Source organism: Ptychodera flava, chromosome 1 (assembly GCF_041260155.1).
Source record: "Ptychodera flava strain L36383 chromosome 1, AS_Pfla_20210202, whole genome shotgun sequence".
NCBI lineage: Eukaryota > Metazoa > Hemichordata > Enteropneusta > Ptychoderidae > Ptychodera > Ptychodera flava.
This window is the reverse complement of record NC_091928.1, coordinates 5,651,417-5,764,710: the sequence shown is the minus strand read 5'-3', so window position 1 is coordinate 5,764,710 and position 113,294 is coordinate 5,651,417. Positions and strand designations below refer to the sequence as shown.

The window sequence follows — 113,294 nt, the reverse complement described above, 5'->3', positions numbered from 1 at the left end:
TTGTGCAGTAGCCTATACATAGCTCTGGGTGGCAGGTCTGTGAGTTACCGGCGTTATACGGCCTGGCCGGCCGTGTATAACGCTGGTACCTCACACCCGGGACCTCACAGCCGTTCGCGTTCTACATGTACTAGTGAAAACGTTGCCTCGAATTTAAACGGGGTGTTTCAGCCCGAGTATTTTTGCCTTTGCCACACTCCGTTTAGAGGCTAAACCCACGGGATACGTGTGTGGTTCGATACATAGCGGCCGCTGCTAGCTCTGCATGGCAGGGCTGTGTGTTACCGGCGTTATATACGGGAGGCCGTGTCACGCCGGTAACACACAGCCCTGCCATGCAGAACTGGGCCGCTGTGCGCTGCGTGGTATGCAATTTTGCTATGCATACCCACACGGCGGCCGCTGTGTATCGAACCACACGTAACTAGCGGCTAGCCATTGTTTTGTTCGGGTTTGGGCACAGACTGTCTATGGTTTGGGAGAGGCGGCCCTACACTTTACAGCGAGGGGATCGCTGGTTGCCGGCGTGTAGGCCTACTGTACTAGCGACGGGACCGCCGGCCGCTGGCTTACCACCTCGAGTGTACATTGGAGCGAGGGGACCGCTGGCAGCCGACGAACCACCACGAGTGTTTTGTCCGCTTTTAACCAAAACTGGTAACTGTTTAATATAGAATGGGACGTGTCGGTAACTTGGGCGTCATGAGATGATATTGAAGACCAGAAGCTGAGAGCTATTGCTGAAATACCCCAAATATCTTGTACAACATCCGAGTGTGATGATCCAAAACCCTCTGGCATTAAACTGTAACAATCAATTATTCAATTTTCATGTTGGGCTTTTTCTGCAGGGTGCCCCACTCTGTTTCTTTTCTCGAACGGGCCTCATTTTTTTCTAATGAGTTTTTTTTTTTTTTTTTTGGTAACCTCTTTTTTTGTAACCTCGCTTTGGTTTTTTTTCCAAGCTGACCTCGTTTTGGTTTCTTTACAGCCTCAACGCCGGCGCGATCTCGGTCGACTTTTCAATTGTGATTCTCTTTCTTTTTTAGTCAGACCTGATGGTGATTCATTTTGTGTTTTGGTAGTAGTGCAAGTACTATTTGTGGTTTTGTTTTTAATCATTTCAATATTTTGAGTGTGTGTGCTTGATTTTTTTTTTCTTTTTCCCCTTTTAATCAGCATTCATTGCACCTTTATATCAAATACACGTGTATGTGTACGTCAATAAGTATGGGAGTGTGGTATTTCCAAATTTTTGAAAAGTTTATCTTCTCATTACGGTTTAAAGAATATTTTACAATTAAGCATTACATAACATTCTGCCCTTTTTTGCAATAATACTTTTCTCGTTTATTTTCTTCCGTAATTCCATCGAATTTTTATTTCAATCAAGAAAGACGGTTGCACGTCATCTTTGTCTGTACAGACACATTCAAATATTCAATGACACATATTTTCAAATGAATGTTATTTTTATGAAAAGGTACATTAATAAAATGCAATGATATGGACGAAAGAACTTTTTTCTTTATTATTCATACACGTTTAAGACTTTTTTTAGAAAGAAACTTTGACAGTTTATTTTTACTCTATGACGATAAATATTTTTGAAACATTTGGCGCGCCGTAGATATATACCCACATGTATATATATATACATACATTGGCCTCACAGAAAATTACTTCATAACCAGATAAAGAAATCATATGATTATATCCACAACGAGAAATACAGAAACAACACAGAACCAAGCAAATATATTTGGACTTTAAATGACTCAAATGTACAACACACCGTCAAATGGAAAATCATCAAACAATGTGAAGCATATTCAAACGTTACTAAAAGATGCAACCTGTGCTTACATGAATAATTGTTACTCATCTGCCATCCAGAAACAGGCTCTCTCAAAAACAAAAATGAATTAGTTCCACCTGTAGACATCATAGGAAATTTCTATTGTGCAAACAGTGAGAGTAAGAGCCAGAACAATGACGTTATCACTATCAGTTTAATATATGCAAACTTCCATTGAAACTTCAGCAAGTGTCAAAAGCGTTAAACAAAAGGGGTATCGTTCAGGATCCATTTCCCAAGATAACATATGCAAGTCCGTACCTTGAATTCATCAGTCTGATACAACCACCCGACGAGTGTAGCAAGCCTTTGCTGACTATACGAAACAATTTTGTAGTGGGAATGTAAACCGGTTCATACTGTTTAGAAATAGTTATATATATATATATATATATATATATATATATATATATATATATATATATATATATATATATATATATATATATATATATATATATACACTTGTTGGTAAAAGCAGAGTTTTACAAATAATGGTAAACAATATCACAAATTACTTCAAGTACAAAGCAATTATATCTGCTACCTACGTTCATGCATTTAGCAATCCTCTGGATTTTGTAGTTTGCCAAACGTTCGAGTGTTATGTAGGTCATTTCCCTCACACTCATCATGACCAGAGTTCAATTAGTCTAGAACATTCTCAAGGTCACTGCCCTTAATGACCTCACAACCTTGAATTTAATTAGTCATGTTCGGAATGTTCTGGAAATTTAATTAGTTGTGTAAGAGAGATAATTTTAGAACAGTAATTAGCATGTCAATAAAAGTTCTAGTTTGTTCTTATATGCCCTTATGTAAGCACATGTGTATAAAAAGGGACATGCACAGCTTCCAGTCAGACTTTTTGGATCGTGTCTCTTGTGTGTTACTTCAAGTCTTTGGAAACTTCAGCAGTGGTCATTCTCAAGACTTTTCAAGACCTTCACTGCCAACGCTGGATTTATACTGTGGACTTTGTGCAACTTCAAACCTGCATGCTAAAGGACTGTTCATTCATCCGACAGACTGTTACAACTCTGAGACTGGAGCTTTGCCGTCCCAGCTGAGATAAGTAGTCTGTACACTTTTAAAGCTTGTACTCTATCCCTGACTTAGCAATTAGTTTTATTTTCGTAATAAATTTTGTTTAAACGGAAACTGCTGAGTTCACCCTTTTGTTCGTTTTCTCTGCACGTAACACGAGAAACGTCTTTAAAGGAACATTGGGTTTGAAATTTATTTTCATCGTGACTGCAATCCGCTATGAACAGGCTGGCATGTATAGGCTACTATACAATGATTCTCTTCCTTGTCGATAATAATGATGCCCACACAGCTATGATTAATGACATGTTTACAATTCTTTTATCTTAATTAAATCTTTCTTAATCTAAATTAATAATTTCATGCTTTTATATCCCAAGACAACAGAGAGCAGTTGTACGCGATATCTTTCCCGTGACCTTTATAATCAATGGTCAATTAGACAAACAAATCCGGATATACATAATAGATTGGCTCTCTTTTATAATCGACTTTTCAGGGCAATGTTTGTGCCAGCTTATCTACATGCGTTTGCACGAATTGGCGCGAGGACCTTAGATTAGCGGCGCCAATATTGACAATGAATGAGTATAGCTCTCCCGGGTCAAACGAAAAAAAGGTATTATAGTAAAAGTAAACAGATTGCCTATAGAAATAAGTAGACACTAAAACTTATTCTTACACACTAAGGAAAACACTTATTTACTTGATAAGTGCCTTGAAAATGACATAGTATTCATTTTAAATATAGCACGATTTTAACTAATTTGGGAAAATTGACTTTTCATATTGTTCAAATTTTCCAATAGTGTTAGGTTCCCATTGTTGAATGTTGCAATATATTAACTGCTCATGAAAACAAGTGTATAACTTAAAAGGAAAAGCAGATGAGCTTACATTTGCAGATTAAAACGACATTACTTCACTATCCAATTATCCCAAATTAGTTTCAATTGTGTTAAAAATATAATATTCATTTTATTACTTTAATCTTTTGTTAAAGATTTGGTTTTTTCAAAGTCTCATTTAATTGAAACGGCCAAATTAAAGGGCAACACTTTGATAGACCCTATACACACTGAGATGATCACGACAATAAGCGATTGCCGAACAATAATAAAGGACACTGATGATGAAAAACATACAGGAGTTTAATTAAAACGGAAGCTGATTTACCGAGATCAAGCTTAAAATAATGGGTTGGAGAAATAGCTTCATAGCTCAGCAGAAAGGTTAATTTGTACAAAGATTGCATATATAAAGTCAGTCAAACCAGCTCGAATACACTGGGTGTCGCGTTTGAAGAACATTCATTGCTTTTTACAGAGAAATAAAATGACATCGTCGTTCTTTGATAAATGGAGGGGACGGTATTCCTAGTGGGAACCATTCCATGTTTTTCTCTAATGTTTTTTGTATTAGCCAATTATGAAGTTGAAGCTTGATGATGATGATGATGGTGGTGGTGGTGATGATGATGATGATGGGGATGATGATGATGATGATGATGATGATGATTTGGTTTTTTATTTCCTTTTGATATAAGCCTCTCCGTGTCATGAAACTTCCTTACAATACATCAAGGTGAAAGTGGGGCTGTATACTCTCTGCTGGTGCATTTATAAAAGTCCGTTGCATACAAACAAATTTATGTAGTTCCTGTTTTAAAAACGGTATCACCTTCCAGCGGTCCGAATGACACAACTGGACCGTTCTGCAAAGATGTGTGTGGATTAATAGTAGTATGGATTCATTAGCTGCCTGTTGGCATTACTTTGGTCACATCCATTTATTTAAGATGTCATTATGTTGGTTGTAACATTGAAGCATGCAAAAAGAGCTATATTAAAACGCACACAGCGGTTGATCCTGCTTTTAAACACAGCAGACAACCTGAAAGAATTAAAACGAAGACATACTGTCTGGTATGTACTATGTCTATATGCTTATGAGTTAATGACGATAGTAAGTAACTAAACTGTCGACATGTATATATATATATATATATATATATATATATATATATATATATATATATATATATATATATATACATATATATATATATATAACTATGGTAAGTTTCGATTCACTGTTACTGTAGTAGTTCATAAGCCATATGTTTCAAGCACAAAAAATATCCTAAATCCGTTTGTTTACGGTATGCTTCATACAGTGGTACGCGCCTCGAAATTAGAATACCTATTACTTTTGCTCAAACTCTAAGCAAGACAACTGAAAACTTCTTTTTCAAAATCAATGTACGAGAGAAACAAACTACCTAATATTAAATATACAATATTCAAAGTGCCCGCAATCCAGTTAATTTTATGCGGAAAAATTGAAGTTTCGATTTGCACAAAAATAAACCGATGAAAACTTCGAAGGTCTCATGAGTTTCAAACGAGCCCCAACAAGTAATAGACAAAATGTGTGAGAGTCCGAATATCTGTCCCTTAGGTGCATTCTACCATAAAGCGATTGTAGCAGTTTGTTTTCTCCTTTCAGCGAGCAGAACAATTCCTGTAAAATCGAGAGAATCTACCGACGGTGCATAAAGATGTCGTGTTTTATTGTCCTTTGAATAAAATGCTATTTATTATTCCCACATGAATTGAATTCAAATTCGGTATTTCAGCGGGCACTATTGAATCACAGGTACTCTTTGTTGTTGACGTTTGCCCCAGGAAATCGCGTTTAATCGATAAACAAGGTAGGGCATTGTCCTATAACATAATCTCCTCCTTTTCCTGCACAGGCGATCGCAATTACCTTCCGTTGTGTCGACTTGTTAGGGTCGGCTGTAGTACAAAGACAAACAATCGTAACACCTCAAAAAGAAAATCAGCCATTGCAATACGGAAAACCAGGCGGCTTGACTATTCCTAGCCACAAAGAAACCTTAGGCGAGGAACTAAGCCAATCACTTTGATTTCCCTTGAGGAAGGGGACCATTCTTTGTATCTATTTTGAAGAGAACTTTCGCACACTTCAAAACAAACTTTACGATATCAAAGGACGAAATAAAACTTGTTCAGTGCTACAATCAGCAAATGAAATGATATTCTGAATTTCGTGGACACCTAGCAAATATTTGAAACAGAGTAATTTCTAAACATTTTATTGTAGATTTTTCCACACTTTTTTCCACTGTCCTTTGAATAAATAGATCGGTCTCCGGGGACAGTGCGGAGTAAAGAATTACCGACACATAAACTGTATCATAACCATTAAAATTGCAGCGGCATGATTGTGGAGAATTTTGTAGATTGAAGAATGTAGTCTTCATTCATAAGGTATCATATGAACTAGAAATAGAAACTACAATGATTTAGCTGACTATGAATTTAGATGCAGTGTCTCGACCAACCCCCTAGGATGCTTGAATTAATTACTACTTTTCTTCATCATCCATGTTATCGCATTTGTGTCTATGCCGTATTGGCGCCATTCGTTGACCTTCAGCTGCTGGAGAAACTCTGCTTACGTATAGCAAAATATTTCTCCGCGATAACTAAAAAGTTAGTCTAGGTTTAAATGTACAAAGGCCTTTAGGCGGCAGGATATCACTGTTGCGTTAAGATGTCAATAGTGTCAATAGTGTCGTGGCCGTCACTTTCGTTATTTTTTTTTCCTTAATATGCTACGTCTAGCAACCAAAAGTGTATTTCTACTCTTTGAAGTATACTATAATTTGCGTAGTTGAATCATGCTGTCAAAGCCTTTCGCTAGCATGCCACATGTTAAACATACTTTGTGTCATTATATTGCATAATGGGCCGACCTATGCGGCAACAGAAGTTCATATTTATTGTCTGTGTTGAAATAAATGAAACTGTTTAGATATAGAAATCAATGATGATGTACACACCATTTTCGAAAGAATGAAAGCTCGCTGAGTATTAGAACTGTATCTCTCATTTTAGGCCGCTAACAAACAGAAATAGTTTTCCTCCATAAAGACCGATGAAATGCAAGCAATTGCTTTACTTACAGATAAACATAATTTTAGAATAATTTTGTCATGCCTGAATCAAACATAGAGTTTCGAACAGGCGACCATCAGTACAGGAAGTTAAAGTATTTTCCTAATACCCAGAACTAGCCCTACTCCCATCAAATGAATGGCGACATCTTCTGTTCGAACGGCATTGATGAAAACCACTCGCCTGGAAAATTTGCATACAAGCAGTCGCTGAGCGCGCGCTTTAAACGGAAAACGGCTTTGAGCCTCAGCATTTCCCGCCATTAGAAAGTATTTAGTAAGCTTTCAAGTCTGCCTCAAATGCAACCTTCCGTTTGCTGTGGGCAATACACATATATTTGTGCGAGTCAGGTACATACGTTGATGAAAGCTCATTGGCTTTTGTAGAAAGGCCAGGCATATCTTCTGTCGTGTTGATCGCTTGATTGTAACAGCCTCCGGTTACGGGACCTTAAACACACTACCATCTATTATCACGGTGCCGACATGTTTTCATTCCGTTATCAGCACTATCGGGGTAAACGTTAACTTTTTTGTCTGCAGTTCAAAGTCCCTTGGTGACGTCGTTGTGCAAAGGAAGCGATATTACATTACAACTTTTTTCCTTAAATAATCCCCAGACGCTTTAATTTATTAAATAGTAGAGGGAGGATGAAATGATTGTTTTATTGTCCTGTAACCTTGCCTTGTGGCATGGAAAGTCTGTAATCAGAGTGCGGGTGTTTCTCGTAGAGCATTTCCCGACAGAAATGTTCAACTTCATTTAGGGAATTCTATATCGCCGCTGTAACAGTAATTCATAAATCTCACCTGATCGTCTTGGCTTTGCGACATGTAGCGACACGTATGTAAACCGGGATTCCCGCTGTAGGGAAGCTACAGTTCGTATCAAAAGATAACTCACAAAAGCCACTTAAAGCCTGCTTGCCATCTCGAACTCAGACCTTTCCCAGCATTCGACCCTCACATTACGTCAGACTCTGTTAAGGCACGTCTTTTAACAACACGAGAGAACAAGCATTTTTTAACTTTTGTGTATGGTGTTGTAAATCACGCCCCTCGCACACGCAAACGAATTGTAAAAATTTTGAGAAACATGGCAAAGCGCTGATGGTCGTCTATTAAGCTAAGTATTTTCTCGATTACTTAGAGAGTCCCTGTCGTTTAAAGTTCACATGACCAAGCTACATATTCTAGGACGCCATGCTGTTTGTGTTGCGCACAAATGGTTTGTCGTCAGATATGGAAATATAGTGTGATGGGCTTTTTTATTTTAGCAGGCAAAAGTTGAAAGGGGGCCATAACTTATCATGGAGAAGAGCTGTTTCTTCCATTTTGATGCAATGACGTCACAAATGCGAAAATTTAACTGTGCCAATAAAAACGAATAGAAAGAAGAGTTTGCTTATTTACAGCTAATTTCCCTCGTTATATTATCTTTTGGGCTTCCCAATGTCAGGTACGGTCAAGACGCTGTTTCCATGACTACCAACTGCGTTTGAAGTCATCGTCCAATCAACAGAGGGAATGAGTTTAATAGTAAGTGGCTTTGTGAATATGTTGCATTTAGTGGCGTGACGTCATCCCGATCAACCAATCGTAAAGCAGGCCTCGGCTTCTCTAAATTCTTCTTTTGAAATTGATTACATGTTCATTGCATGGGTAATGTGACAGACTCTGGAGTATAAATAGTACACGGACTGGCCTGTAAAGTATTGCTGACAACGCCAAGTGAGAAGAAACATCACGAGAGGAGGAAACTGCTGTTTAAATAGAACATCGCGGCGTGTACCTAAGACACAAACCGACATCCATCCATCCAAGAACCCAAGCTTTTCGGTAAGTCATTTTTTCGGTTGCTCCACGAGATATTTTACTCCTCAACGAAAGTAATCAAAGCTTATTTGGAGTTGATAATGGACACGGAGTGAACTTGCCGCTATTTGAGAACCAACTTTGACTAAATTGTTGTCAGTCCGATGAAATCGACCTGTACCCCCCCCCCTTTAATCATTTCTAAAATGACTATTGCGTAGGTCAGTCAAAGAAATTGAAATTACTGTTGTTTGCTCTGTTGCTTTATGCACCAGGTAATGTAAGTTTAGTAAGATTGGAAGATCTCGCCAGACTCTACAAATGAAGCACATAAAAGTTCAAAAAGCAAAGGATCTGTACTTTTTGTCCTTGTGGTTCATCGTTAAAATGTTACACTTTCGGAGATTTGTAACACCCGCACACCAAGGTTTGGCGACCATTTACAGTTTTGGAAAGTTGACGTGAGAGAACAGGTGATACATGGATGAATGGATATACTGTGTATGTGTCCGTCTACACGTCATTCCAGTATGCTTGTACCAGACGAGGGGAACAAACAGTAAACCAAATAAAAACGAGTCGAGAGTTGCTTAGCCTCTGCTATCTAATTCAATTAACGGGAACGTTCTAAGTAACCGGCAATAACACAGATTTCTGTCCTTATGTGGGGCACGTCACCGTGGAGCGGTGGTTAGGGTACCGGACTCACAATATCGGGGGATGGTGAGTTTTAGACCCGGAAGGTCCAGGTAACGGACTCATTGTCAGACGGTGAGTTCGAGACTCCAGCACAGTGTTGTGCCCCTGAGCAAGGCACTTTTCTCCTCATTACTCCATTGGGTAGTGGGTTATTGGTACCTCATCCTGTAGTTGGTTCGCCTGTTGGATAAGTAATAAAATAAAAGAAATAAGCGTACAAGTTATATGAGTGGGCATGAAGTCGAATTCGTTAACGTTCCTAATTGATATCAGATGAACCATTTAACATTACGGCAAAATCTCAGAAGTGCCATTGCTTATAATCGTCTGCTCGCCGAGAGATGTTTTGAATATTTTGGTTTACTAAAAACCATAGTTTTTGGTGTACTTTTTTCTTTTCTATGTACTATATTCATCTGGTCAACATGCTATTTTTATTAGGTAGTCCATCTTTTACTATATGTATCGCTGTTAACCGGTTAACTTTAATTCCTGACTTGAAACTTGTATTTTGATCATATTCAGTATGACCGTACGTTCACAAACTCTACTAACAACTTGCCGTGCTTATCAATCAGAAATACATTCACCAGGTTGCAGGCCGGTTTCAAACCCCTTCTAATATCACAAACAGATACCGTAGCAACCACCTTTGTAGACATCTGTTGAAGAGAATCAACAGAAACAAAGCCCTTTTCGATCACTATTGATAAGAGCGTGTTTTCCTTGCTGAAAATTCAGCTCCACGTCATACCCGGATTCTCCACCGCATGTTACTTTAAAGAAGATCCTGCGTACCTCTCAACACGCTAAACGAGATAATCTCCAGCGTCAGTAGTCTCCAGAACGAAGGCGAAACCCTCCTTCCAGATCCCTTTCCACCAAACAGAATTATAACAAGCTAACTTTTCTTTCGGTGTACCGCATTGATTGTTTTTTTCCCTGGCATGATGCAGTAAGGGTATCCGTCCATCCTACCCGACAAAGCTGATTGGTATGGCTCATCCTGCGAAGTGTTTTGAAACACGTTTCACCTAGCCATTGCTCTTGTATAAATTTTTGAAGGAAGTTTTGCCACATATAGAAGTCTCTCTCAATTGTACACGTATGCATAATCTCCACGTAAAGGTTTGTGTTAGGCGTAAGATTGCACGGCCAGGAAATTCATTTACTAGATTACAATTTCAATGGAAAACAAAAGGCTTTAACACCTCCATAATCCTTTTGCAGACTAGAAAAAACTTGACCCGGGGAACAAGTCCCTGGCCTTTAAGCGTACTGTACGTGGAAAGCATCCATGATGTCGAACAGGAGCAACACACAATTATAGAATTTCTATATAGTAATAGAGATGTATTCTAAAACATTTGTCGTCTATCATCTACATCAAAACACATGAAAAAGATGTGTTATCGTACGTGAAGTAATAGGATAAGATAGAAAGGTCACCCTAGCACACAATCTAAGAATGTATTGAGATTCCAAAAGATAACATACGGTTTAAATCAACTAACTTTATGAACGTTTAAATCGATAGCGTTTAGAGACTATCTTTGTTTCTCGTAAACGTTGTTCTATTCACCTAAACTGTAAAAATATCATACATATTAATACATTTTGGCTTGCTGCTAACATGATACAGTCCCATTCGTCCGTATTTCATGATACTTTCCAATACCGATAACATTGACCGGCACATCTCCACGAATGAATTCATCGGCGTAAACTTTCGTCCGGCTTCTCGAAGAAATTCCTGAACTGTCAATCAATCCGTTGTAAGTTTTTTTCAAGAATAGAGAGAAGAACAGTGCTTGAACGAATTTTGATCGCAGATGACCCGTTCAGATAAACGAGAACCATACGTTTAAAGAAAAATCTGCGGATTTACACGATATCTGGTAAACTTCATTCGCCACCAAGATATACTTCAACCTTTATCATTGAACCATGGCACACATTATGTTCTTCAAACAAAAGTAAATATATATCTGCAGAGCGAGCGGTTTGTATTCATTGACATGATGCATTAGTAGTTGGCAGTATATGATGAATTATTGAGAATATTTTAAGTTCACACCGCATTTCTCCCAAGTAAATGTCTACGGGACATCGTATGAAGAATCAAACTTTATTATATATATATATATATATATATATATATATATATATTATATATATATATAATATATATATATATATATATATATATATATATATATATATATATATATATATATTATATATATATATATATATATATATATATATATATATATATATATATATATATATATATATATAATTTCGAGTCGCTCCAAGAATAGCTATTCCCGAGAATCGAATGGGGATACCGTCGATCGTTTTATTTTTAATAGCTTACTAACAGTCACATCGCGACTCCAGTCGAGTCGTAAGGCTCAATGTGGACATCATACAGCGATCCCGTTTGGCGATAAACCCGAAATCTACACGTCCACATTAGTCCAACTGAAGAAATAATCTTCGGCAAAGCGACATGGGAGGCAGAACCATAAAGTCATTCGACTAACAACGATTAAGTTCCTTCATCACACAAAAAGTTCCGTAAATTCTCGCTCGGAATCAAAACCTGCAGCGTAAGGCTGTAGCGAAGCTGTCGAGCTGTATTGCAGTGAAGCGCTGTGGAATCCGATGTATTCTGAAAGTTGACTCAGGCAACACTTACAACAGAACAGAGTTTCCGTCAAGTAACAAAATAGGATGTATCTACGGGCGAGATATGTGTCAATGCAAACATCAAAGTCGAAAACATTGACGACGTCGACCGAAATCGGGATCGACGGGTTTACAACTGCTGAGACTGTTGACGGTAGCATTGTGGCCACAAACATCAGTGTGGTACTAAGCTTATGTGTCATCGAATGCAATCTTTCGCGCTCGCCAAGGTCGTTAACTTGCGTGATATTTTCAAAAGCCACGGCACCTATAAGAACGAGAATTACTGTTCCGATGGTGTCGTTGCATTTACTTCATAAACATATTTATAAATATTCTATATAACTCTGATGGCTATCCGTCGCTAGCGCGGTGAAAGCTATGTCCGCCGATGCACAGTATAATAAATTACCCACAATTCAGTTTGATTTGTACACACGACATTAAAATGTTTATAACTTTTTCAGTACTGCCTGAAAGCAATAATATAAAACCTCTAGATAGTTGATTAATTATATCTATTGAAAGTACGATTAGATATTTCAGTATAAATTAAAAAAAAACCATTAAATAACGGTAAAAGTCTCATTCTGCAGGTACTACAAATGCCATACTTTTAGGCAGCAAGTTATGACAAACTGAAGGGGTCATTCTCTGAGGAAACTAAGCATGCAAATTTCTCTTGTCTTTCTATTTGGAAAAAATCAATATCCTTTTGTTTCATAAAACAGGTGTAACTAGTCTCCCTACTTTCCATCACATTATTCTGTATGGCTGAAGACACAATCAGTGGAAAATTTTACAAAAATGCTATCTCCTCTCTCAATCAAGCATACTTTTCTAAATCATTTATAAAATGGGAATTGAGAAGAATGGTGTCCTCAACGATTTCAGAATTTAAAAAACTAGTCTGTGAATTTGTCTACACATGGGAGACACAGTAGATTCCACTGAGGAGCTACCGTGTGTACAAATCATAATGAATTATGGGAAATCTTCAGTACTGTGGAATGGCCGACTTGCCATGGCATCGGTACAGCGCGAGACAATGATTTACACGTTCACATGACCGAATCTATATGTCTGATTGGTGGAGATACCTTTCGATGTATCGAGATTTCAACTTGATGGGATTTAAGAATGAAAGTATCTCCTGGGTGACGGGCTGCTTTACTCATTAAAAGAAAGTAATCCATGTAACTAAAACACAAATCGCGACGAAAGTTTTGCAGTTTGTTACAATAATTTTGATCCATCTACGTCAAAAGAATAATAAGAAGACTTTTGATGTGATAAATATATAATCCCATGGTATTTTTCTCTGTTTGACGTCATCGTATACGAGTGTTTTTCGCAGAGCCGCACAACTTCGAGCCGAAGGCGAGAAGTTGTACGGCTCCGCGAAAAACACTCGTATACGGTGACGTCAAACAGAGAAAAAAACCATGGGAATATATATATATATGCTTTAACATCTAAATAATGTGCGCACGGCATATCGACTTGTTCACCCTTGAACGCTGTTGAAGGTCTGAAAATTTGCCGGGATATTTATTACAGCACTTGTCGTACAAACATACGACTGTAATTCCATTAATTTCGTATCTATGTTCTGCATGACTTCATTTGGATCATTTCCGTGGAGGTCCATTAATGTTGACAAGCCCTCAAAACTTCCGGAAGCTATTTTGATACCTGGTGCGAAGCATAAATTCCCCCTCCGATTTCTGTGTAAACAATGCGTAAGTCACGAAAGCTGTCAGAACATGAAAAGAAAACATTACGAGACAGAAAATGCCTTTCTTATCAGATCGTTTTACAATTCTCCGAAAACTGTCGACATCAACGATCAAAGTTAGACGCAAACGCGAATCCGCTCTTTAGTCTTATCAGTATGTCCTACACAAGAAATGACGCCAGGGAATCGTCTGCCTGCAGACAAGTAAAAACGGGAACGGCCATTTGTTTTCGCGCCAATAAATCAGTTCCCCCTGTAGCTGTTATATGTCCTCAAAAGCGATAAATTGAACAATAGATGAACTGCAAAAAGGTGACATATCACTGTGACAGCAAATCAGGTCCCTCTTGGCTCAACCTATCTGCGACAACAGCGAATGAAATTTGATAAATCTTCTGGGACCTGATATACACAGGAGCAATTTGTCAGCGTTTCTCATAGCTTCTTCTAAATTTCGAATGCCATTTTTGAGAAGACGGGGTTCATTAGTTAAATCGAATGCTACGTCTAGTGGCATGAGGGCCGATTTGTCCGAGTATAACAAATCAAAGTGCGTGTTTAAGGTAGAGTGGATATTTATTTCAGTAGAATAAAGTAAATTTACCCTGTACGTTTCTTGGTAATAAACACTTTCCCGCATTGGCAGTAATACGTTTTTGGAATAGATTTGTCGGTCGGTAGGTCGATTAAGACAGCGCATCACAAGTGTGAAAGTAATCAGTTTGTAAAGTACAGCGCAAATCATATCACGACTAAAATGTGACCGTATATTTAGCATCCCCTCTTTTTGCTTGTATGAAATGAGGTTTAGTTGCTGCATTCTTGTTCTCGACCGATCAGGAATGAGCCTGCATGTCAACTTCGTGAACACATTTCGTTGTCGTTAAGTACCCTCACATCCCTCCCTCTCTGCCTTTTCAACAATAGTGACAATTGCGTAAATCAAATGGTGGGTGGCAAATAAGAAGTTAAGTTTTGAACGATGAAAAAGGTAGATGCAAACGTCGAATTACTGTTTTCAAAAGGCTGAATGGCAAAATGTCAAAGTTGGAACTGAGTTCGCATCTTTGAGAATCTCAAAACTATTTTATGAGATAAGAACTAGAGCTCAACAAACAGTATCAGTCGTCGTCGATCAATGTGCATGCTTCCTCTCTCTACTTGAAAACGTAATCAAATCAGTATTTTATCAAAACCACTTCTTTGAATTGGAAAAATATTGACCGTTTAATACAGTTAGTGTTTAATGCAATCAGACGAAACAATTGCCTTTTAAGTTGTGATGGAAAATTCTTATTAGCCTACCATGCGACTCAACATCACAACTGTTTCAAAAAAGGCCGTGTTCATCGTTAGAATTCGTGCTTTTACCCACAATATACAGGCTAAATTAGGAAAGGTCACTCTATGCTATTTCCTGTGTTAACATCAACTCGAGATATTATTGAAATCCTCTTTTTGATAGAATTCCAAAAAAGTTGTCCTTTAATCCTTCACTGTGTTTGTAAAGCATGCGATTTGATATATTGTACGATTTCTCCACGGTCTGTCCGCAAAACACAATATTCCTACAAGCGTTATGATAAATATAAAAAGACTTCACCGATCTGAAAAACAGGACGGGCATTCAATATACTCCCGAACCTGATTCAACAATCAAATAATCACAAATCTGACATAGCCCTGCAAAATCTGTTCTGTGCCATCAGGATGGCCATCCCAATCGAAACGAAGCAATAATTCAGTTACTCGATTGATCAGAAATCGAAGTTCAGACATCTCTACAGATAACCCCAAAATTGCTTTTAGCAACGATGCTAACAATGCTGACATGCGCCGGCGGCGAGCCAAAGCAAATGCCAGTCATATTGAATTTATATTGGCTACATACAAATTGTACGCAGGTTCTCTATTAAGTTAGACAGCGAGCTTATGAAAGAAGATTTATATTTAGGTGTAATATTTGGTGGTAATAAATAAAAACAACCCAATAACACACGGTCGGGATAAAAAAGTTTATGGTGGTTGCTTTTGCGTACGTGTGCCCCATGCTGAGTCAAGTGAATTGTCAACACTTAATTTACGTTGCGAACTTCACATTAAGTGCGCCGAAAGGAACCACAGTGATTTGTTGGTGGGTTTGTTTGTTATTTCTTTCTCGGGTGCGCACTCATGGAATAGACCTCGCTTTTCCTGTCTGGTGAATCCAGACGTTCCCCCGTTGGACCATGTATGTATAATGTATTTCGTCACTGAATAAACAGATCTGAACAAAACATGAAAAATGAAAGATTTGTGAAACTCCCGTTACCACTGTTTCAACGATATCCCTATACCCGAACTTCCTTGACCTAAAAAAAGGGGGTAGCAAAGATTACCTTTTTTCATTTAAAGTCGAATAGCATAGTTTTTAATTCTGTCATTTCAAAAATCTGCTGTGTTATTTAGACTCTTGAAAAACGTTGAAAAAGTTGTCACAAACTCTATTTCATATAGCTTCGCTCACACACACTGACGAGAAATGGCTAGTTACAACACGCAATACATTTGCATATATGCAAATCAGCTACTTCTGCTCTACCGACCGACAAATCTTGATGTTCTATTTGGCGAGCTTAGGTTTGATATATATCGACCTTGGGAAGTTGACGTTTGATTCTGAAACAGAGTTCGTTTTTGATTGATGTTAAGATACCCAAATAAAGAAAGATCTATAATGCCATTTTAGATTGTTTTTGTTATTAAAACCAAGGCTGAACTATCTGCTTGATTTTTATCAGATCGTTCATTCGTGTTTCCATGTTATATTAACAACTGTTGTCGACGATTGTCTCCAATTCTCAATTTTCTTTATCTTTTATTCGTCCTTGACATTTGCCTTGTCCATGCATAGGTCAAAAGCAAAGCCACGTCTCATAGAGCAAGTCCACAACGGGCATCTGCGCAATGACGCAGTCCTTGTATGTTATGCGCAGCCACTGAAAAACCTACTAAATCTTCTACATTGCTACCGAGTCTCTTTAACATCCTGCTGTCTTTTAAAACCCGTTTTATTACAGTTTCCGCATGCAATCTGTAATCGTATGTCAAACTACAAGCGGTGGCGCTGCAAACCGCAGAAAGACAACCCCTTTTCATCGGTTTTTGTCGGAATATTTGATAGATCGACCGCTTTTAATACTTTACTGAGTTGGTCACTGCGGCGCAATTGCTAGGTAATTATGCATGTTTGTTTGTTTTACCAGGTAGGACACCTTTAATATAGCTGTCACGCTGGTACACAGGCGAGTAATAAAGCCATGGTAGATACAGAAATACCAGACTATTAGGCGCCTAATCCTTTCAAAAATTCAAACCATTATGATAACTTATCTGTCATGGCCCATTGCGCAGTATGAAGAGTGCAATTCATTTTTTAGTGGCGGGTCCATGATAAATTCGAGGTGAGGATGTTTTGAGAAGACCAAATGACAAATGATCGTTATTGCTGACAGTATAACACAGAATACCCCCCACCCGGGAGTATAAAATAACTATAATTACAGTAAGAGGCGTCATAAATCAGATAAACTGACCCGAGTGTGTTGGCTGTGTCATGATAAGGAGTTTGTAACTGCATAAATTCAAGACTTCGTTTATTCTTACGTCGCTAACCGTCGTTTCGTTGCTACAACTTGTCAATTATAGTGACCTCTGCATATTGCATTTGTGTTTTCCAAATCGTACGACACTTTTTTAATTTTTAAAGCCAGTCGCATACAACATTAAGTCGGCCAATTTTCAATACTCCATGCTTTATTATTACTGAATACACGCTAAGCAGATATACGACTTGTCTTCCAAATTTTTGTAGATGATATCTGGAATGAGGTATAGGACCAGTGCTTTAAAACGATTGAGATATCTACATTAATGTTTCATGGAAATTATACTTATGTCCAAAAGAGAAATATGTCGAAGAATCGATTAAACATAGTATATTACTCAAAGAAAATGTGAAAAAAACATAAGTTTTTCAATAGTGCAAAGAGTCAACTCTAGCATCCTTGACATTGATCTTTGTGAATAAAGATTGTGTGTAGTTTAATGCAATATATATTAAACTTCATGCGGGTTGACATCGCGAGTGGCGTGTGATGAAATTATCAAAGCAAATAATGTCTATGCGCAGACAAATCATACTGAAAGGTGCCCTGCTACTTTTGTTTCTCTTGAATTCAATCAATGAAAAGACACTCACTGAGTTATGATATTATTCCTTTGACACGGCAAAATAATCTAAAGTTTTATTTCTTGTGATGTTCGAATGTAATTATGTTTTGACGTCATTTTTCTGAGAAATCTTCATCAAACGGATCAGAATAGGATTGTGATTGTAACTTTTTGAAAGGCATTCTCGATCTCTGAGGTGAATTTGGCGCACCACGCTTTTAAGTCTAAGGTTTCGTCGTTGAAAGGAATTACGACATTCTTTTGAAAATATTTTTCAACTTTATCAGTGGATTTTCCGTCTACAAAACGGTTAATTGAAAAATGTATTTTTGGTCACTGCCATACATGCCGTATGAAACAGGGACTGTTGTTTCGAATAAAATTTGAAAATCTTTCAATGTGGCAAGCGGAAGCGTAGTATATATAATTTGTTCTATTTAATCATATCTTCCTCTTTCCTAAATACGACACTGTTTCATCGCTAACTTGCTCTTTGGAATATTTTTAAAGTACAATAAATGTTTAAACATTACATCTGAAATACTATTGAAAAATGCATTAAGGGGCTAATTCTTGGAAATAGATGAGCTGCAGATAGCACTACTGGCGTTGTCTGCAGAAAGCACATATGCGCAGAAGAATTTGAAACTAGATGCGAGCTTCCCGCCAAAAACATATGCCTCTGTAATAGTTGCAAGTGAATGTCGTTCGGTTCTTGTCATGAGCAGAACAGAAATGTGAATATACATGTCATTCATTCGCCATTTTTTTATATTCCCTGAAAAACGTTTGTCTTTATTTGAAGAAACATTATTTCAATAACCTTCAAAGCTCCGAACAAAACAAGAAACACTGTACGTGGTGCTTTTTAACATCAAAAAGTGAATATAAATATTAAATACTCAATGTTGCACTGTTTGCTCCGTATTATCTATCATGAAGAAATATGAAAAGAAATATAATAGAAAGAAGACAATTTTATTATTTTATCAGGAGGAACAATATTTACAGAATGACTTTAACCGACATTTTACAGAATGATTTCAAAAATGTAGATTTTTTTATTGTTGCTGGACTCAACTCAAGTTGGTACTATCAGAGGGTCGTTTCAGTGATAACACTTTCACAAACCTATTTCCTAGATTTATGATTCATCGATGGGAATGTACTCAAGGGAATAGGCGACCCGCCCTCACCAGCGATGGTGTCTCTGACGTCTTACAGTCCAGTTTAAGACAGAGGCTTAATTCACCCTGGCCGTTAAGAATTACTTCTGTAAGTGCGCCCTCACAATGGCCTCCCCATGATTAATGACGTGATATTTTGTAATTGCATAAGGATTCATGTACCGAAAGCGAGAAACACAACTTATCTGCCGCGTCCCTCACGTGGCCAAAACGTGTGAAGGTAACGTTAAGATTTTACGAGGAGATAGCGCTACACCTTCAATTAATTATCAGTAAAACTCAGAATTAAAACAATGGAGAACGGAATATTTAACGATGTGATATTGATCTTGCTTTATCTTAAGGAATAATCGAACACTGACAGGAATTTCTATAAGATGACCAACCTGAAACGTTTTCATTGTATAAGTAAGATAATTTAGTTGTCATGTAAAGTTTAGAAAAGTGTATGAATTTCTTAAGAGAAAAAGACAAAAATTGAGATTGAGACCTAGAACATCACGACACTGCCATCTTGTAATAAAGATCTAGAATTAAATTAATGCTTGCAACCAACAACCTGAGCATCAGCTCCAGTTATTGAACGCATTCCTATCCAGACTGGTATCTCACTCAACTTCTCCAAAATACGACCACTGGGAGGCGGTTGATATGCATATTGATATCATGTTTGCATCTTGCCCGTAGTATCAACAGCTATTTATTGAAAACATGGCAAACAGTGGACAATGCAACTACACAACCAACAATTACACTTTTTATTATCCACAGGCTGAGTCAAATTTACCGCTAACTTATTTTTCTATCTGCCGCACAATTGCTCCTCATAAACACCTCTCTGGCATCAAATACCGTGAAGGTCGTATAATTGGGTGTGAAATAAGCGTGAAACTGCAATATCGCGCGTAACACAATGTACCTCATGGCACGTTCACTGATTCCGCCAAAGCTTAGCTGGAAGTTCATTTGTTCGATATAATGATATTTACTTGGATTTATGAGACACACTGGTTCAATCTCTTTTCTTCAGGTGTATATTTGGCATAATAAAAGCGTCATTTTGTCACCTTTTGTCCGATCTATTAATCTCGCCTCTAGTGAGCCACACATATAGCTGCGATGATGAATTATTAATTAGCATGATAGTTTAAATGAACTTTTGCAACAAGCCAAAACACGCTCTGTTTGCGGTATGGAGGAAGTAGAGTAACTGCGGTAGAAACTGAAAGATCTTAAGGAATGGGCAGATATTACAGGGGGGCGGTCTTTTGGGGGTGTGTTGTCATTTTTCTGCTCCTCTACATCACACAATCTCCACAACAATTACATTTGATTTTACAGGTCAGTAAAAGCTGCTTATTTGCTGAAAAGGAAAACAACTTTGTTAAACATTAGTTACATACACATAGACAGTAGCGCTACTGTCTATGATTTACATTAATAAAATGCATCGCTTTCTGTCATTAACTTTACAGATTTCTACTGAAAATGAAGTGCGGAATTGCTCTATCTCTGCTGGTGGCCGTAGTTTGTGTTTATCTGACAGAGGCCGCCAGGGAACCAGGCCCAGCGTACGCGTTCGGTATCGGAAGGAGAAGTGATGCCATGAAACCACAGTCATCAAACCTTGGAATAAAAACAGTTTTGGCAGTTTGCCAGTTAGGAGGTAAAAGCCAATTTAATTATAATCATTTGATTTTGTCACGTGTTTGTGGAGAAATCAAAACCGTGATTTTATTTGAGTACAAATATGGATTTTTAAAAACTCGCTGAATATTGATTATTCTCTGATTTTACCGACATTTATGATTTGTAAGGGGCGGTGAATATTGATAATGTAATAATCTAGCTGTGAAAGAAATGTCCTTTCAAGAAAGACCTAACAGGTATTGATCGAACGACTCCAATGATTGTACACTTCTTAAAACGGTAAATAATATTTTGGAGTGAGTATCTCATTTATACCTTCCATACAAGGACCATAAGGCGGTAGATTTAGAAACCTCTTAAATTCAAGTGGCATTTGGAAACACGTGTCGACGATGTTTCCATGTATTTCAAAGAGTGAAAACTGAAAGAAATCTTAACTACTCGAAAACGGAGTCAAAGCCACGCGCGAAAAGTTTCAGATACACATGTAAAAGAGACGTTAAAGTAAATTCTATTGGGTTGAAAAACACGAAAAACACAATGTAGCATCGTTAAACCCGGACGAAACATGCGAAGATATACTCTACATATATCCAAATATGACAATGTTGATGACATCGATTTAAGACTTAAAATTAGTAAACACGTTTCGCATTTTTGTGGCAGTACGGTCGGATTAATCACGTTACTGGGAGACAATAACAGTCGTCCTGCATATTAACAACAATTTTGGTTCATTTTGGGTTATTATCATTACTTTTTGACATTTCTTGACATGATTGAATTATTGTGTGCATGTTTGTTTATGCCGGATTTGTTTGCTGTCAATCATTGGTGTCGTCACTCAACGCTTATCTTTTATTCTTATTATCACAGAACCAAACTGCCGCTCAATAGACGAATACCTGCGACTCTTCAAAGGAAACGAAGATTTCGTGGAAACTTTCAACGGTCTCAACTCATCATAAGGACACAATACCGAATAAACTCTTTCAAAAGAGCCAACCTTTCCTTTTATTTTTCTAGAGTCTCATTTTATGATACTTCTAAACTCAACATCAATCGTTTAAGTCCAAATTTGACACACTTTATCGATAATATTTGAATTTGTTTATTTTTTTTTTCTAACACCTCGTGACGACATGCGAAGAATACACTAAGGACTAAAGATAAGAAGTACTCTTCCCAAAAACATTCTAAAACGATCCCCGTTCCGAGTTCTGGAGAATTTCAAGGCGGTTGTGTTATTTACAAGACATACAAAAATCGGTTTCTTTGTCGTGCTTCATTGTTCAAGTGTATTTATTACATTGTGAAATAAATTCGAGATCTGTAGCAACGCTTCCTACACTACTTTCGTTCTACCAGTCTGTTTCTTTCCCGCTCCCCTGAGGGCGGTATGACACGATATAGAGTAGTACACATTTCAACGATGAATGATTTCAACTTTAATGCATCTTGTGCCGGGGAAAGCTATGAACCACTTTCTTTTTTTGCGACAAAAATAAATATCAAAATCAAATTTGCAAATATATTGGATTAGTGCAGCTTATAACCTCACAATGAATTCTATCTAAAATTCAAAATGGCGGCCGATGTATGCATTTACGCAATTATATTTCCAATTTTCACCAAAAAACCTGTGAATTCTTTATTTCTCGGCGATTAATCACTGAGGACAAGCAACAGTCCGAAAATTACCCAATTTTCAGAGTGTCTCTGTGCCAAATTTGTGGATTGGAGAAGCACAATGTTAAGTATCTGAAATTAAAAATGGCGTCTCAAGTATATGTTAAGTCTCTAAGAACTTAGTACATTTCCGATTTTCACAAAACAACATTACCGTGAATTCTTAAATTACCTTGGTGATTTTACTAATCAGTTGACACAAGAATTAGATTTGAAAACTTGTGAAAAAATACGAAAATCTAAGTATCTGTTCCCCGAGTCATAGTCTGCCCACAATACTACAGCAATTGCAACTGAACACCAGTACGATTTCTTTATGAATGAAACGGTGAGATTATATTGGAAAGTGTCATCCCAAATCACATACAAGTAATCGTTTGAGCTGCTTGTAGTTTGATCGGATGAGGTTTAAGTAACACAATAGGAACTAATTTTGGATATTTGCATCTTCATATTTCTTAAATTTCTCAAAAGTGTTAGGTGCCCTATAGCTGAATGTCGCTATATTACAAATTACTCATAAAAACAAGTAACTTAAAAAGAAAAGCAGATTAGCTTACATTTGCAGATTAAATAGACATTACTTCGCAATCCAGTTATCCCTCATTAATTCCAATCGTGTTAATTACGTTTTGATTTCTATAACATTCGTTTTTTCTATAACATTCTAACTTTTGAACACAATTACACTTAACTTGTCGACTGTACGCCAATTTTTATGTGACAATTATAATCTTAACATGTGTATTCTTGACACTTTACTACTAAACGATATATCTATCGCAAATAGATCGGTCTTTGTATCGGTATCTTTACGATTTCCTACTTTGATATCTCATTTTAACACAAACAGTTTTCGTCTTTACCGAAAGTACAGTCTGGTGGATGAGGTAGCCATATGTGAATCGATATATAACGATATCTTCAAATGCCATAAACGTAGATCATTGAAATCAAACGCCATCGAATGAAGTTTTAGAATTTGCAGCTTGCACGTGTGACATGAACACTGATAAAGTCATCTTTTGGAAATGCAGCTTGCACAGTGAAGATTGTACGATTCTAGTCACAGATCTTTTAAGAGTTTCTATTGACCAAATTTGAAATCTTGCGATGTCATCATTCTTTGACTATGCTGATTTACATTGCGGCATGAGCTCCAAAGACCTGACTAAATGAAAATGTGTTGTATAGAAGAACAGCTATGGCCGTCTTTTGAAAAATTCTAATGTCGGAAATCTTTCGAGGGAGACGTCTAACACTTTGTATCAGGCAATAGGGGCAAACCATCAGAACACGGGGATCGTAAAAGGGAAACACTATGAGTATCAGAAATTGTTTAAGTTTTTGTAACATTTACTCAAAAGCACTGATCTGATTAGAGAATGAAAAAGTGTGTATAATTCTAAAATTCTTGATATTTTAAGTGTCTGGAGCGACGCAAAATAGAATGCATGTAATCAGATTATAATTAAATAATAATAATGTAGCTATTCATAAATGTCACGAATCATAACATCTTTACTTTAGCCTTGTCTATTGAAATATCCGCTATATCTTGGCTTCAGTCAATATAGAGATATAAAATTTGCACCATACATTCCAAAGTGACAAGGATGATGTAATATGAAATTACCATTCATCGTGTGAAATAACCAAAGGTTTTTGAGCATTTGAAAAGAAAAACGATGTGATCTTCGAAAATTGCTTTAATACAAAACTTTGCCGAGGGTGGGTATTTTTATTTTATTTTTATTTTATTCTACGCTGTAAAATCTTCAAAATCTCTGAGTTTATGTAAACATAGAATTTGCATAGAATTTCCGCGCATTTGCGCACCCGTTTATTAATGGCCATTTAGGATTTGGGATTTATGAAGTGAACCAAGGCAACATTGGTTGGTGTACAGCAATCCCTAGTGGCAAAGACATCGAATAAAAGAACACGACACTCGACCTTGAGGGCCGTTATTTGTAGATACATTGTTAAGTTGGAAATATTGCATCAAATAGGTCCAATAATCACTATCACTCAAAGGAATTAAATAATTTACCTCGTCCAAGAAAGAAATAGAAAATGACATCTATTTTTGAATAATTTTCATTATTTCATCAGACCCATGTGTTTTGGGAGGGGGGTTCATTTTAATCACCAGACAGTAATGTAAGCACATCTGAATAATCTACCACTAACTAAAAACAATTCAAACAGTCAGCAAGTGTTTATAGACTGTTGATGCACTCTTATCGAATTTCGTGAATATGAAGACTTCATATTGAGTTTTCCATGTCAAAATCTATCTTAGACAGCGCCGTCACGCGACTCGTCAAAGAAAGGCTTTTGTTTCTACATAACGTTATTATTCATGTGTCGAGTCGACATCGTTGAAAGCTGTCAATCGAAAACATCGATTTATTACCACGGCAGTGACAACAACACTGATAGAAAAATGTTCGTATTTTTCATTTGTTCTGCTTGCAAGTTAATTTTCCAAATGATTTGATGATATTGAATTCCTAGACACTGCAATAACCTTAGAACAAACTGATCATTGTTTTGAATAAAAGGTGTATACAGCACATTATTTTCAACTAGTTTGTTTATGATTGTCGAAAATAACATTGGAATGGAATTGAGGATTCGGAACCATTTCAAAAGAAAGTTTAAATACGAGCAAAACGCAGAAGTGTTGGTTCCGAGGAAGTATCGTTTAACTTTACCAAACTTCACGGTGATCTCATGATGGTATATGTATACCTGGAAAAATTAATTATACTGATATTGGAAATTCACAACCATGCTCAAGCAATATATACACTCAAATCTGAACTTAAATTGTCTGATTTCATTACATGCATTCCAGTTTGGTTTCATTTTGGTGAATGCACATGCAGATAACAAACGTACCCATACACAGTCTTATAACCACACCTCTGTATTTATTATTGATGCATTTTAAGTGATTCTGTTTCATTTGTTATATGCATTTTCTTCTTCTGCAAAATCGAGTCGAAATACTTAGTGATCTGTATGTTGACTCCGCCTGCGTGTGTGTCACGTGTGTATCACGTGTATCGGAATCAGAATTCGTTTGTCAACATCGAAACATGTACCTGGTTCATTAAACAAGGCCATTCACTGTCATCGCCAATTTCATGAGATAAACATCTAGACATCGTAAACCAATGTCAGGTGTATCAGTATTTGACTATATAATTCAATGTATTTGATTCATTTTACTATGAAGGCTTGCTGTGACATTTCACTAGAAAAGTTATCAGTGGTGACTGGGGAAGGATTGATTTCGTGTTTTCTACTTGATCGTTCTTTCTGATTATGATCACATAATCGTGTACTATTTGACTTATGCTTTACTGATAAAAATCAGTATTGGAACTTAATGGAATCCGGCCTGTTCTGTAGTCGCCACCAAGTCTTTCTCCCCAAGCGTTTTCACAAAATACGTGTGTGATTTACGAAATTGACGTTGAAGGACGTGATACGATAACAGCACCCTGTTGATAAGGGTCGTCAATCGACCGTCGGAATCTTCCAGGGCGCCGTGTCCAACTTCATGTGACGTGACGTCCAGCCGAGTCATTTTGCCGCTATTGTGACGGGATTATTAGCTTCGTTTCCGTACAAGTCATAGGAAACAGATTTCCAATCAGTTTAGACACGTAGTTGAGAAACAACGGACCCGGTGTAGGGTGCCATTATAACTCTCTTGAACAGCATCCAATAGTGATAAGAACCATTCAAATGATAATTACGTCACTGTGACGTATGAAGTGTTCAGTCTAGCTAAAGTGACGATGTGAGAGTGAACGGTCAATTTGGGTCAAAGTTAGAGAGGCCATCCTAAACCCTTAGTCCTGCATTGGTCCACTTGCAGATTCATTAATAGAATATCTGGCAGATATTTGTTAATTTTAAACTTTTGCGAAATTTCACTAAAAGCGGACATTGTCTCGTTTATGTCCTTCCGTTGCAAGACTCACGCGCCCGAACAATACAAAGTAAAGACCATTTACCTTGGATAAACTCTCCGTTAAATACTTGGGAGTACTTGTCATTCAAATCGGGACCTATAATTACAGTTTTGACGGATTTACTTCGATGCAATGCGCTATGAATGGCGCATTAATTCATACACTGAAGGGATTAAGTTACACGTAAAGAAATGGATAATTATTTTTTGCAATACCTTCTTTCAATTTTTTACAACTTTAATCATTGTAATCAGAGTATCAGGGCGATTCTTTAAAGTTGATGAATGAGATTAACGCATGATGAATCGGATGAATTCAATGGTTTAAGATCTGCTAGGTTAATGAACTAATATTGGAAGAGAGCGTTGGGTAATTTTAGATTTCGTTAGAAGACTGAGTACTCTCCTCAAGAACTGGGTATCATTGATGACAAAGCTTGTGAAAAAGAGTGAGGTATTGGCAGAGCTAACTTTCCATAATTTAAAGGCGCATTTATCAATCTCAGAGTCTAATAAAATGATTTGGCGTTATGAAATTCCCTTCTATTGTTACAGTACGAGAGGCCTAAATACGATTAGCCCCTTTCATATCTAACACATGCCCTGGGTAGAAATGTTAGATGACACAACTGATTCATGTTTAAAATTATCATATAGGACTAATGGGCATTGTAGAATTTGATCCATGCCTAATGTCTAGTGGTGTGTGATTGCATACGCCATTAAAACTTATTGGAATTTTCAGACACTTCTTTTCTTATTAGTGTCATTTTGCCCTTCTTTCTCTTTCCGTCTCATTTACAAATATTTTTCAGAATCCTGACGTTTCTGAACGCCAGTAACTTACGATTTCACAATTTATACGGAGAAAATTAAAACTCAGTGTTCCTGCTTGCTTCGCTATTCTACTGTATAATGGTCGGTAAAGAGTGAGTATACGAATTTTAAAATGTTTGAAACTGTTACGATATCTTAGGACAGTGGCTTATCATGTGCTTTGCAATGCAATGTCGAATGTTTTGCAATTTTTAAAACATGAATTATTAATGTCCAAAATATTTCGATCAAGAGTTCTGACAATATAAATGTATTTAAAACAATGATTAACAAGATAAAATATTTCATTTTGACAATTTTAAGCTCAAGTAAAAGGGGTTTCGTGGTGCCAGCATTGTTAGAGTCTAAACAAAGAAGAGTTGCAGCTTGATCAATCGCGTCAAAGGACGCGATGTATTGCGAGCGTGGGATATTAATTTTCTTTGAGCCAATTTGGAAGATCATGACAGTAGGGTCAAGAAGCAGCCGGAATCCCATTGTCACTCTGTCATTTAAAAACGCAATCACATTACTAATCTATCTCGTGTCGATATTAACTTAAAGACCCAGTAGCTGGCATTGTTTATATTTATTTTCACTAATTTTTGTTTTAAGTTGTCAAGTGTCGGGAAATATTGGGAAAGTTGTTTCTCTAGTACCAACTTTTGCAAGGTGACCCCTAATTTTTATGTTCTGTTCGAAAAGAAATGATTAACTTATTTCTTACTGGAGGTGTTAGCGACAGTGAAGCGTCTCGATTTCGAGGTGCGTACTGACTTTATTCATTTTTGAAAGTTATTTGGGGGCTCGTTGTATAACGCGAAGTCTCATTGATCATTTGATTTTCATCTAACACTGTTACACTTTAACGTTTGACTCAATTTAATCAACAAAATGGCCGTAACCGTTAGTTCATCCTCGGAAACTGAGACCCATACAGAGAGGAGTGACGCAAGTCTGCGATCGCAGTGATGCACCGTTTGGCTGGAGTTACGTGCACTGGAATATTTCTTCCTGTGCCCAGCGCGACGACTGACGCGCACTATCATTGAAATCAGCTGGCGGGCCACGCAACCATGTCTCTACTAACATCAACCCCAACTATTTCTGTCCGGAGCACCAAAACGAAGGTCGCCACAGGGCCGAGGTCCCTTTCCGACAATTCTAAGGACAGTCGCTCTTTTATCTTCATCTGTCGTCATGGCAATTAACCTTGTGGCGTAAATATTCATTTATATGAACATTAAAATCCCCTGAATTATGACTAACGAAACTAATTTGTCGCATTATATGGCTGTGGTCACGTCAGAGGGATTTATCTCCGATAGTGGTTATTAATTAACGCATTAAATTCTCACAGTGACAGTATCTTGCCATACTATATATATAAAACACAATACATGTCACTAAATGATAGCTGCGAGCTGATGTTGACACAGGCAGCCTCTACCCAGAAAAAGAGTGTTTTAAGCAACCAGTAAGTACGGCGCTCCATTTTGATTTGATTGATATTCAAAATTTGCCTTCGAGGTTGATTTTCGTGTAAACTACCATACAGTCTGCGTCGATTAGGTGTGTTTTTCTGGAGAAATGTCATCGACTCTTACTACCTGTATTTTCTCAGTAGGAACCTTCAAGCTCTGATAGCTGTACCCTTTGATGTGTTTGCCATCATGACAATTTTTGTTCCATTTGTAAAATGCGGTTTCTTTTTCCAGTCAGTTCTAGACTCATTCATAAGCATGTCAACAAAGCCTGTTGGTGTGTAATGCCAAGTGTTAGAAAATGAATTGCAGGTCCATGGACTAGAATTCATTTAGCAATAGTAATATTGCATATAGCATGCGTGTTTTGTGTTCGTTGTAGCAATATTTTGTATTCGTAGGTTTGGGCGAGATTGAGGAAAATAAATGTGTTTACTGGAAAAAATCATGAAAATCTTGTCAAATATTACAGCCATTGTCTCTTTTTATGTAAGCGGGAAGGACTTATTTCGCGAGGGATTTGTCAAGGTCTTGTTACCAAGTCTCCTACTCCCTCGAATATTTTAATTTTCAAGTGTTGCTATTTCTTTAAGAAAAGATAGATCCCATGCCTAAAGTTTTCAATCGTGAAAACTCTTTTCCCTTCGTTTACCCTACTATCCGTTCATCTTAGTACCTCAGTTCCAACATGTATCTCCGTCTGTCGCTCTTTTGTCATTCGCTACGAGTAGAACGCTCCTTGTGGACAGATAGTCGGACTCTCCAATTTTTGCGATTCAATTTTGGTCTACCACTGGTGGGGGCTCATTGTGAAACTCACAAAGCAACTAAAGTTTTATTCGACTTATTTAGCGAAAACTAAAAAAACTTTATATACAGGGATGGCGATCATTTTGAATTTCAAATGTCGGTAAGGTAATTTTGGTTTCCCTGGTGCCATATTTGCACGGTGACTTGATTTCAAAAGGAAATGGTTTAATGCACCCTTCGAAATTGAAAGATTTGTGTATAACTGTTTACCCACACTTTGCACGAGGAAACTTTACCTCAATGTCTTCTGGCCTGCCATCACCTTTTTCAGAGTCCTGATTCCCAGCCTGCCTTTCTCTGTCTGTCTGTTCGTCCTTATGTCTGTCTGTTTGTCTGTCTGTCTGTCTATTTGTCTGTCTGTCCCTCCATCCATCCGTTCGCCCATCTGTATGCATGTCTGTCTGTATGTCTGTCAATGTGTCTGCCTGGCGGGCTCTCCTGCTGTCTGCTTGCCCATATGTGTGTCACTGTCAGTCTGTCTCGATACCAGTTTAGCTATGTATAAACCATTGTTCTTGTTTGTTCATGTATCTGTGTCATCTCTCGGCTGTTTCTGTTCAGTTGTTCTCCTAACTAGAGAGGGCCAGCGAAGATGTTCGCGAAAACTACCGTTCACAAGATGTTTCTCCGCCGACAAACGAATACATTTTGTCAATGAGAGGACATTATAAGAGCGGACTGACAATTTTTATCGTCAGCCGGCAAATGTTTTTACTTCCACAAAGGACATGACAACTTGAAAAAGCCGATTGGCGAGAAGGGGACGAATTGGTTTGTTTGCTTGTTTGTTTGTTTTTGGAGTGTTTGAGGAGAGGAAGGAGTCAAAGTCTTTCAGTGGTGGCAGTGCGGTATGGCTCAACAGTTGGTAGCTTTTGGTAACAAGGCCAGTTAGGAGCATCTAATTCTCAGTTCCTTCGAGAAAGTCATTCGTTTATGAAACGGGTCAGGAAGGAAGTCGTGGACAATTTTCACCACTCTTCCTTTCTGAATCACTGCTTATCTTCGCTGTATTTACAGATTGAACGATGAGAGGATCTATTATTGTGTGCGCTGTGTTTGTCTTCATGACAATGACGTGTATCGCATCAAGCCAAGATGAACTTGTCGACTCGGGAGTTATCAGTGCCGACACTGCCGCAAAAGAGGACGGCGGCAAGGGAGGTAACGAAGGCGCTTCCGAGGGTGCTAGCTCCAAGCCTGAAGATGACGATACTGCTGCGGAATTCTTGAGGTCAATGTTTGCTGGCGGCGCTACCCAAGACGAACAAGACGATACACTTGACAAACGTGCTATGAACAACCATAACTATCTGGGCAAACGTGCTATGAACAACCAAAACTATCTGGGCAAACGTGCTATGAACAACCAAAACTATCTAGGTAAACGAGCAATGAACAACCATAACTATCTTGGCAAACGCGCCATGAACAATCAAAACTATCTAGGTAAACGAGCAATGAACAACCATAACTATCTTGGCAAACGCGCCATGAACAATCAAAACTATCTAGGTAAACGAGCAATGAACAACCATAACTATCTTGGCAAACGCGCCATGAACAATCAAAACTATCTAGGCAAACGTGCAACTACAAACGACAATGTATTGGGCGACAAAATTGACGACTCGGAAACGATACAGTTCGTCCCAATTCTTCCATACCTATGCTATATTGATGATGCAGGTAGGTCATTTATTGCATATTTTCTAACGGAAAAAATGCTCCCTCTACTTTTTAAATATGTTACACGTTCATCTTTATGCTAGTTGGCTTTGTAAATATCATAAGACATAGCCCGGATGTGAAGTGATAACGACAAAGTGAGAACGCATGATCTGAAAGCAAATCATTGACATGAGTAATAATTTATGAAAAAAGAACCAGATAATAACCATTTTTAGAGAAAAAAGGGGAGGTTCGGATTCTAATTCTTATAAGTGAACAATTTTTGGGGGGTTGTTTTGAACTTTTTATAGGGTGTCTCTTTTAGGACCTCTTTGATGTTAAGTAAGTTGACCGGATTGGTTACAATCTATGATGAATTGAGGGATATTGGGCATCGACTTTCGACCAGAAATTTGTCCTCCCTCAGATCGTGAATAATTGAGACCAAAGACCAAGCTGCAAATGATGCACCGTGGTTTTCACTGAAAATATCTTTAAACAGTTTTAACAGAACATGCTTTCCATTTTGAATAACAGTCACCACCTTTAAAAATGAGAAACTTTGAGCAAAAATATTAGTTAACATTTACAAATTTGGTAATCGGGTGTACACATCTAAATCAAGTCATCCCCAAAGACCTGCATACTAAAGTTCACAGCTATCGGACGAGTGATAAATAAACTGATCAGCGCTAAACATATACATATGTAAATATCATCATTATACATCTTATTTATTACGTATCTTAAAGAGGTCATCCATAGGTGCATAGTAACAAAATTTAAACATTGTCACATTTACAAGCTTTTTCAGAGAGGGAGATGTTTTGACCTGAAGTGAGAAAGAACACGTGCAATTTGAAATGAGTTCATTGTGGTGATCTACAAGAAAATTGAATGTTATGTCACTAGTGCTCTCAGAAAAGAAGATTTTCACAGAACAATGTGAAAAAATAGAGAAATTTACGCCTAAAAATTCTAAAGCTAATTGAAGCAAATCTACATATAGGTATCCCTAGGTTAGTGTCTAGCAAATATCAACGCTCCGGAACTGTGATATTGTAAGACTTTTTCCAGAATAGCTAATTAGGTATGCAATCATCGACATTGTCAAAATATATTATGGTATTTTGTGTGGTAAATATTTTCCCAACTTTCATCAATTTCAGGACAATCTTTGTCAAGATATATTTTCAAATGTCTGAAATTAGCAAATGCGCAAATTAACACTTATTATGCAATCCTTGCATAATGAATGAATCTCTAGTTTAGGTAACTATACATGTAAACAAAATTCCAATTGTATCTGAACAGCAGTATTTGTGGACAGGCAGACAGCGGAACGGTATCAGCTTGCCATGTGTACAAACATGCAGGAGCTAAAAATCTATGCATGACAGACTTTATGTCATTTCCTTTACTTCATTGCCGCCGTTAATCATCATCATCATCATCATCATCATCATCATCATCATCATCATCATCATTATCATGTTCTATAAGGCGTTCTTTGTCAAAATTGAACTCAATATAAACACCAGCATCTTTCATTTGCTTTCCTAGGTATCGTTTTGTCTTGCATGCCAAAGAACGAGCCGACTGCCATTGGCGATGACGTCAGCAAAGATGACAACTTCGTACCGATCGAGGAAACAGACTAACTACCGAGCCTAAGCTCCATTTGATTACTGTACTTGGACGTACCAATCCGTTAGAAGTATGTTACTGCATGCCTGCTTTGCTGTAAAATGATTCCTGCGACACTCAAATATTTGTCAAAAAGACCTCTGACCAATAAACTGTCTCTCATTAATTGTTCTGTTTTCCCGCGTCCTGAGGGTTTGACTTCCTCAAGAACAATAGTTCTTCATTGAATGTACAAGTGAACGTTCAAAACAGGCCTTGAACAACATATTACGGGTTTAAAAGCTTATTTTCGTTTAAATTTGTTTTTAGAAAAAACCGACTGGACGAGATTGATGTCATTTTGCTTCAGAGATTTTATTCCGAATGAACGAGAAAAAAGTACCATGAATGTCACATATACACTACAACAGCTGAGATTTTTTGTATATGTCTCGAAGAAAAAAACCATAGCCTGACTAAGTTGTATACCAAGCCAAGAAATACGTTTTCCATACCAACGGAAGAATAGACAAAATCAATCCGTAGCTAGCGACCTTAACTATCCAGAAAATTGTTTAATGTCGAATTCCAGCTGTGTTATTTCTACTTTTCCTTCCGAAATTCGTTGGAAATCGACGGATTTGGAACAAAAAGGGGTAATCTTTGAATTAATGACAGGTAATATTATCAACAACTCCTGTGTAATGCCCTCATTTGATTCACTGACGTCAGAATTGTTATGAAAGCCAATGTAGCAGACAGTCTCAATGAATCAATGAATCTACCATTGTCGCATTATCAGTGTAATACAGTGCATACTCGGTCTGAGAACAGATGACTCGGTTACAAACACAACTAAGGTGACAGAGATATCAACGACGACAGCGAAGAAAACACGATAACACTGGCATTTTGTAATTGCAGACGGGAGCCTATTTTAATTAGACCAATGAACGAAAACGTAAGCCTTACATTTCAAATTGAAAAGAGTTTTATTAAACTATATGATGTTATGCGATTTGTATATGCTGTCATGTGACTAGTCTATCGTTCAGATTCATTTCGAATAAATTAGCCATTTTAAGTCTCCTACTGTCTGAACATTGCGATCTTTGATGCAGAGTCAGAGCGAAGCGATATGAAATACTCTAGGGTCAAAGGGCATATTGTTCACTTTGTTGGTTGTCATTTCAGCTTCTCGTTGCTCGATCTCACCAGTTATTCTCGTTCTCGTCGACAAGGTCTCTCGTTCTCGGAGCGGTCACCGGTTTGGCTTCCGCTTTCGGTCTTCTTCTTTCAGATATGCAAAACTCTTTCATCTCCATGGATGCGACAAGTTACAAAATATGGGAGGCAAGTGTAGCTATGCTGGTGTACAACATCAATAAAATATATACCATTGTGGAACATCGATTTCTTTGGGGACCAGAGCTTTGGTTGGGGACGGCATTCAAGGATGTATCTGAAAGACAAAGAGAATATAGTTTCACGCATAAGTCCAGTGCTTTTAAAATCCTCTATCTGATAATTAACTTACATCGCCCTTTTCAGTTAAACCGTACGGTTACACAGTGACCCTAGAAAGAAGTTGTACTTACACATTATACAAGCGGATAGTTAACAAGTGTCAGGATAAAGGAACGATCATTAATTCTGTAAATTACTGTATCTGTTAAAAACCACATACACACGCATAAATAACGCTTAAACAAATAAACTGTTATGATAACTCATGTGTTACGTACTTACGTGTACGTAATCCGTGTATGTATGTATGTATGTATGTATGTATGTATGTATGTATGTATGTATGTATGTATGTATGTATGTATGTATGTATGTATGTATGTATGTATGTATGTATGTATGTATGTATGTATGTATGTATGTATGTATGTATGTATGTATGTATGTATGTATGTATGTATGTATGTATGTATGTATGTATGTATGTATGCGTGTATTCGTGTATGCGTGTATGTATGTATATGTGTGTGTGTGTGTTCTTGTGTGTGGGGGGAAGTTTATTTGAACATTTGTTCATATAAGTACGTAATCTATCTATTTATTGATTGCCAGTTCGCAAACTGACAGAGTGGAAGCAACTCTCAAAAACTTTGCCAACTTACCAAAATAATAAATATAGGTTCTCCTGTTTTAGCTATCGGGACTTATAAAGGCATTCAGATCCTTCGTACTCGATAGAGGAAGTTCTTCTTGTACATAATCGGTGTCATACTTTGGCCCTTGCCAATCCCGGAATGAGGATTGTCCTGTGAAGCAGCAAAAAGAAACAAATTCGTGACAGGAGTTGTGGTGCTACATCTGCTATGTAAAATTCACATTTATGACAATGAATCTAAAAATGTACTTCTAGAGGTAATTCATGGAGGAATCGTCAGGTTTTGACAGGCACACAGCATAAGATATGTAAAGTTCATCAGGGTTCATTAGCATGCCATCAAGCAGACCTAGTAACACCTTGATCAGGGTATTCTCCGACCAGCTATCTTGCTTGCTGAGATAATCCCTATACAACAAATACCTGGTAGTATTATACATCTACCATCGAGAACAATAGAATTTAGCGTGCGCTAAAAAGGCCGTACGGACTCGCGCTCGTTCCGTACGGCACGGTTTCAAGGCGCCCCATTCCCTGCGGCTGTATCTGCGCGTTCACTGTAGAACGGTTTCAAGGGACCCCTTGAACGAGTGCCAGAACAAGTCTCGCGCGCGCTCTGTACGTACGTATGTGTGTAGTGCACACACTCCAAAACTTGCAGAAACGCGTCCGAGGTAGCGTTCCACACTGGCGCGATAAAATCGGAAGAAAAATTGTTGACATTGCACGAAAACGGTCACTACTCCGACATTTTGATGCCCCAATCAGGAATGTAAGATGTATAATAATAAGGTTATTACGAAAATACCGCAAAGGATGCACTCGGACATTGGCGCCTCGCATCGCCCTCCGCTTCGCGTCGGGCGATACGCTGCGCCAATGTCCTCGTGCATCCTTTGCGGTATTTTCGTAATAACCTCGTAGTATGATAGTAATTTCTGTTACTTCAAATACAGATCGGTCATATTCTACAGTCAGTGTTTCTCATGATAGGAAATAAAGTACACTGGAGCTGAAAATATATGCGTGTTGGCTAAACAGTCTTATAAAATGAAATATGTCGGTATAGATTCGACTTTGTGATGGATGTTAATACAGGTAATCTCGTCTAAGGGACATGATACAAATTTTACAACATTTTCTGTATCGATACGCACATGCTGGTTCCCTTTTTTCATATAAAAGTATCCATAGAGGATGTTTAAAAGTTAGTGAACAATCTCTTGCGAGTGTTATAATGAAAGTAAAATTATACCAGATGTACTTGCTGAGTGAGAGCGCTGTTAAGAGTAACAGCTAACATTAAATAGGGGGTGGTAGTCTGTGGGCCGAACCCTGAAAAGGGCTCTAGAAGTTGACTTTTTGAAAGAGGAAATTTGAGCAAGTTGTCATGTGGTGGAATTGATTCCTTACACATACTTGTATAGAAAATTTAATGTTCTACCGCAGTTAGATCTGTACTTTTCAGATTTTTGACCAAATCCGTGCAGATTAGTATATTTTTGATAAAAATGACTAAGTCAAGGTTGCTTTACTTTGCATTGCATTTATTGAAATGATCACCAGTTAAAATGGTACTTATCAGCAAAATGGCAATTAACTTGATGAAATTACAGTAAAAGGGGCCTTTTTTACCAAAAACGTGCATTTTTCAATTTTTTTCACCAAAATGTTGACATGCATACAAGTTTATTTTCTTTCATGAAAAGTAAACCATTTTCCTTTCTCATTTCACATTTACTGACATAAAATGAACACTAAGTTTGATCAAAACGTCAAATAAACCTTTTTTTGACCAAAATCGAGTTTTTTTTCAATTTTTCATAAAATTTAAAAGGCCCTAAAATTGAATTGTAAATGATTTCATTTTACTAGTATATGATTCTCAGAGAAAATATATGATGAGTTATGTCCTTCTATTTGGAAAATGATAGTTATAACTAATTTTTGACCAAAAATCATTCTTTTAACTCCATTTTAACCAAATATTGAGAAAACACTATTGCCACGCATTCTTTATGACTGTGTACTAATTTTTCTGTTGCTATATATCTGAAATACAGAGATGTCCCGCTACTTTTCTATCATCACTGAGTAATATCCATCTTGGTCTCAGGCAATTCTTTTTGTTTATTCAGCATCACTATCAATGTCTGAGGAACAGTCATTCTCTTCATCTCTTAGTTTGCTTTCATCATCTATAGAATTGTTTGTGCAGGAAACACATTGACACAACTCAGTGCAAAGCAATTCCACTTCTCTACATGAACATCTTGATGAGCATCCAGACCAGGCTAGGAAATTGAACAGCTTTGTGGGTACAAAACTTCTACTTTGTTGGATTGATAGGTCTTCTGCCCTGGGAGGCCAGTTATTAACGCCTTCAGTTTCTTCAAGAATACTGTGAATATTCATTGCAGTGTGGATCATCTCAAGCCTTTAATCTTGGCTGTTATCATAGCTTGTTGTCATCGACTGTGATTCCATTTCATTTTCACTCCCTTCACTCTCAGAATCTGTATTGGTAATATTCAAGATATGACTATCTGAACCGATGTCTTCTCTGCTAGCCATAAGAATTTCGCATTGCCGATACTCAGGTCGAATAAACACAAGTTTGTCACCAAACTTTGCTTGCAGTCTTCTTTTTAGTGACGAGTTTATGTGGATGCATCAATGCCTTCATTGTCATTGATCATTTTAATAAAGATATTTCTCATCACATCCATTGCAATGCACTCCCGTCCCTCTGTGACTCTCTTCTGTATAACTTCATCACAAAATTTCTTGAAGGATGAGCATACATGATACCGCTGTCTTCCTCTGCTTTTTTCTGATACGAGTAAGTTACGCATCCGGTATAATTTAAGTAACATGATCTGTGATACTTCACTCCAATACTGACCAAGTCTTGACCTCTAAATTGTAGTAAAACTTTCTCGTCTTTCTTAATTTCGGCAGCTTAATCAATGTTCGTCCGTCAGTTTCACAGGCAGTAAGTCTTTCGTATGACCTCTTCTTTGTAATAGGATCAAGTCGTTATTTCTGACGGTGCATATTATACATATTGGTCGTAGTACATATGCACTTTTGCGTTTTGCTGCAGAAATGGAACTAGAGGCAGGGTCAGACCGTAGATGTCGTTTTTTAGGAGACACGTGTTGTTTGTCGTCATTATCAAAGTCTGACAGCTCATTTGATCTACTTGTTAACAGCGTTTTCCGCAGATTACCTTTCTCTTTGCACTTCTGGGCTTGAGTAAGCATTAGGGTGCCGAATTGTGTTTTTATCGTTTTTAGAAAGTTTAGCTGGAAGTTTAGAAAGCTAATTAGAATTGTCTACATCTAAATCTAAACTTAGAAAGTTTAGCATGAAACGATAATTATCGCTTTCTAAATAGCATTCTAAATTTAGAAATAAGCTGGAGTTTAGAAAGTCGGGCCTCGGGTGAAGAAATTTGTTCGAGGATATGTCGGATAGAACCAGGAAAATACTATTATATCAGTTTTCCCAATCGGCAAATCCAAAGCTCAAATGTGATTTTTTTTCCATAGACCAGCGAGAAAAGCGCCTCGTGTTGAATTGACCATTGCACTGGGTAAGAATTGAATGTCATAGAGTAGAGAAATGTGGCTGTGAGTGAGCGATGACGAAAAATTGTGAATGTTTATTCTTTGACCGTCAAAAACAAAGACTGTCAAATAGCCACCGCTAGTGTTAATGACAAATAAACCAGATGTGTGACGTGAAGACGAATGTAAATAACCATACTGCCACAATTCGCATGACCAAGGTGTGTTCAGATACAGACAAGAAGTGGGTCAGATAGTTCAACCACAGGGGCTCAGAAGTGGCTATATAAGTCAATATTACAGCGTTTTTTTTTCTTTTTTCAATGTTAAAATAAACTAGCTGAAGAGCACAACACTTGTGTAGCTGTCTTTTGTGTAGCTTGTATTGGCATGTATAGTGCGCCCTCAATAGGGAGTGTTATCATATGTAAATGCGACCTTTAGTTCCGTGACCTCTAGCCATGCCTACTTCCCTATCCATATGGCCGGCCATGCGTACAGACGTCGCTGTGTTTACTGACGTCGGTGTGTTTACTGTACTAATTGCATAGCGAGGACAGGAAGTAGGCATGGCTAGAGGTCACGGAACTAAAGGTCGCATTTACATATGATCACACTCCCTATTGAGGGCGCACTATACATGCCAATACAAGCTACACAAAAGACAGCTACACAAGTGTTGTGCTCTTCAGCTAGTTTATTTTTAACATTGAAAAAGAAAGAAAAACGCTGTAATATTGACTTATATAGCCACTTCTGAGCCCCTGTGGTTCAACGACAATCGTGTCCATTGTGCGCAAATTAATGCTAATAGCCTTATCAATGCCTCATTAGCATTAACTTGAAGCACAAATTGACGCGCGCGATAGTAATTTTTAACACACCTTGGTCATTAAAACTGTGGTAATACTGTTCCATTTTTGATCTATTGTACAAGTCACATTTGAGCTTTGGATTTTAAAACTTACTTCTGGGGGGAAATGATAGTATTTTCCGGGTTCTACAATAAAGCTCCTACATACTCAAACACTTGGGAATATACTGATGACAACAGAAACCATGTATCAACCTTTTTCTCCGACATATTCTTGGAAAAGTTTGGGGACCTCATCTCACGCACTCTACATTTCACTGTGAGCACGCAGCTGGGAGATGGCAGCCTGGCTGGCAACACTTTTGATAGGGCCAATGCATTAATTTGGAGGTACTATCTCGTGGGTCTATTGGACAAGTCACATTTCAGCTTTGGCTTTTAGAACTTACTTCTGGAGAAAACTGATAGTATTTTCCAGGTTCTACAAGACTGCTACTACAAGCTCACACTTTTTCCCTTCAAACACCAGGGAATATACAGATGACAACAGAAATGGTGTTCCAACATTTTCATCCAATATATCCTTGGAAAATTTTTTTCCACTCTAACTCCAGCTTCTAAACTACAGCTGATTTCTAAACTAAGAACGCTATTTAGAAAGCGACAATTATTGTTTTTATCCGATATATCCTTGGAAAAATTTTTCAACCTCGGGTCCGACTTTTTAAACTTTCTAAATTACAGCTAATTTCTAAACTTAGAACGATATTTAGAAATAATTATCGTTTTTTATTCGATATATCCTTGGAAAAAAATGTTCAACCTCAGGCCCGACTTTCTTAACTTTCTAAACTAAAGCTAATTTCTACACTTAGAACGCTATTTAGAAAGTGATAATTATCGTTTTTATCCGATATATCCTTGGAAAAAAATGTTCAACCTCAGGCCCGACATTCTAAAATTTCTAAACTACAGCTAATTTCTAAACTTAGAACGATATTTAGAATGTGATAATTATCGTTTTTATCCGATATATCCCTGGAAAACTTTATTTTACTCCAAGCCCGACTTTCTAAACTACAGCTATTTTCTAAACGTAGAACGATATTTAGAATAATATAATAATAATAATAACTTTATTGCCATATGCATACAAAGCATTGGAAATTGCCTTTCCACACTCACATAATTATCACTTTCTAACTTTAGAAAGTGATAACTATCGGTTTTTTTTGCCGTGTTTATCGTTTTTAGCTAGTTTAGCTCCCATAGGGAATGCACGTAGTTTAGAAATGGCTTTTAAGAAAAGACACATTTCGGACCTAACTCCGGGGCGACTCCGCGCGGATCGCGAGATATTGATAAAAACATGTCATTTCCCGAGCGTATTTTTCACATCCCTAAGTCTGGTTTTGCCGTCCGACCCAAATAGAAATACCCAGGCAAAACCTCGAGCTACTGTACTGCAGCTACGTTTATCCTAGCCCTGCTTACCGTGCTGTGTGTTTCGGGCGTTACACGGCCACCACAATGTAACGCCCGAAACACACAGCACAGTACGCAAGGCTACGTTTATCCGTGAAACGTGACCACATACACGATGATAGCTGACCGAGGCTTGATCTCGGCATTCACCGAGTAATTGTTGAGCGACCTCCTTCTCAACGCCATCGGAATTTATCCATACTTCACTACACTCTAGCAACTTTACGCGTGATTTTTCTGTAAAGGAGCAAATTGGCTCCTTTCTTTTTGGTCTCGACGACATGGCAAGCATACTGCGTAGCAGTAGAGGCAGCCATTTAATTACTAAGTAAAGTAACATCTGATTGGCGACCTTTGATTTCCCTCCTGCAGTTGCCGCCAATGAAAATGTTTGTTATATTACATATCGGTAAAGTGACCTTTACCCTTGTCTGCGTCTACCATGTTTTTTATGTAATTTTCACCTGAAATTGTCGCCAAGGTTATTCAAGATTCGGCAGTAGAACATGGATATTTCTATATCTTGTATGCAAGGAACCTTCATTGGTACTGATGAAAAATTATCGTCAGACCATCTGGCATTTTTGACACGATAGACGAGGTCGGCCCACGGACTATGGGGGCAGGGTACTTAATAGAGGTATCATGTACACGCCGCATGAGGGCGCTGATTCAAAAGGTGGAAACAATCGTGGCGACTACTCACTCATGGCTTCCTTTTCCTGTGCTTTTTGGTTCTTCTGGTTCGCATTCCAAACTCGTTTTTCCCAGGCTTCCATAATTTTTCTCAAGACAGAATTCGACGCCTGTAAGAAGACGAAATCAATTTCAAAGAGATGTCTGAAATTAATGTTAATGGCGATGGTCGTTTGACCGACCCCTTCTCGATGGTGAACGACACAGTGAAGAAGTGATGGGCATCATCGTCCGCTCTTCGTGCACAAATCAAATCACCACGGCGCGTATGAGGTGATGGCTCAGCAAAAAATAATAAATATAGGTTCTCCTGTTATATTCGCGGAAAAAGCACGAACGGTGTTGCTTAACGTCATTCGCTGATAACAATCTGATAGAAGCATCAGGGTTGTCAATGGCCCTTTAACTAAATGAAAACTTAACTAATGAGCTAGAGAAATGTCGACTTTGTTTTAAAAAAACACACAAATAGTAGTTAAAAAATAAATCAGTTACAATGAATCTATGAATACGTAATTCGAAATTCAGAAACAAAAATGTGAGAAGAATGTGTGAGATGTCCACTTTCGATACGAGAGAATCAAAAGCCAATTACTCAACCCTTTATTCACTCCAAAAGAGGAGCTATTGCGCCTTAGCCTACAATTACTTGTCAAATTCCGATTAAAAAGCCAAAAACGTAGTTTCAACCTTGCCCGAAATAATTTCAAGGAAATATAACAATCTCTCTAAAACACTTTGGAAGACTGATATAATAGATAATCAGGCCTATAGTGGCCTCCATATCTGCCAAAGTAAACGACTGCAAACTTTCTCTCAATAAAATGTTTTACGATATTTTTCCTGTAATTTTATAGCATGGAAGCATATATCAGTTTTTGCCGAGATATCAAACCCGGGAAGACGCAGTAGATAAGATGTATTTGCAAATACAACGCATAAGTGAAAATTTGAGTCAAATATGAGATCATGAAAATTATGTTCAGGAAAAAACTTTCCTATTTAATGAGACTTTCCGGCGCCAACAGACAGAAAACGTGAACGATTAATGTTCAAATTGATCATACAACAATAATTTTTCTCATTTTGTGACTGTATTTTATATTTAATTGAGATATAACCCTACCTTTTTACCGGGTGATGGTCTCATACCTGGCCATAGCTGTAAAACAACATAATTCGAAGATAATGGTTATTATTAATACCATTTTTGAAAGCAATTTTAAATATAGACTAAAATTATACTTGTGATTGCAAGACATAGGGTAGCTTGGTCGAGGAGTATTTCATTTCTATTCTTTCGTGGAGTGTAACTCTCAATAGAAAATAAATCTGGTAAAATCATGTTGAGTTGAAGGCTTTCCGAAGGATGTCAGATTTTAATATCGGAAACGCAATTACTTTATATTTGTTTTAGGTAGACTTTACTGGTCGTTCCATTTTCTTGTTAAGCAAGAGTGGTATGTGTCTAAATATCTGACGTATCCCTAAATATCTACTGTCGTTACATTGGAACGGTAATGGGAACTGTTATCTGGTTTGGTATCACACCAATGGTGTTCCTTCTCACAGTTTTGCGTCACACTATGCAATGTTGCCTTACTGTGCAAAAAAGCCATGTGAAACGCGTGACTTTGTACAGCTGTGCATCTTTTGGTATGCCTTGATTCACTGACGTCACAGTATTTAAAATCATTCAACAGTACACAGACTCTAATTTCAATACCCTGCTCCACCATCTAATAGGAAATCACCGGAACCTTTTGCTCTTTCAAGAAAGAAATCTCAGTGCCCACACATACTTACATTCCTGCAATTCTGCACAGGCGCCACCAACGACGGTAGAAAACAACATCCCAGTACAGAAAGGAGAGAGAAGAGACGTTTAGTTTCCCCAATGGTGAGATGTTTGTTAATGGCTACTTTCCTCACACACTCAAACATCATTTTATACATTGTTCATTCTAAAAACACTAGATAACATTGAAAACGTACGCATATGTAACTTTTTGGGTTTGAGAATTCCAAGCTGCTACCGTACCTTGATGGTAGTTAGGGTTTATATTCTTCTTTACATTAGTCTTGTCAACGCATTTTGCAAATTATGCAGTGATAGAGTCAGCAATGCATTTAAGTTTTGTCTACTGTAAAGTTCAGTTGTCAACAACAACACTTGACAATGCGCATTTAAAGGGACAGTAACTGTATTTTTTGATGATCTTTTTTACTGTTTTTGTTCATTTAAAGTTTATTGTTCTACTTTCGAAAGCACGTCGATATAAACAGTATTCAACTTGTCAACTCTGCGTGTATATATGTAGACCGCATTGTTATTGTTGACAAGTGAATTCTTGTCCGGACTGGAATTCAAATGTGAACAGTAGCAATTCCTTTTACAGGTAGAGACTCTCCATTGACAAGCTAAATAGTAACTGTTTCAACTTTCTTCGTGAAGTAAAACAAGAAACGGTAATGGAGTTGATATTAAAACAAACCTAGTGGAAAAATCTTCAAAAGTTACATCTACTGTCCCTTAAGCTGACAAGCTGACCACTAGTCATTGCGTATTTATGAAATGATTGATGGAATTGAACTGGAAACTGTATTTTACAAACCGAATAAAAAACGATACTTACAGTTACAACGTATTAGTGCAGATTAAAAGCAGTTTAGAATTTGAGACACCAGGGATTAAACATACGTTTAGAATACGACAACACTTTAAAATCATCAGAAGAATTGGTCATGGGCACCAGACCAATCTCAAACTGATTAAACTTAATACTTTCACGGCCTATTTCTCCAAAGAGAAGGTAAAATAATGAGTTTTTTCTACGACGCCGTAGAGGGCGACGTTGACACGTTGCTTATCATCATGAAAACAGGTTGGAATTTGGCAGGTGCTGTCAACTTACCGCTGCATGGAGCTGTTCATCAGATTTGGTGAAAGCATTTAAAGGCACACAGAGAGTGTATATTAGTACCAATGTTGACAAAGGCCGTTACATGTAAAAATAACGGGTGAGGCATATATATACTACTTGACTGAAAAATGTGATGTCACATGCAACAATTACTAAGAAATACATGTATGTGAATAGAAAAGAAATAAGTGCACAAATTAGTTATACGTGTTCCACATACAAAATTGTTTCAATAATTATTATAGGTTCTCTTTGACGTCACAGCAAGTTGAATTCAAGACACAATAATACGCTTCAATGTTTTTTCCAAGTACAAAAAGTAAAGGGGAAATCAAGGGTACAAGGACAAGAGCTATAAAAGCTAACACATTGAAGTACAACGATACCGGCCAGAATCATTTTTAAAAAATGCATTTTAGAGAGTTGGTAACATAGGAACAGAGAGGATTTTATGCATTTTTATGAAGCACGCAACAGTAGATTTTAAAATGGTGTAGCTTTGGTTCACTAGAAATAATTCATCCCTATATTACTTCACTCGAGTAAGTTTTTCCCAGTAACAGATTGCATTCCAGTGGTATTTTTTGCAATGAAAGTGTACGGCATGCGAAATATAGAATGTCGTCACAGTTGAAAAGATTAGCCCACGATTCAATCAACTTTTATTTAATTCACCTTTTGCGGCTTTTATTTCGCGCAAAATCTTGCGGTCATATTCCGTACATGATCACTTGCTCTTGGTTTACTTTTTGCCTTCGCCGTCTTTGAGTCATTGCCGTAGTCTTATTTTAATCTGTCAGTAAGGTTCGATCTCGCAAAAATTCCCATATAATAGTCGTCAGGTGGCGCTGTCAATACCACAACCACTTTTTGTTTGGATGGATGGAAAAGTGTATTATTACTCTTATTCCTATTAAGATATTCTTACAGATATTAATTTCATATGCATGCATGAGATGTTTCACCTACCTTACACATCTGAAAATATATGAAAGATGAGAGAAAAAATGAATTAAATAATTCTGCCTTAACGGGCATAGCAAGAAAATGTCAAGTTGAGATTTTGAGTTATGGGGATGCTGACGAAAATTCAGCTTAGTGACAAACAAAAGACCTGTGAGAGGGCGCTGTCGCTCTGCATGTACAAATACCATCATTTGAAGTGACGTCAGCACAGTCGTATGCGCATGGTAGGTATAGTTGCTAAATTGGTGTGGAAGATAAGAACCAATATAATTCTGCCAAGGATAGACCTCGAAATAACATGCCACTAATATTCCAATATCTTGTCATGTATGTAAATGACTATCACTGATTTTTAAATTATCCAGTTTATATTTTGTGTGATTTATTTATTTAACTCTTTATTGATACCCTTCTATCTATCTTTTCGTCTGTCTGTGTTTACAAGATGCGTCAAATAAACACCAATCAATTACTTACCATCTGTGAGAAATTATCCGTTAACAGATTGATTGGTTTAAAAACAGAGAGAAAAGACAGTCAATTAGTTTCGAGTGAAAAATAGACAAACTTATATTGATGGCGCCGCCAACAGTGTGGGAGTACTGAAGCATTCAACAAAATTCATTATATTGATGTATAAACAGCCAAAATTCGATTCACTATTTGTATTGAATTGGATACAAAGCTATTTCCGTACGAAATCTTTCCAATAAAACGTTCGTTCAAATGATTCAAATTTTGTTTGAGAAGTATCCCTAGAGACAGTGCCAGACACGATCACTCCGATATTCATACTCATGTCGTCAAACTCAAAACAATGCATTCAAAATTCTCTAGCTATTGAAAGTTGGTCTTGTAAAATGACTTCAGGTTCAATTTTGCTCTGATGATTGTTCTGACAGAAGAAAGTTTATCTCTCAAGAAGCAAGAGATGATATGAGATAGTAAGCTGAAATCCACGTGTACAATTTTCACTAACATCCATGTTATCAGAAATAAGATCAAAGAATATTCACAATAAATCGTTGCAGACAATTGCCAGCAACGGTAATAAATCACAGGATTTCTTTTTTACGTTTTGTGGAGGAAAGCTCAAAGTTCAAGACTTACAGAATTTTAGGGATTTTGTCACTAATAAGTGTATTTATTGCCTTACGATAAGATAGTACAACCGTGCTAGTCAGTGATCTCTTATCATTTCTGTTCTTACTGACGATCATAAAAGTTTATCGAAATCTTTCTCTTGCTAGATGATTCAACCAGCTACCTCAGTTGTCCTAGAAATACTTTCATCAATTTCGGTGAATTCTTCAGTAAATCACTATGACTGGTATGCAGTGGAAAGATACGTACAAAGCTACAAATCACCACAATATCCAAATCTCTTCGCAAAAACATTTGAACGTTTTTACGAAATTAGAATTTGCCGTATCCTCACACTTGGGCTGTCTTCTCTGATGAAATTATGAACCAGCATAAACAAGTTCATGAGCGCAGGCATTAACCATAATGCATTGAAAAGTCGAAAGACTGAAAATATTAGTACCTTCGTATATAAAATCTATTCCTACAAACCACTTTGATATTATTTCAATGTTTATGAGACAAAATTGCAAAACAGTGTTGTCTTAACTTTTCTGGAACACGAATTTCACGTCAAATCTTTCAAAAACCGCAAACTTCGGAATTTAAATATAGATTTTGACAGATCATCATCACCATGATACCTCTAAACACTCACTAACTGTCGATGATATTAAATGACCAGTAGCTGTAATTGTGGATGATGTTTATCACTATTTTTGGTTTCAATATCACCTACACTTTCTTGCTCGATTTCTCCGAATACACGGTATTCAGCTTGTTAACTCTACCTGTGCATGTGTAGACGGCATTGTTATTGTTGAAAAATGAATTCTGGTCCGGACTAGGATCCAAATGTAAACAATAACAGTGATTTTTACACATATGCTATCTTGACAAACGAAATAGTAGTAGAAAAAAACTGTGGCTGACATTAAACACGAAAATAGTGAAAAACTCATCAAAAGTTACAACTATTGGCCTTTGAAGAAGATGTGAGTTCCTCATACTTTGGAAATAAGGGTATGAAATTATTGGAACTTAAAGTGGTTTCCTGAGTGAAATGAAAGCTCCTCGATCAACGTATATCATGGATAGAATTTACTCTGACTTAAAATTCAGCAGGGCGTGTACCAAGAAGCTAAATGACCATGAGAAACTTAGTTTTATCCCTTAATACCAGGTACATATCTACACAGCTCAGAAAAACATAGCCATTTAAAATGATGAATGGTGTCTTCTAAGTACGGCAGATGGATATGGCCTCGCTTGGTAATAAACCAAGGATAGCAGAAAATGCGCAACTGTTGAAAGCTCGTCATCTAATGGAGTCTTAGTCTGCACAAACACACATTCAGCATTTGAAAAAAAAATGATCCGGAATGATCCTTGTGTCAGTTTTGAAACTTATGTAATAGGTTATAGTTTGCATCAATACTCACCCTTTGGCCCTATCCAATCAGCACCGTCGTTACAAAATACACAAATGGAAGGAAAGCGAGAAAATGTGATTAATGGAACGTACTACTGTGAACCGCTTTTTTCTCAGCGCAAGTTTATAAAACGTATATTACTTCTGTAGAGAAAAAATACACTGTTGCAATTTTACGTGTGTGATTTTCCGGTTTGAAATTACAATGTCTGAAATGACAGGGAATAAAATTGAGATTGGTAATAAAGCGATTTTTAGAAATTGCTGTAATGAATCCCCTGGCTGGAGACCCAATTATATAAATTCAAAGTAGATGGTGATAAAGCCTTACGTTAAAGTCACGTTTCACAGCGCTTGTATTTGCTGTTGTTGTTTTGTTTTGTTTGCCCGAATGAACTTAGAAAGTAACAATATACCCATTAAAAACCCAATCCCATCCTAGGGGTCAGTATAGGTAAGGGATAAGACGATCGGATATCAAGGAGGCATCGTAAAGGTTGCATCCTTACGACTCCATAAAAACTTGAGACAGTGTCCAAGAAAAAGCTTCAAACTGTCAAGACTCAGGTTTGATGGGTTGAATGGTACACAAACAAGTTTTGAAGTATTTGAAGACCTACTAGCATCCTGTCAACTATTCATCTTCAAGGAGTATAAAATATGAAACGTGATACGCATAAACATTTGAGTTCCTGAAAACGAATGACAAACTTCTTACAGAATCACAGGAGCGTTGCGTGAAAAGGGTAGTATTCGAAAAACAAAATCTATTCATGTCTGTGTAAGAAAACGGAACGTAGTATATTTATTTGTCATTTGGGGTCACCATAAAGCATACAGTCACAATTTTTCATATTTTTTGCGATGTTTTATCTTTGTACTGTTAATGTCCAATGTGCTTTTATCCAGAAACATCAACTTGACAAGTGTAACTGTGTTATTATCCTGAGTTGACATTTCAGCGCAATGACATGTAACCTGTATATACGGGTATTAACCATGATAAGCCAGCTTTTTTGAAGCTGGACATTACAAAGCATCAGACTGTCGGAAATCGATGTCACGTCCGTATACATGTACTTACACACAGGTCAGTGATTTAGCAAGTTAAAAAAAAACAAACGTTGGCACTAACAAAGTAATTTATCTTCAAGAAGGGCAAGGTACAATGTACATATTTTCTCAAGGGTGCACTTAAGGGACACAAGATTTCTCGGGACAGCTAGAATTTATTAGATTCACATTGTCATAAAGGGACGGTCACTTTTTACTGCCTTAAACTGTCATAAATTCGGGCATGGCTCACGGCTTTACTTTGAGTGAGAAAAAACACCATCAATATATAGGTCGCAAATTTAGCGCGGAAAGTGACGTTAATTGGCGATAAATACACGAAGGGCATTAATTATGTATCTTGTATGGAAAAACGACTGTCTTAAAAATCGTGGAATACGTTATGTTCTTAAAAGAGTAACAATGAGTGAGCTATCCGTGTGATCGTAACGGCAAATCTTCGAGTCAACTGAATTGATTTTTCTCTGCATAATCTTTCAGATCTCATTTCTTGCAGTGTTGTTCCTGAAATACTGACATCCACCAATCAGGATATGAGGTCCATTATATTATAGAGCTCTCTGCCATGAAATATTGCCCTATGAATGTCGATTTCATGACTTCCTGAAATATAATCCATGTTTATATCCACCCCATACATAACTATAACTATAAAATTGACTGTGGAAATTGGTCGTTATGGTAGTTATTGCATTCCGATGTTTTATAGCCTAAATTGCACGTGGTTCACCTTTCACGTCGTATATCATGACATTCATCAGTCGATTATTTGGCGTATTATCTTGAGTGGAAACGTGTTAATTAAAAATAATGCATAAATCGTAATCTGGACAATGAGTGTAAGAAAATCAGGAAGTTAAAAAACACACCTGCTATCGAAGTCACTCTTAACCGCCACGTTTAAGCTGGATATTTTTCTGCAAATTTAGTTCACTGAAATTGGCCCAATTCATCGTTTTTTTACGAACGGGGATTATTCCCTAGGGTCTGGAGTAGATACAGGATAGCAACACAAAGATTTACTCATGACGGGAAGAGAACGCTTAACGATTTCTTTCGTCATTATCATACTAGTTACAACCGAATGACTCATTAAAAAGGATTCTGGTTAGACGGATGTCAAGAAAAATGAAAGTACTAAACTACGTATCTTCTTCATAATGAAATACACACACACACAGACACACACACAGACACACACACATATATATATATATATATATATATATATATATATATATATATATATATATATATATATATATATATATATATATATATATATATATATATATATATATATATATGTACGAGAGAGCGACACTGAGGTTTTATCTTTATATAACTGGGATATAGTGCATGCATTTCTATAAACATCTTGTGTAGCGATAACAAACGCGAGTAAATGTTATGCTATAAATATTTCACATCTGAACACTTTTTACGATCATGATGTTTCTAAATATCTTACAGAAGTCGTAAAAGGGTTTATTCCCTCGGAAATATGTTTCAAAAGGGTCCAGGGAGTTAACAAGGTACCTGAGAGAGACTTTAATCGTCATGACTGGCGTTTCGTACCTTGTGCGTGTCCATGGCGGTGACGAGCCATTAACAAACATGACAGCCATGGAATCATGAGACGACGAAAGTGTATAATGTCAGTCAAAAATAATAGAACGTTCACAAGTGTGCGGACGATTCTTCAATTTCGCGTCAAAAAATGATTACATTACACCGTATTTTTGATAAACCTTTAGAATGGGGATCTGATGTACTTGCCACAGTTTCTGGTGAATAGTTTGGTTCATGATTTATTGGATTAGAGCAAAATGACATATCCTATTGTGATTTATGGCGCCACCATACGTGGGCTGTTTACCTAAAGGAGAATTGTAAAGCTTTGAGAAGCATCTTTTTCTTCTCTCCACAGGATAAAAGCTGAACTTCAAATCGTTAACACACATGCAGCCCTCTTTGATCTTCTTTTTCAAATTCAAAGGAAGTAAATCAAAGACTTATTCAATGAACAAAATAACGAGCCGTATCTCGCGGAAGCCCGTTACAAGGAGTCGTATTTAGGCCCTTCTACATACACATATTTTGTGCTTCGATATTCAACATAGAGACTTGGAGTAAATTGAACCTTTCCATTAAAGCTCCCTAAGCTGTATCTTTTGGCTATTTTTTCAGAACTTTTGTTTTGTGGTTTCCCTACACTTTCTGCATTGAATCCCTAAAGAATAATTTAATGCCAATTATTTAGCATATCAACATAACCTATATAAGTATAATCTCCATTGTTATTGTTGAAAATTGTATTCAAGTCCAGACTAGAATTCATTTGTAAACAATAAACAATGATCACTACACACACACAAGCTGTGTTGACAAAAAGAATACTCAAAATTTCAGTATGACAAACGGATTAGGGTCAGACACAGTAGTTGATATACAGAAGCAGAATACTGAAAAACTTGCCACAAGTTACAGCTTATGTCCCTTTAAAGTGTAGAAGGAATCGTACCATTTTGTGGCATTGGCCGTTGGTGCACATTTTTGCCGAACTTTATCTACATGTGTCGTCTCAATCTCTCATTGCATTAGCTTTTTTATTTGTTTGGTTGATTTCTGTGACACACATTTAGTAAAAAGTTACAGTCCCTTTATGACAGTGTGAATCTAATAAATATTTGCGTTCTATCAAATGAGGTTATAAGAAAGGAAGGCAGAAAGAAACTAATTATTTTATTCTTCATATTGAAGTTAAATTGTTACACAGGAGAGCCGCAGTTTTCCCGATCGATTAGCATTCCCTGTCTGCTATGACTTATCTACTGTTGGATTATCAGATCTATACTGATAAATCTCTGAGTTCCACAACTTGACAATGAATTTCACTAGGTTATCTGGCATTCAGCGACAATTTGGTTCTGTTTGCCTGATTGCTACTGATAATCTCGTACTTGGCCCTGTCATAAGGAAAACTATGCCCCACCCCCTCCCCCGACACCTAGGTTCCTTCCAACCCGGGCTCGTAAAGGCCAACGGTTCAATGTTCAACATCCTCTTAATTGGCATTTTTCGTTAATACTTTGAAATTGCCAAGCAAGTTGAACGTTAAGGCTATCACTTCCTGTTGTTGTTATACCTAGGGTTATTATGCGTGTAAATCCCCCACCTCACCCCCGACTGGTCCGTCGCTTTTCAACCGCTACGATATTCCCTTCTCCATTTACGGAGGATTACAAGTCGCGTCTCGGTACTACGACCCATTCACCACGGGCACTACTACACTAGATCTTCACCTTAACATTCTCAAGGGAAGAATGTCACATAAATGGTCGCCATGAGTCCCTCTGTATAGGCCGCTAGCGAGACTGCAAGTCTGGCCTCGTTAATGAGTCCTTTAGCTTTTTCCAGATGATTTGCTCTTTTTATATCAGTCCATAATTTCTCGATGTGGCCGACAATAAAAAGTTCAAAGCCTCTTCTTTCGTTGTAAATATCAGGTCTCAGCTATCTAGTTAGCACAATATCTTCACGTCAGATTGAATTTGCATCCTCTTGGGATGTTCAAAGTGTTTTGATCAGCGTAAGAACACAGTGTCTCGCGTTAAACCCAAGCCCAATGAGTCACAAACACGTTGTCTGAATAATTTAAACGAGTCTGAATAAATACGGTCAATTTGTCTTCCAGAAAGTGAAGAACGTCTAATCAGGTAACGTCAATCGTCAGTTGATACAATCTGCAGATTACAATTTGCTGTCAAATTAAAATCTGTGAGCAAACCCGAAAACATAGAGATAGTGAACACAAATGCTTCTTTTTTCTCGTCGAAATGTCACACGTTTTTCCAGACTGAACATAAAACAAAACTATGATGGCTATTGAAGAAGATGTGTTATGAACGAGGTTATTCTTAGAGACTGACTGTAGATTTTACGCATTTTCAATTTTTTTCCTTCTGGATAAAGTGTAATTGCTTATTATCATCCCAAGACCCTCTACAGCGATTGGAAGTTACAATGTCCGATGTTACTGTTTGACGAATTGATTTTAGCTAGGGCTCCATTTTATCTGCCAACAAATAAACTGCATATTGCCCACATAGAGTCTGCAATGTTAGTCATTGGTATTATCACAGATTTTAGGGACAAGAAGCGGAAAATGCACTTTTAGGGAATAAAACACAGAAAGTGTTATCAAAAGTTATTTTATTGTCAATTTAAGCCTGTCGCTAATTAAAGATGTGAGGCTGGGTGGCCCTAAAACAGTTGCTATTTTGGATTAGGATTTGTTAACGAAGCGTTATAGACTGTTCTGAATATGAGGCCTTTTTCACTTCACCAACGTTTATTATTTATTATCGTAGTCTCCCAGGCTCAATCAACCACTTAAATAATTGTAGTTTTAATGATTCTTTTTGAAACACTGAACAGATATTAATCGACAAGGTAGCATACAAAATACTTCTATCCTGTCTAGATCTTTTCATCGAATTGATTTTCATCCAAAATCACAGTTTGTGTTTTGGCAAACCGTATCGTCTGATTTAAGTGATGATGATTCGCATTTATGTCCGTCCCTATGACAAAACATATGCAAGAGCACGCCAAATAATTATCGAGTGCACAGATGGGTGCCATGTAGCGGATTTTAAAAAAAAAACGAAGGGAAAACTAGGATGCCTTGCAAAAGGACACTCCTTAGGTTTTTAATAAAACGAAAGGTCAACTTACCATGTGCTGAAGACGTGGATGATCGGTGACACATCAAAAGAGAAAAAGAGGAAGAAGATAAACAAACAATTAGCTATTGTAAGTCTTTGAAATATATTCCTGGGAGAGATTTGAACCACAGTGGGCATAATTGAAAGCTCTGATAATATATTCAGAGGGGAGATATTCTTTTAGAGAAAACAATTATTCACGGCATTACGTGTAACACCTCGACAATGATCGTCATTAGTCAAAACCCCTTCGGTTCGAGTTCATTGGACCAAAACGCCACAAGGGATACGACGACACACGCTCATTAACGCTCTAAAGGTTGTTCAACTGCAAAACAACAAGTCGATTGAATGCTTCAGTCAGGTAATGAAACCGAAAAACGTAAATCGAACTTTTATATTACACATAGCATTGCCAGAATTGAAATTCTTATAACACTGCCATCGTTTTGATTTCTCAACATAAGAATATGGACGATTCCCATAGTGAGTTTTTTTATTGAAATATAACTTAATTAATTAATGCTTAAATAAATAATTAACGATTTATACTGGATGTTTGATTAAGCAAGTTTGTGCATTTCAAGAAGATGGTTCAATCTCTCAGCGGGTTAATGAAACAAATGAGGGTTTTTTTTAATTTCCTTCATAACAACCCTTATTACCCCCACCCTTAACGTGTCCATGAAGGGATAATTGCACAACATCTTGAGTCATCAGAAAGCGTGAAATAATACAATCCACTAATTAGGGACATACGAGAAAATGTACTTATTCAATGTAATGAAAATATTTCAAAAATTTAAATATAAAAAATATTAAATTTATTTTCTCTTTAGAGGGTCAGTTTCTTGTACTGCTTCTCGAAGCATGTTGAGCTACCCAGTCTTCAGCTTGTCATATAAGCCTGCACTTGTCTAAACTGAACTACTATTGCTAAAAAATTAATTCTGGTCCGGACTAGAATTCACATGAAACAATAACAATGTATTTTAGACGTATAGATATTGTTTCGCCAAGCGAAAAAGTAGGATGTGTCAACACGCTTGTTGGAGTAGATTGAGGAATTGAAATTTACATTCAGAACTAAAAATCATCAAAGTTACCGCTCTTGGGCTCCCGAAGACGTTAATGCCAGGCAGTTCTAGGTTTGAGTCAATATTTTACGAGCCTTGACGATTTGAGGAAGGATGAATTGTGGACTTACCGATGAACCTGGTTGTCTTTTGTCACTAGGCGGTAAATTATTTACACTAACATCTGTGATTCCTGAACCCGAACTTTCGTCTTCACATAAAACTGCATGAAGAAAATAACAGAAAAATCGAAAATAACTTATTACAATCACTGCCTCATGTATGCCGTGATATCTACTCCATTGTATCAACTCTTTTGTTATTCACTTGACCTTTTACGAATAAAAGCTACGATCAGTCCGTGATGAACATTCAGTTATCTAAACTCATCAACTGACTACAATTTCATTATTGATTGTAAGGCAATAATGTTCAAACGTGATGTTTTTGTGACGTCTTGGTCAACGCCTGTTTATCAACTTTTGGTCAACGTGCCCTAGTCAACTTAGCCTTGGTATGAGCCTCCGCTAGAAGAAAAAAAATCGTGGTACATAATTTGCATTTATCCCCTAGACACACGCGTGCGCTTTAAAAGTTCAGGAAGAGACCTGATGGCATTGAATTTGAAATATGACAACGAAATGAAATTGTTCAACCATTGGTACCTTGAAGTTCTCTGCTTAAAAATCGCCATGACAACATTTGTTTTTTGCATTCTATCTAAAAATATCATCCTAAGCTATTTTTACTTCATTGAAATTAGACCGGTTAGACAATGAAGTCTGTGTCAGTGTCACCATATTTCCCCTTTATGGTCCATCAGTGTGGTAAACATCGCTCAAATTCGTATTCTAATAACCATATTCACTGTTAACGCAAAAACAATATGATAGGTACAAGTTCGTCATACACAATCGACGTATACCACATAGTATTTTCGTGATAAACCAACCAGCTGTGGTATCATTTTCGCTTCAAATGCACACAATATCTAAATGTTAGGGTTGTGTATCGGCTGTCAGGATTTTCAGTGCACCCGAAGGAATCGTCTGGCCCTTCAAATACAAACCCTCATATGTGCATTTCTCCTCTAATGCAAGACTTTACCATTGGCTTAGTTTGAAGCTGGAAGAGATAATTTTGCAAAAGAAGTGTAGCACTTTTGACAATGCTATAGGTGTGTATTAGAGATTCTAAGGAAAACTTCATTCCACTTCAACCAATGCCTTGTTTATTCTTGCATGCAGAAGGTAGAATGCGCCTTGGGGAATGATATTGAGACTCTCAATCTTCTACAATTCTTTTCTGACCGAATACTTGTGAGGACTCGTTTTAAAGATCTTGGTGTAAGAAAAAAATTCTCTCTCTTAGTTTTTCGGAAATCGAAAATCTTATTTTCCTCCAAAGAGTTAACACAGCGATGGCAGCCATTTTGAATTTCAAATATCGGTAAATCTTTGGACATTTGTTTCTCTGATGACAAAATTTGCATGGTGACGCCCGATTTTTTTGTTGATTTTGAAAGAAAATGGTTGAAATAATCTTTGAGGTAGTTTGAGCAAAGTTGCAGTCTTTCACTTCGAGGCGCATGCTACCTTAAAAATTTATATTATCTTACTTTTTTCAGAAATTTTGTATCCAATTCTTACATTGTCAGGCAACGACCTAACTGCAACTTCCAAATTGTTTACTATCGTTCTGCTCACGTCATTTTTGGACAAGTAAACAAAAGTAAGTAAACAAAAGTAAGTAAACAAACTCGTACGTTAATGCATGTTACTTCGGTTATGTATTTGTTTGTTCGCTTGTGTTTCGGTTGAACAAATATAACTTGTGTATGGGCTCAAACATAACCACTAGCTATGGCTATTATTATGGATACTTTTAAGGATAAAAATGTTGTCATAGAAACATTGGTGTAAGTTGGTCGTTCATCTTGCATTTCTAAAAGCATGGAGACAGTGGCGAGATTATCCAAATATTAGTCTTCTTACCAGTTCCATGATGCTTTTCGCGCCAAGGTGAGTAACTTATTGCATTTGTGACTGATGCTACCCTTGATGATACATCGTCACTGATTGAAACAAAGGGCACGACACATTTTTAAGCATAATGAACTGTGTTTCTGGACAGTGTGATACGATATGTATACTATATCAAGTATGTTTTGTGTCAAGTGCTTATACAGATGCATTGTGGGATAACCGTCACCTTCAAAGTCACCACCTTCCGCCAATGGCAATGTTATGTTTGTAGTCATTTGAATATGGCAATTTTGGTTTGCCGTCCGCCGTCCGAACAGCGCAATTTTGGCATCTAAAACGACTACAGATTCCCGCCAACACCGTCAAGACAGTAGTGCGGAAACATTCAATAAGTTCAATGTATCTGGGGTAGGTTTTACGTCCCTTCTTTCAAGATGCTTTGGTACGATTATGCGAAAATGAAAACCAGATAATTCACTGTGATATTGAGATGTGTAAAATATTAACACAACCATCTTGACACGTCATCAATGATATCAGTGAATAGAAAATGTCTCTGCACAAACATCACTAAAGTTACCCTAACTTTTTGCAAGCGAAATGATGACATTGATGACATCACTCAAAATACTTAAACGGATATATTAACTGCGACTCTTGCGAGCATTATAAACAGGATTAAAATTCGACAATGTCCTCCTCAAAATATCCAACTATGATGAAATGTTGACCGTCGGTAGAGTTGTGTTTATTGAAGCCAAAACGACCGTGTAGCCTTCATTCGTCATCTTACAAGGCGCATACATGTAAACGGCACAGTGAATAGTCCCGGGGGGACGTCGAGTTCTACATCTTAAGAAAATAGCTTTTCAAAAGCACAGACTGATGCGAATGCAGGAAACGAATATCGACAAGGCGTGGTTGATTCAATGTTGCCTCCGGCGATAATCATTTCAAAGAGACAGTCGATGAAACGTTCTTTTTTAGCGTTTTCATGACTTAGAGCAGCCTTACATCATAGTGGCTTATGCATAACCAATGCCAAAGTAATTTTGTGCACATTTGTGAGCCATGCCGAGTATCGTTGAGCTATCGGCTTGAATCAGACCGGATATCTATTCACACACCAAAGATGAAACTTGAAATTTGCAGGTTTGCTGATAATACTGACGAGGTGCAGTGTCTGACCTTTAAGACACTCTTCGAGGAAACAGAACGAGAGACTATCTGTTGAAAAAGAAACACTTCGCCGCAACTTTTCCATTTATTTTCTCAACACCTTTCAGCGAATTTAGACTGCGATCGGCTTGATTGCACAGGGTGAAATGTTCTTGTCAAAAGAGCTTGAAGCTCGCTTGTGTAGAGATGTACTTTCACGGTTATGGGCTTGATCTCTGAGTGACTACCAGGAATGCAATGCGTGGAAGTTTGATGAGCCACACAGCTTTGACATTTACATTTATCTTGGTTGACCAAGAAGGTCGTGTGCACTGTGCGAAAGTTACGATATTGAGCACAGAGCTCTGCATTTTTTCTATTTACGCCAAACTATTTCAGCCCCTTTACCTAGTCAGATGATCCTCGTTGTGATATCATCGGAAGAATCTGTATGACAATGGAAAGAGTTTCTGTAGACGGAAATTTCGCTGTAAAGTTATTACGTGTTCTAGGTTCAAGCGTCCAGACCATTAGGGGTGGAGTGGGGGAGGAGAGGTGAGGAGGATGATCATCACATACGCATCAAAAGCATCATGAGTTGTGCAGTATATAAGATGACAGGCGAGCGTGGAGGTGTAAAATATGCCACCATGTTTCTTCGAACACTTATCAGCTAAAACAAACATACTATGAGAAGCCAAATTCATCTCTTAAGGTAGTATGCACCTCGAAAGTGAAAGACTTAAACTTTTGCTCTAACTTTCCTCAAGGGATCTTTCAATCATTCTCTTTCGAAATCAAGAATAAAAATAGGGGGTCACCGTGCAAATTTTTGTACTAGAAAAACAAATTACCTAAGATTTACCGATATTAGAAATTCGAAATGGCCGCCATCCCTGTGTTAACTCTATGGAGAAAAATGAAAATTTTCGATTTCGATAAATTAAGCCTGTGAAAAGTTTTCTTTCACCAAGAGCTTTAAAATGAACCCCCACATGTGGTATATCAGAAGAGAATTGTGAATGTTTGAGAGTCCGAATGTCTGTACCCGAGGTGCGTTCTACCTTAACTCGTTAATTGATAGATTTAACGAATCTACTATGATCTATACATGTATGCTTATATTTCATCTCAAAAAAGGCCTTTGCAAAGGAAGATTTGGCTGACAGAAATGATATAAAAACGGCTGAACTTATTCGTCGGCTTATTCAAGTAGAACCGACTAATTTAAGCTATTTCGTTTGCAATGATGACAACTTTTTTTTTCATTATGAGGGTTTGTTCAGAAATCATAAGAAAAAATGGCAAGAGGTGAACTTGAAATGAGACGTACCCTCTAAATTAGAAAATTAGTCCAAATGCGAAGCGATTAAGGTTTGCATTCGGGTCATTGGACTTTTACTCTGAAAATGTCTTGCAAGCATCTTAATGTTATGATCGAAAATACGCTCCCTACTTACCCGAATTTCATATTTTTTGTGAAAGAAATTGTACCATGCGTAGCATAAAAACAACGAATGCGAAATTCAGTAAGCAGACTGAGGGGTCACCAGTCTGGAGCTTTTTTTTTTTCTGTGGCTTATGTTTGTTTTGAACATTCACAACCTCATGTCTGAGATGATGAGGTTCACATTCAATTATGCTACAAATCATTCATAGACCACCAAGGACCACCCTTATAAATGCTGATCGGGTAACGTCAAGTAGATGGCAATCGGCACAGCAACTATGTTTTTATCACATTTTCAACATTTACCAAACAACTGAACCGAATAAAAGTTCATGAGAGTACACACTCTGTCATTTGTGATTATCCATGTATAGAATTATATAAAATAATGGAATAAAATTTCAAACATTGCAGCAATTTTTATTTTGATAAATCTTTCTATAAACAATGCGTCTCACAGCGTCTTTAAAATCTTCAAGGCGATAACGCCGTACTGGCCAGGTTTGAATAAAACTTTGATTTCTTAAAAGAGTACACGATAGTTTAAACAGTTTAGTCATTAACATTCAAGAACTTGCGTTCGATCGCTATATTACACTTTTTCGTTTACAAGTGCCATAACTACTAGTATCGGACTCTGCAAAATGTAGACACGTGGGAAGACGTGTAGCTTCATTGATTTCCTACTCAGTTACGTCATCGAGGCAAATTCGATTCCGTTCTTCACTGGGCGTGAATGGAATCAACGGAGCGTGTGAAATTGAAAGCGGAGAAGACGGTGAGTAGACTTTCTGTTTTCAGTTCGGCCGAAAGTTGTCTGAGGCGCTTGTATGCAAAAAAATAATATCAAATCTGAAAAAGCGTTGCCCGAGGATATCACAGAGAATGCTGACACACAGAGAATGCTGACCACTAAAGCACAAGGGAAGGAATATCCTATACGCACTACAGTTTCCTTCCAGCTAGCCCACGCCATCATGGCAAAGCCCAGCGAATATAAATTTGAAAAAAAAAAACGTTGAAGCGGCTCATGAAAGAGATCAGTCACCTTGTGGTCGGTAAATTACTTTTAGTAATATATACCTTTCTATCACACTGACAGCTAGTTATGAAACGTTGAAATTGCAATAATCGTTTCAGCTTATTTAAACAAACATAAAAAAGGACTGAGGAAGAGAGGCTCATAAATGCAAATCCAGTGATAAAAAGATTGAAAGAAACATTGGGATGATAACAAGACGCGTTTTGTATGTGACAATGAGGCCGAAGTAATATTTTTTTTGTTTTGCGTTCCCGATTGGTTTCCGAAGTATTCATAAAATCACAGTGTATTTGAATAATAGGACCCTACTGCGTTGTTTTTCAGCGTAAAAATCTTTATTCATAAATTTTGTAAAGCGTACCTAAAATGCCTGCACGCTTGCAGAATGTCAAATAAGTGTTAATTATTTAGTTGAAAAAAGCTCCTGCTTTGATAGCAGGGCACTAATATTACATGGAAACCATCAAGGAAATATAAAACTTGCATGTGTAATTTTTCTGTGTTATTAAATTAGCCTACCTCCCTCATTTCAAATTTTAAGTCCTCGCAAAACAAGGATTTTAATTACTCTAGTCTACGTAGTTTGTACAGAGCGCAAAACATGGAAAGATAAAAAGAAAAATCTATCAGCTGCAGGGAAAGCCTATAAAACTCTTCGCGTAACATAGCTGTACAGTACACTAGTACAGAAATTTGCGAGAAATTTGCGAGAAATGGACACTTTCTCGCTTTTTGCGAGAAGTAAGAGAGAATACTACTTTCTCGCGATAACTTAGCGAGAATTTAATTTTCTCGCAAAGAGCTGGCGAGAACTTTGTTTTCTCGCTCAGCATCTGCGAGAAACTGAATTTTCGCAATCAATCAGCGAGAAATTTGTTTTCTCGCTGTGCATCTGCGAGCAATTGTATTCTTCTGTGTAAGCATTTCACAAAAATTTCACAATTTCTCGCAAATGAGAGCGAGAAAACATAGTTCTCGCTGATTGATTGCGAGAATTCAATTTCTCGCAGATGCATGCGAGAAAGCACAATTCTCGCAGCTTGATCGCGAGAAAGTATGTATTCTCGCTTACTTCTCGCAATATAGCGAGAAAGTGTCCATTTCTCGCAAATTTCTAGCAAAGTTCTGTACTAGTGGTAGCGAGCAGTGTCTTTGCGGGCGGGCTGGTGGGCAATTTTTCCTCATATCAGCGGGCGGGCATTTTTGGATGCCAGTTGGCTGTATAATGGAGTTCATTGTTTTACTCAATGGGCAACGTGATTAGAGACCTAGCGTTCGCCAGGTTGTAACATTTGGTTGTCTATAGGGGAGGCAAAATCGTACGGCAGAGAGATATCCGGCGGGGAGTCTTCCTTTAGCGGGAGGGGAAGTTCTCAAAAGAATGGCTTGAGGGCTCCTGCGAAGAACTTTCTTATCGGAAATGAATTTCGTTCGCAATACCTAAGGACACTTTCTTTGCATGCAATCAACGAGAATAACTCGAAATCGGATGGTTAGCATTATGCGTCATCTTGCGTCAATGAACGTTTTGCGGGACTTCAACTATACCATTGCAAGTAACAGTATATCTAATGTATTACATGTGCAAAGCCATACCACAGCGCTGGGTGACAAGTTGAATGCGCTAAGGCTAAGCGCGGCATCCTTTGTAGCGTCAGCACAAGATATGGCGCACACAGACAGTTACGGTTTTTACTGAAAGCGCAGCCATCTGAGAAAAAAATAGGTTTGACGTTGATATAAAATTTGATGAAGTCTGGATTTAGAGCTTGTTTCATGATCTCTTCTAATACTCTTCGCATTGACTCTACACGCTAAACAGAGCCGTAATAGTGTTTTGATTGGAAGTCAATGTCGAAATCTTTCAAATGACACACTGGTTGCTAGGAGACCGAAATTATCAACAACGATATTTTGTAAAACTATTCCCCCAGAAACGAAGCACTATGGAGTCATGACGTATCATAGAGGGCTTCTGATATACGCTATGGGGAATCAATGCATATTTTATAATATATCGCTAATTAATAGACAGTCCTTTTTTTTATTCTTCCCTGTAATTATGTATGTATGTATGTATGTATGTATGTATGTATGTATGCATGCATGCATGTATGTATGTATGTATGTATGTATGTATGTATGTATGTATGTATGTATGTATGTATGTATGTATGTATGTATGTATGTATGTATGTATGTATGTATGTATGTATGTCTATCTGTCTATCCATCTATCCATCTATCTATCTCTCTATCTCTCTATCTATCTATCTATCTATCTATCTATCTATCTATCTATCTATCTATCTATCTATCTATCTATCTATGTAATGTCTCATAAAAACTTATTTTCTGAATTGCATAATAAATGGCGTCATTTCACCATTGAAATCAGCTACATAATACACCCACGAAACTGTTGCCTTGATACCGTAGGAAAGTATTTTCCCTCTCTTTGCCCTGGCATTCGATACAAATAAATATTGCTTGATACATTAAGAGTCAAGGAGCTTGTCATTTACACCGAATGAACTTTTTATGTTGTCGACGTCGAAAACTTAACATCCAACTTTGACATTATCGATTGGAAACCTGCCCAAACTATGAGTTTGTACCCATAGGTCATCTGGTTCCATCGATGTCGTCAGTGGAAACATATTTACATCAGCAAAATGGCTTTTCATTATGGTGCATTCATTTAGTATCGTAACGAATCTTTATGCAGCTAGTCAGGCCACCAAGAATACTGGTGTTGCACTCTGATTTGATAAAATTTGAAATATACATTTCGTGTTTACAATGTTATAGCTTCCAGTATTGATACACAGGGTGTGTATCCAGTATTGATACAGAGCGTACGTATCCAATAGTGATACAGAGGGTATGTATCCGATAAAAATAAAATGGTGTTTTCAACAATTTTAAGGAGAAGTGTACTCAGAATTTCACAAATATATATATATATATATATATATATATATATATATATATATATATATATATATATATATATATATATAGTTTGTATATATAGATAGATAGAGAGAGAGAGAGAGAGAGAGAGAGAGAGAGAGAGAGAGAGAGAGAGAGAGAGAGAGAGTTTAAATAACGCGAAATGATCGTTCGCCAAAATGGTGAAACCTTAGGATTTTTTTCTAAAATAATGGCTTTTTACAAAGTATACAAGGGTATTGGTGAATATTGAAATATATTGCTCTCAGGGTAAAAAAGTACGTAGATGTCCTCGACGCCTGTACTTCATCAGGTGTCCGTAGTAATTGCGCTATCAACAGGTCCATGACAACTGCACTTTCAGCCACATATGGATTTCTAATGGAACGTTTTGCTGCCTGCTCAAGCATTTGTTTAATATTTCAAACATTTACGCGTCGTGTCTCGTGATCGCATACTCCTTCTACGGTACCTTGCAAGTGTTCTATAAAATTGACAACCGCCATACTGCAGGTCCCATCAAATTAAGTAGACACCCTCGTTCAATATTGAATGACTGAAATTCGTAAGAACATCTTTGTTGGTCCCGAAGGCATGTGTTCTTCATCAAATTTATATGACGGCAAATTGACACTGTAAACCTCTTTTCAATACGAAGCAAAAGACTGTCATACCTCTGCAATCTGTTTATCACCTAAAACAATCTCGACTGTAGAGGCCCCACTTTATTATCAGATTTAAATGACTGGAAATTTATTTGATGAAAATTTCAATGGAATGCACGAGATTGAAAAAGTGTTACCGAGCCCTTCACACATCCACTAATGTGAGACCCAGGGATTGAGAAGGGTGCCTTTAACATGGAGGCAGTACGCCCTTGCTAATATATTTCAAATGTCTCTATATCACAAGTGGTGAAGAGACTGTGGTGTTATGCACACTTTACAAAGGCATTTTACATGAAAAATAACTGAAGTTCTAACGGTATATTTTGAAACAGGAAACAACAGCGATGATACGCCTTAATAGATAACACAGCGTATACGGCGCGAATACGCGTGCTTACGTAAAGCGCACACCTGCAAGGCAGGACTTAGACTCTCCACAGTCGCTGTGCCTTGTTTTGTGCGCGCCCACGATGCTGACGATGGGCCTGCATTCGCAGGCTACGCTGTGCAGCTGTGAGCACGCGCTGCCAGACACAGCGACTGTCCGTTCTTGCAAGTATATGAATTTTCATAAGGCAGTGCAATCAAAAGAAAAACCTATCTAACTGGGAGGAGAGAATATTACTGGCAGCTAGTAGACCTATATACGCTGTATGTTTTTATTTTTCATTTTTAATTTTATTTGGCTATGGTACTTGTCATTTTTTGTTTGATTAACGGGTGTGTGGAGTTCTATAAAGTACCCGGATCAGGCAGAAATCCGACCGGTCGCTTGCAAGAACGTCCAGACCCTGGGATTCGCGTCGCGTCTCTGAAGGGTGCGCGCGTGTTCCAACGAGGAAGAACGCGAATCGCAGGGTCTCTGCCAGACTAGGCAGGACTTAACATGACATTAATCATTTGCAAATGAAACGATGAAAAGATTAGAAGGTTTCATTCTCGTCGTTTTCCGATCTCGAGATTAGTCCTTAGGACTTGCAAGGATAACACTGTAACAAACCTTCGGCAAACGGTGATGTTCAACGTTTTCGTATTCGTATTCGACGTAAGGTATCATGTATGAAGGGCGAACTCGGGTATTAATCAGAGTTAACAGCTGACCCATTGAGAGATGATCAATGCGCCCTGTGGTCAGTATGGACGGTCACCAATTGCCAGCAAATGACAGGCTACTGTTCCCATGGGTTGGAAGTTCGAATGAAAAATGAAGCTATTCGGATACAACGGGGAGATTAAAAATTGAAACATATGTCGGGAAATCACACTTTATCATGGAAGTTCCGTCGTTTGGAGTCATTGTACACGCAGAGTTTTCAAAGAGTCTACAAACGTTTTGAACCCTTGCCCTGAGATAAGACAATTATACGTAGACGTGATTTTTTTCGACATTGGCCAGCGTATTTTTCTTGGTCAGTTCATAGACACAGAGGGACTTGAAAATGGTCATTACAATCAGCATACCTTGCATGGCAGAAACTTATACTGTATTTAATTTTTCTAGAGTACTGTAACCAATACATAAAAACAAGTATGATATAGAAGCATTCTCCCGGAACTAATCGCTGGATGACAACTTACAGTTTGAGAAAATTTGTGACGAAATGTTAAGAGTAATGGGAGTTTCTGTTGACAAAAGACGGAATGGAATCGTCCGGGGATTAATTTGACAATCATGTAAAAACAGACAACATTCTTGTGGCCCAGAGTGAGAATCGTGTGCATATGTGCGTCCTTAATTTAAGTTTTAATGGCCACAACCACGTATTGGCGCCTTCTCGTAGAAAACAAGTCAATGTTGTCGTCTGCACAGCAACTAGCGTTTTGGAGATTTACGCTCCTTTTCATAATTTTAACGTGAATCGTCGCACGACAGAAATTTTGTCATTCTCGAACGTGAATGTTAGGCTGGATTTAAAGACGTACCTCAGGTAAAAAGAGAATTCGATATCTGTCTTCACTTATTTTTTTTTTAATTATTTTGTATACATGTTCTTTTATCACTGTCTTTTTGTACTTTTTATATGGGCCTATGTGTGCCTGAAATAAACAATAATTGATTAATTAATTAATTAATTACGAGGAAATTCTAGTTTGAAGAAGAGAATTCGAATTAGTTTGAAATATCTTGGATTTGTGAGTTTTTATATTTACTTTTGCAAACAAAGAAGATTTCTGTGGAAATGATTTCTTAGATGATGTCTTAGATTTTGTGAGAGATAACGCATTGCAAAAGTAGTTTCCTTTTGTATTAAACGGTTGCCACTGTTATGTATGATTATTTTTTATGTGTGACTCATGAGTGTACACTTCCAAAGTAAGTGACAGGACTGACCACAGTAATTCCGACTGATCCATTAGCTCAGTTGGTAGAGCATCCGAAATATATTCGGGGGATGTGGGTTCGAGTCCCGCATGGGTCACTTTTCATTTCATTTACTACAAACTAAATAAAATTCGTATAGTGGGGTGAGTCACAATTTCAAACCTAAGAAAGGGGTTTAGAAGTTTAGTATGCGATACTCCTTTTTATATTTATAAAATTACGAAGTTTAAATTTGTGCTACAGTCGTCTTTATAACTCTCGAGTTAGATAAGTAGCGAAAGCGCTCACGTATTTTTACTATACTCGGTACGCAGTCGTTTGCATGTGGTAGAAAAAAGGACGAGAGCGTGACACCCCCTGTGAAAGAATGGTACCTCCCATTTCCCGAGCAATATCTGTGGCGGTGCAGTGGATATGCACTGAATTGTAAGGCAATACCGCAAAGGAGGCGACCCAGCATTACATGCGACGCGTCTTTGGAGACACACACAACGCGGTATCGCCTGTTGAGAGGCTAGCCAGTCGATATTTGGAGCCAATACTCGAGTGACAAAACGCAATATTCAATGCCAAACAAAAGACGCTAGAATATGACCCTTACTTTCCCATTACCATTGATAAAATGATTTCAACATCGTCACCTATCCACACAATAGGAGTTAGCGAGATGCAATTCTTATAACAGCTTTTCTGGTTTGTCCGTTTCCTGAGTCTGAAGGTCTTAATTTCGTCTTGATAAATACCGCTGGCATCTTTATTGCGTCCGTGCGCGCGCCTTGTGGTTTGATCTTTCAATACTGAAAGGTTCCGGGAAGGGTCGAGTAATCTTGCCTTAATACGTGGTTTTTCGTATTTTTTCGGACGAATGAAGAAGGTTTGTATTGACTAGATTAATGAGGTTATTAAGTCAGCTCCAATGAAGGTGTTAATCTCCTTCCCGACATGCAAAGCTGGTTTCCGTTGGACTAATAACTGAGTCAAAAGTGACATCATCTGTTGCAGATCCTACACAGTGGTTTTTTTCTTGCGTGATAATGGATAATAATCGTAACACATGTCCTTAAGTGTGTTTCATTCACCGAGAAGGACGTAACCAATGGTGATTTTCATGTTCTACAGATGATCACTTCATTGTGCGGCTGTGTGTCATTTCATTTGCTCCAAGTACGGTGTTCCCACAATGATCTTTTCCTCGGTTGAAGTTCGCATGCAGTGATATAGGGATCAAACAGCTTTAAGGTAGAATGCGTCATAGATTTTTGGTCTACAAATCGTGGTGTCTCATGTTGTAGCTCATGAAATAAATAATGCTTTAAGCGGCTTATTTTTGTGAATATTGAAATATTAATTATCCCCATAGTGTAAACACAAGGAAAGCGACCATTTTGAATTTCAAGTGTTGGTAACTATTGGGTATTTTGTTTCTCTTGTACCAAACTTTGCACTGTGACCCTTGACCTTTATTCTTGATTTTGAAAGGGAATTGGTTTAAAATTTCCTTGAGAAAAGTTTTGGCAAAGATGAAGGTCTTTAATTTCGAAACTATATTAAAGGTATACTGTCACCTCTTCCAACTTTGAAACAGTTATCACGGAAAGAGAAAATCTGACCAATAACAGATTTTAAGCGGGTGGCCGCTTTTTAAAAACAGCGCCCTCACATAGGCATTTTGAATACCAAGGAACGCCTCTTTGACCATATATGGGCATATTTACATTACAGGTGACTGTATACCTTTAATGCAATTGACGAATCGTTGAGGCTTCCAGTTTTCATGGCAGAATTTAATTCGGACCAGCGCTTAAAAAAACGGACGCCTCGGAATCTTTCTTCGTTAACATTTGACAATTTGGTAGCAATGGTGTTTTCACTCACAATTATCCTCACAGAGTAAAAATCATCGGACAGCTGAATTGAAGCAATAAACTTCTTTTCTCAGTCTTTTGGTCGTTAATTTGTACTAAACTGAGACCATTCCCACCTTTGGTGTTCTTATTTTTAGCGGAAACCTTGCTCGAACGAAACGTTCGACGTAACTAACTTCTGATTTCTTCGATAGGTTGAACACATTCAGTCTAGGGGTGAAAGGTTACTTCAGAGGGGAATGAATTATTACAATCCTGTAAAATACATGGAAACTATGAAATTTCAGGTGATTTTACTCCCTTTTCCGTTTTGCGACGTCGAAATCCTCTTCAAAGAATTAAGATCTGCATTTTAATGTATTTAAAACCTGCACTAATCACACATCCGAACAACTTGAAGGCATAACCGCAGCCTAACTGTGGCGACAATAAATGCAATCAGTGCCGTAGACATTGTGTTATGGAGCACGGTCCTGCGTTAAAACCAATATAAACTGTTGAAAAGATTGACATTACATGATGAATTCCCCTTCATCGGCCTAGATGTTGGAGGTTGCGATGCGTTGTATATAATAATGAACACCAACGTTAACACCAACACACACGAGTTTGTCAAGCAATGCGTTATCCAATGCAGCGTAGATAGTTTGAGTCGTGAAGGAGTTATGTCCAACTCGTCGAAGCGGAAAAAAACGCGTCCCAAAAGCATGCACGCACACACGTACATATGTATGCACGCTGCATAATGAACAGTCTGAAATATTTTGTCTCTTAAACAAAAATGCTAGCAATGAGCAAGCGTTCAACTTATAATTTCACACTTTTACCCTCACAATATGTAGGGTGTATACTAATGGATATAACACGTATAAAAAGATCTTCACAACACCGTACAAAAGATGTTCAGTACAATATGATTATGAATGGAAACGCGTGTTTTTGAAATCGGGAAATAACGAGCTGTCGGGAGTCGAACGCAAAATGTATAGACTCTGTACCGATCGTGTTTTTGAGCACAATAAAGAGCGTCTGATAATTATCGTATAACAGTTCCTACTTTATGCGGAAACTTTAAAGATTTCGATCAGAGATATACCTTGAGGTTGATAAAATCCATACATGGGGAGGATGTGCGAGTTGTATTTGAACATATCGTCGATTGACGCCATCGGTATTGATCTAGCTTTAGACCAAGGGAGTCTGGGCGGCAACATAGCGGGCTAATATATCCCCCCTCCGGAGTTTTGTCCAGTCACCACCCGGGATAACAGATCTTATTCTTCGATGTCGGGCACGGTGGTTACATTCATTTTCTTTGAAAATGTCACTTGCTTTTGGGTAAGCGCATGAGGTATCGACGACTGTCTGTTGTCGTTTTGGGAAATTTTTTATCCTCCAAGAGCTTCGCGCGTCTCCATTAACCCAATTTCTACGTTTTCGTTGTCAATAATTGCCTAAGTACTCGATACCTAAAAGGGCTTTGTCGCCAATGTTGTCAGACACAGATGTTTTTCTAGGGTGTGGGTTCAAGTTGCAGAAATATGAAGTGTTTTACTCTATAGTCTTTAAATACACGATATCTGTAACAACTGATAACAGAAACAAGTTCAGTTCCTGCTTCTCACTGTGTTGAAGACCAAGTAATCGCCTCCAGAACGCAACGCATGTTTGTTTACATACAAAATATAATGATTTGTTGATTGACATATAAATTCAATGCCCTTACGAGCATTCGGCTGTCCACAATAATATGTGTCATTGCAAACATACAGACAGTTTTAACTAGTTGAACACACAGCATTTCGTCATAGCATTTGGAGAGGAACAAGAATCTGTATTTCACAAACAGAGGGAGATACATGAACATAGTTACACCAAACGCTGAGCGAATGAAGTTTTGTGAACCAATTGAACTCCAATTGTAATCAATATGTCTTTGGTGATAGTAGTGTTGTACATTTCGCAATCAACGCAGAAATAATGAAACGAACACCAAAAGGTGCGGAAAATAAACAAGTCATTACCGCCCTGCGTAGGACTGAAAATAAACTGTCTTTGAATGTCATAAGAATCGTGACTGGTGCGTTAAATAGCAATACGCCCTGAGAACTGAGTGCTGATAACGTCATCGGGGTTTTCGACGTTCTTTGAAGGTAAAGCCCGATCGAACATGTGTAGATGTCAGACGCCAAACAGCTGTTAAATAAACAATGAAGTTATTTGCTGAAGATCAGTTCTGGAACACTGCTCAATACTTGCTATATGTCATTCTTCTGGCATAAATTGATGTCGTCTCGGGAGTTTAACAAACCCGATATATTTGGCGTCAAAATCATCGGGGGTTGTTGCGGTTCTCCCATTCACGATTCGGGCTTCCCTTGACATTCAAAGAAATCGTAGTCATATCCTAGATCAAAAGTTTACTCCATACTAAATTGATTTTATCTAACTCAACAAGCAATCGAGCCATCCCATAAATCATAGTAAGATATCAAACTTTTAAAGTTTTGGATAAACGAATGTCGGTTTTCTGTTTTCTGTTTTTCAGAAATGAATGAACATCTATGACTACCAGGACCATAATGAAAATATTCAGTCAGGCCTAAAATGTTTCAAAATTAATCTTAAATGCAGTACAGTGTGTGCCACTATATCATAAGATTAAACTGTAATCACATGACAGATGAAGTTCTTGAGATTTCCAGGTCTTTTTTAAACCTGAATTAAAAATGCTTTTAACATTCAACGCTGTATATATTGTGGAAAAATATTATCTCTAGAAATAAGCCCGGCAGTATCTTTAGATGATTGTCACAGGTTGCTATGCCAACTGAGAGATTTATCGATGAAGAAAACATAGTCCTAATTGCTGCATTCTAAATTTGGCAAGTGTTAGGCGTGTCGTTATTTATTTTACTGTATAAATAATCAGAGTTATTTCACTGCGGAGATAGTTTTAGTTTTGACATTGCGCATGCCAGATAACCAACTTAGTAGACGAATTTCCATTCGTGCTCGTTATACGAATAAGAGGCGACCGCAGTGATAGAAAAACAGACGCTTTGCCATACTGTCGCCTTAAACGTTGGAGATTTACGTGTCTTTTGAACGAAGATCCGATACACGTTAGATCACCGCAAGATATTTAAGTTTACCACCCACAAATGATACGTGTCGTTTTCTCATAAGTGTTTGATTGCTGCCAGATATTTGGCTTTACCTCCCGCCTTTTACGGAAAATGATTAAGCTTATCAATCACATATCGTGCCTTCACACTCTCAATGTCTAGCTTACATTTTTTAAACATTAATAAAGGGGCGTTGTCTTTGTCTGTTTATTCCTAAGCTAGTCCGTTATTGAGTTTTGAATTCAGCGTGAAGTACTGTGAGATCCCCCTTAATACTCCTGACAATTACACTTTTATATTATCGCTCTTTCGATATCTGCATTCGCAAATCGCTGACGTTGCACTATTAGAATTTCCTTTGGAAATGTGTGATCGAACCAAACACGCTTTTCCCCTCAGCAATCTCCCATTACACCTTTCTACACACTCGATAATCCTTTGACAATTCTGCCGAAGAGTGTCCGATTACAGCGATCAAGGTGCCGTGGACACGTTTCTGGGCGATTGAATGACAGTGGTCGTTCTGAGTTGATCACCTGGGTTGATTACACATGGACTAATATAACTTTACACCTCACCTAAGATACTTAATAGCGCTGTCCACATGCAGACAAGTAATCGAAAATTGATTGGTGGATGCACTTTCCCCATTTACAAGCTACCATCACAGATTGTGAGGAGAGATTCATAAAATGTGCAATTTCTTTCTTTCATAATGAGCAAATGATTGTAAATGTTTGAATTTCATAAAATTGTCATTATTGTTCGTGGTTTATTTTCCTTACAACGTCCTTCCAGTATGGTATTTCGGTTCATAATTTTTCATTAAGGCCTGCCCACGAAAAAGTCCCGGAACTCGAATGTCATACGCTGGTACCGTTTCCTGGCTCCATCGAAACCGAATATGCACTCGCCCTGAAATTTGTCATTTGCGTTCAGTAGCCTCGCTCCGAACAATACAGCAAAACTCACAACAGACACACACGTATCCGCCACCTAGAAACCCAACAAAGGCGTCTTTTTACTACGAAATCCGAAACTTTTTTCGGTCATTCAGTCTGATCCCTTTGAAATCTGCAACCTTGCTTTTCAAAACATCATCGCCTCCAGGAGATGTCATATTTGCATATCGATAAAGGTCAGAAATGCCATCCATGATAAATCTCGTATCTTAATAAAGTGCTCAGTGGGACTTCAAGTATTGTCTATAAGAAATTACGACCCCTACCGGTCTATGTAAAATATCTTGTGATATGCATCCTAAACAACATGTCCAACTGTTTCCTCCAACAGTACTTAAATATATCTTCACCAATTCATCACTTTTTTGAGCTGTCTGGCAGCCTCTTAGTAAGTTTCGGATGTGTAATCCGATAGCTTTCGGCCATAGCTTTGAAGGCGATGGTGGAGTTACTGTGAAAAGAACAAATTTTTGCTCGATTATTTTTTTGCGCTGAAATGTTGCTAAACGTCGTTTAAGCTGCCAAGAACTGTGTGTATCGCTGCAGTGCATCACGGGAGACTGAGCGATATCGTCGCTACTCAAGTATCAATCTATGTAAAAGAAAGGCAGCGTACAGAACGAGCACGTACACGAATTTAACAAGTACCAAATAGCGACCTTCGAGCGCACTGGTACACGCGCCGTTGCAGGTGTATAAGATGCTGTTAGAGCACCCATGCGAACAGAACGAACGTGTATGCGAAACCATGACAACGTAATCGATGGATATTAAAGCATCGTTAATTTAAGTGTAATTTCAGGTTGACTAATATCAGAACCTGATTAATAGAGAGAAAAAGTACGTGAACTGGAGATCCTTTCCCATTTCAGTAAATACGTTTAAAACTGCACGTAACTACATGTATAAATGTTTGTGATTTTAAAACAAAAGCATTGTAGGTTAATTCTGATGAAAAGAAGTTGTTAAGTTAGTATACGCATCTCGATAATGAAAGACTTTTTTCTCAAACTTTATCCAAGGAATCTTCCAACCATACTCTTCCCACATCGAGAATAAAAATCAGGAGTCAAAGTGCAAATTTTGATACAAGAGAAACAAATTACCTTACTTTTACCAATATTTGGAATTCAAAATTGCCACTACCCCTGTGTTATGGTGAAAAAATATAACTTTTTTGGATTTCACAAAACTGAGAAGGTGAAAGCTTTCGTTACACCGAGAGCTTCAAAATGAGCCAGTATAAGCGGTAGACCGGAAAAGTATTGTAAAAATTTGAGAGTCAGAATGTCTTGTCTCCAAGCTACATTCTACCGTACAGCAATGCAGTACACGATACAATACTCTCCATTGACTATATTGCACGTTAATCTGCGTAATACCTTTCATACCTGCGTGTCCTTCTGTGACGTCATATGAATGGGAGATAAATAGCAAGGGCGGAGATGAGCCTGGGTGAATGAAAATAGAGGGACCTTTAATGTAGGAAAGACAACACCCTAAAAACATGTTTTTAATGAATATCTCAACAATCGCCATCTGTCTGTAGTACAGAAAGAAGGTAAACAAAGGGAGTAACATAGAACCAGTGTCTGACTGATCACATCTGTTCCTTTTTAGAATGATTTATTTAGAAGCACTGTGGGATAAACTAGTTTTCAGTGAATGACTGGATTCTGCCAATGACGGAGTTTTAATCTAGTATTTGTCAGTCTTAACTCATCAAAATGGCGTGGAAAGTATCAATGCCGTTTTTCATTTGATTTTCTCAAGGCTGACAAATGACTGAAAGAAAAGAGCGAACAGGTGATGGTTCAGAGGTAATTCATCTTCGCTGCATTAAATCCACCTGCCTCTACAAATATAACTCGTTTTGAGAAATCAGAAAAAGAAGACTTTGCCTTTCAAACAGAAACACAATCTCCTTTACAATATTCGATCACAATCCCGTCTCTTTTTTTCTCATCCCCGTATTACCGTGCATAACAGAGTTAGCCAATCAAGGAAACCCACGCAAAACGGCGACCTTGATGAGGCTTGCCTTCTTATGCAATTAGGAAGCGGACTTTGACATGTGTTCAAATCAAAAATTTACCCGCCTTTCATCATATGGCAAAAGTTGATCCAACCTTGACGTTTTCAATATTCCCAAGGCTCACTATGAAAGACTAATCCATTAACATACAATTTATGTGACATACGAGACCTTGAACGGGAAGTTATTTTAAAAGACTGCAGTTTCTTGATTTCCGTTGATGTCGACGTAAAAAAGGTATAAACCAACACCTAAGAATATGTAAACTATATAGCACATGTGACGTTGAAGACGAATACTACCTTCTCTGAAATTGTCCAATGTACCCTTTCTAAGAACAGAGGTCTTACCACGATTTGCACACATTGAGCCAAAACAATAATTTCGAGTATCAATGTCTGTGTCATATAGTTAAAGATACTTATCGATCCTTGCACATTCGTATTCAAAGAAATTGGACCTGAGATCTCCACTTGCCATATCTGCGTAAGGGGTTGTGTTATGTGAGTTCTTGTGCATCACCTGGAATTATTTTTTTCATTATTTGTCGTGTACTTCTTTGCATATGGGCCGGTGGCCCAGGAAAAGCAATAAGCTAATACCATTGTGTTGTGATGATGATATCTGTCTGCCTGTTTAACTTCGACTTAGTAAAAGCAATGACGTTATCTTGACTAAGTTCATTACAGGTGAAATTTGGTCCCAAAATATGCTTCTAAAAGAAGTTTACAACTTCTCAAAAAGTGTTTAAAAGATCTTTAAAAACTAATTGTACGAGGTTTTACTGGCACTGGGTGACGTCATGGAATATCATTTTAATCAGAACTTTGAAGCGATGGCGGCACCTGATGTGTTCATTATGTTTACTCACCAAAATCGTCAGACCAGTCAGATATGCTCAAAATTGCAAAAACCACAAGGTGTGAATATCATAAAAGCACAAGACATTTAACGGCTAAGGCAGTGCAAACTGTATTCAATCTGTTTGGGAAAAGTGTTTGTGGTAAATTTAACACAAGTGAGCTAATATATTTCTAAAGAAGAGAGCGCATACTTGTGTACGAGTTGCTACACCCATTCACAAAGCCGTGTCGTCTTGATGCCAAGAACATTAATGAAATGTGATTTCATTTGTAAGTTGAGGGTTACTTGCTCGGAATGGTGTCAAAATCAAATTGTAATTCCTTTGTGTCTTTTTTCGGATGTGTCAACGCTGACAATGACAAAGCTACTTTGACTGAGGCTTTATCTTTTAACATAGGCAAAATTCACATTTGTGCATTTTAATTGCATTTCAGGCTGCTGCAGTTGCAAAATATAGTTTTAAAGTTTAACTGAGAGCTATTCAACGACGCAGCGACAACTGGCATCGTCATTTTCAGTGATTTTTCTTTTTACAAGAAGCGCTACTTGATAAACTTATCTTCTAACCGTTCCCATGGATACAAGAGCACGTCTCACCGATTTGGAGATAGACAAAACCTCTGTCATTATTTAGAGATCGTAAGACAGTAGAATGTTTCCTATGATATCGTATTTCTAATCTGAATCTCAACTGGCATCTGATGGCATGACTGCTCATTTCACAGAAACATGCTCAGAACATTACATGCGTATACAATCATTATTTGGTTTTCGCTGAAGAATTTGCCTTATACCTAAATCCATTTGATGTATCGATGACAGCGCTTTTTTGCTGTCGGAAAAGAACTGATCACAGTGGCTTTGGCTTGTCAATCTAATCAGATCTAATCTATCATCGGTCAATTTCACTCGAATAAAATGTCAATCAAATACTATTAGCTCGCCTTTCAATTACGTGTCTTGCGCTCGAAAGAATGATCACTGCGCTGTTTACCTTCAGGATAACACATTGTCACACACAGCAATCTTGAACGACTGTTTTTCGCCGCTAATATATAGCCAGGGCTTCGGCCTTCTAGCTCTGGAGAGACAGAAGCCTTAATACTAATATCCACGCCTCGGGCAAGACGCATAGATTTCGTGCGAGCAATTTGTAATATCGAAACATGCACTGGTTCAATAAATTGCTCGGTGGGAAAATTACATTAACTGTAAATCGACATAATGAATGCCATATGCCTTCTAAGTCAACATTACTGGCGACAAACACCGTCAAATTTGACAAGTTTGTCTTCTGTTTGCTGGGAGGGTCTGCGTCAACGGCTCGCAGTTATTGAATAATTAACCAAATGTTTTCGACACCTAAGATGATTTCACTTGGAACAGGTTACACGATCCCCTTTGGGCTCAACTGAAAAAGTCCCTTCTTCGCGTCTATCTTAAGTAGTTCTCGTTCTCAAGAGCATGCGAGAGTATAACTAATTTTCTCCGAAAACATTGATGCTAGCAAACGCGACACCGCTAAAATTAAAGTTTAAAACGCATTCGAACCAGTCGTACACCTTTTGTTGAGAAAGAAACGTTATTTTCTCATCAAACGTACTCTAGCAAGATAAAGTTGGGCATGTTGAGGGCATATTTCGCACAGCTTTGTCTGTTCCGTCAATATTTAATGTTTTCTGGGACAGCTTAGTCTCCAGCATTAAGTATTTACCTATTGCGCGGGAGGTTACCTTCATTCTACGAACATATCATTCAAAATGCATTGCTTGTAATCATACACGACGTGAAAGTACCACTCTTATTCCAACCGACTCTTAAAGACTTGCTCCTTCGCACACGAGTCAAAAGGGCGCGCCTTAATTGGATCAGAAACTCTCACAATGCTGAAGTTATATAAGGTGGTGGCCCCTTTCTCCAAGACGTCAAGACGTACCTTTATAATTTAAGTAAAGGTTAATACACTTTGAGGGTCATTTGTCCGACAGTGACAAAAATGTACGCTGAAATTGATGAAGAATATTGCAAACAACATATTTTGAATTGTATTAATAATAATGAGAGTTATTAGTTGTTTTAAACTTAATTCCATGAGCCACCTTCTTTTCCTAATTCTTGAAAATTTAATCACGTGATTAAAAAGCAAGCGTGCTTCACTTATGAGTGGAATAATCCACTTGCTGTGGTTTTTCAAATTGTATTATAATTGACAGAGAGAATCTAAAAGTAGAGTAAAATTAGAAAGGTTAGTTTTTTCATCTACATGGGGCACCATATGCAAAAAAAATTGACAAAATACATTAATTAGTTGTCCAAAAGTCTCTACCGTGATATATCGTATTGCTACTATGCCATTGCTTGAGAGTTCTCAGACTGAAGCAGTCGAAGTAACATTTCTAGTGATTACTCTTCACAATACAGCAAAGTGTTTTTACAGCTAGTGGAATCATTATAGACATAGTTTCAAAAACCATAACGTCATATTTTTTCCCTGCCTCTTATAACAACGTTTTGAGAAAAGCCTTCTAAAGAGATATCTCATTATTTTAAATCATTCGACATGTTTTCATTCCAAAAACTGGACTGCTTATGGGAGCAATAAGGGTCGAGTAATCACAATTTTAGGCTACTTTCAATCAGACTAATATACATCATATTATCCATTTTCAAGTACACAATGCGTCGTTCTGACTGGACAAAGACCCTTTAGACAACGGCGAACTTCTCAATGATAGACAATGGTAGAAGCGTAAACTTTAACTTTGTATTTTTGAAATTTCCATGTTGGCTCATCTGCCCATGCCCCTTTGGCATGCGCCAAGCCATACCAGTATTGCCAGGTTGTCGTCTGCTTCACTTTTATTCTCATGCCGTGCAACGTATTCACATTCTCTACAATGCTTGTTCCCGGACTCTGAGCCGCCATTTTGAATTTCATATCATACCGGGTAATCTAGCGACGTCTACTATCTGCTTGAAAAATTACTTACAAACGTTTGAGATTCATATCTCCAAAGTGTGTGCTTTCTTTAATGTAATATTCGACCCTTAACATGAAAAATTACTATTTGTGCAGAGATTGTGCTTCAACTTTGCCAAGCTTACTAGTAAATGGAACCACTTGACGGTTAAAGAGTTTGTAACGGTGCATCTTCGCAGGCGACAAACATTAAGCTACATTTTAGAAATCGTAAGCAGTTCTATTGGCACAAATGATAAAAATCTTGCACTATTCTCTAGTCCAAAATAAACTTTACGCCGATGACAAAAATATTTAATGAACAGCGTCGAACGAGTTCAGGGCGCGGGAAGAAGTACAAAGATGCCATGTTGATATATTGATAGTCTGTCTCGTCTTTTGCTCATTTGATATATTTTCTATGCTGATTATATCAACAGTAATCTTCCGTCCGACAACAAAATACAAACCTTTGCAACATACACACGTTTATTCGACAGATCACTGGGTATTAAGTCTGTTATACTGCACCTTAAGGCCTCGCCAGATGTGGTCTTCCACTAGATTTCGGAGTCAGATTAAAACTGCAGATGACTTATTTGGTTCAGTGTGTGTTGAAAACATCCTAATACACGGGGATTTATGACAAATCGCTCAGTGACTTTTGTGTCATTCATTTCCAGTGAATGTGGGTTTATAGTCTGGCCTGTCAGACGACATTTGTACAAAACGAACGAAAGTCGTCGTTAGATGCCTCTCGATCCCGCCACTTTTTGTAGCACATTTTAAAGATATTTCTTCCACGACCTCTTTCATTGTGACCCAGTTACTTGCCGGAGATCCAATTATACAATATTTCAAAAAGCATAAAAACATGTGACATTTCAAAGAAACATATCCCTCAATATGATCTTATTAGCAAATATCATCATAGTTGTCTGAAGCAAATCCGGAAGTTATGCAAACAATTATCCTGCTTTCTACAAACGTTGCGAGTCTTACAAATATGGTGCATAGCGAGGATTTCGGAAAGGTGGGCTTAACGCTCCATTGTGCCACAGCGCTACCGACAGAAAGAAATATGTAAAATTGAAAGGTCTTAAATATGCCTTTAAATATCTGATTCGTCGTTATTTCTTATCGGCGATATCTCATCGCGGCGAGATTCACCAATGCAGTCAGTAAAGGAATATTTAGAAGAACATCGGTAGTTTACTCTTTTGTCTCTGTCGCATTAAGATATGACCTTTGCTGACCTGAAACGGAGAAGTTTAAGACGAAGCTTGATATTTTCTCAAGTAGAAAATGTCAAACGCGATTTTACTTGATAGCGAGTGCCAAATTAGTCATAAGTAACTGACTTACAGTTAGTTTAAAGATAACTTTTCGTGATATGAGCAATAATTTCATAAAGATTGATATAAGTGACGCTCAGTAGTCAAATAAAGAATATACAAAAGCGGCTTTTGACGTTCACGTCATTAGCTCGCTAAGTTTTTCTAATCGATTGATTTTATTATGCGTGATTGTATCGGATCTCTATCGGAGCCCTTTAGCAGGCAAATATTGCGATTCGACAAACGCTGTGACGTCATTAAACATGGCGCGATAGTTTACTATGATAATAACACGTATAACGTCGCCACTTTCTGGGTTTTAACAATCAGTTGGTGGTCTATTAAGTTCATTACAAACCTACATTACCAGGTAAAGGATTGATTTGTCTGTTTGTCAGTATTCAAAACAACCTTATTAAACATTGCTTATTTTTAAAAGCCGCGCGCTTTTTATACAGATCAAAAAACGCCGACCGTTCGGTAATGTTGGCTCTCCCGCCTAGATATTTCCGTCTCACTTACATGTTTATCGAAATTACGGTCTCTGAAAGTGTCCCTAGGCCATTTCAAATCTATTTGTTTTGGTCACACCCGGCCAGTTACATCTTTCAGTCTGCTTCCGAAGACCCGAGGGAATATGTACGCAACCCCCTTGCATATAGTTAAGAAGGCAACTGTATTTAATCTGTCGGCATTACATTGGATGAAAGTAAATCTAGCGACAGCGTGGTTGACAGATGGACAAGACAGTCGCTTTATTTTCTCCAAAGAACAGTTTCGTTTATCCATCTGATGTTATGGTGGCGTGTTCTGTCGCTGTTGATTCTCAATTTCGTTAGTTTGTTGATGTTGTGCTAATTTTCAACCAATCTTGTAGTCCTCCTCGCCAAAGAATAGCGACTTGAGGAGCGATACAACTTTTTTGTATTCTTAGAGAGCTCGTGGCATGAAATGGTTTAGGAACATTGTCTGAATAATGTAATTCGTCGAATTGTGTCATCTTTGATACTTTAAATTATCATTTGCCCATGACCGTACCAGTGTATCCTCTGACCATGAATATGAATTATCAGCTCTGTATGGTCTTCTATACGTCATCAACTATTTTGGTGTAGCCGAACTATTTCCAAGGCGGCTGCCCAGTTTCACAACTGAACCAAAATTCCCCTCCTGTGTTATCTATGATCCCGAAAAGTTTGGAGTTTTGAAGTTACGTGAAAATCAGGCCTAACGGTAATCAGAAAATTTGCCGATATGTTATTTTGCACAGATAAAATCGTATTTTGAGCTCCGTAGTCGCAGGATACTGTCCATAGCCCGCCGTGCTGCACACGCAGAAAATGAGGGATGCCTTGTCTGTATTCTGCAGATCGCTGATGATCTAACATTTTACCTGTATACTGAGTATGTTGACATGTACAACGATTTTACTATTTAAATATCTCGTTCTTCCATAGCCAAAGAGAAATACAAAACATATAGAGTTAGTGAATTCTTAAATGCAGAGAGATCATAACTTTCCTGACCTTGAGAGTATAATTTTCGAATTCAGAGTAAAATCATATCATATGCCTCGATTTGATTTTTATATTGCCACAAGTGAGGATACGGGCAGCATCACATTCATCGATATCTTCAACATGTGTGGTGCGGCCCGCATCATCACTCGTTGCAATACGACCCAATCAAGCGGTGATAACGCGGGATAGCCTCATGTTGTGTGCACAATCCTTGGAGAAGTTACAAATAGCGTTTTAATCACAGCATTGTTTTCCCATGGGATTTTGAGATCGGGGCAGTCGTTTTCCATATAATCGGGTAGATTAAAAAACCGTTTCCCGGTTTACTTTGATCATATTAATCCACCATAATATTAAACAAATCGACATATAAAGTGTTTGGATTTTGCGAAATTGAATCTGATTCGGGCACAGTTTTCACTGAGGTTGCGGTCGGTGACATAAATATAGTTCGTAGTCGATCTTCTGCAAGAGACGCGCGCTTTTTTATACTTTGACCTCTACACTTATGCCCATATACGGTTTCCTGATGGTTAAAACTTTTCAAGCGAATTGGTTTACCGTAGAGATATAGGACCTAATAACTTATAAGATATCCATTTCAGATGTGCATGCTATAGAGCGCATCATCATACTGGCAATGGAGATTCACAAAAGTTTGAATCTGAGAATTTCAGCAAACCTCAAATCCAAGGGAAACAGATCTGTGGCTGTACAAAGAAAACACTGTATACTAAAATTATAGGTATGAAACAAGGGAGGTTTCCCGATTCAGTTGTATAGAGGAGCGAATTTGAAGGATCAACACTTCACATCATACACTCAACAAACACTGAGGCTCGCTTAAGTTTGCTCATGCGCGTGTAAACTCTTTGTCGACACTGCGACGGCGCAGATGTGTTAGAATCAATTCATCATAACATGTTGATTCAAATTGGAGACAGGTTATAGACTCTCTGTTCGTCGAGCTAAAATGAAGGCATGAACACCTGGAAAGGAATGCTCTCCTCGTCGTGGAAAGTGCTGTAACAATTCATCGCAGGAGGACAATAAATACGCTTTCGTAAAGATTACGGCTTGACCACAGCCCGGTCAGGCGCGCTGATTTCACAACATACTTGCCGCGAATCAAAAACGAATAGGATCAGCTATTTACCAGTAGAACAGTACATGCCCTATTAAAAAGCGCTCATCGGGTAATTAAATCATGCCGACAGCGGACGCTCGCTGTCTTTCCTCGCTGACTAAACGATCCCAGTTCGGGATAAGAGAGCTGGCCAAGCGTGCACGCGTCGAGTAATTACATTGAATGGACGAAATCGGTATTACTATCTGCGTCAATGCGCGTGTAAGCGATGCTTACAATCTCTTTAGACACTTTGAGCCGCTGCAGGTTTTAAAATGTACGGATGTGCAATTATCATAACGCCGCTGGTTACGATACGGGGAAGCCAGATAGCGTGAGTGGAATTCAAATACCACTCAAAAACTCTGTTGGTACCAAAAGCTCTCCTGTAAGATGATGAATTAATCTATAATTACTGTAGTTTACATACTTAAGTACAGTCTTACTCATTCATAGATCGGCAAGTTCCTACCTCGTATGTGCGTAAAATGTGAATTTCTTTACAATATTTGTTTATTTTGTGCCCGCTTTTCTGGAAACGCTACTTTGCATGAAAAAAGATATTCATTCTTCCATTAAATATTGATTGCATGCACTTTCTCCCTGACGGTTTTACGTCAAAACTTTCGACTTTTAATCCCCGTGTATCGACAGAAATTTGTGCGTAACCTTTGGCTGACCCCTTCTCCATTATGGAACAGCAAGGTAGGAGCAAAGGAAACCTATAAGGCCTGAAATAATCTTCAATGCCATTTAGCTAACTTTGGGGACACGCAATGTACATTTACAACGAACAATAACAGGACAGGGGGTTGGATTCCAAGTGAAGTACAAACATCGAGTGCAGCAACCGATATGAATGCAAGGAGAGGTGATTTGTGGAAGAAAAGTAGTCGAATCGAGACCCAGTCTGACTAGGGGTCAAGAAAACTGACGTGCTGTGCGGATAACTTTGGTACAGCAGATGTATGACGGACGTAAAGCGCACAGGCGCACTCGATACCGAGGTGAGCCTGATCCGAGGGGCACGTGACCCGGCGGTTGTAAGCTTGCTGCATAGCCTGTACATTGATGTTGTCAGAAAATCAATATTTAATAAATCGATCACCTTTGAGACTGTTAAGCAGAATTCTATCGGGACCCACTGATTAAGTCGAATGTTTTGCTCTGAGGTTTTGAAAGGCATTTTGACGACATCAGGGTATTTAGAATTTTTTTGTAGCTTGAAAAGGGTTTACGCGCAGGACACAACCACAGTAGACAGACCTTAACGAGAATTGGTGTGTTCCTACAAAAATTGTTTCATCTTTTCTGTAATACGATCGGCTAGTCATATTACTAAGAGCGTTGGTGTATAAGTTCCCCAATCTTCTTTTCTTATACAGCCTGTTACATACATGTACCGGCGACTAGCTTTTCATCAAGATGAATCAGTCCGATTAAAATCTGATGAAGAGACTTAGTTGATCCAGTCTTTTACCTTGAATGTTGTTCTCAATCTACTGCTGTCATCTCTCAACATGTAATCATGAGGTGAAGACGTAAGACACAGCTAACACAGGTGGAGAACTTAGCTGTCTTTAATGAGGTTGGGGAGTATATACTTCTAAAATCTTATTCATCGATAATGTTATGTAGGTCATTTCCCCCACACTCATCATGACCTGAGTTCAATTAGTCTAGAACATTCTCAAGGTCACTGCCCTTAATGACCTCACAACCTTGAATTCAATTAGTCATGTTTGGAATGTTCTGGAAAGTGATTAGTTGTGTAAGAGAGATAATTTTAGAACAGTAATTAGCATGTCAATAAAAGTTCTAGATTGTTCTTATATGCCTTTATAAAAGGGACGTGCACAGCTTCCAGTCAGACTTTTGGGATCGTGTCTCTTGTGTGTTACTAAACTCCAGCAGTAGTCATTCTCAAGACTTTTCAAGACCTTCACTGTCAACGCTGGATTTATACTGTGGTCTTTGTGCAGCTTCAAGCCTGCAAGCCAAAGGACTGTTCATTCATCCAACTGACTGTTACAACTCTGAGACTGGAGCTTTGCCGTCCCAGCTGAGATAAGTAGTCTGTACACTTTTAAAGCTTGTACTCTGTCCCTAACTTAGCAATTAGTTTTGTTTTCGTAATAAATTTTGTTTAAACGGAAACTGCTGAGTTCACCCTTTTGTTCGTTTTCTCTGCACGTAACAAATTGGGGGCTTGTCCGGGATACGAATATTTTGAGCCGTCTGACAACATTTTGACAACCTTTTCAAAACTACTGTATACTGTGAACTCAGCGAAATTTAATCATGGCGGAATTTAAACCAGAGGAATGGATGACCTTGATCAGGACACATTTGATTCCCTCAGAAAAGACGACCTCATTGCACTGGCCAATTTCCTTAAAGTAGAAGTCAAAAGATCTATGCGCAAGAGGGAAATACAGTACCGTATTGCCAAACATCTAGTTGATTTAGGCCAATTTGAGGAATCCACCCTGAAAGATTATGAGCCCGAGTCTACCTCTGAACTCAGAAAATTAGAATTAGAAATGCAGACAAATTTGGAGATCAAGAAACTAGAATTACAAATGGAAAAAGAGAGACAGGCATTAGAAAAAGAAAAAATACAAATGCAATTAGAAATGGAAGAAAGACAGAGAGAGAAAGATAGGCAGGAAAGATTAGAAATGAAACGTTTGGAGCTTGGACAGTCAGGAAAATTCTTCCCTTCAGACAAGTTTGACATCACTAAGCATTTCAGGTTAGTTCCCCCTTTCCAAGAAAAGGATGTTGATAAATATTTCCTTCATTTTGAGAAAATTGCTCAGAGTCTGAATTGGCCTAAGAGTCCTGGTCTATGCTTTTGCAGAGTGCTTTGGTGGGTAAAGCCAGAGAAATTTACATTCAGTTGTCAGTAGAGCAGGCTTCAGATTATGATTCTGTGAAGGAATTAATTCTCAAGGGCTATGAGTTGGTGCCTGAAGCTTACCGTCAGAAATTTAGGGATTGTGAGAAGGCGAAAGATCAAACTTATGTTGAATTTGCTCGAACAAAAGAACAACTGTTTGATCGTTGGTGCTCTTCTGAAAAGGTCAGTCAGAATTATGACAAATTACGACAGCTTGTTTTGATTGAGGAATTCAAAAGGTGCATCCGGAGTGACATCAAGACGTTTATCAATGAACAAAAGGCAGATACATTAGAGGTTGCTGCACGTTTGGCCGATGATTATTCATTGACCCACAAATCTTCATTTCTCAGCAAACCATCCCAGTCCTTTTCATACAGAAACAATGCAGGTAAATTTAACTCGTCCTTTTCATCCAAGAATTTTTCAAAGGAGAGTAGGAAATCAAATGACAACAGTTCACAAAATTCAAGTAACACTTCCACATCATCAAATCCCAAGTCTCAATCTCCTTCTGACAAACAGTTCGGTACACTTTCTTGTAATTATTGCAAGAAAGACGGCCATTTAATGTCAGAGTGTTTCAAATTGAAAAGAAAACGTGAAGGTCAAAGTGGTCAAAGTGGATCTAAGCCAACCGGCTTTATTTCTTCATCAACTCAATTAGAGTCTAATAATGTGTGTAACACATTTTCTGAGGTTAAACCCCTCTTATCCCCAATTAATGAGGTCAAGGTCAATTCTTCTCAAGATAGCATTATGGGTATTTTCGAACCATTTATTCATGATGGTTTTATATCACTTTCTAGTGATTTCTCTTCCGCTACCCTGTCAAAATTTTAAGAGATACCGGGGCTTCCCAGTCTCTTTTGTTGGCAGATACCCTGCCGTTTTCTGAAAAGTCATTTTCAGGTTCTAAAGTTCTTATTAAGGGGGTAGATTGCAATGACTATATTCCTGTTCCTCTCCATAATGTCTATTTGTCTTCGGACTTTGTTTCTGGACCTGTGACTTTAGGTATTAGGCCTTTTTTGCCTTTTGAAGGGATTCACCTTCTTCTTGGAAACGACCTTGCTGGGGACAAGGTCATACTAATCCACTTGTGACTGATAATCCTACTTTAGATCAGGATCCAGAGCCAATTGAACAAGAGATACCCAGAGCCAATTGAACAAGAGATACCCGATTATTTCCTTCATGTGCTATTACTCGAGCCATGTCAAAGAAAACTTCCGAGAATCAAAATACTCTCAAAATAATGTCACAGATGTTGACTTAAATGACACCTTTCTCAGTCAGGTGTTTGACACGGATCATTCCGTTATCCCTCGTGGATTTGCAACTTCCAGTAAAACTGCTGACCAAAGTCAGACATTTTCTAGATCAAATCTCATTGCAGAACAACACAAAGACCCAGATATTTTGTCTTTGTTTGACAGGGTAGATGATGAAGGTAAAACTTCGGATAGCTCTGTTTCCTATTATACAAAATCTGGTATTCTCATGCGTAAATGGAGACCTCCAGATGTTTTGGTTGATGACGACTGGGCTATAAAACATCAAATTGTGGTTCCAAAGCCCTATCGTGCTGAAATATTGCGCCTGGCCCATGAAACGCCCTGGGCTGGTCACTTAGGAGTCAGGAAAACTTATCATAAAATTCTCAGTCACTTTTATTGGCCTAATCTCAGGCAGGATGTAGCACATTTCTGTAAAACTTGTCACACATGTCAAATGGTAGGAAAGCCAAATCAGACCATTCCAAAGGCCCCTTTACAGCCAATTCCTGCATTTCAAGAACCATTTAGTAGGATACTAATAGACTGTGTTGGGCCCCTACCAAAAACAAGATCAGGAATGAGTACATGTTGACAATTATGTGTACATCAACTCGGTTCCAGAAGCCATACCACTGAGAAATATAAAGACAAAGACTATAGTGAAAGCTTTAGTCAAATTTTTCACTTTATTTGGCCTCCCTAAATGTGTCCAGTCCGATCAAGGCTCCAACTTTATGTCTGGTATTTTTCAACAAGTAATGGATCAGCTAGGCATTAAACAGTATACGTCATCCGCCTATCATCCAGAAAGTCAGGGTGCTCTTGAGCGATTTCATCAAACTTTGAAAACCATGATTAGGACCTACTGTTTCGATACAGAGAAGCAGTGGGATGAAGGAATTCATTTTCTGCTCTTTGCTGTTAGAGAGTCAATTCAGGAGTCTCTTGGCTTTAGCCCATTTGAGCTTGTATTTGGACATACAGTCCGTGGCCCACTTAAGCTCGTTAAAGAGAAATTCCTATCAGACGATGATGATTGTCTGAATATTTTGCAATATGTGTCAGATTTTCGTACAAAACTCTCTAAAGCATGTGAATTAGCCAGAGAAAATCTTGAGTCATCTCAGCAGTCAATGAAAACCAGATATGATAAAAGCACCTCAAAACGGAAGTTTGAACCAGGTCAAAAAGTTCTTGTTCTACTTCCAATTCCTGGCAAACCACTCCATGCTCGTTACTTTGGGCCATATCTAATCGATAAGAAATTGAGTGATTTAAATTACATCATAATAACACCTGACAGGCGAAAACAAAAACAGCTATGTCACATAAATATGCTTAAGCCATATTTGGATAGGGATAATCCTACTATAACTCAGCCTGTCAGTGCAGTCAGTTCAAACCATTATGAAGATAGTGATACTGAAACTGACTTAAGTGAAAATACTCTAAACTCAAAGCTGGGCTCGGTCAAGCTTCAAAACTCAGAAATCCTGGAGAAGCTGGAGTCTACAAAGTTGGCACACCTCCAGCCAGAACAACAACAACAGGTGAAAGAACTGCTCCACGAATATAAACACCTATTTCAAGATGTTCCAACGAGGACAAACGTCATCTATCACGACGTTGATGTTGGGGACAGTAAGCCTGTAAAACAACATCCATACAGACTGAATCCAACAAAAGCGAAATATCTCCAGGAAGAAGTCAAATACCTGCTGGACAATGACTTTATTGAACCCAGTAAAAGTAACTGGAGTTCGCCGTGCATACTTGTTCCCAAATCAGATCACAGTTATCGTATGTGCACGGACTTTAGGAAGGTCAACGCTTTAACAAAGACAGACACTTTCCAATCCCGAGGATTGATGACTGCATCGACCGAGTGGGAAAGCCAAGTATGTGACAAAATTTGACCTACTGAAGGGATTTTGGCAAGTCCCTCTGACGGATCGTGCTCGTGAAATATCCGCCTTTGTTACACCAGACGGATTGTTCCAGTACAAGGTGATGCCATTCGGAATGAAGAACTCTCCGGCAACGTTCCAACGGATGATCAACGACGTCATATCCGGGCTAGACGGGTGTGCAGCCTACGTTGACGACGTCGTCCTGTATAGTGACACCTGGGAGGAACACATCAAGCTCATGCGGAAGTTCTTTGAGAGACTGAGTAAAGCAATGTTGACTGTCAACCTTGCCAAATCTGAGTTTGGCTGGGCGAGGGTAACTTACCTCGGACATACTGTAGGACAGGGTGAGGTAAAACCTGTTGATGCCAAAATCAGTGCCATTTCAAGTTTTCCCATACCAAACTGCAAACGACAACTGATGCGCTTTCTCGGTATGGCTGGTTACTACAGAAAATTCTGTCCAAATTTCTCCACAATTACTGAGCCTTTGACTAACTTACTTAAAAGAAAGTAAAGTTTGTTTGGTCAGAGCAATGCCAACAGGCATTTGATACACTTAAAGCCATACTGCAAAGTGCCCCAGTGTTGTCTGCACCAGATTTCACTTTGCCATTCAAATTAGCTGTAGATGCTAGTGATACGGCTGCTGGTGCTGTTTATTGCAAGAGGATAGTCATGGTGTAGATCATCCTGTTTGCTATTTTTCACGCAAATTTAACAAATCCCAGAGAAACTACTCTACAATTGAAAAAGAGTGTTTATCTTTGATATTAGCTTTACAGCATTTTGAAGTTTATGTTACTTCTTCAATCAGCCAATAGTGGTTTATATTGATCACAACCCTCTTGTTTTTCTGCAGAAATTTAAAGGCAAAAATCAGAGATTGCTAAGATGGAGTTTAATGTTACAGGAGTTTAATCTTGACATTAGACATATCAAAGGCAGAGACAATTTAATTGCAGACTGTCTCTCTCGTATTTAGAAATTATTGTTGTTCACTTTCAAGAAATTTTATTGTTGTTCACTTTCAAGAAATTTTACTTTAGAGTAAAACAAAATTTGAGTACTTAAATCCTTTTCAAGATTACATTTGTAAAAGAAAGATTTTTCTTTGAAAAATTTTCTTTTTTTGAAGAGGGGGTGTGTTATGTAGGTCATTTCCCCCACACTCATCATGACCTGAGTTCAATTAGTCTAGAACATTCTCAGGTCACTGCCCTTAATGACCTCACAACCTTGAATTCAATTAGTCATGTTTGGAATGTTCTGGAAAGTTGATTAGTTGTGTAAGAGAGATAATTTTAGAACAGTAATTAGCATGTCAATAAAAGTTCTAGATTGTTCTTATATGCCTTTATAAAAGGGACGTGCACAGCTTCCAGTCAGACTTTTGGATCGTGTCTCTTGTGTGTTACTAAACTCCAGCAGTAGTCATTCTCAAGACTTTTCAAGACCTTCACTGTCAACGCTGGATTTATACTGTGGTCTTTGTGCAGCTTCAAGCCTGCAAGCCAAAGGACTGTTCATTCATCCAACTGACTGTTACAACTCTGAGACTGGAGCTTTGCCGTCCCAGCTGAGATAAGTAGTCTGTACACTTTTAAAGCTTGTACTCTGTCCCTAACTTAGCAATTAGTTTTTGTTTTCGTAATAAATTTTGTTTAAACGGAAACTGCTGAGTTCACCCTTTTGTTCGTTTTCTCTGCACGTAACAATAACTTAAATTTGCAATTTGCTCAAGGAATCTCTATAATAATCTTTTCATAATGGCGGGAAAATAGGATATCTCCCTGCTATGTTTTAGTCTAAAGAATACGTCAAATTTACTAAAAATCAACTCACAAAATGGCCGCCAAGAAAGAAGAGCTATCAATTTGAGAAGAAAAAAGTAAGCCTTGAAGAATTTGTGTTTTTGTGTGAGATAATAGAAATTGTAAATGACAACAAAATTTTTCAATACGTGTAACATTGTAATATAGAGATAATTGAGTTTGAATAGTCAGTCATATTGTCGATGTATTGATAGTGAATAATTTTTTTTAATTTTCCTCGGAATGCGAAACAAATAAAATTTCGACCTTTTATTAAAACCGTACCTAACAATCTGTTTTCTCCACGAATTTCCCAAATACGCTCTGTTGACAAGCAAATAACTGTACTTTTCGGACGTCCGTACATGCTCTCGAGGTTCATTCTACAGTAAGTTCGTAATAATTTGAATCAAATCAGCATATACTATCGAAGTACTGATTCATAATTTCATGCAAATTTGTCGACATTAAAACGTCACGGGAATAGTAACAATCAAATTAGTCACGTGATTTCAAATGCCAAGCTAAAAATAAAATGTTTTCATCTACATGCGCGCCGATCATTTTGCGTGCAGCATTGGAGCTGGTGATGGTATCAAGATATTTGTGATTCGGACGAGAAGAATGAAAATGCCGCGCAAAAATCCACTCTAATTCGTGAATGTCAACCTACATTATTTCAAATTCGGCTCGGTCCACCCTGCTTGTGACAGGCTGTGATTGGGCTTACAAAATGTAACTATCGGTCGGAAATTGTTCTCTCAGAGTGCGCCATGCACCACAGCTCTGCGACGGAAAGTTCAAAGTTTCTGTATGCAGAGCTCGTCCGTCAAATGTGAGTCGTTTTCTTCCAGTGCGTACGTAATTTTTAAAGTGTCAAAGCTTGTTTTCCTCTGAAATGGGTCTACACTTGTAAATCTCATTTTCTGAAGCTCTATTCTGCTCCAGGATTGTCTGCCTGTGTGTCTGAGTGTCTGTATGTCTGTCTCATCTCATTCTGTCTGTCTCTCTCATTCTCTATGTGTCGTTAGCCGTCTGTTTCTATTTCACCCAAAGTCCTTCAACGTCTCCTACAGTTCCCTAACATATTAACTCTTCTTGACTAATTTCTGATTTTCACGGACATCATATTTTTCTTTGCAATAAATCGTCATAATACATCAACTTATACAACACATCATAAAGATTTCATTGCATTTATATTGGACTGGAAGGTCGCACGCGAAAAATGGGAGAAACTAAAGCTTGGGTATATAATTCGCTCTTGAACCGACGTTACTGAATCGTAAATTATGAAATAAATTGCTAACAATGTATCGATTACACAGGAAAAGTCACTAGTACAGAAATTTGCGAGAAATGGACACTTTCTCGCTTTTTGCGAGAAGTAAGCGAGAATACATACTTTCTCGCAATACCTTAGCGAGAATTTAATTTTCTCGCAATCAGCTGGCGAGAACTGTGTTTTCTCGCTCAGCATCTGCGTGAAATTGAATTCTTGCAATCAGTCAGCGAGAAATTTGTTTTCTCGCTTTGCATCTGCGAGAAATTGTATTCTTCTCTGTAAGCATTTCACAGAAATTTCACAAATTCAGATGCAGAGCGAGAAAACATAGTTCTCGCTGATTGATTGCGAGAATTTCTCGTTGATGCATGCGAGAAAGCACAGTTCTCGCAGCTTGATTGCAAGAAAGTATGATTTCTCGCTTACTTCTCGCAATACAGCGAGAAAGTGTCCATTTCTCGCAAATTTCTCGCAAATTTCTGTACTAGTGGGTGTTCCCAAGTCGTAGAGAATGACTCTCGGGACATTAATAACTAGATCTAAATCTTCCGCGACATATCGAAATCATTATGAGCTACATAAACATCAATTTTCGTCAACTCATCTGCAAGTATAAGATTTTCTAAATTACGAAAGATCTTCCAGAAGGGAAAAAGTACTATTTGGTGCATTGGGACAATCCTGTTTATCACCAGCTGGAGGTCGTAAAGTATATCCCACAAGGGCCTTTCTGTCTCTATCACAAAAGCTTTTAACCGAATCCTCTGCCTTGACCCACCTTTTCCACCTACGTGTATGTATTCATGTATTACCGTTTCATTGAATGTAATTTACAACTAATAGACACTTTTCGGCTTCTTTGATAAATTAATTTCTGCATAAACTCAGCGTCGTATATCTTGCCATTCGGACCACAGTCCGACATTTTTATGGCCATTTCTCGTTCAACGTATCAGGCCTATTTGCATGCTAATTTATCCTGTTTTGATTGATGTTGAATGTATGGCAAAGGATGGCATTTATGATTATGCGTTTTAAGAAATTCGTTTGATCCTGTTTGGACATTCTACAATAAATCGTAAAAACTGGATTATGCATGCGACAAGAGTTTTGTGTGTTCCTGCAATACTGCCGACTGTATTTGCAATCAGTGGGAGCAGTTAGTGAACGTTTAAACCAAAACGTTACCTGTATCATCTATTTGACGATATCGATAGACTGACTGGTTTGTGTAGGAAATCTCATGTCCCGTGTTCTATATAATTGTGTATTCGGAAAGGGGGTAAGTATTTAATTAAACTGAAATAAAATCAAGTAAAAAATGAATGCTTGGTTGAACTTTGATGTTCTGTATCCGCGGTATCAATCAGTTAACTTTACTTCACAATCTATATCTCTGTGTGTCCGTCTCTCCCTGTGTCTGTCTGCCTGCCTTTCTTTGTCTCAATCCCTATGTCTCCGACTCTCTATCTCTCTGTCTGTCTCTATCTGTTTGTCTGCCTTTCGGTATCTCTACCTGTGTCTCTCTTTGTCTATCTATCTCCCTATCTCCCTATCTCCCTATCTATCTATCTATCTATCTATCTATCTATCTATCTATCTATCTATCTATCTATCTATCTATCTATCTATCTATCTATCTATCTATCTATCTATCTATCTATCTATCTATCTATCTATCTATCTATCTATCTATCTATCTATCTATCCATCTATCTATCTATCTAACTATCTATCTATCTATCTATCTATCTATCTATCTATCTATCTATCTATCCATCCATCTAGCTGTCTGTCTATCTGTCTGTCTGTCTGACTGTCTGTAGATAGTAATTGCTGGTGATTCAACTGAAATAATGATATGAAGTGATCATGATAGCGCTTTGCGTTTTAAGTATGCAGTTTGCCTCCTATAATATCCATGACTATTCTGAGACTAAATTATGAAGTTCATGCCCGAAGGACAAAAGGGAAATAACCTTTTGGTGGAAACGATGACATAGAGAAGATAAAGAATTCAATAGCATGGACTGTGTTTGATACTCGGAGTTTAAGGCATGTCCAAATAGCTCCTAAAACGGGTAAATTCTCAACAGTTGGCAGTTTTATTGACTTCTGCTAAGTGTACCCCGGTTAGAAAGCCAGCTTGCATGAACATTATCGCTGATAATGTTCACAGCGGTCGATGGGTTTTATTATCAAGAAGTCGTTGGTATGTCGACTATGCAAGACCATGCATGAATGCAATGGGCGCAAGCGGCAGGCAGAACAAAAACAACTAATCGAATGATTCGAATTCAAGATTTCTATAGTTCACCTTCTTTAAGACAAAACAAACACGTAAAAGATGTTGACCGTGTCGTTGGGAAACGCAAGTAAGTACAGTTTACAGGAAGCTATCATCATTCATCGAATATTATCTTTCCGTGAGAGAGAGTTTTGTGGAAATACGAATATCTGTCCTTTGAAATGAAGGGGAAAGTTCGTGGCTGTGTCAGAATATTATCATCAAGACATAGTTTGAAAATGCATCTTGTCCAGCAGATCAACTTTCACCATTGACAATTCCAGCCTATTTGTTAAAGTGAAAACCAAACAAGAGAAGACGTCAAGGATATCAGACAAGAGCACTACTATAAACACATCTGATATTAAAAGCGTGTTATGTTTCAGAACACAATTTGACCTTGCCCTTGCACGGCTCATTTCGGAACTTTTACAGTGTGTTAGTAAAAGTGTCCCCATTGAGACCTGTCGCTGTCGTCAGATTTTATCTCATTGGGGGCAGTCACCGAGGTTCGTTAACATGCCCACAGCCCGTGATTCAAGATTCATTCCACTGCCTACCAGGCTGTGCAGCCCGTTTTATTTTACTCTACTATTGCATATAAAATACAACACATGAAATCTCAAAAGACATGTTAGATTTTAATGAGCAGCTACATAATCGCCAATTTCATTCTCCTGGATTGGAAAAGCCAAAACTGTACATATCATCGTGAAGATAAGTGGTCTGGCGTTCGCTGCGGTAATATTCTCAAGATTTTCAGCCCATTGAAAATCCGCAGTATGTTAAGATGTATGTCAAGGTGTCTTGAGGAGAGGTCTGACTATTGTCGGCTATCTTAAAGGTTACTCCCCGGAATATACCCCCGATTATCAACAACTTACACGTCAACAGTCAACAGCACTTCGGTGGCTGTGGTAGATTGAACACTCTTCGAGAGCCACATAGAAAGTATATTGTCATTTCAAACCAACATTTCCCCACTCAACCAATAGTCTCGTGTCCACCGCCGGCTGATAGAATCGATACGCTCAATTTCAGCTGGGAAATTGCATTATCTGCCAAACCTCTTGCTTAATAAAAGACAAATTATCCGTTTCTTCCCCAATCTAACACAACAATCAATGCTTGTAACGGGAATGATGTAAAAATGTTTTGCCGGGAACGATCTAAAGAGCTACCTTGGCAATTTGATTACATTGACAGTATTGGTTTACGTAAAGACTACGTAATTCTCCTCAATACCCCTTTTCCAGATATCCTGTGACACTAATTTGGCTACCTAGGAATCTACCTAAACAAAAAGAGTGGGGAAATAGCCAATATCTTTGTGTGTGTGTGTGTGTTACATGAAAATGTGTGTTTACCCATAGGCATGGAGGGGGAGGGCTATTGTGATTATGGAAAAACCCGCTTCGCACTATATAGTGCGAAGAAGATAATCGGTCTGACACACAGTTATGAACGAATATTCCGCTGAAAACCCTCGTTGAAACAAAATTCCAAAAATATTCGATAAGCACTGAGAAGGCTACACAACCTAAATTTTAAAGATGCAAGTTTTTTCTGGCGTAAAATAAGCTAATGCAAAAATCGTTTCGTCTTGAGAAAAATGATATGCAATGGCCAATACACAATAGAGGTTCGATGACTTGAAAGCCTACCGTGACCAAACCTCTACAAATCGAATCTGGCTGTCATGTTATTATCTCCGACGAGGCGTTAATGTTCATCGCATTTTGTAGAATGCTTCGCGACCTAGTTTAATGCAGGCAATATATTCAACCATGAATGAACAAACAACCCGAGCTATATCTTGTTTCGGCAAAGATATCTCACGAGGTCGGAATTTATCTAGAAACAGTGAAAAAAACCGGATCAAATTATATGAATTATATGACACCTAGCAGGAAAAATTACAAACCTTTTACTCATTTATTATTCGCCGTAAAAAAATCAAAATTTGTATCTTGTTCTTTTTACTTAATTAAACTAAAATATTTCGATGTACGACCAAAAGTAGTGCACAATATCTAAATGATTGCATAAAGTTCGCACAAAAATAAACACCTTTTGGACTATTTGGCCGTCTTGAAGAAAATAATAATTGTCTCACATATTTCCTCACAAAACACAAAAGCAAAACATTAGCGAGTGAATATAGATGTCTAATTATCGTGCATAGTAAAACACATAGCCTTAAAATTTTAAAGAAAATGAACGTAACTATATCACTTTCACTGTCACTTTTGACGTTTTTGGACTTAAGATGCAGTTTGTTGCATAGAAAGATATATTGAGATTTTCAAGGAGTTCTCTTCACGTTAATGTGTACCACATACACGTTTATCTTAAAGATGTTCAACAAGCCATTATAAAAGAGCCCCTGGAGGAAAGTGTTCCCTCGCGTCTTTATGATGGATATCTCCTTCACTAAGATTGCCATTTATGATAGGTAAATTGAGACGCATGCCAAAGTTGGCATTGAATTGTCATAAAGAGACAGTATCATTTTGTTTAGCCCTCAGAACTTTGTGTTATGGCAACCGATCATACGTCGACAATATTCATTTGGCGTGTGAAGGCAAGTTCCTTAATGTGCGCGACAAAGTGAATCATCAGAGTAAACATGATGCCCGCTTCCCGAAAATATCAACTTCTTCTTGAATAATAATGACAGGAAGGTACAGTGACGTTGCAAAAGTATTGCGATTTGTAAAGAGATTTTTTGCGCTATGGGGTTGAAGGTAGAGTTCTGTTATAGTGCTACTAATTTCAACTTGTGACTGTGTTTACGGATAAATGTAATCTTTGCTGGGCAGAGAAAACAACTGGCCATCGGGTACTCTCAATCGTATATCACTTGAAGCATGTGTATCTCAGAAAAAAAATCGAATTAACTTTTTATACTTTTATGTGAAGGGAAATGATTAAAAGAAGTCGGTTATTACTTGATGTGCAAAGACACCCGTGGTTAGTGGAATGGAAATCCTTTTACCCCTATCATCAAGTGTACAGGTCCAAATACTTCAATCTATAAAAAAAGAATTGAATCAAATATGTAAAGAGAGAAAAAGATAAAGTGCGAATTCATAGCCGCTTTCGTGATAAACTTGTCTATTGGTTGAAGAATACGGTCATGTGTAAAATAGCGTCTCATCCAGCGTATCCTTACAATACTAAAACCCATCATGCTTTTGTCATTAGCGTTCTTACATGTACTTTCCGAGTAGGAACGCCATTCTGTGCCTGTTAAAGGATAAAATACCCGTATGATTTATTGAACACAATAAATATCGCAGGTTAACCGAGAACAAAATTATTCTTTCTCGTCAACTGATACGACGAGAACAGATAATAACACGGCCATTTGTTGATCTGGCCTTTGCGTCATTAAGCTGCTTTTGGTGGAACGAATGAAGGGAATGTGATTCGAAAGTTGATTCATCTTCCTGTGAATGATTTATAACATGGAAACATTATCTTTAGAGATCAAAAGTTGATTTTCGTGTCATCAATGTTAGATTGTAGAACTGTATGTATGTATGTATGTATGTATGTATGTATGTATGTATGTATGTATGTATGTATGTATGTATGTATGTATGTATGTATGTTTGTATGTGTGTGTGTTTCTGTACATCTTTGATTGATAGAGGGGTGAAGACTATACATAGGCAAAGTAGCATATCAGGGAATTGATGAATGACGTAAGAATGGCAACGACCCTCTCGTCTATGATAACGAGATCGGTTGACCGCTGTCTAGCATCATACAATTGTGTATGTGACCAGCTGTAAAAAAACGGTAAAGGTGCGAGTTGTTGCCTATCACACATCGATGTGGCTCTTTGTGTGCCTACACTGGACGATACAATGTTCCGATGGACCCGAAACGGGCATTGAAATATCTAGCACCGTGTAGAGACAGTAAAGACATGTTTTCTTTTTTTTTCTTTTTTATTTTTTAAATATGTTTATTTACTGTTTAGGCCTAATAAAGTTACAATATTCTCGTATACATTCATTAATTGTACAAGTACAAACGCCATTTCAAAAATTCGCCACACTATAATAATCAGCAAAGCGTATGACTAGAGCTAGCAATGCTCCTATTACTGCAATATTTTTTTCCAAAGTGTATAAAATTTTTTGTATTTGTTGCATTTGTGAGTTGAAGACATGTTTTCTACGTAAACTTATTGACGAGACAAATCAACAGTCGAGAACTGAAAAAATGACGCCATCTTCTTTCAAACAGCTGTCGTTAACGAGGTGATATAAAAACAAGTGGCATTCTGCGCAAGGAGCGAATTCCATGGGTGTCTAAAGATATACACGTACTCTGATTAATTGGGTGAATTATTTGTACACCTGTAGCAGAGATTCACAAACAGATCTAGCAAATAATATGAAGAAATGAGCCAATCACAGATAACGTAACGAAACCGCTGTTGGCTATCTCGGTTAAAAGACCCGTCACAGCCTTGGATTCAACAGATGGTCTAAGCGCGCCAAGAATTACTGCGCTGAAGACGCTCGAAGCCGATCAGTTTATGTCAGTGGGCTGTCTAAAGTCTACTCAGCTGCCTAAAGACAGAATTCAGCTGGAGTAAATTATGTTAATAACCCTACAGCTGGTAATGGAGTGAGGTTTGTCCTGCCAAAGAACAAAACTTATGTGGCAGTCACAATTATTACCATTTTGGCAAATTAGTAAATTTGTCTACTTCGATTTGCTCTACCTAATAGTTAATTTGTGAAAGTTTATATTATGAATGGAAACTTACATGGAAATCACCAAGGGAAGGACTCTATTAGTGAAAAATTTATCACTTCCCATGGAGCATTAGGACGGCTTTAAGGTAAAGGGCGACGAATTCGGACGCGCACACGCTTTAGAACGTTTCTGCGCAGATTTAACTCCAGCCTGTCGCAAATGGGTTACTTTGTAGCGCATGTATTTAACATCACCTGTCATTGTTGAAATTGCGCTTTTACCTAATTTTTTGACCCAGTCTCTTAGAAATACATGTGACCTATAACCTTGTCATATTTTGACCCCCTAGGAAGCTGGTTTTTATTCAATATGAGCGAAAAATTCACATTTCTCTCCCATTTATATGGCGCATATTACCCATTCACTTGGAGATATTGTAAAAAGTAGCGTGGTGACACCCTTTTATTATAAGTGTAAACTAAATGGCATTATGTCAGGATTTCATTCGCCAAGTTTTGTCAAAATGACACCATTCAAAGCGACAGGAAGAAAGTTCGAAAATTATGTAGTGATATAATTTCGATATCGTCATTTTGTAATCGATACTTATGTAAAAATTTCTTTACAAACATCATGAAAACTATACATTCGATATATATGGATCTTGAGTCTTGGTATTTATTAAAATTAACTCATTTGCTAAGCTTTTTATAATTGCTTCTTTAGTTTAAGTGAATTATATCATTTTTATTTATTTCTAACGACGCCATTTAAAGTCCGTTTCCATGGAAACGAGCGTGGTGACCCCCATTTTTTTATTTTATTTTTGCACTTGCACAACTTCCAAGAATATTTGTGCAAAGTTTCAAGAAAATGACACCACAGCTTAATTTGACGTAATTCGTCGTACTTCACCTTAAATAAGGTACATTGTGTCACTATCTATGACATAGATCAACCAGGATCAACCGGAAATTCAACATTTTGGCTCCCTCCGGGATGATAATAACACGATTTGAACTAATTTGGGATAATTGGATTTTCATATTTTTCAAATTTCTCAAAAGTGTTAGGTGCCGTATAGCTGATTGTTGCAATATTACAAATTACTCATAAATACAAGTGTATAATGTAAAAGAAAAAGCAGATGACTTATATTTTGCAGATTAAACAGACATTACTTCACCATCCAATTATCCCAAATTAGTTCAAATCGTGTTTAATAAATGTTTGTGTGTGTCCCATATTGAATTTTAAGGAAAAGCAAAGTAGTCCCACATCCATTTTTTCTGTCATTTTATGAAGCAATAAATAAACAGTAGTTTAAATCGTTACGTTGCGCCTAATGTTAAATTCTAAGGACAGGAATTAAGCCATTATGTCCAATACTGTTGTGTTATTTGACGAATAACTTCAATAATTAATCAGTCATGATTATCAATGATCTGAAAATCATCATCTTTAAAATGCAATACATCTGGCAACAAATCAACAAACTAAAACACACATATATGGTCACTCAATAAAAAAAGAAAGAAAGATGTTCACCTCTGATCGATGATTAATGAGAGAGTGATGTCAGATATTTTGAAAAGAGTGAGTACACCATGCCTCATATGTGGCATTTGCCATATATCAATCTATGTTTCGAAAAGAGTGAGCACACCATGCCTCGTATGTGGCATTTGCCATATATCAATCTATGTTTTGAAAAGAGTGAGCACACCATGCCTCGTATGTGGCATTTGCCATATATCAATCTATGTTTTGAAAAGAGTGAGCACACCATGCCTCGTATGTGGCATTTGCCATATATCAATCTATGTTTCGAAAAGAGTGAGCACACCATGCTTCATATGTGACATTTGCCATATATCAATCTATGTTTCGAATAGAGTGAGCACACCATGCTTCATATGTGACATTTGCCATATATCAATCTATGTTTCGAAAAGAGTGAGCACACCATGCTTCATATGTGACATTTGCCATATATCAATCTATGTTTCGAAAAGAGTGAGCACACCATGCTACATATGTGGCATTTGCCATATATCAATCTATGTTTCGAAAGAGTGAGCACACCATGCTTCATATGTGGCATTTGCCATATATCAATCTATGTTTCGAATAGAGTGAGCACACCATGCTTCATATGTGGCATTTGCCATATATCAATCTATGTTTCGAAAAGAGTGAGCACACCATGCTTCATATGTGACATTTGCCATATATCAATCTATGTTTCGAAAAGAGTGAGCACACCATGCTTCATATGTGGCATTTGCCATATATCAATCTATGTTTCGAATAGAGTGAGCACACCATGCTTCATATGTGACATTTGCCATATATCAATCTATGTTTCGAAAAGAGTGAGCACACCATGCTTCATATGTGGCATTTGCCATATATCAATCTATGTTTCGAAAAGAGTGAGCACACCATGCCTCATATGTGGCATTTGCCATATATCAATCTATGTTTCGAAAAGAGTGAGCACACCATGCTTCATATGTGACATTTGCCATATATCAATCTATGTTTCGAATAGAGTGAGCACACCATGCTTTATATGAGGCATTTGCCATATATCAATCTATGTTTTGAAAAGAGTGAGCACACCATGCCTCGTATGTGGCATTTGTCATATATCAATCTATGTTTCGAAAAGAGCGAGCACACCATATCTCGTATGTGGCATTTGCCATATATCAATCTATGGTCACAATTTGAATGGTTATAATCTACATACTGGTATCGACGATGACTTTCGAAATCAGTTGTATGACAGAAACAACAATACTACATTCAACAGCCAATGATATCAACCAGTAATCGTTTTCAATATAAACACCAGGTGGTTTTTTGGAATAACGCAAATCTAAACGTTTGAAACAGTGAAGTGTAATGTTTCTCCACAATTTCAGCGTACACAGTGCGTGCTCTAGCACAGTGATTGGGTTTTGAGATGTATTCTCAATTGGTCGGCGAGAATGGAGTGTTGATGTAAAGATTTAGGAAATTGATGAAATTACATTAAGACATCCCTCTTGTCATATAGCCGAGTAGAAAGCTGACCGTTGTAGCTTGAATCGAGATAATGTATACATATTAAGCGAAAGCAACTGATTTAGTGGTCTCTTTAATTCACATGTATAAAGCTTGTGAGGATATGCTTGAATAAGGAATCTTTCTTCCTTAAACGTATACAAATATCGACTTAAAAGCCTTAGCCCTTGACAATCTCCTAGACCAGTTTTTTAACGAATTCTGCTCGATCGGAAGCGTGTGCAAGTAAGAAAGTACAATCCGTCCATACAGAGGTTTCTGTAATTTGCTGGGAAACATATCCTCCAAATTCAATAAAATATGTTGTTAATGAGGAACTATGGAATACTGATGGAGTCTTTCTTTAACATACCACTGCATTATTATGCACTACTGCCATATTTTACAAAGGGCGCCTCTGCTTTACTTTTTACACTTTCACTAGGTACTCGTGACGGTGAATTCATATGCCGTAAAGTTTAGCCTGTGAGCCCAGACCAAATCCACACAAGGGAATTTTACTGAACGAAAAAAAATTATGCGGCAAGTGATTGCGTAATTCGTTAACATGAATACGCGCATTTCATTCGTGTAATTTCGAAAGGAACGTAGCTAAATTATCAAGAAACACTTCAGCTGACGAACCAGCCATTCAGTAGGTTCCATCAATGCTTACTTGTTTCCTGAAAGACCAGGTTGTATAACAATACACGAATTTGAAGTAGAAAAGCTGAATTGCGCGTTATCAATTTGACAGACGTTATGCCAGAAGCTTTGAATACTTTATCAATTTAAATGGCCCAGCAGAAAAGGCAACAAAATAACTGCAGTGAACCATAGACGAGGTAGGCTTGTTCATCAACTGCGAGATATCGATTACATGGCCTGATAGCCACCTCGCTTGCCAACCGTTTTGAATAAATTACATTTTACCATCGCGAAATCGATGCAAGCGATAGCTAGAAACGTAAACGCTGCAGTTATGCGTGTATCACAGAAGAAACGGTTTCTCGAGATATCGATAGATTATCCATAGAAGAAACAGAGAACGTGACAGAGTGAGATAAGCTTGATGTTGAACCTGTGATAACGATCAGTGACAAGAAATATCAGAAGATTCATAAAATGCTGGGCACAATCGTATTCATGATAGTAATGTCCACTATCTCGGTGTGCCTATCGTAATATAAGCATAGTTTTGCGGTTCAGAAGATAAATTCTACTGTCATGCCAATTATGCTAATTACTCTGATTTCTATCATCTTACTAGAAAGTCTCATTCGCCTCTCCGTGGTAATCTGAAACACAATTGAAACTGGCTATTCTCCGGTTAGTAGTGCAACACCATGATACCCACATACCCATACCAATCAGATTCTGGAAGAAAAGACTATTAAAATACAAGAACTACCTGCACAGACATCTATTGGGAAAGCACGACTATTACTTCGCTAGTTTCTCGTTGAGAACTCGCCAAAACCACATAAATATTTCGTACATGTATAAATAGACGAAAAAGTTCTAAAAATGTACTGACACAAAAATAGGCCGTAGTTGAGCCAGTATCTGATACATTTTCTGATTTCTAGACTTAGGCATTCTCCAAAAGCCACCATTTCAAAAAAAATAAATTCAATAAATGTCCATCGCTATTCTAGACAGGGCCTGGCGGGATTCGTGTTGCCAATTCTGCCGAATTTAATATTTCCATACCGTGGACGCCATATTTGAATTTTAAATGGCGCCATTTTGCATTGTACATGGCGCCAATGTAGGATGTATTCAAATATAGCATATGATGTTTCACCATATTCAGTGCAGTTATAATATTGACTCAGGCGAGCAAATGGGGATAAACAACCAGCAGCCTTTTGTTTTGATGTCTTGCATTGTCATTTACATTATATCTGTACACTAATACTGAATGGCAATCATAGGGGTGCACGGCTTCAGTGAGCTCAGCTGGCGCGAAATCTACTATTAAACTTGAATCTGTCGAACATTATTAAGAATTCTGCAGTCATCCCCTATTGAGTATTAATGATGGATATTTCGACATGCAGAAGATTTTTTTGTCGGTGTTGCAAAGCCCCTAGCCCCAGAACTTGTAATCGTAACATTTGGTGAAAATAATTATGCACAATATCTGTGTACCAAATAACTGTTCGTGCGTGTCCTATCAATTTCCGGTCGTTCCAATAGCGCGGCGGCCAAAAGAAACTGTTACTTGCGCGTATCTTTTGATTCAAGTGTCATTGTAAGCGGCTAAATTCTGTATCTTTTGTATGGTACGTCTTGTTAATCCAAACATCATTATCGATTTAATATAAACCGGAATTTCAAATGTCCGCGATACAAAAGATCAAAGGGAGATGAATGAATTGTAATAATGAGTTCGATGCTTGAAGGATAAGAACGCTAAATGCAAATATCAGGTTGTATCAGATATGAATTTAATTGGTAGATATAGAAGTTAATTTTTCAACCACAAGAAATCTCTCTCTCTCTCTCTCTCTCTCTCTCTCTCTCTCTCTCTCTCTCTCTCTCTCTCTCTCTCTCGTTATTTCTACGTAGTCAGTCCGCGCTTCTATCTGTCTCTCCTAATGCCTCTCTGTATCACTACAACAAGCTCAGACAATCTGTAGTTGTTTGAGGTTTGCTGTAAGTTTTTCCATCGACAAAAGTTTTGTCTGCAAACATCAGCCCATTGCCTTGTGTCGCAACACGGCTCCGTTTATGTAAAGGCATCCCCAATGCAAAGAATGAATGACGGAATAGGAATCGCTGCGGTAAAACAAAAACCTCTTCAGCGACCATACTTCGCTTAGTTACGAACACTTTAGATTAAAAAGCGATTCCAATTACCTCGTCTGTCGGTTTGTTGGTTCGTGTCATATAGATTCAGTTTCCCATTCCCAAATCGGTGTGGTTTATCTCGCACACTTTCATTTATTTCAAACTCAGGAGGCTAGAAAGCGCTATTCGTTACACCGGAGCCAAGACTCGTTCAAAGGTTAATAGACATATATGTGGCAGTTAGGTCGTTCAACTGACACGTGACGCCACTGTACTACCTTTGGTAAGTCTGTTTTAGGTCCCTAGTGCACGTCGCCCCATTAGCCGTGGCTAGCCCATATTACCAACGAAATACTAACGATAACAAGGGACAAATTGTCAATACATTGGAAATGGCATTTACCTGGATATTTTAGGAACTATTCAGCCACTATATATCTTGAAATCATCCGAGGAAAAGCATGAATTTACTGTAAATTACGGTGTAATGGAAGCGAAAATGCGCGCGAAATTACGAGTTAAATCGAAACGATGTCGATCGTGATCTGTTATTATCATGGCGCCGTTACACAGATTTAGCGTTGGAAATGAAATACATTCGAGGAGCTAATTCAGAGTAAAGTTTTATAACTGTCCTGAAAAATAACGATTTTAGGTGTAATCACCAGATTTCATTCTTATCTTGAATTTGACTACCATCAAACTAATGTACATGCAAAAGTTTATATTCTCTGTCGGAACAATAGCCATACGGGTTGTGTGTCACTTGCATTATGGGATTGTGGTTTGTCTCACGCGGGGTACCTGGTCTTATCGCATAGCTATGACTCTTAGCAAGACAGTGGCTTGTATGGCGCACAGTACTGTAGATTTCCCATAATTCATTGTGATTTGTATCCTCGGAGATACCTGAGTGAAGTCTACCATGTCTCCCATGTGTAGACAAATTCACAGACTATTTATCAAAATTTTGAAAACGTACTTTTATGCACACCATTCTTCTCAATTCTCATTTTAAATAATTTGGAAAATTATGCATAATTGAGAGAGGAGATAGCATTTTTGTGAAATTTGCCAGAGATTGTGTCCTCAGCCATACAGAATAATGTGATGGAAAGTAGGGAGACTAGTTGCACCTGTTTTATGAAACAAAAGGATATTGATTTTTTGCAATGGAAGTGACAAAAGAAATTTGCATGCTAAGTTTTCTCAGAGAATGACCCCTTCAGTTCATCATAACTTGCTGCCCAAAAAGCAAGGCATTTGTAGTACCTACAGAATGTGACTTTTATGGTTGTTTAGTGGTTATTTTGAAACTTTCACTGAAATATCTAAACGTACTTTTACTAGATATTATTTATCAATTATTCTGATGCTGCACACTAGTGCTTACATGCAGAACTGAAAAAGTATTTAGAAAAGTAACCTTCATGTGTACAAATCAAAGAGAATTGTGGGTAATTTATTGTACTGTGTGGCGTGGTATAAGCTGTGATCAAGGTGTCAGGGTATGGCGTGGTATAAGCTGTGATCAACAGGATCAAGGTGTCATGATTTGTAGTGGCTTGTATGGCGTGGTATAATCTGCGATCAAGGTGTCATGATTTGCAGTGGCTTGTAAGGCGTGGTATCAGCTGTGATCAAGGTGTCGGGGTATGGCGTGGTATAAGCTGCGATCAAGGTGTCATGATTTGCAGTGGCTTGTATGGCGTGGTATAAGCTGCGATCAAGGTGTCATGATTTGCAGTGGCTTGTATGGTGTGGTATAATCTGCGATCAAGGTGTCATGATTTGCAGTGGCTTGTATGGTGTGGTATAATCTGCGATCAAGGTGTCATGATTTGCAGTGGCTTGTATGGTGTGGTATAATCTGCGATCAAGGTGTCATGATTTGCAGTGGCTTGTATGGCGTGGTATAAGCTGCGATCAAGGTGTCATGATTTGCAGTGGCTTGTATGGCGTGGTATAAGCTGTGATCAAGGTGTCAGGGTATGGCGTGGTATAAGCTGCGATCAAGGTGTCAGGGTATGGCGTGGTATAAGCTGCGATCAAGGTGTCATGATTTGCAGATCATTCTATAGATTGTACTCAGACGTCAACTTGAATATATTAACCCTTTGAACGCCAAAGTCAATTTTTGTAACAAGAAAATTCATTTGTATCTTCTTTATCTGTAAACCAACTAAGAGCATAGCGGACACTGGATAGTGATTAGCATGTCTTTGATGCTACTTGAATTTCCAATGAACATTACAGAGTAACTAAAATATTTTGCCCAAATGGATGTACAACTAAATCTTAGGTAGTGACGCCCAAATAAGAAATATGGAAGTTTTTTGCAGTAAAGATTGGACTTTAACTTGTTCTGGGGTAAATCATATTTACATTACCAAAATTACTCTTTTCAAATGTGTTTTCTTTTTCATTCAGTCTTGCATTAATGCAGAATGTTTTCACGAGTTTTGCTGGGATATTCTTTAACTTTGATCCACAACTCTCTGGTTTCATAACCTTCAGTAATAAGGAGCATTGATTTTTTGAGGGCAACAAACGCTTGTCAAAACGATGCATTGTTAACACGAGGGACGTAAGATGTTTTTCCCGTCGATGAGTTCACGAAGGATGGTATAGAAGTGAACCTAATTATCTCGTTTTGAACAGATAGAAACCTAAACGGTCTCATCAAGAAATCGCTGAGAGAACTTGTAGTCACATAAGACGGTCTGTGAATTTTTTTTCATTCACAACGGAAACGCAGTGTTGTGTGACCCTTAGAGCTACGCGACTCAAGAATATGGTTTCAAATAAATATGCATATACATCGCTAGTAGATACACCGTGCCCTCCTCGTTCATTATTGGGAATAATAATCGGAGGTCACCGGCCACATTAGTGGATTTTAAAAAGCAAATAGACTCCAATTACAATTGTTTGAAATTTAAACTTGTGTGTGTTAAACACACTAGGGAAATTTAAAATCTTTGATTTTCACGAAAACCAGAGAGCAAAATATTAATGTTCTCAAGTGGTTTGTAAATGAGATCCCAAAACTATACAGACAGGTTCGATTATCAGTCCACAACGGATGTTCACTCTGCGTAAAGCTTTCGACAAGTTTAGTATCGCTCTTCAATCCTTTTTTTGTTCATATCCAGTATGTTACATATCTATTTGTGTATCTATTTGTGTTTAAATTGCACAGGCAGCGTATTATAGACAAATGAATGATTCATTTTGATGCATATTAATGAATAAGTAAAATTATTATTGAATGATGATTATAATTATAATTTATGTACCGGTTGTCCAGTGATAGCAAACACTCATTCTTAAACTTGTAGACTGAAACTATCGTCGACACACAGACAGTTATATTATTTCCAAACCTGTGAACCATTCGTCTGATGAATTTCTGGTGGAGGCTAATCTAAAGGGATATCCTAAATTGTCAAAAGAAATCTGACTGTACACCATTTGGATGCAGCAATTGACCATTTCACATGTACTCATAAAGTTCATATATGTTTAAGTTCGGCCATTTTGAATTTATAACTCCCAATACATGTTCATTACTATATTTTGAAATCATGAGACGTAATTTAACAGCCCTAATTTTTGGGCTGTTTAGTGGAGCAATTGCTGTTATCCTCGGCCAATGAGCTATCACACTTTACAGAACTCGTTTTTGGTCGACATTTGTAACAGTGAGGAGGAATTGAATTGCAAGCCTGACAGCCTTTGCCGTTTCGCTTCGCAATGAAAATGTTCGGCAAGATGACATATTGATAAACCCACCTCATATCAAGTTCGCATTTCGTTTCGTTAAACACTAAAATGAAATCGACGCTCGGCTGAAGGTGGCAAGCAATGTCAATAAAAGCTGAGAGCGTGTTGCCACTCATGGCGTTTCAAGGTCAACAAGACATGAATGGAACTTGAAATCAGATGAAATTACTGAAGCTTTTATAAGGTATATGTTTCAACAGAAACTTAGTAGATATATTGAAGTCTCCAGAGACATGTTCCTATACAAATAAAAAGTAAAACTGGGATCAACTTCCTTCATGTGTGGAATAACACTGAGACGAAGGTAAATTCCACGGGGAATCAATCCTTTCAGGAAACTCTTTAAATATTGCACGTAGACGAAGATAGCCGTGACATTTGACAGTTGTTCAATAACTTTGACTTTTATGCATTAGGTACATTTCTTTGTCACCACATTTCATCGGTTTCTACGTCTCGTCAACACTGCATGTCGGTAGAAAAAAACCAACGCTTGATATTTCAGCAAACTATACTCGGTAAGCTAGGAATCGATACTTGATACATGGAACTAACATTATCAAAGGTACAGTCGCAATCATTCTGACCTTGCTTGCTTCCTTGTCTGGTTTTCTACCTAGCAAGGTCATTTAATTTGCTTCTCTTTGAAAGAGATAAGGTGCCTGACCATGAATTTTTGTGACAATTTTGTTCATCGGTAGAAGGATCATTTAAGGTAATTTAGCATCTTTACCATAGTAACAATGAGGTTTAGAAGACACATCCAATCACGCGCTTTGTGTTCAAATATACAATGTTACTGTGTAGGGGGAATTCTTAGGGATGCAATAACATTTATACTCGCATGTAGACTGTTAGACTATGTGTTGTTAAGTTGAAACTTGGCATTTTAACTCGGTTTTCAGAGAAAAACAAGAACAATGTTACAATTCGGAAAAGTAAATAATACATAATTGGGAAAATTCACAGCTAAATTAAATGAAGTTTTAAGATTTATTTTACATTTTCTTCAAAAGAGCCTGACGAAAAACTGTGATTGATCCCATTAATGTTCTCGAGATAAGTTTCATTTTCTTGAGTGACACTATGAAATAAGTGTTCTTTTTTTGAGGACCATCCAACAATTGAAATAATTCATGTAGTTTGTAACTTTACGAGTAAGAAACCTTTCCGTGTGCAAATATATCTCCACTTTTAATCTCGTAATTTCTCCCTCAGAGGATAAAGGAAAGAGTAGTTCTCTAGCTTGTCGTGTCTGAGCATTCTTATATATTTATAACTTCGTGATATATTGTTCACGATGACTACTGTGATAATCAGAAATTATAAAGTCACTCTTTGCGTTAGACGGGGTGGTTTTGGTTTGCAAAACAAGAGCCTCAGCCAAAGTAGTCATATTTTCCTTCGACGCTGACCACACGGCATGCAAATAAATCTTTCTCGAGGGAACAGGTAAGCTTTGGCACTTCTTTGCGAGAGCTTTCGACTCTGCTGGGTCATTAAATTCGAATTACAGTGCGATAAATAGGATCAGAGTTTAAAACCCTCTAAAGCACTGTGCTTTACGAATGTCTGAAGCAAATACCGTAAACGGACATTTGCATATCTGCCTGACGCGCAGAGTCGGCAGCTGTGATTTCTCGGGAAGGCACTCCGACAAATTGTACATAAAATGAAACCTGGTCCCAAGGGTTCTGGTCTGACGTCACAGCGTATCCGAAACTCCAGACGAACGTTTGGCGAGCGACGCTGTTTGCGACATTTCGGTTGTTGGTTTGTTGTAACGTAATATAACAGTAAATATCATGATAGACGCCATGTTAACCTTGGTTGTCTAGATCATGGCACATCCAATAATGATCAACACAAGCGAAGCGATAGCTCCTTAAACAGCAGCTGGAATAACAACCGTAGCTAGTCCTGGCTAAAGTACTGCTGCAGTGATAAATACTTCCATAAAGCAAATACAAAGTGTACACCTTTAGGCCTACCAAGACAAAACGTTTTGAATGAAGTAGAAGGATATTTGATGCACGTTTCGACAGGAAATTTGCCTGTTGCACTTCTTCAAATTGAAGACTTGTTGCAGTTGTGTTGTACAACACCTGCATAGGTTTGTCAGAACTTTTTGACATTATTAAGGCAACACTCACCTCTGAACAGAAAGACAAACTTTCCCTCAAACTTTCCTCAGTCATTCTCTTTCAAAATCAAGAATAAAGTACAGGCTCATGATATACGTTTGGTACTAGTGAAACAAATCACGGATATTTAAAATGCAAAATTGCCATTATCGTAGTGTGAACTCTATAAGAAAATTTAGATGTTCGAATTTTAGAAGAGCAAGACAATTATAAACAGCAATTGAGTATATCATGTAAACAAGATGTATTAATGGCAGCGCTTTTTGTGCAAGTAATTAGAGCCGTATTGGCTAAAGAGACATGAATCTGAGTGTTAACTTATTGGTCGTCCGGACTTTGCGTCACTGCTTCATGAATATTCAGTGTGTCACTTTGCATAAGTATATTGGATTCGAAAGAAGCACAGCATAATCTGGCTACGACTCAAACATTTCTCGTCTCTAAGCAGCGAGAAGAAATGATCAAGGACGAAATAATATCATTTACGTTATCCGCTGCAGCGTCAGAATCAAAAGAAGCAAACGTATAGGGTAATTCCTGAGTCAGAAAATATGGAATGCGGAGAGCAGATTAATCGTTTGGACTTTAAGTATACATTATATAGATGAACATTAACGAACGGCGTGTTTTCATCGAAGCTCGAATACGCTGTTCAAGGTTAACGCATACACTTGTAGGGGAAATGTATTCACATAAAATCGTGATTTATTGCTTGCTACGCTTGTGTTTTAAAAAGTTGATAAAACATTTGAAAATCTTGGTCGCCATGCCAAATTACCCGTATACAGTCTTGCGCGCTTCAGAAGATTCTGAAGTTGTCGCATTTCCTAGTTGCTAATTATTATCCGCCTTCTCCAGGGTTTCAAAAAAACACCCTCCTGATATGAAGCCATGCTTTCATAATCACAATCACTCTTCCTGCATTGCGCAACAATCATTGAATTCTAGGAATCGGTCAGCTGATCTTTCATTTAGGAGAGCTTGCTCGCAGGATACGCACAGTGAAGCCAACAAACTTAGAAGAGTGCGTCGATAAAAATTAAATTTAAAATTAATCGTCGGTAGAGCAGTGGAGATTTACGTGAAAGAGATATTGGAAACATTCTCAGGATTGGCGTTATACCTATTACATGAAAGCGTGAACCAATCCAACCAAAGATGATTACCGTAACCGCCTTACATATAAAAGGCCAAAGACTGTGTTCTCGTATTAAACCAAAACGCTTCTATGGCTCACTGATCTCTGGTGCTCGTATCGTTTGGTAATTTCCCTCAGTTTTGTCATAAAGCCACGTAGTAAGTGCCCCTCGATAATCATAAAATTTTACGGCTAATGTATACTTGTGGCCCGATGGTTTACCGCTATCAAATATACACTAGTACTCAATGACAATCGGAGTCCATTAATCAGGGTTTAAAATATACTGATGAAATAAAAAATAGAGTCAATTTGGTTTAAGTTTCTTAGATTTTTAATCTTGTATAATTATTGCATTATAGCCAATCGAGTTAATGCGTGCATCGTTATATTGCACGGCATTTTACAGCTTAAGTTAACAAACGTTATCATGCAACTAGTCATGTGTCTTTTTAAGTCATAACCAACGAAAAGCGTGAAATTATTTCGATAATTTTTGAAGCCGATGTACATGTAGTTCCATTCGAATAGTTAAAGCATTGAACAGTTGCACCACATGATAAGCGGTTCTCAGCCTTCACGTGAAAATTCTAAAAGTATTGAAACTTTTCAATTCGACATTGCTTTATGCTTATCAATTAAACATCATGAATGAAGTTTCAGCGAATTTTATCAAAAAAACTTGTTTTTCAGAACGACAAAACGTCTGAGCAGCATAAAAATATTTCAGAAACAAGCCTCGAACAGCGACTATTCGCAAAATTGGGAGATTCACCTGACATGGCGAGACACTTTAAGTCGCTGAAAAACCGCTACAAAGACTTCTAAACTCATCAGTTAAGCTTTGAATCGGCTTTGAATTCGCTAAGCTCCCCAAAAGTCTTACTACTCGAGGGAAATCAAGGGTAAAAAACACACTTTTGAAAAAGAGAAAAAATTGTACTTATTCCTTTTTCCGTCAAGTCTACTTTCTGACCAAGAAATTAAATGTGACAATGACAAAATATACATTATTACTTTTATGAAAAAAGTATCCTTACCTTGTAATATAAGTATACACAGTAAGCAAGAGGCACACACTAATGTAGTTGAGTTCATCTCTTATAGGAGAGCAGAATGTAGCAGGACTTGGGCAGACAACAGATGAGCGAAAAAAGAAAAGCCAGTCCAGTTGAGAAATCTTCAAAGGATTGCTGCTCAGGGTAAGTTTGTGTTTTAAGTCGTTCCCGGCTTGTTGCAGTCACCTCGGTCTTTTCGCGTGTTAGTCGTTAGGTTGTAATTCAGTTAACAATCAAAGTGATGGAAGCAAGATTGGGTGCGGCGATTAAGTACCAGAGAACCGTACCCACGCTGCGGTCATCGTATTGTTCGCTTGTTCTTGCGCTTGTTTGCTTTGCTATGTCTGTTAATCAGGCCAGATTGGAATGCCCGTCCAGAATAAGACGCCCAGCTTTTAAAATACTAGCGTTACCTAGCAACAGTTGGAAACGACCATTGCAATTTCAGGGGGGATATTAGACTGCAATTCAACGCCGACAGAGAACCATTCTACTACAAAATACTAACCCGAAGTCGTTTTTCCATATAGATATATACCCCTATTTGTTTTTTATTTGTTTTCCACCTTAATTGCGTTTAGTTCCCTGGTTTCTCATTTGACGAAACAAATAATTATCGCGCAACGTGTCTGCTCATGTTAGTCGTGTTTGTTTGGTAGCTTTATCTTTCGATGAAATAAATTAATATCGTGTTTGTCTTATTGATGAAGTTACAGCCAGTACGAGTTACCGAGGAGACTTTCCACACAGGTACGGAAGAAACTCAACCGCGATAAAACGCGAATTGTCGTAACGGCGTTTGTG

The 113,294-nt window shown here is 37.8% G+C and overlaps 2 protein-coding genes and 1 long non-coding RNA gene across 5 annotated transcripts; 2 read left to right on the top strand and 1 right to left on the bottom strand.

The window, feature by feature from the left end:
- The first annotated feature begins 8,590 nt into the window (after positions 1 to 8,590).
- LOC139123582 (uncharacterized) lies at positions 8,591 to 22,238 on the top strand. Its single transcript, XR_011549730.1, has 3 exons — positions 8,591 to 8,729; positions 20,711 to 20,901; positions 21,762 to 22,238. It is a non-coding gene; the product is annotated as an uncharacterized lncRNA (long non-coding RNA).
- Positions 22,239 to 28,742: 6,504 nt separating this feature from the next.
- LOC139123822 (uncharacterized) lies at positions 28,743 to 34,432 on the top strand. Of its 2 annotated transcripts, XM_070690070.1 has the most exons (4): positions 28,765 to 28,858; positions 30,693 to 31,187; positions 31,254 to 31,361; positions 32,907 to 34,432. In XM_070690070.1, the coding sequence occupies exons 2-4, from the start codon at positions 30,701 to 30,703 to the stop codon at positions 33,002 to 33,004; spliced, it is 693 nt and encodes a 230-aa protein (XP_070546171.1). In that variant the 5' UTR covers positions 28,765 to 28,858; positions 30,693 to 30,700; the 3' UTR covers positions 33,005 to 34,432. The 2 variants fall into 2 exon arrangements, with proteins under 2 accessions (XP_070546107.1, XP_070546171.1); XM_070690006.1 differs by having other exon boundaries at positions 28,743 to 28,858; positions 30,693 to 31,361.
- LOC139123995 (uncharacterized) lies at positions 33,880 to 112,858 on the bottom strand. 2 transcript variants are annotated; one of them, XM_070690224.1, is made up of 6 exons: positions 112,473 to 112,858; positions 55,035 to 55,166; positions 42,785 to 42,820; positions 41,669 to 41,768; positions 35,099 to 35,242; positions 33,880 to 34,431 (listed from the first exon to the last, which is right to left on the bottom strand). In XM_070690224.1, exons 3-5 carry the CDS (start codon positions 42,806 to 42,808, stop codon positions 35,127 to 35,129), a joined length of 240 nt encoding a protein of 79 aa, XP_070546325.1. In that variant the 5' UTR covers positions 42,809 to 42,820; positions 55,035 to 55,166; positions 112,473 to 112,858; the 3' UTR covers positions 33,880 to 34,431; positions 35,099 to 35,126. The 2 variants fall into 2 exon arrangements, with proteins under 2 accessions (XP_070546325.1, XP_070546262.1); XM_070690161.1 differs by lacking the exons at positions 55,035 to 55,166; positions 112,473 to 112,858 and adding an exon at positions 43,465 to 43,704 and having other exon boundaries at positions 34,295 to 34,431.
- Positions 112,859 to 113,294: the final 436 nt, after the last annotated feature.

What these genes read in the sequence shown, in the direction of transcription:
- LOC139123995 (XM_070690161.1), bottom strand. Translation starts at nt 43,614, where the DNA reads ATGTATAAAATGATGTTTGAGTGTGTGAGGAAAGTAGCCATTAACAAA. An exon ending in CTGTGCAGAATTGCAGGAAT is followed by an intron (nt 42,821 to 43,464) that starts GTAAGTATGTGT and finishes GTTGTTTTACAG; the next exon opens with CTATGGCCAGGTATGAGACC. An exon ending in ACAGGAAAAGGAAGCCATGA is followed by an intron (nt 35,243 to 41,668) that starts GTGAGTAGTCGC and finishes GCTGCTTCACAG; the next exon opens with GACAATCCTCATTCCGGGAT.
- LOC139123822 (XM_070690006.1), top strand. Translation starts at nt 30,701, where the DNA reads ATGAGAGGATCTATTATTGTGTGCGCTGTGTTTGTCTTCATGACAATG. An exon ending in ATGCTATATTGATGATGCAG is followed by an intron (nt 31,362 to 32,906) that starts GTAGGTCATTTA and finishes TTGCTTTCCTAG; the next exon opens with GTATCGTTTTGTCTTGCATG.